Source organism: Dendropsophus ebraccatus, chromosome 11 (genome assembly GCF_027789765.1).
Source record: "Dendropsophus ebraccatus isolate aDenEbr1 chromosome 11, aDenEbr1.pat, whole genome shotgun sequence".
In the NCBI taxonomy this organism is placed as follows: Eukaryota; Metazoa; Chordata; class Amphibia; order Anura; family Hylidae; genus Dendropsophus; species Dendropsophus ebraccatus.
In genome coordinates this window covers 80334160-80478338 of record NC_091464.1, presented here as the reverse complement: position 1 = coordinate 80478338, position 144179 = coordinate 80334160, and the positions used below count along the sequence as shown (strand labels likewise).

At 44.6% G+C, this 144179-nt stretch overlaps 3 protein-coding genes across 8 annotated transcripts in view; 1 reads left to right on the top strand and 2 right to left on the bottom strand.

Annotated features, from left to right (window-relative positions):
* CLTRN (collectrin, amino acid transport regulator) overlaps nt 1-20302 on the bottom strand; it is a 46809-nt gene extending 26507 nt beyond the window's left edge. The window contains exons 1-2 of the mRNA XM_069944931.1: nt 20295-20302; nt 14379-14465 (exon numbers count right to left, since the gene is read on the bottom strand). Of these exons, the coding sequence (XP_069801032.1) occupies nt 14379-14465; nt 20295-20302 (95 nt within the window). The remainder of the gene's footprint in view (nt 1-14378; nt 14466-20294) is intronic.
* Nucleotides 20303-27922: 7620 nt separating this feature from the next.
* Nucleotides 27923-45451, top strand: ZRSR2 (zinc finger CCCH-type, RNA binding motif and serine/arginine rich 2). Its single transcript, XM_069945420.1, has 12 exons — nt 27923-28393; nt 29353-29432; nt 31282-31345; nt 32776-32881; nt 33150-33233; nt 34494-34532; nt 35956-36071; nt 36775-36988; nt 37840-37895; nt 39099-39208; nt 40544-41052; nt 45101-45451. The coding sequence occupies exons 1-11, from the start codon at nt 28332-28334 to the stop codon at nt 41038-41040; spliced, it is 1428 nt and encodes a 475-aa protein (XP_069801521.1). The 5' UTR covers nt 27923-28331; the 3' UTR covers nt 41041-41052; nt 45101-45451.
* A 9157-nt stretch (nt 45452-54608) lies between these two features.
* On the bottom strand, nt 54609-138180 carry AP1S2 (adaptor related protein complex 1 subunit sigma 2). 6 transcript variants are annotated; one of them, XM_069945001.1, is made up of 5 exons: nt 137893-138012; nt 123781-123959; nt 107687-107795; nt 106571-106708; nt 54609-55435 (listed from the first exon to the last, which is right to left on the bottom strand). In XM_069945001.1, exons 1-5 carry the CDS (start codon nt 137965-137967, stop codon nt 55388-55390), a joined length of 549 nt encoding a protein of 182 aa, XP_069801102.1. In that variant the 5' UTR covers nt 137968-138012; the 3' UTR covers nt 54609-55387. The 6 variants fall into 6 exon arrangements, with proteins under 6 accessions (XP_069801102.1, XP_069801104.1, XP_069801103.1 ...); XM_069945003.1 differs by lacking the exon at nt 54609-55435 and adding an exon at nt 89103-89670 and having other exon boundaries at nt 137893-138017; XM_069945002.1 differs by lacking the exon at nt 54609-55435 and adding an exon at nt 99461-99544 and having other exon boundaries at nt 137893-138022.
* Nucleotides 138181-144179: the final 5999 nt, after the last annotated feature.

Genomic DNA, 144179 nt, shown 5'->3' with positions numbered 1-144179 from the left:
TATTTTTATCGTTTGCAAATCATTCACATGTAATAAGAAGTCGTTCGGTTGCATGCAGAAGCAACGAACGCAGTAGCGATGACAGGTCGACCGCAAGAACAATCATAATTAACGATCATCGTTCCGTGTGACTGGGTGAGCGATTTCAGGTCGTTTGAGATCATTTATCGTTAATCGTTGAAAAATCGTCATTCAACTGTTATCCCTCCGTTAAGTCTCACTGGGCCCCGTGGTCTGAATATCTCCCTCTTTCTAATACCCAGTTCTCTTAGGTTGCTGTATGCAGGGTTATTCTCTATGAATCAGGCTTCAACTGTTTAACACAATAGTATAGGTAATACAGCTACTCTGCTTAGGCCGGGTTCACACAATGTTTTTTTTTTTTTTTTTTACAACTGTTTTTGCAAAAAACGGAGGGACAAATTAATGCATTTATGTGCATCCGTTTTTATCTGTTTTTTCAATTGACTTCCATTATCAGAAAAAAAAAACATCCAAACACATCGTTTTTTCCTTTTTTTTTTTTTATGTATAGAAAAACAAAGTTGACCCTATCTTTATGTACTTAAAAAAAAAACAACAACGTGTTTTGATCCATTCTGTTTATAATGGACGTCAATGGAAAAGAAGATCAAAAGGGATACACAAAAATGCATCCGCTTTTTCATCCTTTTTTTTGCATAAACAGATAAAAAAAACGTATTGCAAAAATGTAGAGTGAATGCAGTCTTACTTTTACATATGCTTAACATTTCCTCGAAGTGTGAATAAAATACTCTGACTGCTGCTGAATATATTATATGATGTTTGTGAGTATATTCCTCTACATACCAACCTGTTTTTTTAGATTTTGAAACTTAATAAAAAATGATATCACCTTTATATAAACCTTTATCACTGTGACATATACTGATCAGATCATTGCCAAAATCCAGTATACCAAGACTAGTAATACTGCAAGTATATAAAAAACACATATCGCCACACCGTGACCACCATTACAATTACATAGTGACTAATACCACCATCTATTACCTAATAACATGCACTATACAAGGACCAGTATCTTCCATACCTATATAGAGGTTGAGACCAGCAGTACACAGGCTCTGCACACCATGTAAGTTATTACAGTGCAGTTACCGGCATTGTCTTCTCTGATCAGAGTCACTCACTTTTCCTCTATCTTGCCCGGTCATTATGAAGATTACTCTTGGCCATACCGCATCTCTGCAGAATCTGTCAGACATAAAATTGAAGGCTCTTTGTTCCAGCACCATCCTCCCCGCTATACAAAGTCCTCACCTGTTTTGCTCAACCTTCCCCTGTGTAAATCAATTTAAAAAAAAAAACAACATACTCTCTCTACCCACTTCCACCGCTCCACCCCCAATTCCATAACTTAGCCCCAGCTCTCCATCCACTCTGTTTTCACCTTCTAGGCTGTAATTGCCCCCCCCCCAACCCCCGGTCCTGCCAACCTATTAGCCATCTTCTCCCCCAACATGGCTGCATCCTCCCCATTGAGATGCAGCCCTTCCCTACCGTAGAGCCTGTAACCAACAGAGAAGTCGGCCCAGTTCTCCATGAACCCAAACCCCTATACCCTACACCAGCTCTTGAGCCACTTATTTACCTCCCTAATTTCCCGCTGTCTCTCAGGTGTGGCTCGTGGTACAAGTAATATTTTGGTAAATATCTCCTTGGAGGTCCTCGTTTTAAACTTCCTACTTAAGTCCCTGAAACCATTTTGAAGGACCCACCACCTGCCCCTAACTTTACCATTGTTGTCAATATGCACCATGACCGCTGGGGCTTCGCCAGCCATCCCCCCCCTCAGTAATTTGTTAACCTGATCTGCACAGTGACAATCTTGAGCACTTGGTAGGCAACACATTGTTTGATATACTACCAGTACCTGCCTGGCCTGCCCTGTACTCCTATTTCCCACCTTACTGGAGCAGACATCCCCCTGGCTGTCAGAGGCAGTATCCTGGGGGTGGGGGGGGGGCTGTCAGAGGCAGTGTCCTGGAGGGAGGGGGGGCTGTCAGAGGCAGTATCCTGGGGGTGGGGGGCTGTCAGAGGCAGTATCCTGGGGGGGGGGGCTGTCAGAGGCAGTGTCCTGGAGGGAGGGGGGGCTGTCAGAGGCAGTATCCTGGGGGGGGGGGCTGTCAGAGGCAGTGTCCTGGAGGGAGGGGGGGCTGTCAGAGGCAGTGTCCTGGAGGGAGGGGGGGGGCTGTCAGAGGCAGTGTCCTGGAGGGAGGGGGGGCTGTCAGAGGCAGTGTCCTGGGGGGGGGGGCTGTCAGAGGCAGTGTCCTGGAGGGAGGGGGGGGCTGTCAGAGGCAGTGTCCTGGGGGTGGGGGAGGGGGCTGTCAGAGGCTTGTGGCAGCAATGCCCCTCCTGAACTAACATACGCTTCATCTGCTACATCAACTTGGCAAACTTGTTGGGGTGTGCCGGGTCAGGACTAGCCTCCCTGGCACTCTTCCCTTCTACCCCCTCTTCTAAGAGCCCTATTACATAGGAAGATTCTTGTGAAAAAATTTTTATTGTTTGAACTTAAAATATAACTGTTGCATGTGTATGCAGGCAAAGATCGAAAAATCGTTTGTGTGTCGTTGACCACATCTTTTAAGCTGACGATAAAATCATTGTTAACTGTTCACTAAAAAAAACAAAAAACTAAATCATTTATGTTGCTGAGATCAGAAGGAGTAAACGATCGTAACTAACGACTTTCGTTCTATGTGTTACGGTGTATGATTTCAGGTCGTTCCCTAAAGCTCTCATTTGCGATAACTTATCGGTAATAGTTAACGTGTCACCTCACTAGCTGCCTCGTCCTCCTGTACCTCTATGCTGTCACCCGCTCTGCCCCTGTGAGTGCTTGCTCAGTGAGCAGCAGACTCCTTTCCATTTTCTCAATGTTTCTTAATGTTGTCAGCTGCTCATTTTGCAGCGAGGTGAGATGGTGTGAGGAGTTCAGGTCGGTGGTCTCCCAGTCAGATCAGCTGGTACGGTGGGGTGGTAGCTGAGTGGGTCTAGGGTCACTTGAGTACTTGTCACTGTAGCCTGGAGTGGTATGAGACCCACCCCGGACAGTTGACACCTCAGCAACACCACAAAAGATTTAACCCAAGTGTACAGGTGTGCAGGGCCGGTTTTAGACTAAATGTGGCCCTGGGCAAAGTTTAAGGTGGGGCCCCAAATGCTGAAATATTTTAGCAACAATTTAAGGTCCCCATACATTTTACTCTTTTGTTGGTGGCACCTGCATACCTCCCAACCGTCCCGGATTTCGCGGGACAGTCCCGTTTTCGGGGTTCTGTCCCGCGGTCCCGGAACGGCCCCCCGTGTCCCGCATTATATGTGGCCCCAGCGAAAAAAACAATAAACCAGTAACTCACCTGTCCGCCGGTCCCAGCAGCTCCTCCCCCGGCAGAGCGTGCACTTCCGTCATCCTCCGGGGCGGGCAGCGGGGTACAGAGACACTGACTGTGCCGGAAGTGACCTGCAGCCTCTATCAGGAATTACTTCCGGTACAGTCAGTGTCTGTATACCCCGCTGCCCGCGCCGGAGGATGACGGGAGTGCGCGCTCTGCCAGGAGAGGAGCTGCTGGGACCGGCGGACAGGTGAGTTACTGGTTTATTGTTTTTTCCGCTGGGGCCACACATATGGGGGGTATTGGCTACTATGTGGGGCGCTATATGGGGGATTGGCTACTATATGGGGGGACTGGATAATATGTGGGGCACTATATGGTGGATTGGCTACTATGTGGGGCATATATGGGGGATTGGCTACTATGTGGGGCACTATATGGGGGATTGGCTACTATGTGGGGCATATATGGGGGGTTGGCTACTATGTGGGGCATATATGGGGGCATTGGCTGCTATGTGGGCACTCTATGGGGGTTTGGCTACTATGTGGGGCACTATATGGGGGATTGGCTACTATGTGGGGCACTATATGGAGGGATTGGCTACTATGTGGGGCACTATATGGGGATTGGCTACTATGTGGGGCACTATATGGGGATTGGCTACTATGTGGGGCACTATAATGGGGGATTGGATACTATGTGGGGCGCTATATGGGGGATTGGCTACTATATGGGGGGACTGGATAATATGTGGGGCACTATATGGTGGATTGGCTACTATGTGGGGCATATATGGGGGATTGGCTACTATGTGGGGCACTATATGGGGGATTGGCACTATGTGGGGCATATATGGGGGGTTGGCTACTATGTGGGGCATATATGGGGGCATTGGCTGCTATGTGGGCACTCTATGGGGGTTTGGCTACTATGTGGGGCACTCTATGGGGGATTGGCTACTATGTGGGGCACTATATGGAGGGATTGGCTACTATGTGGGGCACTATATGGGGATTGGCTACTATGTGGGGCACTATATGGGGATTGGCTACTATGTGGGGCACTATATGGGGGATTGGATACTATGTGGGGCACTATATGGGGATTGGCTACTATGTGGGGCACTATAATGGGGGATTGGATACTATGTGGGGCACTATATGGGGGGATTGGCTACTATGTGGGCATATATGGGGGATTGGCTACTATGTGGGCATATATGGGGGATTGGCTACTATGTGGGGCACTATATGGGGGCATTGGCTACTATGTGGGGCACTATATGGGGGATTGGATAATATGTGGGGCACTATATGAGGGGATTGGATACTATGTGGGGCACTATATGGGGGATTGGATACTATGTGGGGTACTATATGGGGACTGGCTACTTTGTGGGGCACTAAATGGGGGGATTGGCTACTATGTGGGGTACTATATGGGGATTGGCTACTTTGTGGGGCACTATATGGGGATTGGCTACTATGTGGGGCACTATGGGGGCATAGGCTACTATGTGGGGCTCTATATGGGGGCATTGGATACTATGTGGGGCACTATATGGGGGCATAGGCTACTATGTGGGGCTCTATATGGGGGATTAGACACTATGTGGGGGATTGGATTCTATGTTGGTCACTATATGGGGGCATTGGATACTATGTGGGGCACTATAATGGGGGATTGGATACTATATAGGGCATTTTTGGCAGGATTGGATACTGTATAGGGCACTATTCAGTCAGCAGCATGTGGTGACTGTAGAGGAGTGGCTATGGAAGGTTGCTATGGGGGCGTGGCTATGGAGGGTTGCTATGGGGGAGTGGCTATGGAGGGTCGCTATGGGGGCATGGCTATGGGGACCGCGGCGCACATGTCCCTCTTTGCAAAAGTTGGGAGGTATGGTACCTGTTGCTCGTGGTGGGTTTGGCCATCAGTATAAGGTGTATGGGGCTCTCTGGACAGTCCTCTGACAGATGATATCAGTGGACATAGAGGGTCAGACTTGATGGAAAATCAACGCCCAACCTCTTTGTTCTCAGAGAGATAAGCCGCCATTAGATCTGTATGGCTATGGCTTTCCCCTCTCATAGAGAACACAGGAACACTCAGATGTGCCAAATTTCTGTGTATGGGGAGGACAGGACCAGATGGGAGAGATAATTGTCAGCTGAAGGATTGTTCAGCCAGCAGTTATTGGAAGTGTACGGCCACTTTTAAGGCTGTATTACACGGCCTGATATTCCGCAGAAGTGAGCGCCAATCTGGTAGAATGGAGCTCGCTTAGAGAGCCTACTACATGGCTCTTATCATGCAGCAAAAGCTATGGAGGAGATTTATCAAACTGGTGTAAAGAAGAATTGGCTCAGTTGCCCCTAGCAACCAATCAGATTCCACCTACTTAGAATCTGAGTAATGAAAGGTGGAATCTGATTGGTTGCTAGGGGCACCTGAGCCAGTTTCACTTTACACCATGTTTGATAAATCTCCCCCTCTGTGTATATATACAGTTTATCATTCGTGATGTCTGTGCAATTCTTGCTGTATATAGTAAACAATAAAGATATATACTATCTGATCGCGTTCCCCGGTGTCCTCAGGCCTTGTCTGTGATATATACTACCTGATCATGTTCCCCAGTGTCCTCACAGAGCGATAGCGTCCTGATTCGGACAATTTTCGTTCCATGTATTAGGGCCCTTACTCAGTTCAGAAGGTTACATGCCGGGACTGCCGCTATATGCCAGGACGGACTGCCGCTATATGCCAGGACTGCCGCTACAGGACTGCCGCTACATGTCAGGACTGCCGCTACATTCTGGGACTGCCCCTACATTCTGGGACTGCCCCTACATTCTGGGAGTGCCCCTACATGTCAGAACTGCCGATACATTCTGGGACTGCCGCTACATGTCAGGACTGCCTCTACATTCTGGGACTACCGCTACAGGTCAGGACTGCCGCTACATTCTGGGACTGCCGCTACATTCTGGGACTGCCGCTACATTCTGGGACTGCCGCTACATTCTGGGACTGCCCCTACATGCCAGGACTGCCCCTACATGCCAGGACTGCCGCTACATTCTGGGACTGCCGCTACATTCTGGGACTGCCGCTACATTCTGGGACTGCCGCTAGTGGTGTAAACACAAGAACTATTTACAGTAAAACCTCGGTTTCCGAACACCTCGGAGTTCGAACAATTCGGTTTTCGAACTAAATTTCCCCCTGAAGTTTTGCTCGGTATCCGAACAAAACCAGGGGGATAACTGTCAGCTGAACTGATGTTCAGCTGACAGTTAGAGGTGTTCGGAACACTGAGAGGCGGGAGCGGGCGGCTATTTAAACTTGCTGCCGTGCTCCTGCTCCAATCAGCTGCGGGGGACACCCTGTAAAGAAGTGGAGAATCCCATCATAATGAGGGAATCCCCACTTCTTTACACGGTGTCCCCCGCAGCTGAAAGGAGCAGGAGCACGGCGGCAAGTCTAAATAGCCGCCCGCTCCTGCCTCTCACTGCGGGGACAGGCTGTAAAGAAGCTGTCTCCCAGCGCTGTCCTCCTGTCTCTCCCCACCAGCCCCTCCGCCCCCCCGGAGCGCTGTACACCCCTATAGACTGCGGCGCGCCCGCAGCCCCGCTCACCAGCTTCTTGCTCCCGCTGCTCCCCGCTGCCTCTGCAGACTCTCTCTTACCCTGCAGAGGCGGCGGGGAGCAGCGAAGCAAGAAGCTGGTGAGCGGGGCTGCGGGCGTGCCGCAGTCTATAGGGGTGTACAGCGCTCCGGGCCGGCGGGGGGGCGGAGGGGCTGGTGGGGAGAGACAGGAGGACAGCGCTGGGAGACAGCTTCTTTACAGCCTGTCCCCGCAGTGAGAGGCAGGAGCGGGCGGCTATTTAAACTTGCCACCGTGCTCCTGCTCCTCTCAGCTGCGGGGAACACCCTGTAAAGAAGTGGGGATTCCCTCATTATGATGGGATTCCCCACTTCTTTACAGGGTGTCCCCCGCAGCTGATTGGAGCAGGAGCACGGCGGCAAGTTTAAATAGCCGCCCGCTCCTGCCTCTCACTGTTGCCGGGGGTGTGGAGTGTTTTTGCACTCTGTGGGCCGGGTGCTCTGCACCTGACCCACGGAGTGTAAAAACCAATTAATCACATTTACATTGTTCCCTATGGGAACTTACAGCTCGGTTTTCGAACTGCTCGGTTATGGAACAGCCTTCCAGAACCAATTATGTTCGAAAACCGAGGTACCACTGTATATGAATTGCTTTAAAAAAATAAAATAAAAAAATCACTATAATCAGGACCATATACAACGAATAGTCCGCAGCACTCCAAGTTGTGAAACAAAAAGTGGTATTTATTCCAAATATATCATAATATCAAAAAATAGTGACATGCAGCAAATAGACGCGACGTTTCGGCAGCCTCTACGCTGCCATTCTCAAGCGTCGTTCGTTGTATATGGACATTCATACCCCTGGTTGGGGAATCTGCTGGCACCAAACTACGTTTTACAAGGTAGTGCTGCTTTTATATTCTTTTTCCTATAATCAGGACCAAATATTACCTCCATACCATTATTGAAGAAAACACACTATATATAGGCCAATATTACCGCCATAAAGTGACTGCCCCATAATGACTCTATATACACTATATACAGACCAATATTACCGCCATAAAGTGACCACCGCATAATGACTCTATATACACTATATACAGACCAATATTACCGCCATAGACTGACCACCACATAATAACTCTATATACAGACCAATATTACCGCCATAGACTGACCAAAGTATAATGACTCTATATACACTGTATGCAGACCAATTTTATGTGGCGATAACTCTATGGCTGTACTATTGGTCTGTATATAGTGTGTATATAGATTTATTATGTGGTGGTCAGTCTATGGCGGTAATATTGGTCTGTATATAGTGTCATTATGTGGTGGTCAGTCTATGGCGGTAATATTGGTCTGTATATAGTGTCATTATGTGGTAGTCAATCTATAGCAGTAATGACTCTATATATATACACACTATATACAGACCAATATTAATGCCAAAGAGTGACCACTGCATAATGACACTATATACAGACCAATATTACCGCCATAGATTGACCACTGCATAATGACTCTGTATCTAGACCAATATTATGTGGCGATCACTCTATGGCTGTACTATTGGTCTGTATATAGTGTGTATATATAGAGTCATTATGTGGTGGTCACTGTATGGCGGTAATATTGGTCTGTATATAGTGTCTTTATGTGGTAGTCAATCTATGGCAGTAATGACTATATATACACTATATACAGACCAATATTAATGCCAAAGAGTGACCACTGCATAATGACACTATATACAGACCAATATTACCGTGACCACCACCTAAGGACTGAATACCACCTTATTTTTTTTCTCAATAAAACACACCGTATTGCTTTATATACATAGGAGCTGCAGCCAATCAGCGGCCTCAGTGGTCACAGGCAGCAATTACATAGGACTGATGAGGCCAGAGAATGGCTGCAGCTCCGATACACAGTCTATTCACCTCAACACTTGAGTCAGCAGTGCTTCTTATACACACACACACACACACACAGACACACACTAATATATATATATATATATATATATATATATATATATATATATATACACACACACACCATCACACACATCCATGAAAACACATTATACAGATACAAACCATCCAGTCCACACACTACACACAGGACATGTAACACACACTGCATTCATGCATTATACACTTACATTCATACACATTACACACTACATATACAGTATACTTACCCCCTCTGGCATGCTGGGTGTAGTGGTGCATCCCCCTCATGTACCTTGCAGCAGCAGCAGGCTGCCATCCTCACCCGGCAGCCCTCTCCTCCATCGTCCCGACAGCTCCACACCAGAGCAGGAAGTCACGTGCAGTAAGAGGAGCTGGAGGGAGGCGAGGGGGAGCAGACACCGAGCTGACACCGAGCCCAGCGTTCTGCAGCCTCTGTGTGACCCCTGATAGCAGCAGCCAGGGATCACTCCCAGACACTGAAGGATGCTGTCTGTGCTCTCCTCTCCACTGGAACTGCGGTAGGGGGCCCCTGGGGGATGGGGGCCCTGGGCATTTGCCCTGCTTGCCCCCCCCCCTAACGCCGGCCCTGCATGTGTGTGTGGGTGCACAAGAAATAAGCCAGAGTCCAATGCGTTAGGAAAATAAAACAGTTTACTTACTAGAAGGTGCAATAAGAGAAAGGTGCCTTGGTAGTAATTAGAGATGAGAGAACCTGGAGCATGCTTGAGTCCATCCAAACCCGAACTTTCGGCATTTGATTAGCAGTGGCTGCTGAAGTTGGATAAAGCCCAGTGGTGTAGCTATCATAGAGGCAGGGTAGGCAGTTGCTATGGGGCCCGTGCAGGAGGGGGGCCTGGGAGAGAAGGTAAGAGCGTTTGTACTTCTGCTTAACCCTTTATGTACTGCAGTGTGTAAGTGATCCAGTGTTTACTTACATACTGCAACACAAAAAATGTGCAGTGTTTGTGTTGTGCATAGGGGAGGGGTGGGGCCCTTAAAATTATTTGCTTTGTGCCCCGTGAATCCTAGCTACTCCCCTGATAAAGCCCTAAGGCTATGTGGAAAACATGGATATAGTGATTGGCTGTATCCATGTTTTCCAGACAACCTTAGAGCTTTATCCAAGTTCAGCAGCCCCAGCTAATCAAATGCCAAACGTTCGGGTGGACTCGAACCCGAACCCGGTTCGCTCATCTCTAGTAGTAATACAATCCAGTGCAATACAGAAAAGTACAATCTTACAAGTTACTTAGGTGCTTGTCGTTAAGGTAGAGATAAGGTGCTTCGGAGAGAGTGCTTTGCAATAGAGAGAGTAGAGGAGAGTGGCTGCCAGCAGGGTCTTTTGTAGAAGTGTACTCTGCTGCAACGGTAGAGGTGTGTAGAAGAGAAGAGAATACCCATACTTACAGATGACCTATAGTCTGACCGCCTTCTGCCCCCTTTTTGCGGGCTACCCGTCCTAGGTGTGTAATACAAGCCCCAGGCCTTGTTATTTGGGCTAAGCAGACTCCAGAGACTTCTCATTTGTCCTGCGATGCGTAATGCAATACGTAGACCTTTCATACCTTTGTTCCACTGGGGTAAGTTTCTATGACCTCCGAGGTAACTGCCCTGCGCTTTTAGAGAGGTTACTGGCATGGACAAAGTCATCCCTATGTGGCTTCTCTCTCCCGTAGAGTTCTAACACTGCATAATGGTTCTGTTGCTCATAAGGAAGTCTGTGGCTTACTTAGCTGCGTCCCTCTCAGACTCGCTCCAGACGACAACCAGCTATGAGTGACTAACTTCTCCCACCAGAAACTAAGTCCTAACTACAGGGGTACGTCTAACCCTGTCTGTGATTGGTGGGCTGTGTGTGTGCAGCGAGAAAGGAGAAGATAGGCTGAGGAAAGGAGAGAAAGCACCTGCACCTGAGAGTGGACAAAAGGCAACATGTGACATACAACACTTAACCCTTGGAACACTTCAGCTGTGCATAGAAATAAGCTACATACAAACATAGTAGTGACACTTAGTGGGAAAAACAGTAACTGGAGTGGATACCTCATCCCACTTGTGTGAACCTGAGGGAGTTGCCTAACTCAGGTTCAATAAAGACTTAGGGGCCCGTACCAGTTCACTACAATTTAAATCCGGTATCTGGGCTTCCAAGCAACGTGCACGCATCTCACACAACAATATGCACCCTCAAGGATTGCATACATAACACAAGATGTACATTGGACTGCATTGTCAAAGCTGGAGCACATTGTACAATAGGGATATAAGATATAGTAATTAACAAAAGCAGACTGCCTAGTGTCAGTAATGTATGATGATATAGCTAGAACATATATATGAGCCATGTGTGCAGCAGCCTGGTGCTGTCCGGGTCTTTCACACATGGCAGCCGCAGGAGCGTCAGGCCCACCCAAGGGTTCTGTTCACACATCGGTTAATTAGCAGCCACACAATATGCTGAGGAGATTATCATTCATAGGTGATAAATTAACAGCAGCAAGAACCACGCTTACATAATACCTGCCGCGAATAAAGATTAACCACATGAGCGAATTGCATCAGAATAATAGAATGATTCTAAATACAGGATAAAGGCACCAAAGTGGTAATTACATAATACTGTGAGGGCTTTACAAGCTTCTTTATACTCTTTGTTGCTCAATTCACATTTTATTTTGTAAGAATTATTATGTATTTATAAATATATACCTAGAATATAGATAGAACATATACAGTAGTACCTTGGTTTAAGCGTAACTTGGATTGAGAGCGTTTTGCAAGACGAGCTCACAGTTTTGGTTTAAGAGCATTGCTTTGGTGTAAGAGCCCCCTGTACTGGGTGGGAGGGGGAGTGGAGGAGGGACATGGCCTGCATAGCGGGGTCTACAGCCCTGTACTCTGACCCAGGAAGTCTCCCTCACCTTCCAAATCATAGCAGGTCCACTTAAGGCTGGGGCTTACATCAGGGGACAGGACTGTGGAGGTAATCTCTCCATAGCTGTAACCTCTCTCTCCCCAGACAGAGAGTGCTGCATGTATGTGCCCACATATGTCCTGCTCATTCCTTCCTGCTCCCTGCAGTCTCTGTCCGCCCTTGTGTTTTCAATCCTCTCCATTACTGTACAGTAACTTATAATATCACATATTCTGCTGTTTCTGAATGTTTGTTTCATTTGTTTTACATGTTATTCAGAATAAAAAAAAAATTGTTATTTTTGGGGTGTGGAACCAATTGTCTATATATCAGTGATTTTTTTTTATGGGAAAATGTGCTTTGGTTTAAGAGTGGATTTGGATTACTAGCGCGGTCCTGGACGGATTATGCTCGTAATCCAAGGCACCACTAATATATATATATATATATACATATATATATATATATATACATATATATATATATATACCAGACTCTAAACACACACGTCTCCATCTCCTTCAGGTCTCCTCTCTCTTCATCCTGTCCTTCCGTCCTTCCTCTCCTCCTCTTCTTGTCCTCCTCTGCCCTTCCTGTCCTCCTCTTCCTGTGACCTCCTCTTCCTGTCCTCCTCTGCCCTTCCTCTCCTCCTCTTCCCATGACCTCCTCTTCCCTTCCTCTCCTCCTCTTCCTGTCCTCTCCTCCTCTTCCTGTCCTCCTCTTCCTGTGACCTCCTCTTCCTGTCCTCCTCTGCCCTTCCTCTCGTCCTCTTCCTGTGCTCCTCTGCCCTTCCTCTCCTCCTCTTCCTGTGGCCTCCTCTTCCTGTCCTCCTCTGCCCTTACTCTCCTCCTCTTCCTGTCCTCCTCTGCCCTTAATGTCCTCCTCTGCCCTTCCTGTCCTCCTCTGTCCTTCCTCTCCTCCGCCCTTCCTGTCCTCCTCTGCCCCTCTTCCTGTGACCTCCTCTTCCTGTCCTCCTCTGCCCTTCCTGTCCTACTCTTCCTGTGACCTACTCTTCCTGTCCTCCTCTGCCCTTCTTCTCCTCCTCTTCCTGTCCTCCTCTGCTCCTCTTCCTGTGACCTCCTCTTCCTGTCCTCCTCTGCCCTTTTCTCCTCCTCTTCCTGTGACCTCCTCTTCCTGTCCTCCTCTGCCCTTCCTCTGCTCCTCTTCCTGTGACCTCCTCTTCCTGTCCTCCTCTGCCCTTCTTCTCCTCCTCTTCCTGTCCTCCTCTGCCCTTCTTCTCCTCCTCTTCCTGTCTTCCTCTGCTCCTCTTCCTGTCCTCCTCTGCCCTTCCTCTCCTCCTCTTCTTGTCCTCCTCTGCCCTTCCTCTCCTCCTCTTCCTGTCCTCCTCTGCCCTTCCTCTCCTCCTCTGCTCTTCCTCTGCTCCTCTTCCTGTCCTCCTCTGCCCTTCCTCTCCTCCTCTTCCTGTCCTCCTCTGCTCTTCCTCTGCTCCTCTTCCTGTCCTCCTCTGCCCTTCCTCTCCTCCCCTTTCTGTCCTCCTCTGCCCTTCCTCTCCTCCTCTTCCTGTCCCCCCCCCCCCCCCAATAAGCCATACATGGTGTTTTGTTTTTTTACCATTGTTTCCCTCTATTCTCTCAGACGTCCCATTTCTACTTCATTGTCCCAGAACCCTTTGATCATTGCATGGACATTTTGCCAGCTGGTCTCACAGTGTTATCTTGTATCTGTAATCCCTCTACCTGTGACACCAAGTGACATCTGATGGGAGAATCTGGGCAAACACTGGGTATTTAGCCTGCATGGACTCACAACAATACAGACATACATCAATATACACATACATGTAGCCTGTATCAACTTGATCACAATGACGCGTTTAACTAAACTAATTGACTTTACATAACAATTTTTGTGTCAGGGATCATGTTCACCCCGGCTACATCTGTAGTCTGCCATCTTAATTCCAATAAATAGATACCTTATATTATATATCCAATATGGCCTGATATAAGATATATACTTTCTAAGGTCCATTTCTTACAGATCCCCCCCTGGAGAGGAATGACTCGTAGAGGTAATGAGCCCTCTAAACCAGTGCTTCTCAAACTTTTTCTATTGGAGCCTCACCCAACAGACCAAGGCAATGCCTAGGCCTCACCAGACTGATCAAGAGGGCACCTGGGCATCATTATCTGTGGTGAAAGTCCATTTGAAAGTTTAAAATAATGCTAGGGCTACCTTTCACCTTTCTCCCAAACTCTATATACTAATAAAGCAAGTATAAAATAAATTAATAATGTTACTAAAATGGAGATTTTTGCTAATGTAAAAGGACTGTGCAGATTGTAGTTACTTTTGTGAAAGCTGGCTCCCCAGCTGGGCCTCACCAACAACTAGGGGGCGCCTCACTGGTGAGACCCGCCTCACAGTTTGAGAAGCACTGCTCTAAACCAATAAAGAATTACAATACATGGTGCCTTTATACATCTGTGTAGTGTAGGAGGAGGATGGGCTGATACCTTTTCAGTTGGAGGTGATCACAGTTACCGAGATCGACGTGATTGGACGACCATCCATATTCATGTTCTGTGAAATTAAATTTCCCTCTATTATATTCACAGACATTTCTATAAATTCTATTTAATCTTTTAGCCACTTTATCCTTATAGACTTCACACCACCCAGAAAGAAAAACATAAAACCATTCCCCCCCCCCCCCCCCCAAAGAAAGTCCACACAATCTGCTCATCGATGCATTTGTGACCATCACCATGTTGCTGGTTCAGGCTGTCCTCCCTGGGCCCTCAGACGCCTGTGGCTGCTCTGCCGCCTCTGAGAATGACGGACTCTTTGGGTCATCTGCTTTGGTTTCTCTTGACTGTGCTCATTCCTTTGTTAGGTGCCACTTACACCCTTCCAGTTCAAACGGAGTAAAACTGGCAGAATCCCACGGTGGAACTCTTCGCATTGAATACCGCCAGCCGCTGTGTCAATATTGGCAGTCTATGGGAGGGCTCGCACGCCTCCTCTCTCCGCTTGGAAGAATTGACATGTCAATTCTTCCGGGCGGAGAAAGGAGGCACGAGCCCTCTTATAGACTGCCAATATTGACACGGAGGCTGGCAGGATATCAAATGGAGAGTTCTGCTGCGGGATTCCGACATTTTTACTCCGTGTGAACTAGACCTTAAGTCCATAACAGAAAGCACATATTGCAGGACACTTTCCTGCTTGCTGGTACTGGAGCAGTCACATATCCAGGTTGGGGCAGAAAGCAAAACATATTCACAAACAAGGAGATAATGGGTGTGAGCTTTACATAGTTACCGGTGGCTTCAGGTAATATTACTCTAACCCAATGGGGGAGATTTATGAAAGGGTGTAAATATACACCTGGTGTAAACTGTCCACAGCAACCAATCACAGCTCCTCTTATATTTTACCAGAGCTGAAAGCTGAGCTGTGATTGGTTGCTGTGGGCAGTTTACACCAGGTGTATATTTACACCCTTTCATAAATCTCCCCCAATATGTTACCTCAGGCCAATTGCTAAGGTTGACCATGGCACTTATGTCTCGGTACCTCTTTATTACCTCAAAGTTACTATAAAAAGACAAAACCAACAAATTTACAGGAAGACTTTTTGTTTGTAACCTCATGAAGCCACAATTTTAGAAACCAAAAATATATAGAAACCATGAATTTCATAGATTACACAAGTAAAGTGTGGATTTGTGCATAGTAATGGCTATATCCATAGATTTTGTTGGGACTAGACAGACAACGAGAAACTGTATGTGTTTGTTGTGACAGACATTAAATGGCACAAATAGACACTACATGTATACTGACATTACACAACACAAAACAAAAAATACAAGTCAAAATAAAAATACAGACTGCTGCTTGCTATACCATTATTTTACTATATTCGCTCTTTCCTGGCAGTAAAGGAGCATGCAATCTGTTAAAAAAAAAATCATTAAATTAGTTGCCATTGAGACGAATGCAAGAAAAAAAAGTTACAAAAATTATGCAACAGTCTGCACATCAGAATGAGTACAGGAGGCGGAGTGTTGTTTACTGTCTGCAACATTCACAGAGAGGTGCGACTGTCCACAACAACAATAACAAAGGATCCCCATTTACATTAGCCTCACAATGGTGACTACATTATCATTCATTCAGCTGGTGCTTTATCAGACACCAGCTACAGTACAGGGGTTATATCTCATACCAGCTACAGTTACAGTACAGGGGTTATATCTCACACCAGTTACAGTACAGGGGTTATATCTCACACCAGTTACAGCTACAGTACAGGGGTTATATCTCACACCAGTTACAGCTACAGTACAGGGGTTATATCTCATACCAGTTACAGTACAGGGGTTATATCTTACACCAGTTACAGTACAGGGGTTATATCTTACACCAGCTACAGTACAGGGGTTATATCTTACACCAGTTACAGTGCAGGGGTTATATCTCACACCAGTTACAGTACAGGGGTTATATCTCACACCAGTTACAGTACAGGGGTTATATCTTACACCAGTTACAGTACAGGGGTTATATCTCACACCAGCCACAGCTACAGTACAGGGGTTATATCTCATACCAGCTACAGCTACAGTACAGGGGTTATATCTTACACCAGTTACAGTACAGGGGTTATATCTTACACCAGTTACAGTACAGGGGTTATATCTCATACCAGCTACAGCTACAGTACAGGGGTTATATCTTACACCAGTTACAGTACAGGGGTTATATCTTACACCAGTTACAGTACAGAGGTTATATCTTACACCAGTTACAGTGCAGGGGTTATATCTCACACCAGTTACAGTACAGGGGTTATATCTTACACCAGTTACAGTACAGGGGTTATATCTCACACCAGCCACAGCTACAGTACAGGGGTTATATCTCATACCAGCTACAGCTACAGTACAGGGGTTATATCTTACACCAGTTACAGTACAGGGGTTATATCTTACACCAGTTACAGTACAGGGGTTATATCTCATACCAGCTACAGCTACAGTACAGGGGTTATATCTTACACCAGTTACAGTACAGGGGTTATATCTTACACCAGTTACAGTACAGGGGTTATATCTTACACCAGTTACAGTACAGGGGTTATATCTTACACCAGTTACAGTGCAGGGGTTATATCTTACACCAGTTACAGTGCAGGGGTTATATCTCACACCAGTTACAGTACAGGGGTTATATCTTACACCAGTTACAGTACAGGGGTTATATCTTACACCAGTTACAGTACAGGGGTTATATCTCACACCAGCCACAGCTACAGTACAGGGGTTATATCTCATACCAGCTACAGCTACAGTACAGGGGTTATATCTCATACCAGCTACAGCTACAGTACAGGGGTTATATCTCATACCAGGTACAGCTACAGTACAGAGGTTATATCTTACACCAGTTACAGTACAGGGGTTATATCTCATACCAGCTACAGCTACAGTACAGGGGTTATATCTCACACCAGTTACAGTACAGGGGTTATATCTTACACCAGTTACAGTACAGGGGTTATATCTCACACCAGCCACAGCTACAGTACAGGGGTTATATTTTACACCAGGTACAGTACAGGGGTTATATCTCATACCAGCTACAGTACAGTACAGGGGTTATATCTTACACCAGTTACAGTAGAGGGGTTATATCTCATACCAGCTACAGTACAGGGGTTATATCTCACACCAGTTACAGTACAGGGGTTATATCTTACACCAGTTACAGTACAGGGGTTATATCTTACACCAGGTACAGCTACAGTACAGGGGTTATATCTCACACCAGTTACAGTACAGGGGTTATATCTTACACCAGTTACAGTACAGGGGTTATATCTCACACCAGTTACAGTACAGGGGTTATATCTTACACCAATTACAGTACAGGGGTTATATCTTACACCAGCTACAGTACAGGGGTTATATCTTACACCAGTTACAGTACAGGGGTTATATCTTACACCAGGTACAGCTACAGTACAGGGGTTATATCTCACACCAGCCACAGCTACAGTACAGGGGTTATATCTTACACCAGTTACAGTACAGGGGTTATATCTTACACCAGGTACAGCTACAGTACAGGGGTTATATCTTACACCAGTTACAGTACAGGGGTTATATCTCACACCAGTTACAGTACAGGGGTTATATCTTACACCAGCTACAGTACAGGGGTTATATCTTACACCAGCCACAGCTACAGTACAGGGGTTATAGCTTACACCAGTTACAGTACAGGGGTTATATCTTACACCAGTTACAGTACAGGGGTTATATCTCACACCAGTTACAGTACAGGGGTTATATCTTACACCAGGTACAGCTACAGTACAGGGGTTATATCTCACACCAGCCACAGCTACAGTACAGGGGTTATATCTTACACCAGTTACAGTACAGGGGTTATATCTTACACCAGCTACAGTACAGGGGTTATATCTTACACCAGCCACAGCTGGGACCGCCGTGGCTTGTGATTGGCTGAGTGGCCTGTCAGCTGACAGGCCATTCTGAAGCTAGAGCGTGCGGGAGACGGGGAGGAAGACAGAGCGGAGGAGAAGCCCTGCAGGTAATGTATGTTGCAAGGGCTGCAAGGACATCATTAACGATGTCCCTACAGCCCTCGCTCAACGATCATCGGGCCGTGGAATAGGCCCAGTAAACGAGCGCTCGTTTACATCGTTGATCGGGCCCTGCTCGGCCCGTGGAATAGGGCCCTTAACCTCCTGATATGGAACCCAGCGGAGACGTCTAATATGGCCTCTCTGCCATCTCCCAGTCCCCACCATGAGGAAGACATTTCCCTTTGTCCTCCTTCCATTTTGGTTCCATTCTTCTGAGGTTTTACACCCTTTATTTTATTCCTTAAACTATATTAATGTCTAGAAATGTGACCTGCTTTACCACATTTAAGTTTTTACCAGATTCACACACTTTTCTCTGTGGCCGGGGCAATATCATGCAATGTGGCCCAAGAGACCACAGGCAAAACATTTTCTCCTATTGTCCCCTTTCTGTTTTCCCTTAAAAGAAATTTGACAAAATTTAGCAATATGCCCCACACATCCACATGAAAAGCACCTCACTGGTTTGTATTCTATTCTATTTCAACGTAACATTTTTAACATTTCAGAGGCTACACTAGTATCACCGTTTCCTACATCAGGCTCTTTGGATACACACAGGGCCGATTCTAGCTTTTCTGCTGCTTGAGGCGAAAATTAAAATGGCGCCCCCCCCCCCCCTCCCCCGATACTAGAATCAATTGTGTAGGAACTATTCTCACGTCGATACCTCAGCTATTAGTAAACTTATAATTTTCTCATTATGTATTATGATGTTCTGCAGAATCTCATCATATACCTCAGCTGCTGCAGAACCTCATCATACACCTCAGCTGCTGCAGAACATCACACTACACCTCAGCTGCTGCAGAACCTCATCATACACCTCAGCTGCTGCAGAACATCACACTACACCTCAGCTGCTGCAGAACCTCATCATACACCTCAGCTGCTGCAGAACATCACACTACACCTCAGCTGCTGCAGAACATCATCATACACCTCAGCTGCTGCAGAACATCATCATACACCTCAGCTGCTGCAGAACCTCATACTACACCTCAGCTGCTGCAGAACCTCATACTACACCTCCGCTGCTGCAGAACCTCATACTACACCTCCGCTGCTGCAGAACCTCAAACGCCTCTTAATTTATAAAGAACCAGTCATAATATTTCAGCTGTAATTGTTGTACTACAAGTTCCAGCATATAGAGGGGCTGAGGATCCAGACAAGCTGTGCACTCCATTACTAACGCGTGTGCACAGCATGGCAGCTCCACACTATTTAGCAGTATAGTGTGGTATATAGCAGCACATGTGTATATGTAGTATATTGGTGGAGGGGGTAGTATATAGCCCCTGGCAGTATAAAGACCCTGGCAGCGCTGGATCCTGGGAACTCACTGCTGCCCTGCTGGCCGCCCGACCTCTCCGTCCATCCCCCCGGAGCAGAGGCGCTGCTGAGGTCCTGGAGCGGAGTCCGGATCTAGCACTGCCCAGCCTCTGACCCCCTATCCCTCACCCCCTCAGCGGCGCTGCGCTGCAGGCCCCCGGCCCCACCATCACTCCCCTGGACCTGGATGCCAGCTATCTCCCCTCAGCGGCGCTGCCCGGCTCCCGAACCCCCATCCCCCCCCCCCCCCCCCCCACTCAGTGGCGCTGCCCGGCTCCCAATCCCCCATTCCCTCCCCCCCCCCCCACTCAGAGGCGCTGCCCGGTCTCAACCCCCCGTGACTTTAGCGGCGCTACTCGGCCCGGCCCCGACCCCCCAATCCCCTGCGCTGACCGGCCCGACACCTCCTTCATCTTACCTCGGCATCCTGCCACCTCGGGGACCTCAACAGAAATGAAGGAGAACAGCAGGATCCAGGACAGGTGAGACTACCCCTTAAACTACTACTCCCATCATGCCCTGATGGCAATCCATGATGGGAGTCGTAGATGTGCAACCTGCGGCCATTTAGGTTGTAAAACTACAACTACCATAAAGGATTGCCATCAGGGCATTATGGGAGTTGTAGTTGTGCAACCTGCGGCCATTTAGGTTGCAGAACTATAACTACCATCATGGATTGCCATCAGGGCATGATGGGAGTTGTAGTTTTGCAAACTGTGGCCATCCAGGTTGCAGAATTACAACTACCATCATAGTTTGCCATCAGGGCATGATGGGAGTTGTAGTTGTGCAACCTGTGGCCATCCAGGTTGCAGAACTACAGCTCCCATCATGGATTGCCATCAGGGCATGATTGGAGTTGTAATTTTGCAACCTGCGGCCATCCAGGTAGCAGAATTACAACTCCCATCATGTGCTATTGGCAGTTAAAATGGGAGTTGTAGTTCTGCAACAAATTAAAGGTTGACACGGTATAGGAGGGGGGAGGCAGTGGCACAGTAGAACTACATCTCCCATCATGGTGTGTAATAATATGCAGGACAACATCACATAATGGGAGTTGTAGTTCTGCAACAGATAAAAAGATGAAACATGGTATGAGGGGGAGATGGTGACACAGTACACAAGGGGTTAAGGGGACACAGGCACGGTACATGGGGGGGGAGGCGGTGGATTGGTACATGAGGGGGAGGCGGTGGATTGGTACATGAGGGGGAGGCGGTAGATTGGTACATGAGGGGGAGACGGTGGTATGGTACATGAGGGGAAGACGGTGATATGGTACATGAGGGGGAGGCGGTGGTATGGTACATGAGGAGGAGGCGGTGGTATGGTACATGAGGGGGAGGAGGTGGTGTGGTACATGAGGGGGAGGCGGTGGTATGGTACATGAGGGGGAGTAGGTGGTGTGGTACATGAGGGGGAGGCGGTGGTATGGTACATGAGGGGGAGGCGGTGATATGGTACATGAGAGGGAGGTGGTGGTATGGTACATGAGGGGGAGGTGGTGATATGGTACATGAGCGGGAGGCGGTGATATGGTACATGAGGGGGATGTGTGTGTTTTGCGGTTTTTCCGCAGCAAGTTTATCGCAACTGAAATGTCCGTTTAAAATGTCTCTCATTCTAAACGGACATTTCAGTTGCGATAAACTTGCTGCAGAAAAACCGCAAAACGCACACATACGCGGATTTCTCGCAGGTTGAAATCTGCACTACCAGACCTGCGGATTTCCGCAGAAAAATAAGCTGCGGATGCGGTAGGTGTGAACGCACCCTCAGAAAACATTTCACCTGTAACCATGCATCTTCAGATCCCTCCATTACATTGACTCTTACACAACAATCAACAAACTAACTAACAAATATAAATTCAAAACTCCACAACAGGCAATATTTACATTCACAAATGTCCCCACAACTGCGCCCCAACCCCCTGCCTGGCTCGCCAATTATTGTGTATATATAAATATATATCTAGAGTATATATATATATATTATATACACCACCCTCTTACTGGGTCTAGATTTGAGGTTGGGCCAGTAAATGAAACACAAGAGTGAGTGTAAAGTAAATCACATATTGTCAGAGTGGAACTTTGCTTTTATATTTGTTATGAGAGTTGCATAAAGATTTATAAAAGAGCAGAAAGCAATAATAATTACAAAAATACAAAACAATGTAAACAATCAACAATAAGCATTACACTAGACAAAACTAACATATTACATTTCCAACAATATGAAATACAACCATAGTTACCACAACCCTTCCGGTCTCCTCAGTCCTCTTCCTGTGACCCCCCTCTCCTTCTTTGCCCCCCCTCCCATGAGCCATGTTTGGTGCCTTTAAATACCCATCCTGCCCATTATTCTCTCAGACGTCTGGTCCCTACTTCATTGTCCCAGAACCCTTTGATCATTGCATGGACATATTGCCAGCTGGTCTCACAGTGTTATTTTGTATCTGTAATCCCTCTACCTGTGACACCAAGTGACGTCTGATGGGAGAATCTGGGCAAACACTGGGTATATAGCAGCATGGGCTCCAGACATACAGCAATATACATATAGATGTCGCCTGTGATAACTTGATCACAATGACGCGTTTAACTAAACTAAACTAAACTTTTTGCAGAAATCAATAGTCCAGGCAATTTCAAGAAACTTTGTAATTGGATTTATTAGGCAAATATGCCATTATCTGTATTCAAAAAGACTTTCCCCAGGTCCCCCCCTCCTCCTCTCTCTCATCCACTGCTCATTATCAGGAAATCTTAACTCTTTTACATCAGTTGGCCCTGTCTGTTCTATGGAGAAGGGAGGGGGAGATTAGCTGCCAGCAGAGAACAAAGGATTACACAGTGGGACTTGTGTGAAAGCCGGTATTCAGAGATCAGAGAGGTCAGTGCTGACTTCAGAGGAAATAGCCTGGTGATGAAGCTGTAAATTAACTCTTTGTTGTCCTGTTTTGGTGCCTCATCTCCCTCCACCTCTCCCCTCTCCATAGAGAACCATGAAGACGGGGGGAGAGCTTCAAACTGATTTTTAATTATAAAAATGCATTTTTTGGCTAATAAACCCAATTACAACGTTTCTTAATATCGCCTGTAATATTGATTTCTGCAAAAAAAAAAAAAGTAAACGACAGTGACACTTTATCATAGCTCCGTGATACAATTGTTGTTTCAGGGATCCCTCTAAACTTCTAGAAGTTGGTAGAGGATCAGGTAGCACATATATGAGTGCTCTCCAGTACGCTCCTCAGCTGTCTCCATAGACTTGTGAGTAGAGTAACTACACACATCTGGGTCTATTGGCAGGTAAAAAGCATCTAATCTGCCGATATGTCCCTGTAGCATACAGGGCGCTAAGGATGAAGGCAATTTTTTTTTACCTGTTTCCAGGTACTGTGTCGTTTATTTGATATATAAATGAGGCGGTTTTATGCACCTGGGGGCAGGACTACCACCATTAGTGCATTGATCTGACCCGTCCCTTCTAATGAATAGTCATCCGGAACCCTGCAGTGATGAACACCATTGTGATGTCACTGCAGAACGTCGCACCAATATTCATTAGAAAGGGCTGGCCGGATCGGTGCACTGTGGGCCGTAGTATTTAATAAACTGCAGAGTTCCCAAAAACAGCACAGAGAATCAAAGTAAGAACAAAACCTTTATTCTCAGTGCCCTGTGGGGACACAACAGCAGATTAGATGCTTGTCACCTGCTGATAGTATCCCTTTAAGAAGACTCTGTCAGTAGAATTGTGGTGTCCTATCTCAGGGTAGCATAAACTAGTGACAGAGAAGCTGAACAGAATGATGTATCACTTACATTGTACTGTGCAGCTGATCCAGAGATATCCTCCTGAATAACATGGACAATAAGTAGTCCTCTCCATTATGTGCATGAGCTCAGTAGTCCTGGATATTCATGGGCTGGTGGGCCAAAAACCCCGCCCACCAGCTCCTATTTGGCAGTTATCTATCTATGCTGTATATAGGCAGTCCACTGTCAATCAGCAGCTGGAGGGCGGAGGGAAGGGTGTGGCAAGAATCCGATTCTCCTGCATATTAGGAGAACGGCTGAACAGGATGATGTCAGTAATACACCGATCTGTTCAGCATTTCTGTTCTAGTTTATTCTGCCCTCATTTAAGGCAAAATAAACCTAGTGACAGATTGCCTTTAATGTTTTTAATAAACCACAAAGATAACAAAACAGGACAATTAGTTTTAGTTAAAATATATATTTTTTTTCTGTATACCAGGCACATCACAAACACAAAAATAAGGCATAATACAGGGGAGAGGTTGTAGAAGCAAAAACATTGTAAACTGCTACCAAAAATAGGCGTGTGTGTCCACACATAACATAGAAGCTTTTCAGCTAGCTGGTAATTTTTAACCTGTGCTTAGGCTGAAAGTAAGAAAAGAAACATACCCCTCTTCCCTGCTCCCCTGACTGCTTGCTCCCTGATTTACCGCACTGCTGGGTTCATGGTCAGTGCAAGCCATTGACTGCTCAGATAGGGAGGCGGAACACCACTCTGTAGGAGAACTGGAGGTAGCCAAGCACTGTACTCTTGTATACTACCACTCTGTAGGAGAACTGGAGGTAGCCAAGCACTGTACTCTTGTATACTACCACTCTGTAGGAGAACTGGAGGTAGCCAAGCACTGTACTGTTGTATACTACCACTCTGTAGGAGAACTGGAGGTAGCCAAGCACTGTACTGTTGTATACTACCACTCTGTAGGAGAACTGGAGGTAGCCAAGCACTGTACTGTTGTATACTACCACTCTGTAGGAGAACTAGAGGTAGCCAAGCACTGTACTCTTGTATACTACCACTCTGTAGAACAGTAGGTAGCCAAGCACCGTACTCTTGTATACTACCACTCTGTAGGAGAACTGGAGGAAGCAAAGCACTGTACTGTTGTATACTACCACTCTGTAGGAGAACTGGAGGTAGCCAAGCACTGTACTGTTGTATACTACCACTCTGTAGGAGAACTGGAGGTAGCCAAGCACTGTACTCTTGTATACTACCACTCTGTAGGAGAACTGGAGGTAGCCAAGCACTGTACTGTTGTATACTACCACTTTATATGAGAACTGGAGGTAGCCAAGCACTGTACTCTCGTATACTACCACTCTGTAGGAGAACTGGAGGTAGCCAAGCACTGTACTGTTGTATACTACCACTCTGTAGGAGAATTGGAGGTAGCTAAACACTGTACTCTTGTATACTACCACTCTGTAGGAGAACTGGAGGTAGCAAAGCACCATATTCTTGTATACTACCACTCTGTAGGAGAACTGGAGGTAGCCAAGCACTGTACTGTTGTATACTACCACTCTGTAGGAGAACTGGAGGTAGCCAAGCACTGTACTCTTGTATACTACCACTCTGTAGGAGAACTGGAGGTAGCCAAGCACTGTACTGTTGTATACTACCACTCTGTAGGAGAACTGGAGGTAGCCAAGCACTGTACTGTTGTATACTACCACTCTGTAGGAGAACTGGAGGTAGCCAAGCACTGTACTGTTGTATACTACCACTCTGTAGGAGAACTGGAGGTAGCCAAGCACTTACTGTCCATGTCAGGAACTGTCCAGAGCAGGAGATGTTTTCTATGGGGATTTGCTGCTGCTCTGGACAGTTCCCGACATGGATAGAGGTGGCGGCACCGAGCACTGTGTCTGACTGGAGAGAATACACCACTTCCTACAGGACATATAGTAGCTGATAAGTACTGGAAGACTGGAGATTTTTTAAATAGAAGTAAATTACAAATCTATATAACGTTCTGAAACCAGTTGATTTGAAAGACAAAGATTTTCGCTGGTGTACCCCTTTAAGTCATTACAAAGTACAATTGGGGAAAAAGTAAGGGCTCATGTGAGTCTGTCTGTATAAAATGCAAGCGCTATAGTCTTTTAAACTTGAGGAGGAAATAAAAGTGCAAAAACAAAAATTAGCCTGGTTCTTAAAGGGTTAAGGCCTCTCTTAAATTGATTATGAGCAGGCCTGGCCATAACCCACGTCTGTATATTGGTGCACATGTGTAGTACAGCGGCCTCCTATCCCTGCTGTGCATGAAAATATACAAAGGTTGGAGTCCAGCCAGAGGCCCTATGCCTGCAGAACATTGCATAACAGTACAGCCAGAGCCCCTATATCTGCAGAACATTGCATAACAGCACAGCCACAGCCCCTATAGCTGCAGAACATTGCATAACAGCACAGCCACAGCCCCTATAGCTGCAGAACATTGCATAACAGCACAGCCACAGCCCCTATAGCTGCAGAACATTGCATAACAGCACAGCCACAGCCCCTATAGCTGCAGAACATTGCATCACAGCACAGCCCCTATAGCTGCAGAACATTGCATAACAGCACAGCCACAGCCCCTATAGCTGCAGAACATTGCATCACAGCACAGCCCCTATAGCTGCAGAACATTGCATCACAACACAGCCCCTATAGCTGCAGAACATTGCATAACAGTAGAGCCAGAGCCCCTATAGCTGCAGAACATTGCATCACAGTACAACTGGAGCCCCTATAGCTGCAGAACATTGCATCACAGTACAGCCAGATCCCCTATAGCTGCAGAACATTGCATCACAGTACAGCCACAGCTTTTATAGCTGCAGAACATTGCATCACAGTAAAGCACAGCCCCTATGATTGCAAAACATTGCATCACAGTACAACCAGAGCCCCTATAGCTGCAGAACATTGCATCACAGTACAACCAGAGCCCCTATAGCTGCAGAACATTGCATCACAGCACAGACACAGCCCCTACAGCTGCAGAACATTGCATCACAGTACAGCCAGAGCCCCTATAGCTGCAGATCATTGCATCACAGTACAGCCAGAGCCCCTATAGCTGCAGAACATTGCAGAACAGCCACAGCCTCTATGGCTGCAGAACATTGCATAAGAGAACAGCCAGAGCCCCTATAGCTGCAGAACATTTCATAACAGCACAGTCAGGGCCCCTATAGCTGCAGAACATTGCATCACAGCACAGCACAGCCAGGACCCCTATAGCTGCAGAACATTGCATCACAGCACAGCCAGGGCCCCTATAGCTGCAGAATAGTGCATCACAGTACAGCCACAGCCCCTATAGCTGCAAAACATTGCATCACAGTACAGCCACAGCCCATATAGCTGCAGAACATTGCATCACAGTACAGCCACAGCCCATATAGCTGTAGAACATTGCATCACAGTACAGCCAGAGCCCCTATAGCTGCAGAACATTGCATCACGGCACAGCCCCTATAGCTGCAGAACATTGCATCACAGTACAGCACAGCCAGGACCCCTATAGCTGCAGAACATTGCATCACAGCACAGCACAGCCAGGACTCCTATAGCTGCAGAACATTGCATCACAGCACAGCCAGGGCCCCTATAGCTGCAGAATAGTGCATCACAGTACAGCCACAGCCCCTATAGCTGCAAAACATTGCATCACAGTACAGCCACAGCCCATATAGCTGCAGAACATTGCATCACAGTACAGCCACAGCCCATATAGCTGTAGAACATTGCATCACAGTACAGCCAGAGCCCCTATAGCTGCAGAACATTGCATCACGGCACAGCCCCTATAGCTGCAGAACATTGCATCACAGTACAGCCAGAGCCCCTATAGCTGCAAAACATTGCATCACAGTACAGCCAGAGCCCCTATAGCTGCAGAACATTGCATCACAGCACAGCCAGAGCCCCTATAGCTGCAGAACATTGCATCACAGTACAGCCAGAGCCCCTATAGCTGCAGAACATTGCATCACAGCACAGCCAGAGCCCCTATAGCTGCAGAACATTGCATCACAGTACAGCCAGAGCCTCTATAGCTGCAGAACATTGCATCACAGCACAGCCAGAGTCCCTATAGCTGCAGAACATTGCAGAACAGCCAGAGCCCCTATAGCTGCAGAACATTGCAGAACATTGCATCACAGCCAGAGCCCCTATAGCTGCAGAACATTTCATCTCAGTACAACACAGGACATCATCAGGGGTCCCTCCCTAGCATGGCATTTAGCCTTCACCCTTGGAGATAGGTGCAGTGTAGATAGTAAGTAACATGTAGCATCAGGGGCTGAAGCACTGGAGGCGGTTACACCCATCCCAGAGGAAGGATACCCCCGCCCCTCATTGATGCTAATGGGGCCGCGTTATGGAGGGGCGGGGAGGGGTCGTCCCGCCTCCAGTGCTTCCGCCCGGGCCATGAAGGTATACTCACTTTAACGTCGGGCAGATATAGACGCAAACAGAGCACTCCCCTCATCGATTCTATCGGCTGCCAGCCTTTCCGTTCGCGTCACGTGACTGTGGCTGCGCTCCGTCCGGCTTTTGGGCATGCGCCTGAGCGAGGAGCGTCCTACTTCGGCTTCCGTACCGAAGCTGTTGAATGGCGATAAAAACAGAAATGGCGGCCTCCGTGCAAGAGGGATCCGAAGCGGTGCGGTTATGGTAAGAACGCACATTGTTCGCAAAGGGCCGGCACATGGGGATAGGGACTGTGAGGGGTGTACGGCGGCCAGCAGCGATTACTCTGGATGTGAGAGTGCACGAACCGTGTACTGGGCTGAGTGCATGAGAGACTGGCGCTCATACAGGCAGGGGGTGGTGTCATACAGGCAGGGGGTGGTGTCATACAGGCAGGGGGTGGTGTCATACAGGCAGGGGGTGGTGTCATACAGGCAGGGGGTGGTGTCATACAGGCAGGGGGTGGTGTCATACAGGCAGGGGGTAGTGTCATACAGGCAGGGGGTGGTGTCATACAGGCAGGGGGTGGTGTCATACAGGCAGGGGGTGGTGTCATACAGGCAGGGGGTAGTGTCATACAGGCAGGGGGTAGTGTGGTGCAGGCAGGGGGTGGTGTGGTGCAGGCAGGGGGTGGTGTCATACAGGCAGGGGGTAGTGTGGTGCAGGCAGGGGGTAGTGTCATGCAGGCAGGGGGTAGTGTCGTACAGGCAGGGGGTGGCGTCGTACAGGCAGGGGGTGGCGTCGTACAGGCAGGGGGTGGCGTCGTACAGGCAGGGGGTGGCGTCGTACAGGCAGGGGGTGGCGTCGTACAGGCAGGGGGTGGCGTGGTGCAGGCAGGGGGTAGCGTGGTGCAGGCAGGGGGTAGCGTGGTGCAGGCAGGGGGTGGCGTGGTGCAGGCAGGGGGTGGCGTGGTGCAGGCAGGGGGTGGCGTGGTGCAGGCAGGGGGTAGCGTCGTACAGGCAGGGGGTAGCGTGGTGCAGGCAGGGGGTAGTGTCGTGCGGTGCAGGCAGGGGGTAGTGTGGTGCAGGGCTTACTGGGGAAGTTTATACACCTGTGTCAGTAACCTGGGCTCTACAGTTTCCCTCTCCTGGTAATATGTTACACAGTAGTAACCCAATTACCTCTGGTTACATGTTCTAATACCATCAATACTTTCATTACAGTCACAAGAAGGCCAGGTCTCTCCTAAAGAAAGAAAGACGGAAGAAGAAGAGACAAGAACTAGCAAGACTAAGGGAAGCAGGTAAAAGGATCATGTATAAGGGTTTGTTCACACTGAACAAAACAGGCGGAATTGAGTGGAGAGCGGCGGCTGCGGAGGAGTGCGCGCTCTCCCATAGACGGGCTATGGGACACTAAGACATCGCCCGTCTATGGGAGCACACAATCCTCCGCAGCCGCCGCTCTCCACTCAAAGAAGCGTCGCGGAATTCTGCCTGTTTTACTCAGTGTGAACATACTCTAAAGCATCAGAGAGGATCTGTGGTCTGTTCTTGAGTCTTGTAGCTTTGGTTGCACTGATTCCATACTTCTAGGTCTACCCCCCCCCCCCCCAGTTCCTGACATATAGGGGTACAACCATATGGTGGGCTAGCTGCACTCTTCACTGAATCACTAGATAGGCAGACAATGTCTCCAAACAAGATAGAGTCCTCCTTATTTGAACCGCATTAAACAGCGTCCTAAGGTCAGGTGCTCGGCCAGACTATAAGTATTCCAGGACCCATACACAGCTTAGAGCCCAACAAGGTCTTATAGTCTTTAAAAAATATGCATCAATTCCAATATCTCAAAGACAATAAGAGAAAGGCGATCACCCTCCAAACATCGCACCACGATGGAGAGTGACAGCTTCCAGGGATCACCTGATCTGAAGAGCGCTGTAGGGTGAAGACCTCATCTAGTCGTCCAGGCGCATGGATGAAATGTTCTTATTGTCTGGAATGGATACATATTTTCTAAAGAATACAAGAATTTGTTTGGCTATAAGATGTGTACTCGTCCTACTTCTGCATGACTTGTCATTAGATGGGCAGGAAAGTCATTGCAAATGCCAGGCAAAAGTAAAAACACTGTTGAAATCGCGGTATAGTGATATAAGTTACTATTTGAGGCCAGTTTCATATGGGCCCCATGCATGCACATCTGTATAGTAACCAAAGCACTTAGCACTCTCTCACTTCTACCAAACCTATAGTGATCTAACTTGGTTAAGTGTCACTGTCTGTAAAAACTTTTGCCATGTCATGAGTGCAGGTCTGAGTGTTCAAACCCATATTGATTGGGAGAACGAGCCAGGAGAAGATTGTGCAAAGTGCTGTCCTCTCCTGGTTCTGTGTCATGTGATCAGCCGGGTTCCAACTGATTGATTGTCTATGGAGCCCTGATATCACGTGACACAGATCCAGAAGAGGACAAAACTTGGCATGAACTTCTCCTTATTCGTTTTCCCAATCGGTATGGATCTGAATCCTCACACCTGGCCTGATAAAAACTTTTGACATGTCAAAAGTTTTTACAAATGACAGTGACACGCTAGGTAAAACTGAGTGTCACTGCGTGAATTTAGAAACTTAGATGTCGTCCAGGGAAAACTGACTTGTCTCCTATCCACAGGACTGGCTTGGCTCTTTCTGGCGGCTCCATAGGAATGAATAGAGCTGTGGGTCACGTGCCGTACCTGCAGTACTATTCAAAACAAAGAAGCCAGGGGCCCGTTGGCGGGGGGTACAGAGGTCAAACTCCCTCGCAATCTTATTTGTCCCCTATCCTGTGGATAGGTGACAAGTTAATTTTCCCTGGACAACCTCTTTAAGCTGTGTTTTATCTCCTTTCATGTCCTCTGTTTTTAAAATTTTCGGCAGTTTGTAATTGCTGATTGATGTAACCCTTTAAGTATTTAAACTTTTATATTTTAAGCCAATGATATTAGATTTGAACCTTTAAATATATCACAACCTATAAAATGCTGGAAAAAGGTAAAAAAAAAAATCTCATTCTGTTCAGGCTTGTTAATGAGCTAGTATAATGTACAACATGAAGCTTAAATTCTGTTAAAAATAAAATTAAAAAAAAATCTTTTGTTTTGGTAGAAGACAACAAGGAGCATGTCACCACTGAGGATGAAGATGATGGCTTACAGGAAGAAATTGAAAGGTATTAGTAAACAAAATGGTTTGAGTATACCATATGATATGTATGTGTGTGTGTTTGGACCTTAGTTAACTTGCCCAAGATGTCTCCAAATAAAACATATAAAATAAATACCTATATCCTCCAGAATTGTGTTAGGACCAATCGTGCGAAAAATCGTTTAATCGTTCTGTGTAATTACAGGCAACGATCGAAAAATCGTTTGTATGTCGTTGATTTAGATCTGAACCTAAAATTATCGTTAATCGTTCGCTGTAATTCCACGTCTGTTCGCTCAAGTTCTGCATTTTTTTTTCACTAATCGTTCAGTGTAATTGCACATTGTCCATAGTTGTTTTTCTGGGATCAGAAGGAATAATCAGTTACTATGATCGTTATTACGATCGTTACTAACGATTATCGTACTGTGTAATATGGTGAAAGATTTCAGGTTAACGATAAACAATCTCATTTGCTATCGTTTATCACTCGTTTAAAATCACTCAGTGTAATAGGACCCTTAGAGCTACATACTTCCCATAGGTTGTATGGAGTTGTAATATGACACTAAAGGCAATCCATGGGGCTAGACTGTAGGGCTTAAAAGAACAAACTGTGATGCATTTAGTCTGATGTATTGTATAGGGAAATGCGTCTCTGGCTCCAGACTTGTGGTGATCTTACAGACAGACGTGTGAGGAGGCCATGTCTCCTCCCAGCCCTGCAACTCCCTGTCTGCTGACCCATCAAGCGCGAAGGGGACAGGCTGGCGTATGCCATAAAAAAGGGCAGAGTCTGACCCTTTTCTGTGACATACGCCAGGGGCGCATTTTGATAAATATCCCCTATAGTGTTCATTACTGGGCTTTGAGATCGTAACCTTTAAAGGTGTACTCCAGCGAAAATTCTTTTTCTTTCAAATCAACTGGTTTCAAAAAGTTTTATATGGATTTATGATTTACTTCTATTAAAAAATCTCCAGTCTTCCAGTACTTATCAGCAGCTGTATGTCCTGCAGGAAGTGGTGTATTCTTTCCAGTCTGACACAGGGCTCTCTGCTGCCACCTCTGTCCAGAGCAGGAGAGGTTTTCTATGGGAATTTGCTGCTGCTCTGGACAGTTCCTGACATGGACAGAGGTGGCAGCAGAGAGCACTGTGTCAGACTGGAAAGAATACACCATTTCCTGCAGGACATAAAGCAGCTGATAAGTACTAGGCGACTGAAGATTTTTAAATATACGTAAATTCAAATCTATGTAACTTTCTGAAACCATTTGATTTAAAAGAAAAATAAAATCTGCTGGAGTACCCCTTTAAGTGATGAGATCTCTATATAGAAGTAAGATATTAAGAAAATATTTTTATCTAGGGACATGACATACAAATCTTACGATGGATCCCTTTGTAGAATAGAATATTTATTTGTGAGTAATGATTCGTCATTGTATATGCAGGCAGAGGCAACATGAAGAATGGCTGGCCCGAGAGCAGAAAGCTCAGGAGGAATTCAGGATTAAACTTGAAAAAGAGGAAGCAGCTCGGAAACGTGAAGAGGAGGAGGTATGCTATACCAATGAAATATAACTGTAGTAGACATGAACTGCAGGATAATTTATGCTTCTATGGAAATCTGTGATGTGCTGTGTCTTCCTGGATGATACTGTCTTGTATGTCTAGTTTGTTACTGGTATATGGCAGTACATGTATTCTAGTTTTATATTTTGTGCCAAATATTACCATGCCTGTTTTATAACTAGTAAAAAATAAAGATCTGGGCGTCAGCACCACGTAATAAATGTGTATCTTGTATTTCCTATGTTTCACACAGAGAAGAATGATAGAAGAATGGAGACAACAGGAAATGAAGGAGAAATCAGAAGAGCCAGAGCAACTGAAGAAGAGGGAAAGAGAGGTGATTCCTGCTCTAGGAGGATAGATCCGCTCATATCCTATTTCAGGCGTAGTCATTTGAATAAGACAACATACTACATTTAAAGTGGTTATTCAGGATTATATATATATAAAAAAAAAAAAAAAAAAAAAGCATTATTATGCTAAAAACAGCACCACTCCTGTCCTCAGGTTGTGTGTGGTATTGCATCTTGGCTCCATTCACTTCCATAGAACTGAGCTTTAAAACTACACCCAAACTGATAAAAAGTGCTGTTTTTGGAAGAAAACGCCATGCTTTTCTAAGCCAAGATAACTAAGGTCATACACCTTGTAAGAACTTACTGATCTCATCAACAGAGATTCCATGTTCGGGTGAATCTAACCTGCTGATATGTGCCTATTGTACAGGAGACGCTGAGGAGGGATGGTATGTGTCTTACCTTCATCCTCAGAGCCAGTTGTGTCCTCCACAATCTGGTAAGACTGTAAAGAACACTGCCCGCCCCCATAATGCCTATCAGGCCCACTCCATTCATTAGGCCAGCTGGGGTGGATTGGCGCTATGGGGGCGGGCAGTGCTCCTTACGGTCTTACTGGATTGTGGCGCAAACTACTAACTGCACCGGAATGGCTCAGAGGATGAAGGTAAAGAACATGGGAACTTGGGAAATGTTCAGCAGCATCATAGACATAGATGAAGCGGTGGCATTGTGATTCTCTTGGTTAAATAAATTTTCGGGGCTCGTTTCATAGTCCAGCGTGCCATCCCCTAACCTGAGGATGGGGCATAACTTATTGAAATGGGAAAACCCCTTTCCGTTAATAAATAACACACCATACCAGCCAGTTACGGTCATTAGGCTGTATTTTATTCTGAATGCTTATTTCCTTAACTTTTGTTTCCATGTTGAAAGCTGCCAGCTATGCCCTGCCAGACTGTCTGTCTACATCAAGATGTATCTTTTTTTTGTTATATCATGTAGTTTGTTCTTAAAGAGGTTGTTTGTTTTTTTCCCCCTTTCAAATCAACTGGTGCCAGAGATTTGTAATTTACTTCTATAAAAAAAAAGTCATGTCTTCCAGTACTTATCAGCTGCTGCAAAATCATGATGTGAACCTAGCCTTAGCCACAGCTACGGCTATTCACTGTTCATAGTTCTGTTTCCTCATTTTTAGTTGTAGAATAGTGTATCCCATTTTAACATTAGAGGTTCTTAACTCCGCAAACAGATGCTCTTCATGGAGGTTTTTACTAGTCCTGTGTTTACACCATTTCTAGGAAGCCGTGCAGAAGATGCTGGATGAAGCAGAAAGTCAGGTAAGACACTGGGGAAATAGCATTATAACAGTGACTGAACATTAAGTTATCTGCTCATTTCAAACAAGTTGTTACATATGAAACCTTCTTATTGGTATCAGGTCCACACCTTGTGACCCCATCGCTAGAATGAACGGCCTGTCCTATTGGCTATAGTCGGTTTCTGCTTCATTAAAGGGAATCTCGCTAGGTTTATGCTGCCTTAAATGAGGGCAGCATAAACTAGTGACAGATATGCTGAACAGATCGGTGTATTACTTACATCATTCTGTTCAGCTGTTCTCCTAATATGCAGGAGAATAGGATTCTTGCCACACCCCTCCCCCCCAGCTGCTGATTGACCATTGACTGCCTATATACAGCATGGATAGATAACTGCCAATCAGCAGCTGGTGGGCGGAGTTTTCTGCTTCTCATGAATATCCAAGACTACTGGGCTCATGCACATAATGGAGAGGACTACTTATTGTCCATGTTATTTAGAAGGATATCTCTGGATCAGCTGCTCAGAACAATGTAAGTGATACATCATTCTGCTCAGCTTCTCTGTCACTATTTTATACTACCCTGAGATAGGACACCATAAACCTGCTGACAGTCACTATATAGAGATATCTCAGACAGCCATTTTGACAATGACATGTTTGGTCTGTGAAGGTTGTCATCTTGGACAGCAGTGGTATATGTTTAATGAGCACTGTCACTTTTGACATTATGTGGTTATATATCCAAAGAAAAGTAACAGAATCCACAGTAGTAATTCTTCAAATGTTCATTGTGAAATCCAAGCACACAGCGATGCTTCAACACCTGGGGGTCTTTGTCAAGCATGCTTGTAATGCATGTAGCTGGTTGCCTAAGGTTACAACCTGTAGTATGACTTTTATCTTGCTGGTCACACATGCTCAGTTCCAGCATTCGGAATAAGCAGGGTATGGGAACTAGGAACCAATGTTAGAGGCTCAGCAGTGAGGGAGCACAATATGAAGCACACAGAAGGATAGAGACCTGCTCTGCAGCAGCCATGGAAATGCCAGGGTGGGGTTGAACCTGAAATAGGTGTCACAGTCAGTGCAGCTCACTTCTGTAATGTACAGGCTTTCATTATGGCCTGCTCCAACAACACAATCATCAAAGGGGTTATCCAGTGTTAGAAAAACATGGCCACTTTCTTCCAGAGACAGCACCACTCTTGTCTCCAGTTTGGGTGGGGTTTTGCTGCCTAGTTCCATTGAAGTGAATGGAGCTTAATTGCAAACCGCACCTGACCTGGAGACAAGAGTGGTGCTGTCTCTGGAAGAAAGTGGCCATGTTTTTCTAACACTGGATAACCCCTTTAAACATACATATATTGACAAAGATAATCTCTTGTATTATAAAGTGCTTGCTTACAACACAGTGGTGAATATATTCTTTATTACAGCTAGGAAATGGTGGCGTGTGGCACAATCCAGAGGCACCAGATGGATTTGGCACAGAAAAGGACCGTGCCAACTGCCCGTTCTACCTAAAAACTGGAGCGTGTAGGTTTGGTGACAGGTAAAAGCTAGTAAACAAATAAGTAAATCAGTGAATCGAGCTGGTTAAGTATGATTACTGCAATAACACATTTATTTATTTAAAGTGTGTTTTTTTTTTTTTTTTTAAATATTTTACTACATATGTTACGCTAAAAACACCTAAAGGGGCTTTCCAGGTAAAGTAGCTAATCAGTCACTGATCGTCAGGATGCACTCGACACGCATGCTGATCAGCTGTTCTGTGCCACTTACGTGTAACTGCAGATCACCTTCTGCTAAAGTAACTGGTGGCTAAGCTGCAGTTCCACATTACTACCACTACACACTGCTAAAGTAACTGGTGGCTAAGCTGCAGTTACATATTACTACCACTACACAGTGAATGCAGAAACTGTTCTGTGTGAATGCAGACTCTGTTCTCTGTGTTGTATGGCACCGGACAGCTGATGAGCGTGGGTGCCGGGATTATTCCTGCTAGCAGTATTTTAGGAGTTTGAGGAAGCCTCTCTGACACTTTGCACAGGAGAATAGAAGCATTTTTCTACATACTGGAATGACAACTTAATATGAAAGGCACCATGTGTTTTCTTGACCTTACACCTAACCGTGCAGTTTGAAACCTGGATTGCAGCTGATAGAATCCCTTTAAGTCTTGTATTCTGCAGAAAAAATAATAAATCTGTACTTTTTTTTTTTTTTTTTTTTTTTTTTTTTTAATAAAGGTGTTCCCGCAAGCATTGCTTCCCCTCTTCCAGCCAAACTCTGCTTGTTCGTGGAATGTTTGTTACGTTTGGGATGGAGCAGTGCAGAAGGGATGATTATGACACTGACGCCAGTCTGGAATACGGAGACGATGAAATCTATCAGCAGTTTCTGGAATTCTACACGGACGTGGTTCCTGAGTTTAAAAATGTGGGCAGGGTCATCCAGTTCAAGGTAAAGGAAATAAAAAAACAAAGGTTTACTCTAAACTGTTCTATTAATGAGAACAATGGAAGCTAAAACGGGATTGACCCAGATCCATCCCTATGACTATTTTAGCCGTGTACTGTATATTCTATAGGAAAGACAATATAACAGGGTTTCTTACATTTGAATTATTCAAGCATTTTGCCTCTAAAGTACAGTGCACTTCAAAGGGATTCTAAGATGGGTAGTGTGTGCATGTTGTGCCCACATACCTGCATCATACCTGGGGATAGATGGTTCAGCTCAGCTTGAACAGGATCTGAGATAGTTATACATTGCAACCGCACAGAAAACCGCATTAGAGGTAAATGCATACTTGACGGATTGCCTAGAGAAGGAAATCTGCAGGAAAGTCATTTGTGGTTGTGAATTTTACCTGGCCTTTGATTTCAATAGGGAAAATACACACAGTAAATGGACATCATACAGAAGTTAGAGGTTGTTCGGGAAAATTTTACTTTTCTTCTATCCACAGGATAGGGGAAAAGTAAGAGATTGCAGGGGGGTGGCCTCTGTACCCCCCACAATCTCCGTATTGGGGCACCCTGCTTCTTTGTTATGAGTAGAGCCATAGGTAGAGGCTGTGTTCATTCCTATTGAACGCTTACTTGGCTCTATAGGAATGAATAGAGCCTCTGGTCATGTGCTGTTCATAACAAAGAAGCAGCTGGGGGCCCAATATGGGGGTGGGGGGGTGGGGCGAGAGGTACTGAGGTCAGAACCTTTCCCCTACTGCTATGGCACCACTTTTGATCTTGAATGTTTGTCCGTCACCATGAATTTTTTTTTTTTTTTTCTCCTTTCTTTTTTTTTACTAGGTTAGCTGCAATTTTGAACCGCACCTAAGAGGAAATGTCTATGTCCAGTATCAAACGTAAGGATCTTATTTTATTTACACTTTTATTTCACTGTAGAGTTTAGTACATTGTAGCAGAGCACAGCGACTGCAGGGATGGCTTCAGGGTCCTTGTCTGATTTTCCAAAAAATGCCAGGGGGACATTTATCATGTGCGCCAGTCTTAAATAAAGCCCCGCCCCTTTTTCCCAGGTCAGGTTTACTAAGCGGTGCATGCCTGTAAGTACAATTGGCTGGCTCTGTTCCTGGTGCAGGCAGTGTGCAAAAATCTACTCGCCCGCCCGCCCCCCCCCCCCCCCCAGTCAGGTCAGTGGGGGTTACAGCTGGCACACAACAGGTAGAAGGGAAGAATCTGCTCCTTTTTCATGGCGTACGCCAGGGATGCATGTTAGTAAATGTCGCCCTTAAAGTAGAAGTCCGGTAAACTTTTTATTAAACTATTGCCCCCCAAAAGTTGTACAAATCACAAATGTACACTTATTACGGGAAATGCTTATAAAGTGTTTTTTTTTCCCTGCACTTACTACTGCATCAAGGCTTCACTTCCTGGATAACATGGTGATGTCACGACCCGACTCCCAGAGCTGTGTGGGCTGTGGCTCCTGGAGAGGATGATGGCGGGGGGACACTGAGGTACACAGGGCACAGGAGGGACACTGAGCATCCCTCTGCCATCATCCTCTCCAGCAGCCACAGCCCACACAGCTCTGGGAAGGGACATCACCATGTGATCCAGGAAGGGACATCACCATGTGATCCAGGAAGGGACATCACCATGTGATCCAGGAAGGGACATCACCATGTGATCCAGGAAGGGACATCACCATGTGATCCAGGAAGGGACATCACCATGTGATCCAGGAAGGGACATCACCATGTGATCCAGGAAGGGACATCACCATGTGATCCAGGAAGGGACATCACCATGTGATCCAGGAAGTGAAGCCTTGATGTATTAGTAAGTGCAGGGAAAAAAAATCACTTTATAAGTATTTCAAGGTCTGCCTTGGTACAAAGCAATTAAATGAACTTTACCTTGTTCTGTCATTTAAATACCTACATTTTTTTTATTTATTTATTTTTTTACTCCTTTCTCTTTCTCCCAGAAGGAAAACTAACCTGAGACTCTTGTATGTGACTGTGAGAAGGATTTATATATATGTAGAGTTTCTGAGTTCTTTATAAAGCTCTGTATGTGCTCTTATACTTTTTGTATTCTAGGGAAGAAGAGTGCTTGCAGGCCCTTTCTCTCTTCAATGGCCGCTGGTATGCGGGTCGCCAACTTCAGTGTGAATTTTCACCAGTCACTAAATGGAAATCTGCTATATGTGGTAATATATTTCAGCTCAATACTAGTCACCTACCACGGGAACCATTTGGTAACCTGTACTATGGTCCTTTTATTTCTTGTCACCTGTAAAACCGTTACACATTACATGCATGTATGCTAAGTGTGATTTATAAAATAATATCCTATAACAAATAGGGAAATGTCCCCTCCCCTCACCTTGGTTTATTAATACATTAATAACTTTATGTAGATAAAGAAGCATGTATTCATTATGCAGCTTGCCATCCAAAAAATATATAATTTAACTGGTATATAGTTGTTCCTTTCCATCTGAAAAATCCTGGAATCTTTCATCAGTTTGGTCATGTGATTGCATGATGGCCCCCTGGAAAATACAAGTGATTCTGTACTCTCAATAGGACACAAACTCCCACTAGAGCTACTGATAAAGATTTATACTGCTCTTGTCACACAGTTGTGATAGAGCTCATGACTGTTCAGCTTCCCTGACTGTATACTTACCGTATCTCAGCTTATCTAAAAATTATATAGAGATCAGGATTATTACACTGACCTCCCAGCAGGCAAGGATGTTAACGTTTCTAGCTGCCGATGTGATGCTCTGCTGATGCATCCTGGGGTTGAGAGAACTTTGAAACTGCATTCTCTTCCCTTTAAATCTTAAGAGGGTGGCTGATCAGGGGTCACATGTTCCAAATGCAGTAATAAAATATATGTATACAGCAGAGCTGGGATAAAACCCTTTAAAGTCTCTTTCAGATTAACTGGTTTCTGAAAATGTTATATAGACTTGTAATTTACTTCTATTTAAAAATCTCCAATCTTCCAGAACATATCAGCTGCTGTATGTCCTACAGGAAGTAGTGTGTGTTCTCTCTAGTCTGACAGTGCTCTCTGCTGCCACCTCTGTCCATGTCAGGAACTGTCCAGAGCAGGAGCAAATCCCCATGGGAAACCTCTCCTGCTCTGGACAGTTCCTGACATGGACAGAGGTGGCAGCAGAGAGCACTGTGTCAAACTGGAAAGAATACACCACTTCCTGAAGGACATACAGCAGCTGATAAGTACTGGAAGACTGGAGATTTTTTAAATAGGAGTAAATTACAAATCTGTGTAACTTTTTAAAAACCAGTTGACTTAAAGATTTTTCCTGGAGTACCCCTTTTTAATGACCCCAACATGGTCAACACAAGTAACTATGTTTGGGTCATTTGCCTCATGTATACCATTATTTTGGGACTCGGGTGTGCTCGGCTCAGTAGTCAGTATGGCCCCTGTGTCACTGGATAGGGTGTTAGTAACTTTGTATTTATATATTATAGACAAATATGTTATACTTTTTTTTTCTTCTTAGGGTTATTTGAAAGGCAAAAATGTCCTCGTGGCAAACACTGCAACTTCTTGCACGTCTTCAGGAATCCAAACAATGAATTTTGGGAGGCCAATAGAGACTTAAACATGTCACCAGACAGGAGTAACCAAAGTGAGCGGAGGGATCGGTCAAGCCGATATGATGATCACAGCGTGTCCAGGAGATACCACAGCCCCAGCCCAGACTCCAAAAGGAACGGAGATTCTAGCAGGAGAAAAAGAAGTCGCCACAAGCGCAAGAAGAAACATCATCGCTCACGCAGGTCAAGGAGCCGGAGAAGGTCGCGCAGCAGGAGCAGAAAAAGACACAAGCACAAAAGTCGCAGCCGTAGCTCCTCCAGAAGCAGAAGGAGCAAGAGTTCATCCAGGTCAAAAAGTCGGAGTAGAAAGAGCAGAAGTCGTTGTAGTTCCAGAAGTCGCGGCAGAAGACGGTCAAAGAGTGGAGAGCGGAGCCCACAAAGCCCCAGTGGGCAGGAGTAGCCGTATACTCAGGTAAATGTCTCCTGAAAGCTAATACATTTGTTCAGTCCTCTAAGGGCACATGGCTGTAGTGGGCCCATACGAGCTGCTATAGAAACAAACCATGTGACACCCATAGAAATCTCTGCTATTCATAGTTTTTCATGCAGAAACGGAGCAGAATAATCATGATTTGTTCCATTGCCATAATCTAGAGGTATATCCTCAAAAGTACTAGTACTATCTATCAGAGAAGGAGGCCCCATGCAGTGACTACTCACTGAGTCCGTCAGGGTGAAATCACAAGTGGCAGAATTGCTGTGGATTTTGCTCAGTATTGGCAGATTACACTTCCAGGTATGTGGATGAGATGTTACACATTCTATCCACATGTTGGGGAAGATTGCCCTTTGATGATGAGCAGAATGTTAATATCAATGAGGCTTTCACCCCTTCAATGTCTGGTGAAATAGTAGGAAACCCACATGGAAGGTTTTTTGTTTTTCTTCCGCTGACTGTCCGTGCACACGGCCACGTGCCTTTCCACCGGCTCCATAGACTCCATTCTATGGGCCGGCGTATTCCGCTATCCGCCGAAAGAAGTGACATGTCAGTTTTTTCGGCGGATAGCTGAGTACGCCAGCCCATAGAATGGTGTCTATGGAGCCGGTGGAAAGGCGCGCGGACAGACAGCGGAATTCCGCAGACATTATCCGCAAGAATTCCTCAGTATGAACCCACCCTTAGGGTATGTGCATAATCCACACTGAATTTTCGCTAATAGATTTTGTGTGGAATTCCGCACATTTTTTAGTGCTTGTGGAATTCCTGTGGGGGAAAATGATTTCTCACAGAGTTCTATGGTATTCAGTCAGCGTAATCCACCCAAAGAATTGAAATGTCAATATTTTGAGCGGAGCGCGGATTCCGGACGGAAATTTCCACCGTGTGCATTACTGAGCGGAAATACAATAGAAAACAATAGCAGCCAAGACTGCTCATTTTTTTTTTTTTTTTTTATGGGCAGAATTTCCTCAGTGTGCACATACCGAAGGACTCCCTCTAAAATCAAGGCGGGGTGAAAAATAATAAACTGGTAAACTTGCACCTCCTTGAGCCTCGTAGTGCTGCCACGGGGTCACATTTACCGCAGCTCTGCTAGCTGCAATGTTACAACCCCGGCTAAATGATTGCCTGCTTAGCCAATCATTGACTGGGGCGGGACACCAGGCGATCACTCTGTGAGGCTGTGACATTGGTGCTGGAAAAGCCTGGTACATGACGTACCCGGTTTCCAGCAGCCAACATTGGGACCCTGGAGCGGTGCAATGGAGACAGGTGAATCTACATGTGTATTTTCACCCCCGCCTGCCTGCTGATTTTAGTCTTCATGGCCGTGGCATTTCTCCTTTAATTTTCTTAATTCAGGCTTTACAAAAAAAGTACATAATTTCCCATGTTTTCAAAGTATCTAGCACTTTCCAGTCTTGTCTGTTCACTCATCCAATGAATAGTAGAAACTGCTGTGGCTGGGATCTATGTACAGTACTATGGATAGGACTATGTGGCTGGGATCTGTGTACTGTGGATAGGACTATATGTGGCTGGGATCTATGTACTATGGATAGGACTATATGTGGCGGGGATCTGTGTACTATGGATAGGACTATGTGGCTAGGATCTATGTACTGTGGATAGGACTATATGTGGCTGGGATCTGTGTACTGTGGACAGGACTATATGTGGCTGGGATCTATGTACTGTGGATAGGACTATATGTGGCTGGGATCTATGTACTGTGGTTAGGACTATATGTGGCGGGGATCTATGTACTATGGATAGGACTATATGTGGCGGGGATCTGTGTACTGTGGATAGGACTATATGTGGCGGGGATCTGTGTACTGTGGATAGGACTATATGTGGCTGGCATCTGTGTACTGTGGATAGGACTATATGTGTCTGGCATCTGTGTACTGTGGATAGGACTATATGTGGCTGGCATCTGTGTACTGTGGATAGGACTATATGTGGCTGGGATCTATGTACTGTGGTTAGGACTATATGTGGCGGGGATCTATGTACTATGGATAGGACTATATGTGGCGGGGATCTGTGTTATGTGGATAGGACTATATGTAGCGGGGATCTGTGTACTGTGGATAGGACTATGAGTCTTTCACTGATTAGATTCTAGGAAACCATTCTCTTCAGCTTTATGGTGACTGGTTCTTTGAAGCCCTGCCATAGCTCCTTATGCAGAATGGGAGACGGCCATTACAGAGGTCACAATCTGCTAACTATAGATAAGGAAACGAAATGTTCTATGTAAGTGGTCACAGGCTTTATACTATCATTCCCCAAGGACAGAAATCCGGAAAACAGGCACAAACATTCTTTGGTTGTCTTCTAAGAAAGTAGTAATGAAGGATTCCACAGAATCGCGGTTACACATCAAACACATCCCGGCCACTTACAGATACAGTATAAGAAGTGGCTCATTACGGCGGCCGCCTTATTGTTTGCTCAGTATAATCCTCATCCCGGCTTTGTTTACAGGAAAATAATAGATACTATATAATACAATATGATGGCTTCAAAGCTATAATGGCCGAAATTTCACAGCATATGGACGTCCTTTGAACTACAAGATACAAGTATGAATTTCATTATTAGAGAGCCCTTTGGCCATTTGGCTATAGAAGCTGTAAAGGAACGTGTTTCTCTCGCTCCTGGGGTTTGTATTTTGTGGAGTGAGGTTGTCTCGGAGACATGAATTTCACTTTCGCCCTTAACCTGTTCCATTCTGCTAAATTTAGAAAAAAAATTTTTTATTGAAAAACGTACATCAAAAAGAACAGTAACATACATTTGTATAAGGCAGATTGTGCTGCATAATACTCACCAATGTGGCAAAGTGGTATCGTATAGTATACCGTTACACTGCACAATATGGTGTAGATAAATCTAACCTGCTGATATGTTCCTATTGCACAGGAGACGCTGAGGAGGAAGGAATGTCTTCATTTAGGCTGGGTTCACACTACTTTTTTGCAATCCGTTTTTTTGCAAGAAACAATGGGAACAATGGATACATGTGTGTGTGTGTGTGTGCATCCGTTTTTCCATTGGATTACATTATAAAAAAAAATGAAAAACCTAGTCTACCTGATTTTTATGTCCGTTTAAAAAAAATAAATAAATAAATAAAGATCCGGGGCTGCCTGGATTATCGGCCATTATTCGGCCGATCACTTTGTGCATGTCAACTGATCTTTGTCTTTCAACAGGCTGAAACACAAGCGATGAGCCTGGCAACGATCTGCTGCCGTAGCTCCGTGTACACGGAGCTCCGGTATCTTCTATGGACTGCCCAGATGTTTTAATGATCGCCCGGGGCTGCCCGGGCGATCATTAAATCATCTGGGCAGTCCATAAATACCGGAGCTACGGCAGCAGATCGTTGCCAGGCTCATCGCTTGTGTTTCAGCCTGTTGAAAGACAACGATCAGTTGACAGTGATTATCTGCCGAATAATGGCCGATAATTGATTTGTGTAATAGGGCCTTTAGCCTTTTGCTTCACAGTCCGCTAAGACTTTTTTTTTTGTGTGTGTTCATAAAATGTATATATTAAACAGACTGTGGGCAGTTATATCTGTGTGAACATACCCCAAGGCTGGGTTCACACTGTTTTTACAAAGTCTCAGGGTCAGATCAGAAGGCTGAATGATTCCCTTATACTATACATTTGTTTGTGTTCCTCATAGTCCTGTGTTGCTACATTTGGTTATGCTTTGCAGAGTAGTGGCATTCAAGGACCGGCCTTGCTAGATCAGCTATAGTGTGAGGTAGGGGCTTCATGTGGCCAGACTGGGGTATAGATATCTGTTCCTCCTGTGATGACACCACCTTCTTCGAGGTTGTTAGACCTTTGTAGAGAAGGAAAGTAACAATTCCTTTGAGTTTTAGTTGTCACAATCTGAAATTCTGGCAGTACTATATTGTTTCTTACTAATTATTGTGACTTTCAGACAATTTGACAACTATGCTAATACAAACATCCAATATGTATTTTACAGGTTCAGTGTGGTCACGTGGAGAGCTGGTGGATTCTCTGTCTGGTATCTGTCTATGGATACAGTGTATCTTTATTTCAGCAGAATGGCTGTCACCTCCCCTCAGTTACGTGATGATGTAAAGCACCCGACATGCAATAGGGTTTAATAAGACATGAACGTTTTCATCCAGAAACAGTATGCCTCTCGTCCTGTGTTTGGGTGTGGTTTAGTAACTTGGTGCTATTGAAGTCCATGGAGCTGAATCTGAGCACAGGGGTGGCGCTGTTTTTGCAAAAAAGTAGCCGTTTTTTTTTCTAATTCTGGATAATCCCTTTAATGCACTGTATGTTTGAGACGTGCATGGAAAAGCCACTATTCCCCCCCCCCCCCTTCAATTGTGTAAATATTTTAAATAAAAATGTAAAATTGATACAGATGCGTTTTTTATTTTTTGAATTTTTTTTGCATGTGAAAAAAGAAACTGCCACCGATCACAGAAGCCAGGTGACGTTTTGAAAAATGTCTGTGCTGTAAAAAAAAAAAAAAATGGAGTCACTGGGCATCAATTTTCTTGTATCACACAAGCTTAATTGTCACATGATTAGTCCCATTAGTACAGTCCTGTGGCACTGTTCAAATCCTGCTTACTTTCACGTCACAGCTCTTCCTACCACTCTTCTGTCTCGATTGAAGGCTGGAAGTCAGTCTCCAATGCATTCTCTATTGGACAGCATAACTTCTGGCCTTCAATTGACATGGAGACAGAAGAGGGGTCAGAAGAGCAGTGATGTGAAAGAATACACCACTTCCTGCAGGACATATGGCAGCTGATAAGTACTGGAAGACTTGAGATTTTTAACTAGAAGTAAATTACAAATCTATATATTTTTGACACCAGTTGATGTGAAAGAAGTAACATTTCAGTACCCCTTTGATGTGCCTTGATTGCATAGGGTCCATTTACACAGAGATTATCTGCCAAAGATTTGAAGCCAAAGCCAGGAATGGATTTAAAAAGAGGAAAAATCTCAGGCTTTCCTTTATGACCTGATCCCTGTTAATAGTCTGTTATTGGCTTTGGCTTCAAATCTTTGGCAGATAATCTCTCTGTGTAAAAGGACCCTTAGAAGTCAGGAAGGTGCTTAGATCATTTGGAGCACATTAAGGCTATGTTCACACACCATACTTCTTATGAAAAGGCCGTTGTTTCAAACAATGTATTAAACAACAACAAGCAATTATTTGACAACGGCCATCCAAATAGTGTTCATGTCATTGATTTCCAGCCAATGTCCATAGACTTTAGCGCAACTTTTCATTTAAAACAACGGCCATTGTTTATACGTAGTGGGAACATAGCCTAAAAGTGGAACAACCTATTTCTCAGACCTAACAAATCAATGGCTGTGCTGTCAGATTTTGTTCCTAGCCTCTGACCAAGAACAAAGGGGCTTCCAGAAGTATCAATACAAAGACACACTTATTCTGCGGCAAACTTGTCCTTTGTTGCCCATAGCCGCCAATCACAGCTAGCTCAGGTTTCAAATATTCATTCATTCCTAGTAAAATGAAAGCTGAGCTGTGAGTGGTGGCTATGGGCCACAAAGGATAATTTCACTATAAGGGCCCTATACCAAGGAGCAATAAGCTGTCAAATCAGACCAATTCACCAGACCATCGCTCTGTGTAATAAAGACAACAAGCATCGGCTGACCGTGCCTTTTGGCCCTGACCTAAAATCATCGGCCGTTGACCGCCCATCATTACATGTAAGAGTGATGTGTGGCTGGCGGCTGATGCACCTGTAAAGAACATAATACAGCACATTACCTCTCCATGCTCCCCAGTGTTCTCTTTGCTTCTTCCTGCAGCCACTGGTACAACTGCACAGCCAGTCTCTGAAGTGACAGGCTGGCCAACCAATCAGTGCCGGGGAAGGGACTGCCGCGCCAGTGATTGGCTGAATGGCCTGCCGCCTCAGAGTTGTGTAGAAGCTTTAGCTGCGGCAAGCATCGAGAAGTGAAAACATCGGGGAGCATGGTCAGGTATGTATGAACTTTATATATATATACACACACACATACATATCCCTTGCTGCATGATGGTTGAGCCATGTAATAGGCAGTAAACAAGCATCAATTTAGCAGACTGGCGTTCATTTACTATAGTTATCGGACTGTGTAATATGACCCTAAGATTGCTCGGTAAGTTTCAGTTTGATGCAATCCCTCTTATGTTACTGTACCTTTGGTATTTTGGGCCAAACAAAAAAAAAATTATTTGGTGCAGTTTGTTTAGTCATTACTGTTTAATGTATCCTTGCTACAAACTCACTGTATGTCACACACAAAAGAAAAAGACTCGTTACTTGCTGTACACTGCTTTTCTGTGACTGCCGCTCCATACATTCTCTATGGGAGCCAAAGCACTCTGCAATCTCCAGGGACTCTCACAGAAAATAAATGGAGCAGCCTGCCCATTGCCCCTCCATTCACCCAGAAGAATGGGGCCCCTTGTGATCAGTTATTAATTAACCTGAGGACAGGGGAGAACTTCTATTCATGGGACAACCCCTTCAATAAAGACAAGAAGAAGAAATGTTTTCACAAATTTTTTTTTGTTTAAGATACACTTCTGCTTTTGGTCTAGATGCAATACTGAAATGTTAAAGGGATACCCAGCGCAAATTTTTCTTTTAAATCAACTGGTTTCAGAGAGTTATATAGATTTTTTATTTACTTCTATTTGAAAATCTCTCTGCAGGAAGTGGTGTATTCTTTTCAGTCTGACACAGTGCTCTCTGCTGCCACCTCTGTCCATGTCAGGAACTGTCCAGGGGCGCGGACACTACAGGGGCGCTGCAAACGCACCTGGCGCTCAGAAACTTCTTCAGCAAAATCTGCATTAAAAAAGCTAATTGGCGCTCCTTTTCTTCTGAGCCCTCCTGGGTGCCCATACAGTGGTTTATGCCCACATATGGGGTACCATTGTATTCAGGAGAACCTGCGTTACAAATTTTGGGGTACTTTTTTTCTCTTGTTCCTCGTGAAATTGAGAAATTTCAAACTAAACGAACATATTATTAGAAAAATTCGTGTCTTTCATTTTTACTGTCTAATTTTGAATACTTACTCTAATACCTGTGGGGTCAAAATGCTCATCCTACCCAAAGATGAATTCTTTGAGGGGTGTACTTTTGAAAATGGGGTGACTTTTGGGGGGATTCTGTTCTGCGGACACTACAGGGGCACTGCAGACGCACCTGGCGTTCAGAAATTTCTTCAGCAAAATCTGCATTAAAAAGCTAATTGGCGCTCCTTCTCTTCTAAGTCCGGCTCTGTGCCCATACAGTGGTTTACGCCCACATATGGAGTACCATTGTATTCAGGAGAACCTGTGTTACAGATTTTGGCATGCTTTTTTTCTCATGTTCCTTTTGAAAATGAGAAACTTTAATCTAAACGTTTATATTATTTGAAAATTTTCATTTTCGATTTTTTTTACGGCCTAATTGTGAATAATTTCCTCCAGCCCCTGTAGGGTTAAAATGCTCATTATAACCCTAGATTAATTCTTTAAGGTGTCTATTTTCCTAAATGGGGTCACTTATGGGGGTTTTCAGGAAACCAGACTTCTAAATCCATTTAAAAAAAGAACTGGTCCCTAAAAAAAATCAGTTCTGGAAACTTTCACAAAATGTGATAATTTGCTAATAAATTTCTAAGCCCCATAACACCCTAAAAAAGTAAAATATGTTTCCCAAATTATGCCAGAATAAAGAGGACATATTGGTAATGTGATTTAGTAACTCATTTATGTGCTATGACTTCCTTTTTTAGAAGCAGAGAATTTCAGAAGTTCATAAAATGCTAAATTTCCTAATTTTTCAGGATATTTTGATGTTTTTCACAAAAAACACACAAAGTAGTGACCAAATTTTGCCACTAATATAAAGTGTCATATGTGACGAAAAAACAATTTCAGAATCGCTAGCATACGTTAAAGCATCACTGAGCTATAAGCGCATAAAGTGAGACAGGTCAGATTTTGAAAAATGAGCCTGGTCATTAAAGGGAACCTGTCACCCCCCGTACCGGGGTGACAGGCTCCCGACCCCCCGTTAGAGACCCCTATACTTACCTCATCCCGCCGGGTCCCGCTTCTGGATTCGGTCGGGTCCCGGAGATCTCAGCCGCTGCAGCCCGGCGCGCGCGCTGAGAGATGAGTCCAACACCCATAGAGAATGACAGGAGAGTCCAGCGCTCCGTCATTCTCTATGAGCGTTGGACTCATCTGTCAGCGCGCGCGCCGGGCTGCAGCGGCTGAGATCTCCGGGACCCGACCGAATCCAGAAGCGGGACCCGGCGGGATGAGGTAAGTATAGGGGGTTCTAACGGGGGGTCGGGAGCCTGTCACCCCGGCACGGGGGGTGACAGGTTCCCTTTAAGGACAAAACAGGCTGCGGAGGCAAGGGGTTAAGGCAGTGTGATATGGGTTGGAAATCTACCAAAAAAAAAATCATCCACATGTTAACCTGTGATTTTTCTCAGTACGGCCAATATGTAGAATTTTCCCTTTAATTTTCTGTGTTAGAGAAATAAAGACTCCACCTGGCATAAAAATTGTATAGTTTATTATTACTAATGAAATGACACGTAACACAAAGACAATGGTGACACAGGTTATTCATCACAATTACAACAAAGCTTAGTCCAGCAAAGCACACACAGATGATGAAAATAAAAATAAAACAAAAAGAACTTAAAGGGGTTATCCAGTGCTACAAAAACATGGCCACTTTCTTTCAGAAACAACACAATTCTTGTCTCCAGGTCAGGTGCGGTTTGCAGTTAAAGGGGTTATCCAGCGCTACAAAAACATGGCCACTTTCCCCCTACTGTTGTCTCCTGTTTGGGTGGGGTTTTGAAACTCAGTTCCATTGAAGTAAATGGAGCTTAATTGCAAACCACACCTGAACTGGAGACAACAGTAGGGGGAAAAGTGACCATGTTTTTGTAGCGCTGGATAACCCCTTTAAGCTCCATTCACGTCAATGGAACTGAGCAGCAAAACCTGCACCCAACCAGAGTGGTGCTGTCTCTGGAAGAAAGTGGCCATGTTTTTGTAGCGCTGGATAACCCCTTTAAAAGGCATATTTGATGGGCATCTCAAGCACCGGGTGCACCTTTCCCTCCTAGGGGGAAACCAGTGTGAAACTCCCATCTAATATGGCCCTGAAGACTGTAACATAAACCAAATGCTACACTACATTTTTAGGAGCCCTTTCTAAGAAAGTCATCAAGAACTTTGATTAGATCATTGTGCCTTTCATTACCATCAAAGTATATATCTATACTATACTGGGGATATAGCTATACTAGTATTAACAATGATATACTGATCAGCCCTGACCCTGTGCTATAAATATTGCACAACATAAATCCCTTTAATAGAGAGTAAACAGTATAGTAGTTATATTAGATACTGTCTGGCACAGGGGTAGGGAACCTTGGCTCTCCAGCTGTTGCAAAACTACAACTCCCATCATGCCTGGACAGCCAAAGGCTGTCCAGGCATGATGGGGGTTGTAGTTTTGCAACAGCTGGAGAGCCAAGGTTCCCTGCCCCTGGTATAGTGAGGTAATGATGAATGATAAAAGCCGAATTGGTTGGAAACCAACAGCAGGGACCCTAATTGACTCTGCATTGAAATGAATGGAAGTAACACTAACTTTCAATTACGTAAGCTATGCCATGCGAAGAATAAAAAAAATAAAAATGACCGTTATCACGTCTGTGTTTTTCTGGTTCAGATTGGATTTTTTATTTATTTTTATATAGCAATAAAATTATATCTACTGCCACCTCCCCCTACTATACATGTACATGTATGAAGACCGCTGTCTGCTGCGTGCCGACAGCTTATGGCTTTTCGAGATGCCACAACTGTTCCTTGGCTTTACTTTGTAGCATCATTTACAGAGTATCAAGCACCAAACACAAAGAAAAAACACTTTTTACCATACAAAATAATATATAGGAGTCATGAATGTACAGAAAACGCAGGCTACACGAGTCACTAACAGATGATGTTCTTAAAGGGATTATGTCACATCCTACATGCAATCTCATCTACTAGCTTTAAAGTGTTACTGTTGTTTACTTATTTTTTTTTTGCAGCAATCAATAGTCCAGGCGATTTTAAGAAACTTTGTAATTGGGTTTATTAGCCAAAAAATGCATTTTTATCATGAAAAAGCAGTTTGAAGCTCTTCCTCTGTCTTCATTGTTCTCTATGGAGAGGGGTGGAGGTAGATGAGGCACCAAAACAGGACAACAAAGAGTTAATTTACAGCTATATCACCGGGCTATCTCATCTGAAGTCAGCCCTGACCTCTGAACACCGGCTTTCACATAGCTCCCACTGTGTAATCCTCTGTTCTCTGCTGCCGACTAATCTCCCTCCTCCCCTCTCCATAGAACAGACAGGGCCTGACTGATGTAAAAGAGTCGAGATTTCCTGATAATGAGCAGTGAATGAGAGAGAGGAGGGAGGGGGGGGACAGACCTGGGGAAAGGCTTTGTGAATGCAGATAATGGCATATTTGCCTAATAAACCCAAATGCAAAGTTTCTTAAAATCGCCTGGACTATTGATTTCTGCAAAAAAAACAGTGACACTAAGTTATAGATCAGGATTTGTTGAGTGGATTAATACATAGTTTTGTGGGAAAATATTCCGTAGAACATGTAGTTTCATCAAGCCAAATGTTTCTTCACTGTCAGTTTAGGAGTCCAGTGGGTGGTGACTTATCAGGACCTCCCAGAATGAGGAGTCCTGCTGAATCTTTCTCTATAAAATATATATATCAATCTGCTCAGAAGATTCTGCTCTGTAGCACAGTGCATGTAGCTCAGATGGCATGCTCTATGTGACAAGTCCCCTTTAAGCTTGCCATACACTTCAGATCACCCAATGCTTATTTGGCCAAGAGCCATTTCTTCCAAACCCTTCTGATGCATGCTGGGCGACCAGTTATGCATGTATTCTCAATAGGGAGAGGGGAATAAGCGGCAGCCAGATATCGCTGGTGGTGGCTTATCTCTTTTTAGAAGGATCGGGCATATAGAAATCCAACAAGCCTGACCATTTGTTTCCCCCACCATCTGCTATCAGGGAACAATCAGGACAGCCCCATACACATTAGTTTATTTGTCTAGTTACGCCCCAAATGGCAGAATAGGCCAACGTGTACTTAAAGTGGAAAGTTATATAGATTTGTAAATTACTTCTATTTAGAAATGTCAAGTCTTCCAGTACTCATCAGCTGCTGAATGTCCTGCAGGAAGTGGTGTATTCTTTCCAGTCTGACACAGTGCTCTCTGCTGCCACCTCTGTCCATGTCAGGAACCGTGCAAAGCAGGAGAGGTTTTCTTTGGGGATTTGCTGCTGCTGCTGCTCTGGACAGTTCCTGACATGGACAGAGGTGGCAGCAGAGAGCACTGTCTCAGACTGAAAAGAACACACCACTTCCTGCAGAACATACAGCAGATAAATGGAAATAATTTACAAATCTATATCATTTTCTTTTACTAGCTGATTTGAAAAAGTTGGAGTTTCCTTTTAATGTGTTTGCACACTTTTACATGACATGGAAGAAAAAGCAATATGAATTGTTGTGCCTCTACAGACTAAACGTTAATACATAAAAGGTAATTCAGTAGTATAAAAACAAGTTTGAGGTAAATTGTAGTCCACTCAAATTTTTTTTACTCGTTATATAAAGAATCCTTTCTATCTTGCAATTTTTACACTGCCGAAACGTGTGCCCAACTGCGATGCTGAGAACTGGTGCGTTACATTCTACTACCAGTCTGGATGGGATGACTGTTACCTCCCAGAATCACTGAACGAATGATACATCACCCCATGAAGTAGTAATTCTTGAGCAATTCTGTTTTATGTTGTATCTGTTACAAATGTAAGAATATATTGACAATTGTGTGCTACTACTGCCACTGTCCATGGGGATGTCCCCATACTGTCCAATCACAGTGCACAGGACACACCCTACTGACAACAGGACGCCCAGCTGTCAATTTATTCATACATTCAGAGGAAAAGCCCAAATGGCCAAACCAACACAGTTCTACAGGTTTAGATGCTAAGGAAATCATCAGATGCTAGTGCTGTACAAGGTCGAAAATCTAATGGGGTCAATTTTATTTGAAAGACTGTCACTCACACACTCAAGAACATAATACAGAAATCATCACAAATATTCTATAAAATACAGCTTACACAATGGTACTTTTTTTTTTTTTTAATACCAGTAAAACAGTCGTTTTATGGCTTAAAAAACTGCCATAACGTAGCCTATATTAGGGACGGGGGAACCCCGCAAAACTACAATTCCCATCATGCCTGGACAGCCAAAGCTAAAGCTTTGGATGCCCAGGCACGATGGGAATTGTAGTTTTGTAACAGTCGAAGGGCCGAAGGTTCCCCGACCCTGGCCTAAATCTTTAAAGGGTCTCTCTGAAGAAAACTGAGTCTGTTAATATCCCAGACACAATGGCATCCCTGTCCATAGGAAGTAAATAGTATTGCAGCTAATCCCCGTTCCTGTGAATGCTGCAGTACCAGACACGGCCCATGTACACAAGTGGCGCTGTTTCTAGAGAAGAAAACACAACTCTTTTTTTATCTAATCCCAGACAAACCTATTTAAAGGTTTAGTCTGATCTGGACCAACTAATTTTAGATTCAGATCTTCATTGACATCTATGGAAGCCAGCAGTGTACTGAGTGGAGAATGTTTCTGTTCTATGGTGCATCCACAACTATGAGTTTTCTAGTGTTTTTACTTAATGCAACTTTATGCAATTATTAAAAAAAACACTTGATAAAACCGGCCCGTGTGAACAGAGCCTTATGTGTTAGCAATTTCCCTTTATTAGTCATTATAACAGGCCAAGCCTATGGCAGCATTGTCTCCGTGGTGTTTCTGTGCTTTCATCATACCCAAAGTAGGAAAGAAAAAAAAAACATTCTGATCAATTTTAATGCAAAAATGAAAGGGGACTTGGGGAAAATGGTGCACAACCTGGTAATGGCGACAAAACTGGACAATTCTGTATTCACCCTAGAATAAAATGGTTCCAATTCTAGTATCCAAAGTGATTTAAATCAAGTACTCGACTCACTATTAGGCTGGTTTCACACATTGCAGTTTTTTGAGCCAAAACCTAAGAGGATTCAAAGTAATGGTTGAAAAAAGGAGGGATTTATATGTCCCCTACCTGGCAGATCCATCCGGGCTTTGGCTCAAAAACTTTCCAAAAAACTGCCAGCATTAGGGCTCATGCATACTGTATGTCATGGCTGCATGGACGGACACTGTCCAATGCACATAAAATTTCCATATACATATGTTCCATTTCATATGTTGCAGTATTTTTATATACATGTAAATCAGTGTACCTTTTTTTTTTTTTTTTTTATGCAAATGTTTGCTTAGTTTTTGAAAAAAAAAAAAAAAAAGGACAGTACAGGAGTACAGTATATACGCCTATATGTGAGCCATAACATGCAGCCATTACAATAATGTCTGAAGATTTCAAGGATGGCTGCTGCCTACCCAATGAGATGGAAGCCAGTGTGTGGGATGAACAAGGGTTTCATCAGCTCTATGTCCTCGAGGACGAGAAACAACGTGCACAGAAATACGGTGAGAGGGTCCCATCTCGTCTGGAGCTTTAACGTTCACGCACCATGAGAACCGGCCGCTCCTCTTTGGAGGTTTCCGGTATAGTGGATGCATCCTAATCAGAACTCAGGGATGGGTCTCATCTAGGGGCACAGAAATTCTTTGGTTTATAAAAAAAAAAAAAAAAAAATTGTGGTTGTAAACAATTTCCTTAATCCCTTTATGTATTACAAATGGCCTGTCATGAGTAAGGGCACAGTCTTTGGTTGTCAAAAACAGGGAGCGGGCTCCTCCATTGTGCCAATTGGGTTCACACACACAGGTCTGGGGTAAAGGCAGTGTCAGAGCCAGATATGTGATGTGTGTACTCCCTAGAATCAGCACGGAAGCCTAAAAATAAAAGGTTTTCTGATGATGGGTTAGGTATGTCCCTTTATGTTGATACATTTTGTGTAGATTTTCATTGAAGACTCAACTAAAGCAGCTTAGCAGTACAGTAATACTGACAGACAGCATCTTACACTATTGGTATAACACTGAGGTGAAGGCAGTGAACATTGATATGACAACAAAGAGACGCAGGGGGACAGCGGCCGGGGTTTATGTCAGTCCGATCTCTTCCAGGACGCTCCGTGGTGTCTCTGCCTCCTGTTGAGGAAAAACAAGATATGGAGTGATCAGTTCCAGACTGTGGCATACTGCAATGTGCATGCAACAAAGAAAATGACGTGTCTACATTCTGTACAGAACATTCACATCCTGTCCCAAAGAAAGCAAACACAAGGCTTGGGCTGACACCACACTGATCGGCTCCTGGCAACTACATGTTGGGGAGTCGATCCGACACCCTGAACCGCCAATGACGTGGCCTACAACTGTTTCAATACCGCTGTCGGCTATGACCGTGGCATCTAAACAGTCAGTATTGGAGATGGCTTTGTGGCAGCTAATGATGGCAGCTGACAGCCACCAGGTATAGAATGGGCTCAGCGCCCAAACCAGCTCCACTGACCCTAATGTGAAAATATATGTCAGGTCATTACCAGACCCGTCAGCTGAATAAGAACTTTAATATGTTTGATGGACCAGTCAGTATCCGGCTGGCATACACTAAGGGTACTATTACACAAAGCAACTTTTCGACGATCAACGATAAACGAACGCTATGGCCAATGACCTGAAATCGTTCACCCAATTACACGGATATTATAGTTATTGCAGTCATCTTGTCATCGCTATTGTGTTCGTTGCTACTGCGAACGATTTGCACACGATCAACGATAAAAATAGGTCAAAATTCTATTAAACGACCAATGATTTCTCGTTGGTCATTTAATCCTTGTCTGCTATTACACTAAACGATTTAACGATTTTTAGACCGATAATACCACCCTAATACAACCTTTATATTTTTTCCAAATCTGTTCTTATATTTTATAATCTAACAATATACTGATGTGGACATGAAGTTATGAGCCACATTATGTTACATCTTACCAGTGAGGTCAGTCCAAAAGAAATGGACTCGGGTACCTTGATAATTTGTTCCCAAGATATTGGGATTTTACTATCTGTCTGTCTGTCTGTACTTTTCAATGAATTGTTAGATGGCTGGGAACTTGAACAAAATAGGGTGCAAATGTGAGGGGGTGTTTTTATATTATTCACTGTATAGTAATGTTATCTTATATATAGTTTTTGTGGCATTTTGCTATGTATTTTTGGTGACCTCAGTTCTATATAGAAGAACGATGTGAGATGCATATTCAGCCACCACTAGAGGGAGCTGACTGCATACTGTGTTACTAATGGGTTCAATATATAACCAGTATGCAGTAAGCTCCCTCTATAACACTATAATGCAAATGATGTGCCGCTCTGAAAATTTTGGCAAAAACAAACACTGGTCCGGAGTGGTGATTCATATTATTGTTTTATTTTTTTAAACAAAAGTCAAAATTGCATCTGACAGGACGAAGATGTGTAATAGCAAGGCGCGGCCGGGGGCTGACACAGTGCAGTTTCAGAGCGTCCTGCTGTGGCGATCCCAGCCAGTGATTGGCTGAGCGGCCTGTCAGCTCTGATGGGCAGCTCTGAAGCTGCAGCATGCAGGGGTGGGGAGGAAGCAGAGTGCAGGAGAAGATAGGTGATGTAAAAACTGTCTAGGCAAAGACTGCATGGACATCGCTAACTATGTCTGTGCAGTCCTTGCTAAACGATTATTGGGCCGTGTAATAGGCCCAGTAAACGAGCGCCGATTTAGTAGATTGGCGCTTGTTTACAGTTATGATCGGACTGCCATCGGCCTGTGTAATAGCACACTAAGTCCTTCCAATATGTTTCCCATTCATTTTGCCTTTGGTAAAAAAAAAAAACCTGTAGTGGTATTCCTCCCTGAAAGAAGGAACCATCAGCGGGTTAGAAGAATCTAACCTGCTGATATGTCCCTATTGCACAGGAGACGCAGAGGAGGAGGGTTTGTCTCTTACCTTCCTTGTCGGCACTGTTCCGATGCAGTTAGTAGTTTGCTCGGCGGACCAGTAAGACTGTTAGGAGCACTTTCCACCCGCATAGAGCCAATCCATCTCTGGCCAGCCGCCCCTCTCTAAGTATAATCAATGGAGCTGGCTTGGCGGTGAATCGGTGCTATGGGGGCGGGCAGTGCTCCTAACAGGTGCCCCATTGCTCCTTACGGTCTTACCTGACCATAGAGGAAACTACTAACTGTCACCGAGGAGGAAGGTAAGACACATACCTTCCTCCTCTGTGTCTCCTGTGCAGTAGGGACATATCAGAAGGTTAGATTAACCCTTTTCACGACCTGGGGTCATTGATGCATCAATGCCCAGGTCGTTTTTGGACATCAGCTTATGGGATCATAATGATCCCATAAGCTGATATCCCTGTGTCTGCCCCCTCTCCTCTGTCCCCTGCCGCGGTCACAAACTTGGCAGGGGAGAGAGGGGAGGGGGCAGAGCTCACGGCCGCACGCCCTGCCTTCACTCCCTCCTCCCACCGGCCTCCGTAGCCAGGAAATCGGAAGCCTTACCATCGGGACTCTGCGATTAATTTGCAGAGCCCCGATGGACACCGGACAGAGACTTCTCCCTCTGTAGAGAGAGAATTCTCTGTCAGAAGCCCTATAGATGCTCTCAGCATCGGAGTGCAGCTCGGGTGCTGAGAGTTGCGGCGGGACCCGCCGCAACTGTCAGCACCGGAGCCGCAATGACACAGGCGCAGCTTCTGCGCCTGTTATCCTCGATAGTAAATTAATGTTGCTGCAGCCTCTGGCGTAAATTTACTGTGCAGCAACGGGAGGAGGTTAATCTAACCTGCTGATAGTTCCCCTTCAAAAATGCTGTGTGTAAACTCCCTGAAGTATAATTTTTTGTCAGACAATAAAATTGATCATGTGTACAATGTTGTGATCACGACTGGTATTTCAGTTCATTATCTGTTCTGAAAAAATACATATACGCCGCTCAGCCGATGTTCTAGAAATAATCCCTCATGGCATTTACTGCTCTGTTATTATGCGGTGGAGCCACCTTTGCTTTCTCCCAGCAGGTCGGCAGTAATAGCAGAATGCTGAGAATAGAAAGGGGGGTGATTCCAGCCAGTGACATGGTCAGTATTGTGTGGGGTCTATGCGTCATGGGACACAGCGTACTGAGCATCACCGGCACCTTCTCGCAGAGCTGACACATTGTACACAATGGCGGTTTAGCTGAAATCAAAGTGTTAACATGACAAATTCCCTCAATCCAGCTTGTCTGAGGGGAATGAGTTTAGGGTGAGACGGGCTTTTATCTCCCTAATCCTAACAGAGGAATGAAAGCGTCTGTGAACTTCTTTAGTGGATTATAGAGACTCTATTAACCCAGCCACCATGTCATGTGATTTGTAACAAAGAGGCTTTTATTTCACACAAGGTTTGTTTGTAACAACTGAATTATGATATTTTGGAAAAAGGGGCAAGAGGATATTTCTCATCTCCAAGAAGCATACGCATACATAGTCTAAGTTGAATATCACATCTTATAGCTACTCAATATGATGCTAAAACTTCCCCTCTAGAGTCCTCCTGCCCTGCTGTGTAGCCATTCAGCCAATCTGACCTCTAGCTATGAGCTGCAGATAGTCAACCAGGCCATATTAGAAATAGGAAAATGCCTATTTTTGCACATATTACCCTCCCCACTATGGGAGAAGGAGACAGAGAGTGCTGGAGAGATGGTCAACAGTGGCCTTTAAAGTGATACTGTCACCCCCTTTACTCTCGCTCCATTTCATCGGTTAAAGGAGAAGTCCGGTGAAAAATTTTATTAAAGTATTGTATTGGCCCCCAAAAGTTATACAAATCACCAATATACACTTATTATAGGAAATGCTTATAAAGGGCTTTTTTCTCGGCACTTACTACTGCATCAAGTCTTCACTTCCTGGATAACATGGTGATGTCACTTCCTGGATAACATGGTGATGTCACTTCCTGGATAACATGGTGATGTCACTTCCTGGATAGCATGGTGATGTCACTTCCTGGATAGCATGGTGATGTCACGCCCCGACTCCCAGAGCTGTGCGGGCTGTGGCTGCTAGAGAGGATGATGGCAGGGGGACACAGGACACTGGAGGGACACTGAGCATCCCCTGCCATCATCCTCTCCAGCAGCCACAGCCGCACAGTTCTGGAAGTCGGGTTGTGACATCACCATGTTATCCAGGAAGTGACATCACCATGTTATCCAGGAAGTGACATCACCATGTTATCCAGGAAGTGGCATCACCATGTTATCCAGGAAGTGACATCACCATGTTATCCAAGAAGTGAAGCCTTGATGCAGTAGTAAATATTTATAAGCACTTTATAAGCATTTCCCGTAATAAGCGTATATTGGTGATTTGTACAACTTTTGGAGGGCAATACAATATTTTCATAAAAATTTTCGCCAGACTTCTTTAACAGTGTCAACTGGGCGGGCTTCACAGCAGTTGAGCCCTATCTACTGGCTGGGGAGAGGGTGCAATTGCCATGAAGCCCCACCTAGTTGACACTGTCCACTGAAGAAGTGATTTTAGAGCAGAAAGTATATACAGGTATATATATGAAATGTGCAGCATCTAAGCTTCTGGATGGTGCAGAGAATCGCACATAGAGTAAGGGGTGGTGGGGTGGTAATATCACTTTATTTCTACCTCTCCTATTGCTTACAAACACATAGGACACGAGGACAAGCATACAGCCATGAGTCCTCCACAGCATATGGACATGGACATCCACTAGCAGTAGAATAAAGAGCTAAGTGACTCTTAACATTGCAGCGGCATGAAATGCCCTTCTAATACCATAAGCCTGAGGTCTTTGTGAGCAATCTCATGAGTATATTGGAATTCTCTAAAGCAAACTGTGGATCAAAAATAAGAAAAAAGAACCGCAGCTAAAGAGGATTTTCACCCAAAACTTGCATCATATGTTTGTCTATGAGAAAAGCTCATTCAAAAACTAGCTAACTGCTCAGTACTGATCTGTGCTGTGGTCAAATTCTGTGAACATCCCCCCATAATACACCCGTTTTATGGACGCCCCATTATAAAAGCATGGTCTTTAAAGGGCTATTCCAGCGAATAATAAATATAGATTACATTTCTTTAATAAAGTTATATAACTTAATTACAAAAAAGAAAATTTCTTTTTTTTCAACATTTTTACATAGAGTGGCAGCAAAAAGAGCTGACTAGTGCCGCAGTTGTGGCACAGTGTAGCAGATCAAATGGGAATAACTATATTATAATGCGGCTGCAGAGCTGGTGACCCAAGCTGCTTACCCTAGTATAATATGTATTAGAATAGATGTTAGAGGAGGCTGCAATGCTAATGATATGCAACTGTGCTGCAACCAGGGCTTGTTCAGCCCTGCAGTTCTTGACACAGCCACTGGTGGCAGCAGAGAGGGGCCACATCCTTCCTTACTGTTGACACTTGATGTTAAACATATATATATATATCCCATGAATACAAAGTCTAACTAGATTTTGTAGCTATAACAGCTTCCACTAGATACTGGAGAATATCTCTGGGAATTTTCGCCCATTCATCTAGAAGAGAATTTGTAAGGTCAGACATTAAAGCTGGATGAGAGGGCCTGGTTCCTTCCTCGCCATTCTAACTAATCCCAATAGAAGTTTGATGGTGTTAACCCCTTAGGGACAGAGCCTGAAATGGCCTTAATGACAGAGACAAATTTTATGAATATGACCAGTTGTTTTTTTACTCATTAATAACTTCGGGATGCTTTTACCTATCCGGCTGATTCTGAGAATGTTTTCTCATTACATATTGTACTTCACATTTCTAGTAAATTGGAGTCGATACTTATAACAAATCTTTATGAAAAAAAACCAAATAACGTGAAAAATTGTGAAAAAATGCATTTTTCCAACTTTGAAACTTTTTTGCTTATACAGAAAATGGTTATGCCACATAAATTATATACTAAATAGCATTAGCAACATGTCGACTTTATGTTGGCGGCATTTATTAAACTATATTTCATTTTTTTTTAGACAATAGAAAGCTTAAAACATTAGCAGCAAATTTCCAAATTTTCAGTAAAATTTCTAAATCAGATATTTTTAGGGACCTGTTCAGGTTTAAAGTGTTTTGAGGTGCCTGTATGTTAGAAAGCCCCACAAAGCACCCCATTTCAGAAACTGCACCCCCCACACTCTGCAAAAGCACATCCAGAAAGTTTTTTAACCCTTTAGGAGAGTCAAAGAAATAAAACTTAAGTGTGCAAGAAATTTGAAAATTTTAATTTTCTGTGCAGAGATTCTATTGTAATCCAATATTTTTCATAATTATAAGCTTATTACCAGAGAAATGCACCCCAATATTGATTGCCCCGTTTCTGCAGTTTATAGAAATACCCCATATGTGGCCCTATTGCATTGTTTGACGCAACCACAAGCCTCAGATACAAAGGAGCACCTAGTGAATTTCAACGCCTCCGTTATATTTGGTCATTTTTGACTGTACCACTTCAGGTTGGCAGAGGCTCTGGGGTGCCAAAACCTAAAAAACACCCCTAAAGGGACACCATTTAGAAAACTACACCCCTCAAGGAATGTAACAAGGGGTGCAGTGAGCATCTGGACCCCACAGGTACTTCACAGATTTTACTAACAATATGGCGTGAAAAAAGAAATTTTTTTTTTTTTTTTACACTAAAACATTGTTCTAGCCTTCAATTTTTCATTTTCACAAAGGGATGAAAGGAAAAAAAAACAAAAAAAACCATGTAGCGCAGTTTCTCCGATTACGGAAATACCCCACAGGTGGACATAAAGCGCAATTTGGGTGCAGGGCAAGCCTCCAAAGGGAAGGAGCGCCAATTGGCTTTTGGAAGCTGGATTTCACTGGAATGGATTTCAAGGGCCATGTCGCATTTACAGAGCCCTCGTGCTGCCAAGACACTGGAAACCCCCCACAAGTGACCCCATTCTGGAAACTACACCCCTCAAGGAATCTAACAAGGGGTGCAGTGAGGATATGGACCCCACTGGTGACGGGCACAAATGTAGAAAAATGTGACGTGAAAGTGAAAATTTTCATTTTTTCACTTTCACTGCACATATGTGCCCGTCATCCAGGGGTCCATATCCTCATTGCACCCCTTGTTAGATTCCTTGAGGGGTGTAGTTTTCAGAATGGGGTCACTTGTGGGGGGTTTCCACTGTCCTGGCAGCACGGGGGCTCTGTAAATGCGACATGGCGGTCATCATCCATTCTGGCCAAATCCAACCTCCAAAATCCAAATGGCGCTCCTTCCCTTCGGAGGCTTGCCCTGCTCCCACATGGCGCTTTATGTCCACATGTGGGGTATTTACGGACTCAGGGGGAATTGCTCTACACATTTTGTGGCTTTTTTTTCTCTTTTAACCCCTTGTGAAAATGAAAAATTCAAGGCTAGACCAACATTATAGTGTAAAAAATTTAATATTTCATTTTCACGCCACATTGTTCCACATTTGTGCCCGTCACCAGTGGGGTCCATATGCTTACTACACCCCTTGTTACATTCCCTGAGGGGTGTAGTTTCCATAATGGGGTCACTTGTGAGGGGTTTCAACTGTCTTGGCAACACAGGGGCCTTTTAAATGCAACAAGGCCCTCGAAATCCATTCCAGCCAAATCCAGCCTCAAAAAACCAAATGGCGCTCCTTCCCTTTGGAGGCTTACCCTGCACCCGCCTGGCGCTTTATGTCCACATGTGGGGTATTTTCGTACTCAGCGGAAATCGCTCTACACATTGTGGTTTTTTTTTGTGTAAAAATTAAACATTTTTTACACTAAATGTTGGTCTAGCCTTGATTATTTCCATTTCCACAAGGGGTTAAAAAAAGAAAATGAACGCAAAACGTGTAGGGTAATTTCCCCTGAGTACGAAAATACCCCACATGTGGACATAATGTGCCATATGGGCACAGGGCAAGCCACCAAAGGGACAGAGCGCCATTTAGAGGCTGGAATGGAGGATAGAGGCCATGTCGCAATTACAAAGCTCCTGTGCTGCCAGGACAGTAGAAACCCCCCACAAGTGACCCCATTCTGGAAACTACACCCCATAAGGAATCTAACAATGCACAAAGGGTTATCCTTCACCATTCCGCAGTGTGCACGTACCCTAAATCTGTAAGTGTACCCTTGGGTACTCTCACAGAGTTTGGAGAATTTCACGCCATACTGTGATCTCTTATTGGGACGGTACTGGCGGGAAAGTACGCTACGCTACCCCCAGACACGTCACTGGATGATGAGGATGAATTGAGGAAAGAAGGATCCCCCCCATTCATCCTCACTGGCTGTTTTGGTGTCGGAGGAAATAATAACGTATGCGTCCAACGCCGAAAACACCCTGGGGGCCATCTTTATATGGGGACTAGTATATGGGGTATGTAAATGTGTACTGGTGTAGTGTAAAACTTTATTTCATGTAGTGTGGTGTGGTGTAGTGTAGTGGTTTTTACGTGTTTTTGACAGTAAGAAAACAATATCCCTACGCCAAGAAAGTAGTTGCTTATCAGCAGACAGTGGCGGTAGGATATAGGGGGGAAAAATGCCCCTATGCCAAAAAGGAGGAGTTGCTGATCAGCGGCGCACATACGTGCGATGCTGATCAGCACTCAGCGGCGTTAGGGCGCATAAAAAGTAAAAAAAAAAATTGGGGGAAAAAAACCTAAAGCAACTGATCAGTGAATGATATTCACTGATCAGCCGCTAGGGGGCAGTACAGAGAAGCTGACAAAGACTGCCGAAGAAAGGGGCCACGGAAAAGCCCGAAGAGCCGGAAATTGCCGACGGGACCCGACCGAACCTGGAAGTGAAGAGAAGAGGATGCGCGGGACCCGATCGCCGCTCCGGACGCCCAGATCTGGTGAGTATAGTGCACATACACTATACACACCTGTTCTGCACCACTCAGCTACCTAGCTGAGGGGTGCAGAACCCGGGGACATTGTTTTTTTAACACTTTGATCGCCGTGATGGGCCGGCCAATACTGGCCGGCCTATCACGGCGGTCGTGGGGGTGGCATCGGCGCCATCTTTTCCCCGGACACTAATGGTGATTGGTGCTGTCTCGGACAGCACCAATCGCCAGTGCTGTTTTCAGCTGCTAATCGGCTGATCTGTATTGATCAGCCTATAGCAGCGATCGTCGGCACGGGAGGGGTTAATCACCCCCCCGTGCCGACGAGCAGAGATGGCCTGCTATACATTATAGCAGGCCATCTTCCCTGATCGCTGTGTGTGAACAAACAGCGATCGGGGAAACATCGGGCGTAAATTTACGTCCATTTGCGCTGAGTACCAGGGTGCGGGGGCGTAAATTTACGCCCGATGTCGTTAAGGGGTTAAAGGGGTTATCCAGCGCTAAAAAAAACATGGCCACTTTTCCCCCTACTGTTGTCTCAAGTTCAGGTGCAGTTTGCATTTAAAGGAGTAAAATTAAAGAGGTGAGTGGACGTCTTTTCCCTCGGCCACCTTGTCCCTGGTCCCAGCGCAAAAGTGCCCCCACGCTGGAGTACCCCTTCAAGCTCCATTTACTTCAATGGAACAGAGTTTCAAAACCCCACCCAAACTGGAGACAACAGTAGGGGGAAAGTGGTCATGCTTTTGTAGCGCTGGATAACCCCTTTAAGGTCAGGGCTCTTTTCAGGTCACACCAAGTTCAGTATTTGGTTGCGCATCCACGATAATGCTGATACATTTTTTTTTAGCTGCATACAGAAACAATCTGATAAGCAGTGAATGGGCAGTTTTGCATTAATCACCTATCAATGGACAATTGTCAGTTGTTCTTTTTTTTACAATAATCTGCTTATGTGAGATGGTTTTCCGCACAGCTATTTGTGGCAGTGTTTCTTCCGGTCAAAGACAAAAGTGGATCCAACAGGAGGAACGGTATCAGTCCTTCCTTTATATTTCCTTTTTAAATCACTTCTGGCTTTGTCTTAAAAGACTTAAAGTGTTTCTGTCATTTTCTTTTTTTTTGCAGAAATCAATAGTACAGGCCATTTTAAGAAACTTTGTAATTGGGATTACTAGCTGAAAAATGCATTTTTATCATGAAAAAGCAGTTTGAAGCTGTCTTTATTGTTTTCTATGGAGAGGGGAGGGGTGGAGGGAGATGAGGCACCAAAACAGGACAACAAAGAGTTAATTTACAGTTACATCACCGGGCTATCTCCTCTGAAGTCAGCACTGACCTCTCTGACCTCAGAATATCGGCTTTCATACAGCTCCCACTGTGTAATCCTTTGTTCTCTGCTGGCGACTAATCTCCCTTCCCCCCCCCTCCATACTCATGTAAAAGAGTCGAGATTTCCTGATAATGAGCAGTGAATGAGAGAGAGAAGGGGGGGGGGGGACCTGGGGAAAGTCTTTTTGAATGCAGATAATGGCATATTTGCCTAATAAACCCAATTACAAAGTTTCTTAAAATTGCCTTTACTATTGATTTCTGCAAAAAGAAAAAAAAAACGACAGTGACAGCAGAAGCATATAGTCCGCCCCCCCCCCACTGGTCTGAGGGACAGTGAACTGGCCCAATCTAGGCCAAGCCAGATTGACTCCCTGCCTCGCCACAGGAATAAAACTACTTTTTTTTCGAAATACGGACGCTAGGAGAAAGGCCGACTCCCGAACTGGACAGAATGTGAGGACCTGTACAACATGGTACAGGGATAAATTACTGAGAATATTATGAGAATCTTACTATTACCCCTCTAATTTTCTTTTTTTCTACATTATTATGGGGGCCTGAAATTCTGCAGCCAGCATTTACAGCAATACTTTACAGCAGCCAAATGAGCCATGTTAAAGCGACTCTGTACCCACAATCTGACCCCCCCCCCCCCCAAACCGCTTGTACCGTCAGATAGCTGCTTTTAATGCAAGATCTGTCCTGTGGTCCGTTCGGCAGGTGATGCAGTTAATGTAATAAACAACAACTTTTAAACTGGCAGCCCCATGCCCTTTGGCTGTGGCTTACATTGTGTATGCATTAGGCTGGCACAACCTCTCAGTCCCTCCTCCCCACCCTCCTTATCATTAGGAATGCTCCAGGCAGATTGTCTCCTATTCATCAGCTGTGAGAGGACAGCACATGGGCTGGATAGTTAAGGACCTGTGTAGTTTTAACTGCAGAAAAATAGGAAAAATGGTGAAGAGGGTGGGGAGGAGAGACAGAGAGGTTGTGCCAGCCTAATGCATACACAAACTAAGCCACAGCCAAAGGGCACAGGACTGCCAGTTTAAAAGTTGTTTTTTTATGACAATAACTGCATCACCTGCCGAACGGACCACAGGACAGATCTTGGATTAAAAGCAGCTATCCGAAGGTACAAGTGGTTTGGGGGGGTCAGATTGTGGGTACAGAGTCGCTTTAAACAGTAGTTTGGAGCTGTCTCATTGGGAGAGTTTTGTAGGCATGCTTTGTGGCCTGTGCAGAGGTCAATTTGCAGGGAGGAGGAGGTGAACTGTGACCATCACTGTGAATGGTTGATCTTCTGTTATCTATATACTGGTATCACCTGGTATTGCAATCCAGTAATGATGAAGAAAAGACTGCTGAAATGTTTTATCTATGGAACAGGGCCTGTCATCTTATTATTACTAAACTTACTGGACAAACTGAAACCTGCAGTATTTCAGGACTACTTTAAAATACAAACAGTAAAAATAGAAAAAAAACATGACCAAAAATTCATAAAATACATTTAAAAAAAAAAATTTGAGTCAAAGGAAACCAATCAGTACGATTGTGCCGATATAGCTCCATAATGCACCAAACACAGCTCGTACACAGCTTCCCTTCTTGATCGGTATGTAGAATTCGCAGAAAAACATTATTTTATTTCAGAGTGGAGAGAGGCAGGAAATAGCCATCTGGTTCGGTGTCCAGCCCCTACCTAGTCACGGTTCTCTGCCTGTGAGCACGCTCTGCAGGAGTGATTGACAGGCAAAGAGGCCCAATAGTGCCCTCTTTAACTGTCAATCACCCATGCACAGTGCGCAGACAGCACGTACGGTTGGGAAGCCGACAGCGCGTACGGCGGGGAAGCTGACAGCGCGTACGGCGGGGAAGCTGACAGCGCGTACAGCGGGGAAGCTGACAGCGCGTACGGCGGGGAAGCTGACAGCGCGTACGGCGGGGAAGCTGACAGCGCGTACGGCGGGGAAGCTGACAGCGCGTACGGCGGGGAAGCTGACAGCGCGTACGGCGGGGAAGCTGACAGCGCGTACGGCGGGGAAGCTGACAGTGCGTACGGCGGGGAAGCGGACAGCGCGTACGGCGGGGAAGCTGACAGCAAATGCAGCGGGGAAGCTGATAGCACAACGCACAGTAGGGAAGCTGTGTATGAGCAGTATTTGGTGCAGCTGGGAGCTATATCAACACGATCATGTTAATTGTTTCCCGTTACACGGATCACTTTCTGACAATACAATCTCCCCCATTGCTACACGTTGTTTTCTTGACATTTAGGCCAATTTTATTTTTTTATTTCTTTTGGCACAAGCAAACCACATGTAGGCACATGTTGCCTTAATAATGCAGAAAATAATTATATATTTAAATTTCTGAATTGAAATTTAGAAGACTTACTTTAGCATCCTAAAACAGGGCAGGGCATACAGCAATGAAAGGGAAAAAAAGATTATATTAAAACAGCAAATCATTTTAAGCAGAAATTTTCAAATTGTTCTGTCATAACATTTTTTTTAAAAAATGAATCATACAATACAAAAAAATAATAATTATAAAAAAACAAAACAACAAATTTTATATTTTTAATCAGCCTCCTAGTACCAAGAGGAGGATAGGTGTGCTTGTTAGATTATTTAGCACACATATGATACATGCATGTTACCCCTCGTGGGATAAAGTTGGTGAGACGAGAAGCAGAAAACCAACCAGCCTTTTTACTTGTCACATCTGGCCCACTTCCATTGCTATATTTACAGTGTTACCAGGAAGTTGACTGGATAATAACACGTTTATTAGCAGAATTCTAGCACAGACCCATAATGGCGCTTTTTTGGTCAATAAGACCATTATTGGTGGCAAAGAAAAATGAGTAAATTCACCAAAAGTTTAAATTGTTCCTAGACTTACGGAACGGCAATTGATTAGTTTCACTGGAAAAAGGTAGCACAGCATTTAAAGGGTTCTGAATACTTTGATCAGTCCGCTATGACGCACACTTGGAACACTTTAAGGGTATGTTCACACTGAGGAATACATGTGGAATTTCAAGTGCATTCCGTGTCAAAATGCAGATGGAATCCACCTAAAATTCCGCTCGGTAAAAAAACAACATTGTGAATGTACATTGGCTTTAAAGCGACTCTGTACCCACAATCTGTCCCCCCCCCCAAACCGCTTGTACCTTCGGATAGCTGCTTTTAATCCAAGATCTGTCCTGGGATCCGTTCGGCAGGTGATGTAGTTATTGTCCTAAAAACAACTTTTAAACTTGCAGCCCCGTGCCCAACGGCCGTGGCCTAGAGTATCTGTGCCCTAGGCTTGCACCACCTCTCTGTCCCTCCTCCCCACCCTCTTCATCATTAGGAATGCCACTGGCAGGATTTTTCTTATTCCTCTGCAGTAATAACTGCACAGGTGCCTTAACAATCCAGCCCATGTGCAGTATTCTCACAGCTGATGAATAAGAAAATACCTGCCATGACATGTCAATTCTCTGGGCGGATTCCACATGAGGAATCCTATAGAAGTCAATAGAACTTGAATTCCGCTCCTATTTTGACAGGTAGGAATAGTTAACGAATTTCAAGCAGAAGAATTTCCTCTTGAATTCCTTGCTGAATACTCACGTATTCCTCAGTGTGAACATACCCTTACTGTGGCACTACTTCTTTCAGACTAAACTTATCAAGTGCGGCTCAGTAAAGTTCCTACAAAACAGAACGTACTGTAAATACTAACATATCTAGTGGTGAATGTGCTTATGTGTGTCCATTTTCCCCATAAACTGAACAAGCCATTGTCTGAAATATAATAGAGCTAGAAAGACTTAAAGTGACTGTACCACCATGCCCAGGCTAAAGCACTGGAGGCGGGACGACCCACACTTAGTGGGAAGAAACCCCAGCCCCTCCATGACGTGACTCCATTAAAATCAATGGAACCCTATCATAGAGGGGCTAGGGTTTCCTCCCACTAAGGATGGGTCGGCCCGCCTCCAGTGCTTCAGCCTGGGCCTCGTGGTACAGTCACTTTAAAGGAGAAGTTCGGCCAAAAGTATTTTTTAATATGTTATTACTTATGGAAAGTTAGACAAATTTCTAATGTAGATTAATTATGGGAAATGCACATATAGGGCTATTTCCCTTAATTTAGTAGATTATCGAATCTTCAACTTCTCTGAAATATGGTGACGTCACGAACCAGGGTGTAATTCAAATGGAGTGTCCAGCAGGGGGCGCACTATATATATAGAAGTCAATGAGTACCATTGACTTCTATATATAGTGCGCCCTCTGCTGGACACTATGGATTCAATTGCTGTGTATGTAAATGTAATATACAGTATGTTTTTGATTGAATACATTTATGGAACACTTTGGGGAGCAAGTGTCCTTGCTCCCCAAACTATTCCATAAATGTATTCAATCCGTACATTTGGAGGGCACCAGGCAGGGAGAGAGAGAGGTTCCTTTGCATCTACCTCCCCCTCCCTCCCTGCTCGGTGCTGGACATATATACACAGTACTACTACTCCCATCATCTGCTCATAGTACCAGGGCCATCACTAAACAGACCAACCACCCCCCTCCCCGCCACAACCACCACATATGCACTATACTACTACTCCCATCATCTGATCATAGTATGAGCAGATGATGGGGGAGTAGTACCTGTGCTATCCACTTTACATCTCTGCCGCCGCCACCCCACAGCTGCTTCAGCATGCCCCCTCCTCCTCCTTCCAGCTTCCAATTTCTAACTATCCCGTTGCTCACTCACCGCCGCTCTCTGCTCCCACATACCGCCTCCCGGTCTGCACTGCATGCCGGCCGGGGACATTAAGCACTGGGAGCCCCGTGCTCCCTGCGGGGTGGGGGAGGGCGGACGCGGGCGGCAGTGTGGACTGGGAGACGGTATGTGGGAGCAGAGAGCAGCGGCCGGCAGCGGTGAGTGAGCGGCGGGATAGTTAGAAATTGGGAGCTGGGAGGAGGAGGAGGGGGAGCGGAGGAGAGGGCATGCTGAAGCCCTTGTGATGAGCAGCTATGTGGCGGTGGCAGAGATGTAAAGGGGATAGCACAGGTACTACTCCCCCATCATCTGCTCATACTATGAGCAGATGATGGGAGTAGCAGTACTGTGTATTTATGTTCAGCACCGAGCAGGGAGGGAAAGAGGGGGGAGTAGATGCATAGGAACCTCTCTCCCTCCCTGCTCGGTGCCCTCCAAATGTACTGATTGAATACATTTATGGAATACTTTGGGGAGCAAGGACACTTGCTCCCCAAAGTGTTCCATAAATGTATTCAATCAAAAACATACTGTATATTACATTTACATACACATCAATTAAATCCATAGAGTATCCAGCAGGGGGCGCACTATATATAGAAGTCAATGGTACTTATTGACTGCTATATATATAGTGCGCCCCCTGCTGGACACTCTATTGGAATTATACCCTGGTTCGTGACGTCACCATATTTTAGAGAATTTGAAGATTCGATGATCTACTAAATTAAGGGAAATAGCCCTATATGTGCACTAAATGTCCACTAACACAAGGACACAAGGGCGCAAGTAAGAGATCGCAGGGGGGAAAGACCTCCTATCCTGAATAGAGCCGTAGGTACGGCACGTACGGCAATTACAGGTACGACAATTTCCCATTGTGTTGTATGGAGCAAACTTTTTACCATGGTGGTGTTGCTGAGAAGACACAGGGGATTCAGAATACTTAGGGCCAATCTCATCACAATGTACAAATATATAAATGGACAGGACAGAGATCTTTGTAGTGATCTATTTACTCCTAGGTCTGTAACCATGACAAGGGGGCATCCTCTACATCTAGAGGAAAGAAGGTTTCACAATCAGCACAGATGCAGATTCTTTACTGTAAGAGCAGTGAGACTATGGAACTCTCTGCCACATGGCTGATTCATTATATACAAGGGAGGCCTGGATGCTTTTCTCTATAAATATCATATTACGTTATGGACGCTAGATTTCTGGTGATACATTGATCCAGGGATTATTCCAATTGCCATTGGAGTCGGGGAAGAATTTTCTCCCTGTGATGGTTGAATTGTCATCTGCCTCATAAGGGGTTTTGCCGTCCCCTGGATCAACACAGTAGGGTTTCTGTATGTTGATCTTGATGGACTCGTCTTATTTGAACCTTATTAAAGTGTCACTTATTTTGAAGAGATCAATCGTACAGGCGATATTAAGAAACTTTGTAATGGGGTTTATTAGGCAAATATGCCATTATCTGCATTCACAAAGACTTTCCCCAGGTCTCCCTTCTCCCTCCTCTCTCTCATTCACTTCTTATTATCAGGAAATCTCGACTCTTTTACATCAGTCGTGCCCTGTGTAACCTATAGAGAGGGGAGGGGGGAAAAGGGAGATTAGTCACCAGCAGAGAACAAAGGATTACACAGCGGGAGTTGTGTGAAAGCCGCTATTCAGAGGTCTGAGAGGTCAGTGCTGACTTCAGAGGAGATAGCCCAGTGATGTAGCTCTAAATTAACTCGTTGTTGTCCTGTTTTGGTGCCTCATCTCCCTCCACCCCTCCCCTCTCCATAAGAGAACCATGAAGACACAGGGGAGAGCTTCAAATTGTTTTTTCATGATAAAAAAGCATTTTCTGGGTAATAAACCCAAAGTTTCTTAAAATCGCCTCTACTAAAAAAAAAAAAAAAAAAAAATTTAAACGACTGGTAAACTTTAACTATGTACTAACAAAATTGTGGGTCCTAGCAATGGATCATGTATCACCTGAGCAAATCTAGGTCGTATACAGTACAACTGCTGCAGTTGGTCATACAGTATTAAGTATGGCTATATGGGCATCAGTATTGCTTTATGTTTGTAGGCATATATTTTTTAATTGTAGCACATTATGTACTGTAATCCCCCATCACTACTTGTGTATAATCCGCAATGGCCAAGGATTCTTGGCAAACATTCAAAGTCACCAGAGAAATCTAATGCACAATGATCTCTGACTGATAACTTTATGCTCTTAATCCACACAGTCCCTTTAAGCAGAAGTAATGTCTTTTTTCCTATATGCATTTTCTAGCTAACTCTGCATGCTCTTTGTGTAACTATGTTTCAGGTGTCACACGCCAGGCATTCGCATTAGTAAACTAAATATAGCACAATGCATTAGTACACAAAAGGCTTAGCGGAGCCTCATACAGGGGAAAATCTCTGATCCCACGAAAAATGTTTATCCGGCCAACTACACAAACAAAAAGCCTTTTATTACACTATGCCTGGGCTACTATGTATGTGAAATTGGTGGCAAGGTGGCGTTTCGGAGGCTTTTAGAAGCAGTTTAGCATTAACTTGTATTTTATTTCTCTAGCAAACCTGTGCGGATCCAGATATGGTAGCAATGAGGTCACGGTTTTCTCTTCATAGAAACAGCTTGAGGCAGTACTGTTATTAAAGATGACGTAGTTGTTTTTATGATCTATTCGATTTTTCCAAAACAATGCATCTTACGGTTTCCTATACATAGTCCATAGTGAGTTACAAATGTTAAAGGAGAAGTCCGGTCAGGGGCAACATTTTTATAACAGCAGGGGCAGGGGGGAACATAAAGAACAACACCAACTCACCCTCCCCGTGCCTCTCCAGCACCGGATCGCCACTCCGGGACCCCCGCCAGGCTCCAGGATCTTCACCAGAACCGACGTCAAGACCCGGCTGATGGACTGAGTGACTGGGGTGGGACGCAGGGCCGTATGAACAGCTGCTGCTGCCCTAGGCACTAAACCTGAAGACGCCCCATCTTGGGAAGCGTGGGGGAGAGTGGTTTCGGCCACACACATTTCTCTACATGGAGAAACATTGTCTGAATCCCATTTTTAACAAATTTCCACATTGAATCAATGATTAGAGGCGTCTGCATATTGTCTGAGGGAATTCTCACCACAAGAATGGTGGATTGGTAGGTAATAGCTCCAGGTGTTACATTTACCACTGCCACACCAGACCTGATCAATACTGCCATAGTGTGACTGGATAACACCGCCATACCAGACCTGACCAATACCGCCATACTGTGACTGGATAACACCGCCAGACCTGACCAATACCGCCATACTGTGACTGGATAACACCACCATACCAGACCTGACCAATACCAACATACTGTGACTGGGTAACACCGCCCATACCAGACCTGACCAATACCGCCATACTGTGACTGGGTAACACCCCCCATACCAGACCTGACCAATACTGCCATACTGTGACTGGATAACATCGCCACACCAGACCTGACCAATACCAACATACTGTGACTAGATAACACCACCATACCAGACCTGACCAATACCACCATAATGCGACTGGATAACACCGCCATACCAGTCCTGACCAATACCACTATACTGTGATTGTATAAACCCCCCCCCCCCCATACCAGACCTGACCAATACCACCATACTGTGAATGGATAAGACCTCCATACCAGACCTGACCAATACTGCCATACTGTGACTGGATAACACCGCCATACCACCCTCCTCTTGAAAAGACACCAGATTTACTGGCAAGCCTTAACTGGAGGTGGGAGACTAAAAAAATTAAAAAATTTGTTCAAAAAGTTGTTTTCTTCCCTCTGCTGCCTGGTGCTGCCCTAGGCACCGAACCACAGGTGCCTAGTGGTAAATACGGCCCTGGTGGGACGCCACTGCAGTCACTGATTGGTCGAGTGGCCAGTCCATTAGCCATGTGATGTCATCACAACTCGTGGGAAAACGACTTCCAGCGGGGGTCCCATTTGCCTTGTTTGTGACTCTAAATCTGTGCTGCTGGACTCTCTTTTCTATCACCAGGAAATCAACACGGAAATGACGGATAGCTGGCGATCACTAGAATAAAGTGGTGCTAGGAAGATGTCAATAGATACAGAGAGAGCTCCAGTTGTTAGGTAATGAACCTTGTTGATAAAGCTGGGACAACAATCGTGCAATTCCTTCAGCTGTGACATAAATGGGACCTGCTGGTATCTTTTTCAGCACTTGCCATTATTGCTATGCTTAACAACTGCTGAGGAATTTCCCATGTAGTGTAAAGCGCTGAATGACTCCTTTGCAAGGAAAATAAAAAATACTTATAATACAAGGCCAAATAACTGTGTCTATGACCAACTGGACTATTTATATGTGTACCCCCGCATAGCCAGATGTTGCTAAAAGGGAGTAAGAAGCGTGACATGTATTTTCCTCCGCTATAGGAAACCAACAAAAAATAACTGCAGAACATGTGTTGGTTTTAGCAGGATATATTGTTATACACTGAATAATATTTTATAGTCCCACTGAACTGCCTAATAATGAAGCTAAATATTATGTACTCTACATTCCCAATGATAAATACCATACACTTACCAACATGCAATTTAAGTGAATGTACCAGTTCGGGTAGTGAAATGTTTGTCAGGACCGGCGCGGAGATCCCAGTGGTGCGCTCCATTTTTCAAAACGCCAGCTGGTTCCCATTATCAGTGCTGGTTTCTTCATGTTCACCGGCCTGCTCTATGCACTGGACAGGGGCCCGGCGCCCCCAATGTAATGATATCCCTTCCCATTGGTGATGTGCTTCCACTAGAATCCTATCTGGTCATCGAGAGGTGGGGGAAAATTTCACTATCTGAACTGGTACATTCACTTTAAGCCCCACGACAGGAACACACCACATTTTGCCTTAAGCTTTATAACCCTCACCCATTTTGTACTTGTACTGATGGCAATAGTCCGTCAAAATCAGTTCTGCATAGAATATATAAAGGGGTTATCCAGCGATACAAAAACATGGCCACTTTTCCCCTCTCTTGTCTCCAGATTGGCTGGGGTTCTAAACTGAGCTTAACTGCAAACCACACCTGACCTGGAGACAAGAGAGGGGTCATGTTTTTGTAGCACTTGGTAACCCCTTTAAAGCGAATGTTCCACTTTACAGGCGATATCAAGTGTTACACACCATTAGATGCGTGCCGCTGTGCTGAATCATTTTCTAAGCATTCTGATGATGAGTCAAGATGTGGCAGCGCTAACAGGCCGGGTGGGGAAGAGACTGGATGCGGGATTGAGGAGGAGAAGAAGAGGCACACATCATTGGGGCTAGGGGAGGAGATAGCTTTGAACTGCTCATCCTGGGCTCACCTCCTGTGCACACAACTGATCAGACTGGCATATAGCTATTCAGGTGAAAATAGCACAAACAGGACACCCATTGAGAAAACGGACCACGACAACCGATTCAGCGCGGCGGCTGGTTTCAAAAAGTTATATTGATTTTTAAATTACTTCTATTTAAAAATCTCCAGTCTTCCAGTACTTATCAGCTGCTGTATGTCCTGCAGGAGGTGGTGTATTCTTTCCAGTCTGACACAGTGCTCTCTGCTGCCACCTCTGTCCATGTCAGGAACTGTCCAGAGCAGGAGAGGTTTTCTATGAGGATTTTCTGCTGCTCTGGACAGTTCCTGACACGGGTGGCAGCAGAGAGCACTGTGTCAGACTACCGATGCTCCTGTGGTCCCTGCTGGGCTTTGTTTATTACTGCTGTAGCGATGATGTGTCGTACATCTATGTGACTGCTGCAACTCATCACAATGACTTTACTATATACAGCAGCTGAATGCTAAGATCAGTGACCCTGCTACAGGAAGAGTAAACAAAGTGAGGACCAGCTCGGCATTGGTGCCGGAGGATTGTATATGTATGTGTGTGTATATATATATATATATATATATATATATTTTAATTTAATTTTTGGTGCAGCTAGTTTCGTTTTTGAATCTGTCAGTCGCTCCCATTTAACCACCATTCTCATTAAAGATTCAGGAGTAAACAATGTTAAATTTTTCACATCATAATACATTTTACCCACGTTGTTATATTCTTTTCTCCTCGCGCATCTGTGAGCACCTAGACAAACATGCTAATGTTGTCTGAAGGTGGAGGATTCATTTACATGACTCAGTGGCCCAAAAGAAAAAAAAACATTTAAATGAGATGACTGGAGGAAAAGGAAGAGACGGCTAATTATTTTCTATTAATCATCACACAAGTATTAGGATGACTTTGACAAAGATGTCTCGACGGCTGTGTCCGCCAGTGACAATTGGCCTCTACTGTTATCCGCTAGCTGAAAGCTAATCTCTAGAGCTGCTTTAATAATGGTGTGAACAAGTTTCTTGATGGAAATGTGTACTTTAGAGGGGAACTATCAGCAGGTTACACAAATCTAACACACCTGGCTAAAAATCGCCCCACTGCAACTCTATCCTCTATTGGCAAAGGTGTGTCTGAACAGGAGCCTGTTTTCCCATATGCAGTCCAATGAAGTAAGACAACACTAAATTCACTTAAGCATTTCTATTTATGTAATTTTTCTCATTTTGCACAATCCATCGTATAACAATAAATCACCACAGTGTAAAATACCGCTTGCCTTGAGGAGTACACACGAGTCTTTAAACCACGTCCTATTGCCCTGACTGGGCTATGCAAAGTCCATGCTCATGATGAGCCACCAGCTGCATTCACGGGTAAGCGTTGGCTGAAGATACAGTACATGTCTACGATGTTTTGAAGCCTGATAGCTTCTTTCTCAAGCATAGTCTATCAGGCTTTGAAACGTTGCAGATGTGTATCTTCAGCCAACGCTTACCCGTGAATGCAGCTGGTGGCTAATCATGAGCATGGACTTTGCATTGCCCAGTCAGGGCAATAGGACGTGGTTTAAAGACTCGTGTGTACTCCTCAAGGCAAGCGGTATTTTACACTGTGGTGATTATTGTTATAAGATGGATTGTGCAAAATGAGAAAAATTACATAAAAAGAAATGCTTAAGTGAATTTGGTGTTGTTTTACTTCATTGGACTACACAAATCTAACTGCTCATATGTCCCTATTGCACAGGAGATGCCGAGGTTGAAGGTATGTCTCTTACCTTCATCATCTGCACCGTTCCTGTGCTGTTAAGGGGTACTCCGGCGGGGGGGCTAATTTGGGATCTGGCCAGGGAGGAGGTGGCTGAGGGAAACGACGTCCACTCACCTCCCCGGTTCCAGCGGCGGGTCCCGTATCGCAGTGCTCCGGTCCTCGGCCACTTCTTGGTTTCAAGTCCGCTCAAATCCCGCCTCTGTGACTGACTGGCTGAGCGGACTTGAGATGTCAGGTCTCGAGCCCGCGTCAAGACACCAGGAAGCGGCCGGGCACCGGGGACAGGAGCGCCGTGATAAGGGACCCGCCGCTGGAAACGGGGAGGTGAGTGGACGTCGTTTCCCTCAGCCACCTCCTCCCCGGCCAGATCCCAAAATAGCCCCCCCGCCGGAGTACCCCTTTAGTAGCGTTAGGAAAACTGCCTGTCCCCAGTTGGTCCACTCCACTCATTCTCATTAAGAAGGGGCAGACGGGCCAGGGGCGGATTGGCGCTATCGGGTGGGGCAGTGCTCCTAACGGTCTCACCGGATCATGGAACACACAAAAGGCACAGAGGAGGAAGGTAACAGACATACCTTCCTCCTTAGCATCTCCTGTGCAGTAGGAACATATCAGCAGGTTAGATAAGTTCTCCTTTAAATAAAAGAGTAATTTAGATAAAAGAGTAATATCAGAGAGTAATTTAAATAAAAGAGTAATATCAGATGTAACAAAGTGAAACCATATGACTGTAATAGCCTTATTACACAAAGCGATTATCACCCCTATTCGGCTGATACCGGCCGTTATGGCCAATAATCACTCAGTGTAATATAAGACAACAATCAGCTAACATGCACAATGTGAGCTGATCAATGTCTTTCAACATGTTGAAACAACAACGATGAGAATAGGAGAAACGAGTAACACACAGCAGAAGAAAAGCAAATACACAAGGGCATATGAACACAGGTTCACTTTGACACGCCAACAAAAACTACATGTGGCATTTGTGAGAAAGAAAGGTTCAAATGAAATGATTTGGATACAAGTTTACTGCCCAGCTCTCAGCATTAGGGAGAGCAGCCAAGCACAATGAAATCTCCGCAGTCTATTGCCTTTGGCTGGATTTCCCGGACAAGCAGTTCACCTGGTTTATATTACACCCCTGGTCTTTGTTCTGGTTTGTTACCTTTGAATGTTAGATTTTCTATCTTTTTCCACTATTATTTGTGCAACATAAAACAATGGGGGGAATATCAATGTTTTTAGTGTATAATTCGGTGTAAAATTGTTGAAAAGTTTTGAGCAATTGCTTATATTCTCAAAAGTTTGTGGCTTTTCCCCTGTTTTGCACAAAACTTTGAAGACCTTCACCCAAAAATTGACAACTTTTTACACAGTTTTTTTGTAGAAGCACTGATAAATTCCCACAATGCATTTCTTTTTTTTTTATCAAGAGCATGTTAGAGATCTGCAAATGATAAAGTAATGACACACTTGAGAAATCTAAGGGTATATGCAAGAGGAGCCAAAATGCTGCAGAAATTCATGGCATTCCCACAGTTACACGCTGTATGACACCGGCTGTTCCGTGAGCCGGCCGGGTCACGGAACGGCCAGTGTCAGAAAAGATGATTCCAGCCGGTACTGCAGTATCTTTACCGCCGCTGAATTCTGATGCGAGCACATCCGTGCGCACCCGCATCAGAATTCCCCACTGCGCACAATTGAGTGTGCGGCCAGAGTCGCATGCTGCATTGTGTGAACTGACATGTCAGTTTCTTGCAGCACCGCTAAGGATACCAGCCGGAGTGTTTACTATGTATATACATTCTGTCCAGGATTCCATAGAGGGCAGCACAATGAAAGGTTTGTATAAATCACGGCAGTTGTTTCAAATCTGCAACAACGGCTGTGATTAATATGAACCTTACGTTGTGTGAACATAGCCTTCTTTGTTATGAATCAGGTGTGGCAGGTGACCCGTGGCTCTATAGATTGCTATGGAGCTGTTGGACAGAGCTGAGTAAGCCAGAACAGTGCTGTACTCGGCTCTTTCTGGTGACTCCATAGCAATGAATAGAGCCATGGGCATTGTGCTTGGGGGGGGGGGGGGTACAGAGATCGGTGGGGGGTATGGAGCTTGGACCCCCGCTTGGACTACTACTGCACTGCCAGCCAATTTCTCATTAATTATTTCCATACTTTGCTTTTATTTTGCAGTGTGCGAACACAATCAAACAGGAAACGTCAGGAAACACTGCACTACTCTGACATAGTCATCACGTCTTTCATAGTAGATGTCCTCATAGAGGCAAAATAAGCCATCATCTAGAGCTTTAGTTTTTAATTTGAGGTACATATACCCTAGGGGGTACTCTCATTGTTCTCATGCTATGCCTTTAATATGCAGCACAGTGTATGATCATAGCTCCAGGGATACTTTGACTTAATTGAAAGGGTCATGTGATTACACCGTCCTGGTGTAGAGGTATATGAGCACAAAGCAGCAGTAGATGATATTTGCAGTTTTGTTTTAATAGTTTTTTGTCTCTTCCAAGGTCAAAACCCCCCAAAATGGGTTACTGAACTATTGGCAGATTTTATGGCATTGGGCACATTCTGCAGAAAGCTGGACCGATTTGTACGGAATGTTTCTAGTATATATGATGAAGTAGAGCTAAAAGGCTATGAAACACAATTGCAAAGGCTGATTCAGGACAATCACTATTCAAATGTCTTCCAAGAGCATTTATATGTAACATGGCCCCTAAGGTAAAGTTGTCTACAGGTCTTGGAATAAGTATTGCTAAGCCAGTTTGTGTATCGATCCATAAGTGCATTTTTATGACCAAGCGTATCAGCCCGGGAACTGTAATGTCTAAAAACTATCGAGGCATCGTAACTATCACGGCATCGTACTGTAACTATCACGGCATCGTAACTATCACGGCATCGTACTGTAACTATCACGGCATCGTAACTATCACGGCATCGTAACTAACACGGCTTCGTAACTAACACGGCTTCGTAACTAACACGGCTTCATAACTATCCCGGCATCGTAACAATCGTAGCATTGTAACTATCCCGGTATCGTAACTATCCCGGCATCGTAACTATCCCGGCATCGTAACTATCCCGGCATCGTAACTATCCCGGCATCGTAACTATCACGGCATCGTAACTATCACGGCATCGTAACTATCCCGGCATCGTAACTATCACGGCATCGTAACTATCAAGGCATCGTAACTATCACGGCATCCTAACAATTGTAGCATTGTAACTAACACGACTTCGTAACAATCATGGCATCGTAACTATCGCAGCATCGTAACAATCACAGCATCGTAACACTCGCGGCATCGTAATCACAGTATCATAACAATCACGGCATAGTAACATTCACAGCATCGTAACAATCACAGTATCGTAACAATCACGGCACAACAACAATGACGGCATCCTAACAATCTAAGGATGCATTCACATTATAAATTTCAAAGCACTGATTTGTCAGCATTCAGTCAACACACAATACCGATATATCCAATATAGCCCTATTTACTATATTCAGGTCATTTTCTTATGTATTTGTGTTTTTACTTGAACTCTTAAGCAGCAAACCATGTTTTAGGGGGCAAATAACCCCCTAATAATATGTTCAGCAAATAACCTGAATGTAGTCACTATAAGACTATGTTCAGACCATAAGCGTGTGGTTTTTCATGCACAGATACAGGATTCTTACACATTGTGATAGGATATCTGTGCCATGTGGTTGGCTCTAGTTCTAATTTGAAACTGGCTTAAAGTGAATCCATCTCCCTAAATGTGCACACCGAACCGGCAGCCCCTAACAATGGACGGTAATAAAACTTTCCATGTCATCATGTCATACCTGACGAAGCTGTGTGCGTCTTTATTCCTTTAAAAAAACAAAAAAAACAACCCACAGTATTCTTCACACAAATGAAGACACGCGCACAGCTTCAGCAAATATGACAGGGAAAGTTGTATTACCATCCATCATCTATGGCTCCGTCGGTTCAGTGTGCACTTCTGGGGGTGATGGATTCCTTCAAAGGAAGAAGGTGTTCTGAGAGGGAACCCTTTAAAGATCCACCGTTCTATAATATGCCTCTCTCTCTCTGCTCAGTAACATGAAGCGTTTCCTACATGTTAACGTCACATAGCCGTTCTCCCTTTTCACTTAAATAAATGACTCCTGGGTGTGTAAAATTACAAGTACACAAGCAAAACAGTGTAGAGGGAAAAAGCAATAACATGGTCTGTTTCACAAAAATCAGAGGCTCCTGTGCTTCATTTACAGTTCTTCCACGGGCCCACGCCTGCAGGGAGAGACTGCAATTTAATTTAGAGATTTATACAGGGAGCAGCAACACGGTGGCTTATTAATGACAATTCAGAAGGAGAAATCGCCTGTAATTAATCCCAACCATTAATCACTGTTACCTATCACAACTAACACCACCACTGCTCCATTGATGATAAAAGAGGATTAGTTTCAACTTTCAAAACGGGAGCGGTCAGCTCTCCTGACAAGCCGCGATCCGGATCGCTACGCTAATGAAGTGGGAATGTAGTGCTCCGTGAAGCACAGAGCACTACAGATGCACATTTGTATATAGGCTGCACTACAGATGTGTGAATCCAGCCTAACTTGTTCACCTATTGAAGGTAGCCTCCCAGCAAGTTGGTGCTCAATCCCTTTAAGAGCCTTAAAGGGAATGTGTCATCAGAAAATGACTTACTGTATAATGTTTTTATATTAAACAGATTTTTAAAGAATTTTTGGTGACTTTTTTCTAATTTTGTAAGTTTCTATCTAGATTATAAAATAATCCTGATAATTTGCAGTTTTCATTCTCACCATTGGGGCTTAAACTAAGCTGAGACTTCCTGTTGTGTCTGTGGTGATAAGAGGAGGCTGCTGTAAAGTGATCTGTACAGCATTGCAGCGTCATGTGACACCAGTAGATGGAGGAGACAATAGCAGCTCCCTGTGGAATGATCTCCTCAGAGGTCACAGAGCGCGCTCAGTAATGTTTCACATTCATCTCAAGGGGACAGAGTCTGTCTATTGTCATCTATGTCCATGAGTCTCGCTGTAAATCATATCACTAAATGCTGTTAAGAACGGCCCAGGCCACCACAATAATGTACAAAAAGTGAAATTAAAAAATTACAGACAATAGAAACAGATTAGAATAAAAGAAAACATTTCAGTATCTGACTCTAATCAGCAAAAAAAAAAAAAAATGAAGGTGACACATTCCCTTTAAAACATACCCAGGGATTATTAATCAAGCTAATATGACCTCCAAAAGGAGTTACCACTTTTTAAACAGCTGCTTTATGGCTTTTGTCTTTCATTAGAACAGATTAGGTTGCTGGTCCTGTAGTAGGAAGGGTCACGGTCATTGGACTGGTAGGTAGCGATGTAGGAATGCAAGGTTGGAACGAGGAGATTGAAAACATGTTCAGTCCTATAATGCTGATTTCTATGCACAATTTTCATTTAAGTGCACTTCTGCATGAAACTCCAACTCTTACTGACTAACTGCATTAAGTGGCATGCTTTATGGCAACCAGCATGAATTCCCCTTTAAACCGCAGATGTGGATGTTCTAAGTCTCTTGCTCAATTTTACACCTGGGACTTATATTCAGATCTAGTCCATACAATGTAGGGAAGGGAGAGAGAGATAGTCACAGCCACAGACTGTTTCATACCGTGTGGCACTTCCTCTGCAGCACACAGCCAGAGAAAGGGCCGCATATAGATACAAATAAACGTTACTTCACACAACAGTTCGTGGTGAGTGCCGTATATCCTTTCACCCTATTGGATTGATTGTGGGACTTCTCTTCTTTGCATTATAGCGAGCACCACATTTGCTGCATCTAGTGTCTGAGAAAGCAGTATCTGTCTAACAAGGAGCTGTATATGTGGTGGTACTGCCAGACCAGGTTTTTCTGTTGGTTTCCTGTTACTTCTGCTTTCCTACACACATTCCCCTCTCGGCAAGCTGACTTCAACTACGATAGATGTCTTGTGAGAGATCTAATTTGGTAATTTATGACCCCTCAATAGAAATGTCAGTGCACAGATTACCCTGAAACCCAGGGGGGAAACTATTTACTGGTTTTAATAAATGGAATGACAGGATTCATCTCACAAGCTTATAGCATGGAGGAGATAGGAGAGGCTGCCATTTGTAGTAATGGCTCCTGAAACTGAAGCTTTGCAGTCGTATAAGAAAATTATTGAATCAGAGAAGCAGTAATAGCCACTTCAAGGATTAGTAATGTGTTAAATGTATGGCTAAATCAATTATAGATTATAAAAATAAAGATTCTTCACGAACAAATATATCTTAGTAATTCTATACCTGTGTTTGCTATAAAGACGAACAAATATTATATTCAATAGCAACCAAGCTGTTTGCCTTAGGCTGTGTTCACCTCATGTTTTTCATCTATGTTTAGTGTATATGCCGGAAGAGCTCCAAACTACATCTCTAGCGTGTCTATAGGGTTACAATAGCCTGCCAGGAACCAAAAAGAAGTGTTCTTTAAAGCGTAAATGTCACTTTTCAGAAATCAATAAGTATGAATAGTACAAGTGGTTTTAGGAAACTCTGTAATAGGTTTATTAAGCAATAGAGTTTCCTTCTGTACTCAAAAAGCTATTTTCTTACCCCCCACCGCTCTTCAGAAGAAGCATGATTTCTGTATCCATTATGCTCTATGGAGGGGGGAAGGGCCGAGGGGGAGTAGTAAGCACAGAGAGGAGAAAAGGCAGCCCCACAAAACACTACATCCTGCAATTTTACCTCACCACGTTCCCAGACCAACACTGAGCAGTCTGACCTGTGAATCCAGCATTTTATCTGCCCAGTCTCCAAACTGCAGGGCTGTTTATCTTCTCTCCCCGCTCACTCATCCCCCTTGGCCCCTCCCCCTCCATAGGTTATAATGGACTCAGTAAACCTGTCTTCACTTTGCTTCTCTGTAATGAAGACGGTAGGGATGGTCCGAACCTGCCGAACGCTCGGCATCAGATTCCCGCTGTCTGCCCGCTTCGTGTAGCGGGCGGATACAGCGGGAGGAACGCCTGGAAAACTGGGATACAGCCTATGGCTATATCCCAGTTTTCCAGGCGGTCCTCCCGCTGGATCCGCCCGCTGCACGGAGCGGGCAGACAGCGGGAATCTGATGCCGAGGGTTCGTACAACTCGGTTTGGACCATCCCTAGAAGACGGCTTTGCCTGATAATGAGCAGATAAGAAGTGTGGGGGGGGGGGAGGTTTAGGAAAACAGCTTCTTGAGTATAGAAAGAGGCCTTTTTACCTAATAAAACCTATGACAGAGTTTCTCAAAATGGCTTGTACTATTGATTTCTTAAAAAAAAAAAAGTAAAAGACAGCAATATTTGAAGCTTTATTAGGATGGTAAATTTGGTGAATGGCGCAGTGCAGTAGGCTACATTTATACAATACATGTAACCCTGTTAATATGTATGCTTTAAATGGATTCCCAATAATCTGTGACTGAAAAATGGCATTGTATGGCATCTCTTTAATGTATGTCATGAGCTTTTTATATAGACGTGTTTAACTGATGATCACACAGGCTTTTTACTGCATACAGAGGTAGCTATTCCTGGCATATAAACTAAACTGGGACAACAAAGACTTACTTGTATTGTGCTGATCACATATATTCGATACAAAAGTGCTTCTTTTATAATGCAGATCAGCAGAAAACATTCAGTACAGGCAATGAACCCACTGTAGGATGCTGGGAAATATGATGTCAGATCTTACAGAAGGTGACGGAAATCAGAATGTGGTTCTGGATGAGAACAACTGGAAGGGTTTACATGATGTAAAATGTAGACAATATTACATGTTAAGCGAGACAGATGTTTGAAGCTATTGTCTCTTTTGCAATTTCATTAGGAAATATCAGTGATGCCTAGGAGCTTAAAGGGGTTATCCAGTGCTACAAAAACATGGCCACCTTCTTTCAGAGACAACACGACTCTTGTCTCCAGTTCAGGTGCGGTTTGCAATTAAGCTCCATTCACTTCAATGGAACTGAGCGGCAAAACCCCGCCCAAGCTGGAGACAAGAGTGCGGCTGTCTCTGGAAGAAAATGGCCATGTTTTTGTAGCGCTGGATAACCCCTTTAAATGGAACCAATCAGCCCAATTGGGCGGGATAATTGACAGGCAGAGAGGCCAGTAACCGAGCTCTCTGCCTGTCAATCATCCCCTTCCAGCGCGCAGACAGGCAGAGAGGGGTGATTAGTGGCGGACGGGGAGCCGTCCAGATGACTACCTCACTGCCTCTGCCTATCACGCGTCCGGATTAATAAATTAGTTTTTCTCCAGTATAAAGCTTCTGTAGTAGCCGCGGCTGGTACATGGCGCGGCTGCTGCAGGAGATTTATACAGCTCTCCAGAGAACCATATCAGCCCAATTGGGCTGATTGGTTCCCTTTAAAGCAGAAGTCCGAGGTCGGCCTTTTTTTTTCAAAGAGCTGGGGAGGAGGTGGTTGAACATAACAACAAGCACCAACCTCCACGGCTCCAGCACTAGGGTCCCCTGTCCTCCGCTCTGGTTCCCCGGCCGCTTTTTAGTCTGAGCGGGCCTGAACGTCACGACCCAGTCTCTGCTCAGACCAGGAAGCGGCCGGGAGACCAGAGTGGAGGAAAAAGGACCCAACCCCTGCAGCCGGGGAGGTAGGTGCATGTTGTTATGTTTACTCACCTTGTCCCGGCGCTTTGGGGAAAGACATTGGACTTCTCCTTTAATCCATAGCTAGTGCAGCACATTCACTTATTCCTTCATGGTGTTGATAAGCAATGGTGACAAAGACAGAATGTCATGTAAACTTACAGTGCTATCAAATCCAATCCCAACCTATAGAAAAAGGACACTTCCTGCATTCTGCATCACATGTGGACAGAGCTAAAAATGTTCCCTTCTGGACTGCAGTCATAAAACAATGCTCAGCAGCAAAGTTCACTACTGTAAGGCCAAATTCAGATGTTCGTGATGTATGGTCTATAAGCTAGCTGTAAATCACTCACTGAACTCTATGGGACTCCCTGTATAATAATTATTAAGATACAGTTAGCTCCAGATCAGTGTTAGTACTGCGTTCATTGAATTATAATGAATTATGATGGCGGGAGTCCTGTTAGAGACAGAGTTCAGTCTGTTTTTTACAATGAGCTTGTGGACCGTATATTACGGATTTGTGAATATGGTCTAAGGGTGGGCTTACTTGCAAGAGATTTTGTTGAAGAAAGTTCAGTGATTGAAAATCAGTTCTATTCTAACACTGAACACCCCCACTGATCAGCTGTTTGCCTAGTCTGTGGCACCTGCATATACAGAGGAAGACAGCTCTGTGAGTAGTGGCCACTTTGTGCTACTGCAGCTTGACTCTTGTAAATGGAAGCTTAGCTGCAATAACCAAGCATGGCCACTACACAATGTACTGTATAGATCGATTCCAGCTCTGTTCACTATGTTAGGGTCCTTTTACACACCCAGATTTATCTGAAAGATTTTTGCAGCCAAAGCCAGGAACAGACTATAAAAAGAGAACAGGTCATTAGGGAAAGACTGAGATTTCTCCTCTTTTCACATCCATTCTTGGCTTCAAAAATCTGTCAGATATCTGTGTGTGTAAAAAGATTGGTTGATGTTAGGTGTCAGACCCCACTGATCCAATATTGATGGCCTATTGTTTTTAGGGGAATTGTTTCTATGAATAACCTGATGTTAGTGGTCGGTATTGAAGACAACTCTGTGGGATTTGGGAAGGCAGGTAAAGTCCCTAAGACTATAACCCTGAGCTAAATCTTATAGTGACACAGTAAACCCATGCACCTATCCTCAGTCCTGACAGTGTGGTTGGATTAGATGTATGTGCCAATACGTTTATCTATAGGGATTATTCAAGACACTAAAACAAGACTAAAATTTCTAGTGGCCTGATGTGTATTGTATAGTATATATCTGATTCATACATTATAGACAAGCAATGCACATTTACTGTTTATTAGGAGAGATTGAACAATACTGGCTTTAAAATATATTCACATTATTGGAGTTTTATTCCTTGTGTTATAAGTAGGACAGCACATAACTATTAACGTACAATACTACTGGAAATTTCCATATAGCCTACTATACATTAGGGAGCGAAAAGTAAATGAATGAGTGAGAGTGAAAAAACCTTTATAGGCGGAGCTCAAGGTGTAGGCAGCCGCCATTGGCTGAGCGGGCACTTCATGTATTGGGATGAAAAACAGGAAGCATCAAGTGACAGGGATGGGAATCTTCAGAAAGGTGTGGGGTCAGAGGCGGGATTTTTTTTTCTTTTATGTTTAAACCTCAAGCATTAGATATTGAAGTAACCATAAATCCATTTAAATGACATTTAGTGGGAGTGTATTGGTATGGCGGCTTTCGGCCACCAGGGGGAGCTCAACACAGCATACTCGTACAGCACAGCAGAGACAGCATATGGTATGGCAGCTTCCTGCCACCGGGGGTAGCTCATCACAGCACAGAGGGGAGTGTATGGTATGGCAGCAGGCGACAGGATAATGTATTGGCACTTCATGTATTGGGATGAAAAACAGGAAGCATCAAGTGACAGGGATGGGAATCTTCAGAAAGGTGTGGGGTCAGAGGCGGGATTTTTTTTTCTTTTATGTTTAAACCTCAAGCATTAGATATTGAAGTAACCATAAATCCATTTAAATGACATTTAGGTCTTGTGCACATATATGTATTATAATTTTGCACAAGTTCTAATGTATCAACCGCCATTATATGACAAACACATCTACAGTGTTTCCCCAAAAATAAGACAAATGTCCTATATTAATTTTTGCTCTCAAAGATGCGATAGGTCTTATTTTCACGGGATGTCTTAATTTTCGATGAAGAAGGATTCACATGTGACATGTACAGCAGGGAGTGTATTGGTATGGCGGCTTTCGGCCACCAGGGGGAGCTCAACACAGCATACTCGTACAGCACAGCAGGGACAGCATATGGTATGGCAGCTTCCTGCCACCGGGGGTAGCTCAGCACAGAGGGGAGTGTATGGTATGGCAGCAGGCGACAGGATAATGGCAGACTGTGTGCAGCTCTACATCCGGAGATAGGGGTCAACGGGGATGGCGGCAGGTAATGGGCCTCTTGATGTCTTGCCTGCACATTTACAAGTGATAGCCAAGGAAGGGAACATCAGGGTTGGTGGCAGGTGATAGTCTTAATGTCCTGCATGCAGCTGCTTTGTAATGGACGGTGAAGGTAGGGGACAGAGGCACCAGGCTAAAAACAATCCCAACTGCACGCCCTGGTGTTCTGTTCGGCGGGCATGCTTCCAAACAAAAACTTTGCTAGGTCGTACTTTCGGGGGAGGCCTTATATTAAGGAATTCAGCAAAACCTCTACCAAGGCTTATTTTCAGAGGATGTCTTATTTTCGGGGGGGGGGGGGGGGGGGGAAGGGTATGATGTTGTGCAATAATCTTCTATGCTTTCCATTTAAAAAATAGATGATATTATTTCTTTGTTTCATTAAATGCTGTGCTATGGAGAGAGATTTCCCCTGTGGTGAACACACAGTAAGTGATATATGTAGTCACGATCATGGCTTTTCTTTTATATGGAGTCCACAGCATGGTTCAGAATTTATATACTGAGCCACATACATCATCAGAAGTAAAGTTCTAACCGTAATAAAATGTGCAAAAGAAAAGTGAAGTAAAGAAAAGTGAAGCATGAGCCCTAATTACACAGCTAAATTAACTAACTGCTTTAATGTATAAATTAACATAAGTAAACAAGAGGCATATAAGAAAATAAGCAACTGGTAAGACAAGGTTACAATAACTGGCAATGCAATACATGAAGTCAATTCAATTACACATGAAATGAATGAGCAAAAAACATATAAAAATGAGAAATACTGCTCTCAGCAAGATGGATGTTTTCACCTTTTCAAGGGCGAGATGAATCCGAATGAAAGTCGTCAGATACTCTGCATGAAGAGCGCAGCCATTTAATACACTGGTACATTAAAGTACTCGTGTCGGGGCTACAAAAGAAATGCGGGTTCAAATGTAACATCAGCCAGAGGGTGAATGATACACAGCTACAGACTGTGCGGGGAAGGAATCATCGGGTGCCGTGAATCATTGACGGCTGCTGAACCAGCCAGAGAGGGTTAAGTTCATTCTACTGATTGATGTTAACAGGGGTGATTATCAAAGGTTATTAGAATAAACGCTCCCTTTCCAAAGCAGGTTTGACGGAATGAATGGTATATACATAGGCTAAAAGCACAGTGCCCATGCTACGATAGTCCAGTAGCTGTATACCTTATACCAGAGTTGTGACACTAAAGAAAGACATGATCTACATTGCAACACATCTGTATCCAATCTAGGGATGGTCCGAACTTGCCGAGGTTTGGGTTCGTAAGAACCCGGACTCTCGGCAATGATTTCCGCTGTCTTAAACCTCCGTGCAGAGGGTGGATACAGCGGAAAGACCGCCTGGAAAACTGGTATACAGCCTATGGCTGTGGCTGTATCCCGGTTTTCCAGGCGGTACTCCCGCTGTATCCACCCTCTGCATGGAGGTTTAAGACAGCGGGAATCATTGCCGAGAGTCCGGGTTCGTACGAACCTGAACCTCGGCAGGTTCGGACCATCCCTAATCCAATCTATTACCAGTAATGGACCCCGGAGATGCCAGCATCATAACTAATTATGATTACTGTTTGAAAGTTGGCGCTAGTGTACTGACACAGCCACACGGCCATCGTTAGCGATGTCCATGCAGCCCTTGCCCAAACACCTGACACCTTATCTATCCCCGCTCCCGGTCGTCTCTCCTGTGCTTCGCAGCTTCCCGTCCTGGCCTGTGATTGGCGGAGCGGCCTGTCAGCTCAGACACTGCTGCCGCCGAGACCAGGAGGCTGCGGAGCACAGGAGAGAAGACTGGGAAAGGGGAGAGATAAGGTGTCAGGTGTTGGCCGCACATCGTTATTACATGTAGCAATGCGTGGTCTGCGCCTAACTATTTTAGGTCCAAACCCAGAACAACAATCAGCCAATGATCGCTATCATCGGCTGATCGCTGTCTATTACACGGAGCAAATAGGGCCCTTAGACTAGACAGTCTCAAATCGTGCCAGATTTATCACACTGACTAAGACTGTTTAACCCCCTCCAATGTATGAGAATTTTGGCACATTTGTAACTCACAGTCAAAGAGGCATAGAGATGAGCGAACCTCCAGCATGCTCGAGTCCATCCGAACCCGAACTTTCGGCATTTGATTAGCTGGGGCTGCTGAACTTGGATAAAACCCTAAGGCTATGTGGAAATCATGGATATAGTCATTGGCTGTATCCATGTTTTACAAGCAAACCTTAGGGCTTTATCCAAGTTCAGCAGCCCCCGCTAATCAAATACCGAACGTTCGGGTTCGGATTGACTCGAACCCGAACCCGGTTCGCTCATCTCTAGTCATAACTACTATACTTTTTGCAGGACCAATAGATCTTTTTTTTTTTTAAAAAGTTATAGGGGTACAAATACATTTAGGCTACATTTACACAAAGTTAATTGAAAGCAAAATACTGCCATAATTTAGAGGTAAAAACTTTCAATATAATAAAGCACTCCATTAAAGTCAATGGGAAATTGTCGAGCAGTGCACACACCATATAGATTAACGGCCATAATTGATTACAACGCTGCAAATAATGAAAATGCTCATTATTTATGAGCTGCTTTTGCAAAAAGAAATTACCATTTTTTTTCACCTGTTCACACATTGTTTTAGATCAGTAAAGTGTGGAGAAATATGGCAATAAGTGCCCAATTTCCCTACAGTGCCACACCAGGTAACAATAAAGTGTACCTGTCGATTGTAAAAACTTTGGACATGTCATAGAGACATGTCAAAATTTTGATCGGTCCGGTTCTGAGTGTTCAGACCTGTACCGATTGGGAGAATGAGCCGGGAGAAGACGTGCTGCAGCGTGAATGCTCCCTTCTCAGTGTTAAAAAAAAGAGCCTGACTTTTTTTCTCTTTTATAGAGAGAGGGGTGTGGACATGCTGCAGCGAGGTCCTCTCCCGGCTCGTTTTCCAATCAGTATGGGACTGAACACTTAAGGCCTTTACACGTACCGTATCGCTGCGTTTTTAACGCTGCGTTTTTTACATGCGCGTTTTGATTTTCACATGATTTTCATGTGAAAATCAAAACTCGCATGTAATATCGCGTTAAATACGCACCGTTAAAAACACAGCAATACGGTATGTGTGAAGCTACCCTAAGGCCGTATTCTACGGCCCGACTCATTCCCCGCTCACTGCTATCGATACTCCACGTGGAAGCAGCGAGCGGGTGAATCCAGGGAGGGCCGGGGAGGCTGCCCGGGTGATCGCTGATCGTCCGGGAAGCCCATAGGATATAGCGGCGGTCTGCTGTCGCTGCTCCTATTCCGCGGAGTGGCAGCAGCAGATCGCTGCTATATAAGTTGTTTGTTTTTCAACATGTTGAAAGACAAATAACTTCAATGATCGTCGCCTCCTAGTACACGGGACGATTATCGGCCGAATACGGCCGAAATCGTTCCGTGGAATAGGGCTTTTAGACTCAAACTTAGACTCAGATTTAAACTGCATAATGTGAACTGAGGTGGTGGAGTGTCTCTATGACATGTCAAAGATTTCTGCAAATGAAAAGGTACAGAGGGGGAGGCGGCAAAACAGGGAGTATCTGTGCCCTAACTTTGCACAACCTCTCTGTCCTTCCCCCCCCCCCACCTGTGGCAGCCCGGCACATGGGCTGGATCGTTAAGGACCTGTGCAATGTTCAGCATGGAGAAAATGTTCCAGTGGCATTCCTAATAATGAAGAGGGTGTGGAGGAGGGACGGAGGGGTGGTGCAAAGTTAGAGCACAGATACTCCCGTTTGGCACGGGGCTTCAAATTTAATTTTAGGACAATAACTGCATCACCTGCCGAACAGACCCCAGGACAGATCTTGGATTAAAAGCAGCTATCCGAAGGTACAAGTGGTTTGGGGGGGGTCAGATTGTGGGTACAGAGTCGCTTTAATCGTTAAAAATCTTAAAGGATCCTAAGTATTGAAAGAAGACTTTGAAATGAGTTGGTTCTATTTCCTACAACACATCATAGTCTGTAATACCATATAAAAGCACAAACATGACCTTTCCTAAAGGTCAGTGTAATGGAGGAAATAGCACAAATCAATAGGTCCTGCCATTGGGCTTGGAAGCACAAATTCTTTGATATATGATATTTATTCCGATTTCCCACTATAGGCCATTTATACTGTAAAGTAACTAAAGTAACTGTCAACATATGGCGATGAAAAATACGGCACAGATCCCATCACTTATGCCTAAGTGATACTGTGTACATCTGCACTCCTCGGATCCACGATGACAGGATAGCGCTGCTCATTCCATTACCATAATAATGATAGTTTTTCCAAAGCTCCTGCTTCTGGAAAATGATGCGAGGCCATGATAATGGGCAGTTTACCCGCTGCATAATGTAACACAGGAGGCATCATTAATTTAGGTAGAAAGGAGCCGGGCTCACAGACAAGGCTCTCGCTAAGGAACATCACCCATCCATCTTCATGGAGGTTTCTCCAAGGTTACCTTCTAATAGGCTTGGGTTTGCCACACAATTCTCTGCTTCATAAGAAGCTATTTTACTGCTGTTCTATGTGAAAATAATTGCATCAATTTAGGGAAATGTATAATAAAAAGTATTAAAAGACGCAAAGGAAATAATGTTTATGCGAAATCCATCACAGACGCAAGCCAATACCTAGCTGGTGTGTCACTACAGCTGCATTGGCTTTTACAAAAGCTTTTTATATTGGGCAATCCCTTTTTATTAGAAAGTTCCCTTAACAATATGCTAATCCCAATACGCCTCCAATCTGTGACTGTAATCTGTGCCGAAACCTGACAATAAGTGTAATTTCCTGCAGGAGACATTAAAGGGAATCTGTCACTAGGTATATGGTGCCTTAAATGAGGGCAGCATAAACTAGTGACAGAAATGCTGAACAGATCGGTGTATTACTTACATCAACTTGTTCAGCCGTTCTCCTAATATGTAGGAGAATGAGATTTGTGCCACACCCCTCTCCTATAGCCACTGATTGACAGTTGGCTGCCTATACACAGCATGGATAGATAACTGCCAATCAGCAGCTGGTGGGCGGAGTTTTCTGCTTCTCATGAATATCCAGGACTACTGGGCTCATGCACATACTGGAGAGGACTACTTATTATCCATGTTATTCAGGAGGATATCTCTGGATCAGCTGCACAAAACAATGTAAGTGATACATCATTCTGTTCAGCTTCTCTATCACTAATTTATGTTACCCTGAGATAGGACAGCCTAATCCTACTGACAGAGTCTCTTTAAGCAATACACAGTGCCCATTCTAACCAGCTGGGTAACTGCCTTACATAAAGGCTCTATGATGTACAGATATGAAATGATAATAGAACAGTAATAAGGGCTGAGCCAATGCGATCCTCAGCAGGAGCCAAGTGACGACCAAAGGCCTGGATCTAAGAAAACTTGTGGCTGTTAAACTCCTTTGATGCTGCAGTCAGTAATGACCATGGTATCTAGGTAGTAAGACAGCGGGAAGGAGCTTTTTCCTTCACAAATTAGCAACCCATAAAGGCAAATAAGAGCAAAAAAAACAAAACAAAAACAAACAATGATGGAATGGCTCCCTCCTTTCAAAAAGTTTAGAGAACATTAATTAAAATATCCCACTGGGCTACAGGGGAGTGGGGGAGGGGCATGCTCTTCGTAGTGTGGTCTACAGCTCTGTACTCTGACACATGAAGTCTCCCTCACCTTCCAAATCATAGCTGATCCACTTCAGGCTGGGGTTTCAGCAGGGGACAAGACGTGGAGATAATCTCTTTATAGCTGTAACCCCTTTCTCCCTGGACAGAGAGTGCTGCATGTATGTGCCCACATCTGCCCTGCTCATTCCTTCATGGTCCCTACAGTCTCTGTCATTTCTTGTGTTTCCCATCCTCTATAATGTGCCTGCATTTACACTCAGCTATACACACTGCTGCTATAATGTGCCTGCACTTACACTCAGCTATACACACTGCTGCTATAATGTGCCTGCATTTACACTCAGCTATACACACTGCTGCTATAATGTGCCTGCACTTACACTCAGCTATACACACTGCTGCTATAATGTGCCTCCATTTACACTCAGCTATACACACTGCTGCAATAATGTGCCTGCACTTACACTCAGCCATTCAAACTGCTGCATATAAAGTTGTCACTGTCCTCCTTCACAGCTCTGTGATTTTCACTTCCTGATTGGTCCATGCTGAACACCCCCCCCCCCCTTCCCCATTGCTGTCATGTGACCACACAGACCTCTGACAGCAGCCCTGTTTCTCTATTCTAGCCTGTTGTACTACGCTACTGCATTGTGGGTATCTGCATCTCCATTCTGTATCTACAAACTGCTGCTGTTTTTTAAGGTTTGTGCAGTTGCTATACATTATACTCCACATGCTGATTGCTATACTGTACAGTAATTTATAATATCACATATTCTGCTGTTTCTCATAGTTTGTTTCATTTCTTCTACATGTTATTCAGAATAAAAAAAAATCATTTTTGGATTTGTGGATTTGGATTACAAGCACGGTCCTGGAACAAATTATGCTCGTAATCTAAGGCACCACTGTATACTTTATTTAGCATCACCTTAATTGTACCAACCCATAGAATAAAAGTAACACATAATTTACAACATGGTGCCCACTATTAAACTGCATAAAAAAATCCTCTCTACAAAAAGCTAATAAATAATCAATAAATCCTATGTAGCCCAAAATGGTTCCAGTGAAAATGAAAAGTACAACTACCATCAGAAACATCCCTAGTATAGCTACATCCCTAGTATAGCTAGATGAACTGCGAGATAAAAAGTTATCAAAGTGACAATGGGTGAAAAAGGCTACCAACACTTTTGGAAGCATTTTTTTATTCTTACTTTGTACTTATTACACAAAAAGTACAAAAAACACTTTGCCTATAGGCCTTTGATGGAAAACATTGTTCTTTCTGTTCTACAGCTTTTGAAGAGTCCCCTTGTCAATGAAGCAACTGAATACCCGTTTATGTTATTTACTCCCCATTCCTATACCATCATGTACGCTGGTGTGTGACCAGATCAAAAAGGTCAACTTTAAAGTAGTCATAAATCGGCTTAAAAGTCCTTCAGGAGAGAAAAGAGGGGTCCATGGCCAAAGTGCTGTATCATATTAAATACAAAGAAAGATTTATAAAAGATCCTTCTAAAAAGGTATGCATTACTCTCATTGAAAATAACCTTTGACCTATGACCAAACATGTATTGATCCTGAGATACAGCCGAGAGGCGAGAGTGGCAGTGCACTCTACTTCCCGGAAAACTAAGGATCCGACTGTTGCTTCATAGACTGTGAATGTAAAAGAGTCAGCAGATTTGATTCACAGTCAGGGAAAGATGACAAAATTGATGTGGTCCTTAAAGGGGTCCTCCGGTTCGACAAAACTATATTTAGATTGTTGTAAGTATACAGAAAATAACAGAAGAAAAGAAGTGATGCTTACCTCTCCCCACTCCCCGCTGTATGATTCCTCCTCCACTTTTGTGACAGACTCATCTCAGCAGTGACAGCTCGCTCAGCCAACCACTGACTAAGACGGGACAGCAAGACAGCCAGTGATTGGCTGAGCTGACTGTCACTGCCGAAACAAGTCCATCTTTGAGGTGGGATCATTCAGTAGGGGATCCTGGGAGCGTAGGAAAATACCTGTCTATCACCTCCCTCCCCCCCCCCCCTCCAGTGTGGTAGGAAAGGAAACTTTATTAAAATATCCATCGTGCGCTGTAATTGGTTTTATACTGTCCATCCTGGAGCCTGGTTTCCTTTAAGGGGTTAAAGGACGATGCTATGCATATAGTAATAAGACAAGTACTATTTAATTTACCGTCCAATCAACTTAAGAGCCTTATGTGCCTTTTCTATCCTCAATGTAATAAAGCAGGCGAAGAGAGACGAATCCCGGGAGCCAAGCAGTAGCCATTATGAATACTACTAGCTGCTTTGCGGAAAAGGAAACTTCCAGGATCAAAGCAGATGAAGCAAAGTTCGTCCTTTAGTCGTCCTTTGTTTAATCAGCATCAAAGCCTGGTGCAGAATAACGGGTAGCAACTAGAATGGATATATAAAGGAAAAACTCATGCTGGAAGTTTCCTTTTTCTCAGAGGTGACAGCTGCTGAGTCAGGATGGTTCAGGAACATCAGGGGTTAATGTGAGCAGGGCGGTGAGCTGGCCTACCCATTTCTTTTTCAGCTTGGTATTACTAAATCTTTGGGGTGTTGCAATCAATATCGATGTCCCTATATACCCAAAATTTATGTGGTTTCCATATTCTGCGCTGATGAAGACTAACAAGCTCGAAACAGCCTGGAATAAATGTGGCTGTATCTGTGATGTATGTCAGCCTAATACAAACGAGGTAACGGCCTGGGCTCCAGATAGACTATAACTCAGCAGACTGTAAATGTGACAACTCCGCTACAGAGGAGTCTCTTGAATCTCAATTAAAATCCCAACCAACATATTGCTGGCTTATGGCCTAAATTACTTATCCTAAGACTCAAGCGAAGAACTTGCTGGAGATAAAGAGTTAGAAGAAACCTATACTTCATGTTTTTAAGCCCAAAAGTGTTTGTGGTAATCAGTTTCATAATATACGATACCTTTATAGTCCAGCTAACCTGTCAAAATGTTCAGGTTCAACAAAGCTATACAAACCCAAGAGCTCTGTGTTTGATTCTAAAGACGAGCGAATTTACAGCATTAGGCTATGTTCACACTGCGTATGATTCCGACCGTAGTGTGAACCGCGAATATACGCACGTAGTTTTGAGGTTGATGTGTTCGCTTGAGAGTATACGATATACGCCCGCACAATACACACTACGTATGAGCTTACGGCCGGATCGTACATGGCGCCGTGAAAAATGAACAAGACCATTGTTTGAGGACGGAAATGTTGAAACTCACGGCCGTGGATTTCCATGCGGTCCCGTACGAAGTACTTATTTCAGCCAAATTGAACTTGATTTTTCGATCCAAAAGGTTCTGTGTGGTTTACGGGGCTGGGCAAAGATTTCCGAGTAAATGACCTGCCTCAGATTGCTTCGAAACAAGCTAGGAGAGCATAACTGTACTACGGGCGTATGTTCGCGGTTCGTATGCATCCGGCCACATGTCTTTTTTCCCACGCCCGTAGTTTCAGCCGCACATGTACGGCGGCGTACGAAATGCGTCCGCAATCATACGCAGTGTGAACATAGCCTTAACATGGCAAATCTCTTTGTTACGCTCAGCAGTCGGCTTTCTTTGAAGGAACAACCAAGCCAAGGAATGTCTCCAATCAAGGAAACCACCCAAGCAATGTATCCATCCACAGACAGCTGTTTCAGGGTATTTGCCCCTCATCAGTGTTCAGTAGGATTCTGGCTAGTGGGAGCAATGCCTAGTGGTGTCTCTGCAGTGTTCTTTTGCCCATTTGATTTCCCAGGGGGCAATGTTCTGGAATACACTGACGTCGAGACACTTGATGGTGTCTCTGCGGTGTTTTGGTTGATCTCCCTGAGCGGTGTTTTGGTTGATCTCCCTGAGCGGTGTTTTGGTTGATCTCCCTGAGGTCACCCAGCGTCCTTTTGTGTGCACTTACTAGACATTGCTCCCACTAGCCAGAATAATACTCAACACTAATGGGGGGCAAATACCCCGAAACAGGGTGGTTTCCTTGATTGGAGACATTCCTTGTCTTGGTTGTTCCTTCCCGGAGGAATGTCTGGCTAGTTCACTGACGTCAAGACACGTGATGGTGTCTCTGCAGTGTTTTGGTTGATCTCCCTGAGGTCAACCAGCATCCTTTTGGATTCCTTTTAACTCTGTGCTGCTCTGGAAAAGCGGGAGAACTTTTATCAGGACTGGATCCAGCTTTTCCAGGCACCCGGAGAGGAGCTGCAAAAAATGGAGCCTGTGGGACGGGCGGAATCTCAATCGGGAGCACGCACAGAGGCATATCTCGGATTTCTGCCATGTATATTTCCTATAGATAAATCTGCTCTGGAGACATAAACTTACAAGGGATCCTCCATATACAAGGTTACATGGTTTTGTGTTAGACCACATCTGCACAACTACAGCACACACATTAAAAGGAGAATAAAAAAAATAACCCTGATGACCTTGTCCACACATTGATCATAAAAGCAATGGTAGGATTGAACGTGAAACATTGCTGCAAAAGCAAAAACCCCAAGAGTTTAATTTCAGAACAAGTGCAACAGGTTCTCCTCACCTGTATGACAGATTCAACCAAGCCTTGGTGCAAAGCTCTATGATCCAAGCTCCAGACCATGCGAAGTGCATTGAGAGCAGCTTTATTTATAGCTACCCAGAAAGCTTATCCATGGATGACAGCATTTGAGTATACTGACTTTCAGGTGGAACAGAGGATGAATAATGTGCATATCCCACCAGTATGAATCAATGTGTGGACAGGAATCAATTGATGTTAAGAACCCACTCATCAAACACAGCCATGCTAACAAGTACCGGCCCTGAGCACAATACCCATTGCCTCTTTACACATGAATAGGGTAAGTATCTCATGCATCAGTCCCTTCACAGCACCCAGTGTTACACGTGCATCAGAACACATATGTGCGTAGTTACCAGACATACAGGGAGTTTCTGGAAGGCAAAGCCTTCAATGATGATGGTCACTATCACAACATATCGTCTGAGTAACCTCCCCAGTCTTCATTTTGGCTCTACAAATATAAAACCGTAGGGTGAACAAAAAGGTGTGAAAGCAAGAAATTAAAACAATTTAAACATTCTATATAAGACATACCAAGTATTTCCAGGTCTGTGGCATTTACCAACAACTAGCTAATGTGCAAGTCTTAAAGGGCGTATCTGTATTCGAAAGTGAATCGATCTGCGCTCTTATCCTTCAGGCTGGCCGCTCTGTGCAAAGGGAGGATACTGCCCGGGGGCTGCCTGGAAAATATGGATACAGCCATGGTTGCTGGCTCTTTTCAGAGGGAGGATACCGCCTGGGAAATATGGATACAGCCATGGTTGCTGGCTCTGTGCAGAGGGAGGATACCGCCCCGGGGGCAGCCTGGAAAATATGGATACAGCCATAGCTGCCGGGTCCATGCAGAGGAAGCATACTGCCTGGAAAATATGGATACATAGCTGTATCCATGTTTTTCAGGTGGTCCCCAGACAGTATCCTCCCTGATAAGTTCAGGTATAAACACCTGACATAGGAATACTTGGAAGTTTAGGGCAGCTGCAGTCTGCCGAAGATCAGAAAGGACACACGAGACAACTCTGTGTTCAAGTTGAAAAGGTTCAGTTTAATTAAGTGTAAGCACATTGTTATAAGAATAGATAAGGAAAAAGAAACAATTTTAAAACACAGGCCTTCTCTAGCAGCAGTTACATAGCCTTTCTCTAGTACTTCACCTTTTGTCACATATACTGGATAAGAAACTGATGTTCTTGGCGTTACGTCTAGACTTAGGGTAGCCTTAAGAAAGTTATGAGAAAGCAGCAACTCAGAGGGAGACAGAATGGGCTCTGCTGCTGCAGACTATCATCCCTACAGAGCATTGCATCTACTTGCTGAACATATGTTTTTACCACATCCCTCTGCACGGAGCTGACAGCCATGGCTGTATCCATTTTTTCCAGGCAGTCCCTGAGCAGTATCCTCCCTCTGCACGGAGCCGGAAGCCTGAAGGATAAGAGGGATACAAAGCAAAACGAATCTGCTTCGCTCATCTCTAATCATGTGCATGGGGCCTTACAGTATGCCTGGAACTGCAGCTAATTCCCTTCACTTCAATAGAGCTTAGCTAATTCTAGTTTTATGACTTCTTCACCATTCTTCTTAAGCTAAGGCTCTTAATTACAATGAACTTTGCAAAAGCAAAAATATAACTTATGCTGGAGGTGAAACCACAAAGCGTAGGTAATCCTGGCAACCAATTTAAGTTATACACATTGCAGACCTGCTGATGCATACAGAATAGCCTGCTCAACACTTGTTGGATCTAAAAAGATCAGTGTGCGTGGACGTTACTGAACAAACATTGAGAAGTGAGGTGATGATGAATACCGGGGAATGTTTCCCATGGAAGCTGGGAAACTTACCATCATTCAGAAAGACAAGTATAGGCATTGACTTCAATAGAGAGATGATTACCTATTCACATAAACCTCCCAACTGAGATCAATAGGAATTATAGAAGCTTACAAGAGCAATCCGAATGTCATTAGATACTATCAGAATACTCCTTTAAGTACAATGTACAACAAATATATGATGACAAGCGTAACATTGGAAGCACTACCAAAAAGGTGTATTCTGAACTACAAAGAAGATGCCTGTGTACGGAGATGCTGTAGACATGTTTGTATGGAGGGGGCACTGATGCTGCAATGTAGTGGAGCTTCACACTATTTGGTGGACATCCATAGGGGAACATGTAAACATATGTGCCAAGCTTTACACCTAAATATTAAAGCAGTCACAAAATACTTACAAAACTAATCAGTAAAGAGATTATCATTACTAAGTTTCTCTCCTCTACTTTTACACAGACCCACTTACAAGCCCTAGGGCTGCAACTGGGCAGCTGAACTTCAGGATGTGCCCCTCGAAACTTGCTATAAACATAACGTTTGGGCCAGGAAGTGGGGAGGGATTATGCAGGAGACTACTGAAAAAAGTTAAAGGGGTACTCTCAACTGACATACATACTTGTAGGATTCATTAAATTAGTGTCACTGTCATCATAGAAAACTTTTGACATGCTAATAGTTGTGTTCAGACCCATACCAATCAGGAGAACTAACTGGGAGAGGGCCACACTGCAGTGCATCTGCTCCCCATTCTGTGTCAGTGATATCAGTCAGACTCCATAGACTTACATTGACTATGAGTCAGAGCCAAGAGAAGATCTCACTCAGGCCCGGACCGATCGAAACTTTTGACATGTGTCTATGACATGTCAAAAGTTTTTTATGGTGACAGTGACACTTTAAATATTTTTTGCTAACACAAATTTTGCACACTTGCCTCCCTCTTCTGCTCCTTCCACTCTTTTCCACCCATGGTTTAGAGCACATTCTCTAGGTTATCAAACACCACTCTGCTCTAAAAGCAGTGGTCTGGCCACAGTGATCTCTTTACATCTAATATATATATATATATATATATATATATATATATATATATATATATATATATATATATACATATATACACACAAATATATATACACACACACACACCAAGCAGACCACTACTTTTAGAGAAGAGTTGTGGTTGGCATCACTGACAATAAGTAGTCAACAATGAAAGGTAAAGAGCGGCATATCAGGAGAAGGAGGCAAGATTGCTAAATGACTGTATTTACAAAAATATTTAACTTAACTTGAAAGGTAGCTAATCACCATCCTTAGAGCCAGGAACATGTCTCTCAGGATCTCAGTTCAGTTTACACCCCATTCCCCATCCTACAATCCTTACACCATGTAACTGTAATTATGTAAATAAAAATGTAACAGAAACACATAAAAACAAAAAACAGCCAAATACTTAGCAAAGGATAAACAGATAGATTACTGCTAGTAGATCCCATTACATTAAAGACGAGATGAATGAAGGACTGTACACAGCGACAAGCATAATGCATTAGAGATGGTTACACAATGCTATTGCTTCTCTCTCTATACATTTTTTTAGTTATCAATGTTTATTTAAATTGGATCGATCTACTGACTATGATGTCTTATGTAAGGACAGCATAGCAAGGGCCCAAGTCTGCTGTTCCATTAACCAAACTAGCAAAAAAAGATGATCAGAGAATAAAGTGGACACATAGGGGCAGATTAACTACTAAAGCAGGTTATAGACTAACCTAAGCTGCTATGTCCCTATTGCACAGGAGACGCCAAGGAGGAGGGTATGTGTCTTACCGTCATCCTCGGCGCAGTTAGTTGTGTTCCCCACAGTTCGGTAAGACCGGTAAGAGCATTGAACCCGTACCCCCACCCCACCTCACTCTGGTAGAAAGATGCCGGAGCTGCGCTATGGGGGAGAAGAAGTGCTCCAAACAGGTGCCCCAGTGCTCCTAGAGGTCTTACCGGACATGGAGCACACAACTAACAGCACTGAGGATGAAGGTGAGAGACAAACCTCCCTCCTCTGCTTCTCCTGTGCATTAGGGACATATTAGCAGCTTAGTGTCATCTAACCTGCTTATAGTTCCCCTTTAAATATACACCAGAAGGCATCTGCATACACAGGTTGGAGAGGCGGAAGAGTGCTCCTTTAATACACCTGACTCATACTTTATGGAGGGAATTTAGAAAAGTCGCACACATGGTATCTGTTTTTGACGTTTGCATTTCTGCACCACCTACACCACTTATAGAAAGTGAGCGAAGCTTACCAGGAGGGGTGTAGCTTTAGTGACCCGACAGATTTATTATAACTTGGTCAGTCCAAGAATTTAAAGGGGTTATCCAGCGCTACAAAAACATGGCCTCTTGCTTCCAGAGACAACACGACTCTTGTCTCCTGGTCAGGTGCGGTTTGCAATTAAGCTCCGTTCACTTCAGTGGAACTAAGAGGAAAATAACACCCAAACTGGAGACAAGAGCGGTGCACCGCTCTTGTCTCCAGATCAGGTATGGTTTGCAATTAAGCTCCATTCACTTGGAACCTGTCATGTTGTTTCTGGAAGAAAGTGGCCATGTTTTTTCTAAAGCTGGATAACCCCCTTTAATGTCTAGCAAATAAATAGAAACTAATGAAGGTCCACTACAAACAGCAGACCACACACAGGTTAGCTGTGGTCCTCCTCCACATTTGCCATCATGAAGCACCAAGGTCTTTTTGGATACCCTATTATTGGCCAGAATGGACACTGCAGTTTTTAGTGTTTCTTCTCAATGTTAACTTCAGAATTTCCTCCATATGGCGGTTTGTTATATTATTTAGTGCTAGTTATAGTAGAACACCATCTGCTTTTCTAAACCAGGTATACTATTTCAGACCAGATGTCAGTTCACTTTCCCAAGTTCTCTTGGCTGGTGGAAACATGCAAATATTCACGAGGGAGCAACAGTGAGAACTGGAGAAAGCTGCTCTGCTGGTAAACAAGCATATGAGATAAGCGGTATAGCGGGATATAAGATGTAACCATAGCCAACATTAAAAGGGCTTGTCTGGTGCAGAAATCACATTTTTGATTACCGTATGAGGACCGGGGGCAGTACTTTATAAGGGACTCCATCACAAAACGATTAGTGGCCATCAACAACTTCTCTCTGGAGGACCCTGAGATCAGTTTATTTCCTTGGTTAGGCCCCATTTACATCACAGGTCTTTGCTGCCAGTATATAGTAGATGCTGTCAGGTATTCCAAAACTTACCATGGCATATTTGGTCTGCTGTAGACTGATATAACTTTTTGGGGGGGTTACACAAAAGCATGGTCTGCTATGGAAATTGAAAACACAGTATATGGTTGTGAAACAGACCACACACAAGTTACAAGTAGACTACATCTGGACTATAAAAGTCTATGACCTTGCTGCAGGTACACTGCCGCATACATAGGAATAACTTTTTGACAGTATCCCAAAATACATTGGCAGCAAAGACCTGAAGCATGAGCGTGAGTAGACCCTTGAAGTGTACAATGACAGAAACAATTTCAAATTGGCAAATACCTTTTATTTATAGGGGTTTTATGGGATTATCGTAGTCTAGTCTTCCTACTAAGTTACAGTACCAGACTGAAAAGCAGGAACTAAAATATTGCTGTGTGAGCACTGCAGAGGCGGGGCTGAGTGAGTACTGCAGAGGCGAGGCTTAGTGAGTACTGCAGAGGCGGGGCTTAGTGATAGCTGCAGAGGCGGGGCTTAGTGATAGCTGCAGAGGCGGGGCTGAATGAGTACTACAGAGGCTGGGCTGAATGACTACTGCAGAGGCGGGACTGCGGACCACGCCAATCACACACACATATGTGAATAATGAATCTAAAATCCCGGAAAAACACCTTTAAAATGAGTCGTGATTAGTTCATTCACTGCCTACTGGTGGATAAAACTGAAGTATCTACTCTTTATGGCTCTACTGCAAAGTCAGCTTAGTATAAGTCTGACGTTCCTGCTCAGTAGAAAAGAGAGGGTTTCTTTCTCAATATCGATCCGGAATCAAAGTGGTTATATGTTAGTAAGGTTTAGTAGGTAGTTTTATACAAAAAAGAACCATATTGAGGCTAGTTTACATATTAAAAACAGATACTTTATTGTAAAATAGCAACATACAAAAATACTTGCAATAATAGAATCGACCAGCAGATGGCAGTATATAAACAAACGAGTAAATTGGTAAACACTCTTATTATTATAACATCTGGGGTGGTGTTAACTATATTCAAAACTCTTTATGTAAAGGATAGTATGTATAATATCGCCGTCGTCCACATTGGGACTAGTAATACCGGCTTACTAACCCCAAAATACATTAACATCAAGTAGTCCTAAACACTCACCCATCTCTTGTTTGTTGTGTATCTGCCACCAAACACCCGAGGGGTGTTTGGTGGCAGATACACAACAAACAAGAGATGGGTGAGTGTTTAGGACTACTTGATGTTAATGTATTTTGGGGTTAGTAAGCCGGTATTACTAGTCCCAATGTGGACGACGGCGATATTATACATACTATCCTTTACATAAAGAGTTTTGAATATAGTTAACACCACCCCAGATGTTATAATAATAAGAGTGTTTACCAATTTACTCGTTTGTTTATATACTGCCATCTGCTGGTCGATTCTATTATTGCAAGTATTTTTGTATGTTGCTATTTTACAATAAAGTATCTGTTTTTAATATGTAAACTAGCCTCAATATGGTTCTTTTTTGTATAAAATATGTTTGAGAGGTGTTGATGTTAAAAAGGTGTACTGGATTCAACCTGTGTTTAAGACAGGAATAATTTGGTATTTTCCTTGCTATCCAGGTGGAATTAGTAGTATAATTAGTAGGTAGGTAGCATATGTAGTTTTAGAAGAGGTTAGGGTGGATTAACTATACCTGAAAAAGTGTCAAAGAAGAGAGTCTAGCTTCTGGAGTTCAGCAATGAGAGAGTAGAGAAGCACACATGTATATCAGATGTAGACACCAGACACAACAAGTTATTAACAAACTAAAAGACAAAGTGGAAACAAAAGAAACCTGCGAAGTCTCCAAAATAAAAGGGAAACAAGTTTCCTTTAGTCTGATTTTATAACACACAGTATGATACAATAAAGAAGATTAGAAATAACATTGTAGAAACATAACATGGGAGCACAACACTGATGGAGTAGCATGCAGCGCATGCACGATACTAATGTGGAGATCCAAACTAAGGTCTGCTACACATGGAAGTACCAGCAACAGTACAGATGCCTAACAAAGGACTGATAGAGGGCATGCCTCATGAAGAGCCCGACAACCCCCCAGGACTTGGGAAGCATGCACCTACTGCACATACTGGCCCAAGTCCGAAGCTACAGACCTTACTGCCTGTGAAATGTAAAGTAGCTGGGCTTTATAACCAATATATATTCTTAATGAGTTACTGACGGATGTTTGATGTGTAGGGGTTGGCTGGAAGCAGGCCGGTGATTTGGATGCCCCATCATCAGTGGTTAGTAAGCAGACGCATACAACGAGGCGATAGACATGCGCTCGGAGGAGAGCTCCATTTTCCTTACCTCCTGTAGCAGGTCAGCCTGCTCGATGGCTTTTAGAACATTTTTCTTTGACGTCTCCTGGACTTCTCCTCCCAAGAGAAATTCGTCCAAAATAAAATACGCTTTCTCAAAATTAAAGATGATATCAAGTTCACACACCTGAAACAAAACCGGGGTGAAAAAGTAACATGTTAAGAAGCAGAAGGAGAAATGGGAACCACAAATGAGATGGTGCGAGACTACAGCATGACACTGCCAGCTGGCATGGTATATGATACATTCTTATAGCATGTCTGAACTATATGAGCTTTCACCATATACTGTAGAGCTTTACCGTTCTTAATGGGAATGTGTCATCAGAAAACATTTTTAAAGAATTTTTGGTGCCTTTTTTAATAATTTTCAATTTTTCTATCTATATAATAAAATAATCCTGACATCTTGAAGTTCTCATTCTCACCACTGGGGCTCAAACTAATCTGAGACTTCCTGTTGTGTCTGTGGTGATAACAGAAGGCTGCTGTAAAGTGATCTGTGCAGCATTGCAGCGTCATGTGACACCAGTAAATAGAGGAGACAATAGCAGCTCCCTGTGGAATGAGCTTTTCAAAGGTTACAGAGCGCACTCAGTATTGTTTTTACATTCATCAAGGGGACAGTCTCTATCTATTGTCGTCTATGTTCATGAGTCTTGCTGTAAAGCGTGTCACTAAATGCTGTTACGAACAGACCAGGCAATATAGCAGCCCCCATAACAATGTACAAAAAGTGAAATAAAAAAAAAAGCCAAAGGCTGTCCAGGCATGATGGAAAATGTAGTTTTGCAACAGCTGGAGGGCTGAAGGCTCCTCATCCCTGATATAAAATAAGATTTCTTACAGGGAATAAAAGGGTTTTATTTCTCTAAGATAGTGATGCATGCCTTGGTTACTCTGAAGACACGCAGTAAGGATATACGAAGGTGAAAGTGACTGTATTCAGCTCATGCACAACGGCTACAGGAAATAATAACCTATATGTAAGAAGCAACAGGAAGGAGCCGGCTCTAAATTACATGATTCACCTTCTCTTGAAGTTTTAATAAGAAGCCGTTCTCCATACGCAGTAGTTAATCTAAAATGCTGCAATTACACTCACACTGCCAAAATACTTGTCCAAAAGCTCCACGTAACGGTGAATTATTTCCAGGGTGATAAGTTCATTGTCTTGGTCCTCAATGGCGCAGCAGAAGTAAAGGCTGGCGTACCTGAAAGGAGAAAGAGTTTAGAGTTTTATAAAGAGTCTCACCGAGAGGCGGGCAGAGAACCAGATGGATAGGGCTGCCATACACAACCACCGGGCCATGTCTAATAACCTGGGGGGGCTCAATAACTGTAACATGATTTTATATTACCCAGACATTATATCATTACAAGAATTCCTGTAGGAGTCTTTCAACCACTTTCTCTACGTCACTAGAGTCTAACATTTTAAAGAGGTGTTCCAAGAAAAATGAACTCTGAACCCCCACTGATCTCTGTATACGGCCCCGGCTTCTGTCTAATGAATAGAGTTGCGGGTAGGGCACGTGACCTGTGGAGAGGCGGAAAGAGCCGAGTACATTGCTCTTCTTACTTGGCCTTTTCTGTCACTGTATAGGAATGAATAGAGGTACAGTACAGGTCATATATCGCACCACCAGCTCTATTCATAATAAAGAAGCCGGGGGCCAGATACAGAGATCAGTTGTGTAATCCTTTGTTCTCTGATGCCAACTAATCTCCCTCCTCCCTCTCCATAGGTTACACAGGGCCCGACTGATGGAAAAGAGTCGAGATTTCCTAATAATGAGCAGTGAATGAGAGAGGGGGGGCTAGGGAAAGTCTTTTTGAATGCAGATAATGGCATATTTGCCTAATAAGCCCAATTACAAAGTTTCTTAAAAATCGCCTGTTAAAAAAAAACAAACAAACAGTGACACTTTAATTTCTCCCGAAATACTTTTTTAAGGCACTATTCACATTAACACTTTTTGCCTTCAGTTAGGGGTGGCTGAAGGTCTTTGAGAGGCAAGAAAAGTGAGGCTTCCCATCCTTATTTTGCTAGGCAAAAATGCTTGTAGAAATCAGGCAAACCCAGTACATTGATTCAGCATCTGTTATGGTTTTGATATGCTTAAAGGGGCTATCCAGCTCTATAAAAACATGGCCATTTACTTTCAGAGACAGCAGAACTCTTGTCTCCACTTCAGGTGCGGTTTGCAATTAAGCTCCATTCACTTCAATGGAACTGAGTTACACAACCTGCATCCAAACTAGAGAAAAGAGTGGGGCTGTCTCTGGAAGAAAGTGGCCATGCTTTTGTAGCACTGGATAACCCCTTTAAATGGCTCCTGAATGATAGGCCAAATATGAGCTCTGGCCAGGCTTAAAATGTCACTGTCGTGTATATATATATATATATATATATATATATATATATATATATATATATATTTATTTATTTATTTTTTTGCAGAAATCAATAGTACAGGTGATTTTAAGAAATTTTGTAGTTGGGTTTATTAGGCAAATATGCCATTATCTGCATGTAAAAAGCCTTTTCCCAGGTCCCCCTCTCCTCCGTCATCTCTTTTATTCACTGCTCATTATCAGTAAATCTCGACTCTTTTACATCAGTCAAGCCCTGTGTAACCTATGGAGGCGGCAGGGAGGAGGAGGGAGATTAGTCGCCAGCAGAGAACAAAGGATTACACAGCGGGAACTGTGTGAAAGCTGGTATTAAGAGGTCTGAAGCTGCAATTGTAGACCCCCCATCTCCTACCAAACTGCATGAGAATCGTCACAAATGCCAAAGGGGTTGTCAAGTGGACGCTGGAATAACAATGAGCCCAACAAGGGCTGATCCGACCATGGATGTGCAGATAACCCAGACAGAGGGCTGTCAGTGCTGGTCATAGGACATGAGGTTAGGCTAGGACTTGTGACTGTAATATGGATGCAAAAATGTATTTGTAGTACACACATAAAAGACCAGCCTACATGAGACACTATATGGGGACAACAAACATATCTTATACAAACATATATAAGAATTCTTGAGTATTGTTGAATGAACTTTAGAAAAGCGTCCGGGTTCTGCCATGAGGCCGAACCTACATGCTCAGCATTCAACTCCCGGCATCTGGAGAAGTTAGATGCCGGCCTACGGGGTCCTGGAAAACATGGATCCTAGGGCGGCATCCAGTTTCTCCAGACACTGGAAGTTGAATGATGAGCGTTTGCGTTCATCCACCTGGAGACTTTTCTAAAGTTCACTCAACACTGACCCACTGACCGAACGCTAGGCCATGAACTTTAAAAACCTATTTAGCCCCTTTAAGAAAACAATGCATTTAGGGGGAAATCCGGTGCCGGGCCAAAAAAATTATGCTGGGCTGGGGTGACATAAAAAGGAACTTATTTTTAAAGTGTCACTGTCGTTTACTTTTTTTTTTTTGCAGAAATCAATAGTACAAGGGATTTTAAGAAACTTTGTAATTGGGATAATTGGCTGAAAAATGCATTTTTATCATGAAAAAGCAGTGTGAAACTCTCCCCCCCCCCTGTCTTCATTGTTCTCTTATGGAGAGGGGAGGGGTGGAGGGAGATGAGGCACCAAAACAGGACAAAGAGTTATTTTACAGCTACATGACCGGGCTATCTCCTCTGAAGTCAGCACTGACCTCTCTGACCTCTGAATACCAGCTTTCACAGGTCCCGCTGTGTAATTCTTTGTTCTCTGCTGGCGACTAATCTCCCTCCTTCCTCTCCATAGGTTACACAGGGCTCGACTAATGTAAAAGAGTCGAGATTTCCTAATAATGAGCAGTGAATGAGAAAGAGGAGGGGGGGACCTGGGGAAAGTCTTTTTGAATGCAGATAATGGCATATTTGCCTAATAAACCCAATTACAAAGTGTCTTAAATGGAACCTGTCATACCCCGTTCCGTAGTGAAGGCCGCCCGGCCCCCCGCTAGAGCCACGGATACTTACCCCATCTCGCCAAGTCCCGCTCCTGGACCTGGTCCCGGGACGGAGTTGTCCTTGTCAGAAGCCCTGCAGAGATGAGTCCTACACCCATAGAGAATGACGGCTCCATTCATTCTCTATGAGCATCGAACTCATCTGTGCAGCGCAGGCGCCGGGCTTCAGACAAGGATAACTTCGTCCCGGGACCGGCTACAGGAGCGGGACTTGGTGAGATGGGGTAAGTATCCGGGGCTCTAGCGGGGGGCCGGACGGCCTTCACCCCGGCACGGGGGGTGACAGGTACCCTTTAAAATTGCCTGGACTATTGATTTCTGCAAAAACTCCGGGACCCCAGCCGGGTGTCTTCTTAGCTCTCCTCCTGCTACATCACAACCAGGTTGATGGAGGCCCCGCTCAGCCACTCAGCGAATGGAGCGGGACTGAGGGGGCTAAATACCACCCGCTTGTGACGTTTAACTTGGGTCGTGACGTACCCGGAAACCAAGAAAAGAAGACTCCCAGCAGAGTATAGGAGCACAGTGATGTGACACAGCATGGGGACAGGTCAGCTTTTTTTTTTTTTCCGCCACCCCTTGCCCATAATGATTTTTAACTCCACCCCCCGGCCAGACTCCTCCTTTAATATTTACTTATAGCTGAAATAACATTGTGCCCATACAAGCACGTGGCTGCTACAATCATCCTCTTTTTTCTCAAGAGCCCGTAAAACCCCTTTTAAATGACATCTATAATGTGCTCTGTGCGTCGCTAATCTCCCTAATTCCAAGTGCACTGATGAACCGAGAATGCCCGAAGCCCCACGAAACCACCTGTCTGCTAGTTTTAGGAAGCAAGTTTAAGATGAAGGAGCTCTAGACGGCAGGCTAAAAGAAGCCGTCATCCAGCCATTACACTGCAACCTTTCCAGATCTGTCAGCTTCTGCATTGCTATATAATTACTGACACTTAAGAAGAAAAATCTGCTAAAAGCGTGTCCCTGATTGAATGCTCTTGGAGCGGATCCATCCGGCGATGCCGCAGCATCTGAGCAGCCTCTCCCCGCCTGCTAACCATTGTACTATTAAACTCACCCGCCAGTACATTAATTCCTGAGCCGCTGTCACCGAGCAGTCAGACACGTAGCGGCGGCGAGGCCCGTGGGGAAACAGCTCAGGTCTGAGGAGATGATAATTAGGAACATTTGCTGAGTGCTCCTACATGAATCCAATAAGCCATCTATCTGCTCCTTTACAAAGGGAAGATCTCGTCTCATTCAGCACAAGTGTTATTATGTCACATTAACGCAATTAACACTTACTTATATACAGGGAATGGCACAAATGTCCAACCACTCGGTGAGATGAGACGGTGATGAGCAATATTAAGAGACAGCGTGGGGCAAACAATCCCGAGGAACATAACTTATCCAGACAACCTGCTATGTTACATGTGACCGGAACAGTAGCTGCACCGCCCAGCAAGACTTCTATATGTTGCAGTGAAATGATAGAATCCAGGGATTTGATCAAATCAAGGAGTCACCCGGCTCTATGTTTGGCGACGGAGGCGGACGGGGGAGCAGAGCGGCACACCTCCCGACATGCATATGGCGGTGGGGGTGGACGGGAACTCCCGGCAGGCATGGTGATGGAGCCGGACGGGGGAGCTTAGAGGCACGCCTCCCGGCAGGCATGTCCCGGGGGACGGGGGAGCAGAGAGGCACAACACCCAGGCAGGCATACGGCGGACGGGAAGTGGAGTGCACAGGCTGGGGGAGCAGGAGGCGTGTAGCAGGGGAAATGAGCGGAACAGGGAGAAGAGAGGCGGCGGACGGAGAAGCAGAGCAGCACATCTCCCAGCAGGCATATAGCGTTTGGGCGGACAGGGAGCGAAGCAGACAGGTTGGGGTAGCAGGAGGTGCGTAGCAGGGGAAACGTGCGAAATGTGGAGCAGAGAGGCGGCAGAGGCGGACGGGGAGCAGAGCGGACAGGCTGGGGGGAGCAGAGAGGCAATACGGTAAGCAAATTCTATGTCGCAGGGGAAAATTATGGCATTCATTCCATCATTTCCCTGATTTGATCAATTCCCTAGGGAAGTGATGGAGCAGCGTGCTCATTTTATCATTTCCCGGGATTTGATCAAATCCCTGGATTCTATCATTTCACTGTAACATCTACATTTGCAGTCCAGATATTCGACCCTATACAATAAAATACTAAAAAGACCAAACACAGAGAAGGCAATATATTCCCCAAGATCCATCTGGGCCTGCTTTAGGCTGGAGGAGTACTTCTTACTGATGCCCCCTTATGGTTTAATTAATGGTGCTCCCCAATACTACCATCATATAATGCATGTGTGTGCATCTGTTTTAATCGTTTTTTTCATTGACTTAAATTATAAAAAAATGGATCAAAACGGATTTATGGACACAAAGGTAAGGCCAGCTACGTTTCTGTGTACGTTAAAAAAAAAACAGATGTGTTTTGATACACTTTTTTTGTAATCGAAGTCAATGGAAAAATGGATTTTTTTTTTTTTTTAAATGGATTGCAAAAACATAGTGTGAACCCAGCCTATCCCAGTTGATTTGGGATTAAGGTTACAGTGGTATATTCATAAAACGGTCAAAAAGGGAATCGGTTATTATTTTCATGCTGCCACAACCAGAAGTCATTACGTTGTCTACAGCATAGCTTTAGATGCCACATCCAGAATATGGGCTTAAAGGGGGAATCAGTTATGATTTTCGTGCTGCCTGAAGCAGGTGTCATTGGGGCAGCCCCGGCAGCTTCTCCCTGCCCATAGAGCCTTGACTGATTTCTCCCCTGGTCCCAAGGATCCCTGGTTTGGGCAGCATAGCAGAGATGCCCTATCCATCCCAATCTGGCTCTGTGGCTACTTACCCACTAGGAGCAGGAAGAAATCCCACTGACGGCATGAAAAGTAGGATTTCCTAGGGGCCTATTCCACAGAGCGATAATCGGCTGAATCGGCTCCGTGGAATAGAGAGAGCGATCAGCTGATAATTGTGTCATCGGCTGATCGTTCATTTAGGTTCAGACCTAAAATCATCGTTCGCCACCAGCGCATCGCTACGGTGGAATAGCAGTGCGCGGCGGGAGACCGACGATTTTAGCAGAACCATACATTACCTGTCCGTGCTGCAGGTCTTCTCCTTGTCCCGGGGTCCCGCGCACAGCTGCTTCGGAGCGGGGTTGTCTGAACTGACAGACGACTCGGCAGTCCCAGCCAGTGATTGGCTGAGCGGTCTGTCAGTTCAGACAGCCCCGCTCCGAAGCTGCTGCACGCGAGACCGGGAGAAGGAGAAGACCTGCAGCCTGGACAGGTAATGTATGGTGCAAGGGCTTCAAGGACATCGTTAACGATGTCCCTGCAGCCCTCGCTTAACGATCATGGGGGGCGTGGAATAGGCCCAGTGAACATTTACATCGTTGATCAGCCCCCATCGGCCCGTGGAATAGGACCCTTAGGGTCCTATTACACAAAGTGATTTTTAACGATTAACGACTAACGATAAACGATCGCAAACTAGATTGTTTATCATTAACCTGAAATCGTTCATCATATTACACAGAACAATGGTCGTTAGTTACGATCGTTATTGTTACTGTGATCGTTTATTCCTTCTGATCCCAGCAAAACAATGAACAATGCGCAATTATACTGAACGATTAATGAACAAATGCGGAACAGAGCGACCGAATGAGGAATTACAGCGAATGATTAACGATAATATTAGGTTCAGATCTAAATCAACAACAAACAGATATTGTTTAACCCCTTAGTGACCGCCGATACGGCTTTCTACGGCGGTCACTAATGGGCCTTATTCTGCTGCCATCAGCTTTTTACGGCGATGGCAGAGAATAAGGCTGCGGGGCCGGGACGGCCCCCACCCCATCCCCCCGGCTACCGGAGGTAGCTGAGGGGTTGGGGCAGTGTGTGAGGTCCGTCCCGGCCCCCCCCCTGACCGACGATCGCCGCTATTAACGTTATAGCGGCGACCGTCGGTAATGGAGATTACCGGTGCTGCCGCCACCTCTCATCTCCCCCCGCCGTGAATCTACGGCGGGGGGAGATGAAATAAGTATCCCCCAGACCTCAGATCAGCCCCCCCTAGTGCCCCGATAACTAACCCCCCTCCCCCGGCGGCCATCATTTCCAAGATGGCCGCCGCTATCGCTGTGAACCGACTAACGTCGGTTCACAGCGATTAAAAGGTTAAAATGAATGAAAGCCCCATGCTCTCCGCCACCGGAGGTAGCGGAGAGCATGGGGCAGTCATCGGGGACCCCCCTGTGGGGTCCCGGTACAAGCGATCAGCGGTATATACTATATACCGCTGATCGCTTGTGCCATGTGCTCCCGGCACTTTTTATCCCCTGTCACCATGAATGATTGGTGACAGGGGATAAAAAGTGATGTCCCCCCACCCCCCCAAGTCGCCCCCCACCCCCCCCTGTCACCCCCGTCCCCCAGTCACCCCCCCCTTCCCCATATACTCACCGGATCGACGGAGCTCCTTCCTCCTCGACGTCCTGGCTGGTTATGAAGTGCGCATGCGCTTCACAACCAGCCAACTCTGAAAATTTAAAGTGACAGAGACCAATTTGGTCTCTGTCACTAAACTATGATTACTGTGATAGAAAATATCACAGTAATCATAGTAATACAGTGAAAAAGAATATGTAAAGTACAAAAAGTGACAAACATACAAAAAAATAAAAACACACTTTTTATTATAGTAATAATTGCAGTTTACTCCCAAATTACCCCTAACCCCTCCCCAGATTACCCGTAACCACCGCACGTTGCCCGTAACCACCGCACGTTGCCCGTAACCACCGCACGTTGCCCGTAACCACCGCACGTTGACCGTAACCACCGCACGTTGCCCGTAACCACCGCACGTTGCCCGTAACCACCGCACGTTGCCCGTAACCACCGCACGTTGCCCGTAACCACCGCACGTTGCCCGTAACCACCGCACGTTGCCCGTAACCACCGCACGTTGCCCGTAACCACCGCACGTTGCCCGTAACCACCGCAAATTGCCAGTGACCCCCTCCAGATTGCCCGTAACCACCCCAAATTACATGTACCCACCCCAGATTACCTATAAGCACTTCAGTTTATCAGTAACAATCCCAGATTGTCTGTAACCCTTCCAGGTTGCACATAACCCCCCCAGGTTCCCCGTAATCATGCCAGATTACATGTAACCCCCCCAGAATGCACGTAACCACTGCGCGTTGCCTCTGACCACGCCACGATGCCTCTGACCACGCCACGTCGCCTCTGACCACCGCACGTCGCCTCTGACCACCGCACGTCGCCTCTGACCACCGCACGTCGCCTCTGACCACCGCACCTTGCCTCTGACCACCGCACCTTGCCTCTGACCACCCCAAATTGCCAATGACCCCCTCCAGATTGCGGTGCCCATGTCAGATTACAGGTACCCACCCCAGATTGCCTATAAGAACTTCAGTTTATCCGTAACCACCCCACATTGCCCGTAACCACCCCACGTTGCCCGTAACCACCCCAGATTGTCAGTAAGCACTGCAGGTTGCGCGTAACCACCCCACGTTGCCCGTATCCACCTCAGATTGTCTGTAAGCACTGCAGGTTGCCCGTAACCAGCCAACGTTGCCTGTAACCACCCCAGATTGTCTGTAAGCATTGCAGGTTGCCCGTAACCACCCCACGTTGCCCGTATCCACCCCAGATTGTCTGTAAGCACTGCAGGTTGCCCGTAACCACCCCACGTTTCCCGTAACCATCCCAGATTGTCTGTAAGCACAGCAGGTTGCCCGTAACCAGCCCACGTTGCCCGTTACCAGCCCACGTTGCCTGTAACCAGCCCACGTTGCCTGTAACCAGCCCACGTTGCCTGTAACCACCCCACGTTGCCGTAACCACAGCAGGTTGCCCGTGACCACCACACGTTGCCCATAACCACCACACATTGCCCGTAACCACCCCGCGTTGCCTGTAACCACAGCAGGTTGCCCGTGACCACCCCATGTTGTCCGTAACCACCCCAGATTACCTGTAACCACCTCAGGTTGCCCATAACCACCCCTGGTTGCCCGTAACCACCCCACATTACCTGTAATCTAATTTTTTTTATCTTATTTTAGTAACTGCGCTATTCTAATAACCATTACTAGCTGCGGTTTTGCTCCTGTAAATCGGCGCTCCTTCCCTTCTGAGCCCTGCTGTGTGCCCATACAGTGGTTTATGCCCACATATGGGGTACCGTTGTACTCAGGAGAACCTGCGTTACAGATTTTGGGGTACATTTTCTCTCCTGTTCCTCGTCAAATTGAGAAATTTCAAACTAAACCAACATATTATTGGAAAAATTCGAGTTTTTCATTTTTACTGGCCAATTTTGAATACTTTCCTCTAATACCTGTGGGGTAAAAATGCTCACCACACCCCAAGATGAATTCTTTGAGGGGTGCATTTTCCAAAATGGGGTGACTTTTGGGGGGAATCTATTCTGCTGACACTACAGGGGCTCAGCAAACGCACCTGGCGCTCAGAAACTTCTTCAGAAAAATCTGCACTGAAAATGCTAATTGGCGCTCCTTCCCTTCTGAGCCCGGCTGTGTGCCCATGCAGTGGTTTATGCCCACATATGGGGTACCGTTCTACTCAGGAGAACCTGCTTTACATATATTGGGGTGACATTTCTCTCCTGTTCCTCGTGAAATTGAGAAATTTCAAACTAAAGGAACATATTATTGGAAAAATTCGAGTTTTTCATTTTTACTGTCTACTTTTGAATACTTTCCTCAAATACCTGTCGGGTCAAAATGCTCACCACACCCCAAAATAAATTCTATGAGGGGTGCACTTTCCAAAATGGAGTGACTTATGGCGAGATTTTACTCCGCTAGCACTACAGGGGCGCTGCAAACGCACCTGGCGCTCAGAAACTTCTTCAGCAAAATCTGCATTGAAAAAGCTAATTGGCGCTCCTTCCCTTTTGAGCCCTCCTGTGTGCCCATGCAGTGGTTTACGCCCACATATGGGGTACCATTGTACTCAGGAGAACCTGCGTTACAAATTTTGTGGTACTTTTTTCCTCTTGTTCCTCGTGAAATTGAGAAATTTCAAACTAAAAGAACATAATATTGGAAAAATTTGAGTTTTTCATTTTTACTGTCTACTTTTGAATACTTTCCTCTAATACCTGTGGGGTCAAAATGGTCACCACACACCAAGATGAATACTTTGAGGGGTGCACTTTCCAAAATGGAGTGACTTTTGGGGGGGTTCTCTTCTACGGACACTACAGGGGCTCTGCAAACGCACCTGGCGCTCGGAAACTTCTGCAGCAAAATCTGCATTGAAAAAGCTAATTGGCGCTCCTTCCCTTCTGAGCCCTCCTGTGTGCCCATGCAGTGGTTTATGCCCACATATGGGGTACCATTGTACTCAGGAGAACCTGCGTTACAAATTTTGGGGTATTTTTTTCCTCTTGTTCCTCGTGAAATTGAGAAATTTCAAACTAAACGAACATATTATTGGAAGAATTCAAGTTTTTCATTTTTACTGTCTTCTTTTGAATACTTTCCTGTAATACCTGTGGGGTCAAAATGGTCACCACACACCAAGATGAATTCTTTGAGGGGTGTACTTTCCAAAATGGGGTGACTTATGGGGGGTTTTCTCTCTGCTGACACTACAGGGGCACTACAAACGCACCTGGTGCTCAGAAACTTCTTCAGCAAAATCTGCATTGGAAAAGCTAATTGGCGCTCCCTTCCTTCTGAGCCCTGCTGTGTGCCCATACAGTGGTTTACGCCCACATATGGGGTACTGTTGTACTCAAGAGAACCTGCATTACAAATTTTGGGGTGCTTTTTGTCTCATATTCCTTTTGAAAATGAGAAACTTTAATCTAAACGTATATATTATTGGAAAATTTAAATTTTCAATTTTTTTACTGCCTAATTGTGAATACTTTCCTCCAGCCCCTGTAGGGTTAAAATGCTCATTATACCCCTAGATTAATTCTTTAAGGTGTGTAGTTTCCAAAATGGGGTCACTTATGGGGGTTTTCAGGATACCAGACTTCTAAATCCATTTAAAAAAAGAACTGGTCCCTAAAAAAATCAGTTTCACGAAAATGTGATAATTTGCTGATAAATTTCTAAGCCCCATAACACCCTAAAAAAGTAAAATATGTTTACCAAATTATGCCAGAATAAAGAAGACATATTGGTAATGTGACTCTTTTTTTAGAAGCAGAGAATTTCAAAGTTCATAAAATGCAAATTTTTTAAATTTTTCATGATATTTTGATGTTTTTCACAAAAAACACACAAAGTAGTGACCAAATTTTGCCACTAACATAAAGTGCCATATGTCACGAAAAAACAGTCTCAGAATCGCTAGCATACGTTAAAGCATCACTGAGCTATGAGAGCATAAAGTGAGACAGGTCAGATTTTGAAAAATTAGCCTGGTCATTAAGGCCCAAACTAGCTGCAGCACAAAGGGGTTAAATTAGAACGATATAACAATTTTTCGCACGATAAACGTCCCGTGTAATAGGGCCCTTAGGACGGCATATATAACCAATATGGCGAGAACCTCCTTTACATTTACATTTAATGATAGACATGAACATCTCTCAATTATATTTTCACAGATATCTTAGCAGGAAATGGTGACAAGGGCGCGCCAGAAAGCGCTTGAGCTGTGAAGCATATGCTCCAGCTAAAAAATGCAAGTCAAATAACGTGACCTCTTCCTTCTAACAACATGTGCCAATCTGTCAGGATCCATCTCCTATTGCAGCAACATAAATACAGTATATTCATAGTTTCTGACAGCAGAAGCCGTGGGTATGTCACAGCCCATCTGCCACAGAGACAGAAATGACTGTGTAACTAGATTAGCATTAAAAACTTAGAATATGGACGAGACAAATTATGAAGGAAAAAAAAAAAAAAGCTAAAACAAGAAAACAATCCCAGATGGTTGTAATGTTTTACATATAAAATGAGAGGGATTAAAGAAAAGTAAAGCTGCTCGAAACACTGGAGGCGCAGTGACTATAATGTATGGAAGTGCTATAAAACTAGCGCGGGTGCTGCTGTCTCCAAATGTAAAGCATATTGCTTACACTGCACCTGTCCGCACTATAAAAAGAAGCAAGAAAATGTATCCGCACACTATGCCCAAACAGCATGGTATACTAGATACTGGGCACCATTATAACTTTGTATTCTTTATATACTGTGTAATAGCTGCACCTGCCTGCACAGGTAACCTAGCTGTTGTCTATGGTCAGTAACTAGGATCGGCATTATTCCCCCAGGCTTTGTCTGGAATTGCAGCATTACCTTTTACCTATCACTGCATTAGAAACTGTCAGGGTCCTATTACACAGAGTGATTTTTAACGACTAACGATAAACGATCGCAAACAAGATTGTTTATCATTAACCTGAAATCGTTTACCATATTACACAGAACGATAGTCGTTAGTTATGATCGTATTGCGATCGTTACTAACTCCTTCTGATCCCAGCAAAACAATGTACAATGTGCAATTAGGGTCCATTTACACAGAAAGATTATCTAACAGATTATCTGTCAAAGATTTGAAGCCAAAGCCAGGAATGGATTTGAAAAGAGGAGAAATCTCAGGCTTTACTTTTATGACCTGATCTCTGTTTATAGTCTCTTCCTGGTTTTGGCTTCAAATCTTTGTCAGATAATCTGTCAGATAATCTTTCTGTGTGAATGGACCCTTACACTTAACGATTAGTGAACAAATGCGGAACTTGAGCGAACAAATGTGGAATTACAGCAAACAATTATTTTAGGTTCATATCTAAATCAAGGATCCACGACAAACGAACAATTTTTCGATCGTTGCCTGCAATTACACAGAACGATTATTGTTTAAATTCGAACGATACAACGATTTTTCACACGATATTCGTCCCGTGTAATAGGGCCCTCAGTATCCCTGGGTCATGGCGACGCAAGCTGTGCAGTATAGTTTGCAGTATTGGAGGGTGGGGAATAAGTCTAAGTATATATACTCACCCATGGTAGAAATAAGAGAGATTTTAACTGTGGATGGGTGCAGTGGATGACAGCAAGTATGTGTAATACACAGGACTATGAAGCAGGCTGGTGAGGCCACTCACAATTGGATATCTGCCCACTTTACTTTGATGCTCAGAGCCAGAAGAGGAGCCCCAGGGGATGGGAGAGAAGTGAGTACTTATACTTTAGTCCTCAGCAGCCCTTAGTGAACCAACAGGGGGCTTATATTTATGGGGGTGGGAGTAATCTTTTGTTTTAATCTAAAAACAACCCTCTTAAAAAGATTAAAGGAGAAGTCTTGCAGTTCCTCAAATCCGGCAGCCGGCAGGGGGGAAATTGATTACAAGTAACTACTGTGGTGAGCGATGGGAGCGACCATGGGACCTCGGGATCCGGGATCTCCGCCACATGACCTCGCTGATGGACTGGCCACTCAGCCAGTGACTGGGGTGGGATGTCGCTCCAGTCTCTGATTTGTTGAATGGCCAGCCCATCAGCCAGGACAGGCATTTCCCTGTCATCACAACTCGGGGGGGGGGGGGGGGCATCTTGCCACTCACCAGGGGCACAGGAAGAGGTAAGTTCATACTTATGATCACTTTCCCCCCCTGCCGGCTTTTAGAAATTGCCAGACTTCCCCTTTAACATTTATTTTTGAAGATCCGTTCTCCTCTAACTATACCTCTGACCTATACGTAACCCCAAAGCGTAACCCCATCAGCTCATGCAGGTTACACCTCCAAATGAGAGATTTAGAACAGCAGGATCCTCCTATGTGTGTCTGCAGTGTGTGGGGGGCCATCACATTTGTTACCTCCATCCACTGCCTCAGGGACAACTGAAAATTTAAAAATGTATCAATGGATCCAGTGTAAAAAAAATAGAAAAATGCCACATACAAGAGATATAATGGACATAAATAGTGCTGCTCCTCATGCACACACACAAGAGAGCTTATACCTAAAAGTTACCGGAAATAACAGGTAAGCTTTTAGGTATCCTACATACGTAGGGCTTATATCAGGAACGCATGCACAAGAAATAATGGGCCTTACACCTGCTAAAGGAGTGCCCTTCTGCCATATGTTTGGATGGTATATACGGTAATATTTTTCACTACAACTTTACTATTGTAAAGTGTAATTGACAATATGATGCACTACAAAACAATATGGAAACATACCATGACTACAGGTCCTATCTCTGGACACATGACCTCTCACACATCCTTGTAAAACACCGTGAAAAAAAAAGACACCTGGTAAATCAAAAAAGTAAAGCCTCTTTGCAATAGATCTTAATTAAAAACTTCTTATCGTTTTGTTTCTACAGCTACAATGCAGTCTATGCATCACCATAGTAACAGAAAGCAAACATATTCTGTGTGGTTGTATCCTGCAGCGTCCTACTTTCTTCCATTTGTTGCCTAATTTGTGCTCAGATACATTTGGTTAGTTAACCACAACTAGAGGGCAAATAGACAGAATTATGACCGCACATCAGACTACATAGGGTTTGTTTGTTGTCTGTTACCATGGAGACACATTGGCCTGCATAGGAGCTGTGGAAGCAAAACAACATTTTTAATACATCAAATGAAAAGTTGATTCAATATTTTTTTATGTTTGCAAATGTGGACAGAGCCCTTACATCTGAGTTCATATCAGCTTCAATCAATCATTAGATTGTTATAAGCTCTATACAGTGTTGTAACTACCATGGAGGCAGACAACGCAACCGCTACAGGACCCCTTCTGCAAAACACGTGGTCTGTCTCCATGGTAATAGCTGCAGGCAGCCCCTCTAGGACTGACAGCTCGCCCCCCGGACCAAGACAGTGTCTCAGTTGGGCCCACAGTCGCTGGCTTGATCCTTCGCCCACAATCCCCGCCTCCGCCCTGCTCGATGCACATACTCATATGACCCAGCGCAGTCCTGCAGCGTTCTGTTCTCCCAGCTCCACGGCACACAAATCATGTCACTGGCGCAGCAGAGATCTGGGAGAACGGAACATTTTGGGACTGTGCCGGATCCTGTGAGTATAGGGGGGGGGGATTCATGGGCCCCAGTTTCTTGCTATGGGGCCCCATGGAGTCTAGCCACACCCCTGGCTCTATATAAAAGATCCCAATAACATTAAAAAAAGGAAAAACAATCTGCGGAAGCTAACGGTAAAGCTAGAACAAGGACTACTGTGTGAGCATGCATCATGTTCAGAGATTCAGGGACAGATGCTATGAAGTTCACTGACCTGGAAAGGCCACCAAATGTATTTTTAGACTGCCAGCTTTCACAGCAAAAAAAAGAAACAGCCTCTTAAAATTACTATCAGTGTGAAAAGGTCTGGGACTTCACCTCTAAGCGTATTTTTCAGCTATTTACAGTGCTAAATCTACAGTGCTATACTGCTACAGAGGCTCTAAGGGATCGACGGCAGAGATTTTGTCACTATGCATTACACAGCGTGAGCTCTGCTGGTACTTCAGTAGTTAGGAATAAGCGTTTCTTTGCTTTGCTATGATAATAAATGGGATTATATTAGCTGTTGCTGACTGATGGGAGCCCTATTAACCTCAAGATCAAGAGGTCTCAGGTCCTCATTCTGACCGAACATATGAGGTCGCTCTCATGATGAGATACTGCTAAATCCTACACATCCCAGCCTCTCTCGGTCACATCTGAACACTTTCCTATTACAGATGCTTCCACTATAGGTCGGCTGGCTTATTACTATATCTGTGTACTTCTTTACAAGCAAACAGACTAAGTCGATAATAAAAGTAAAAAGGCAAACAAGGTGTGAATGTCAAAAGTCTGTCAATCAATATGTCGGATTCTTGTAAGCCTCACATGAGAAGCCTTAGGGGGTTCCAGCTCCTGCTGATTGAGATTCCCAGCAAGCTATACCCAAGCCTGCTATATATTATACACAGGCACTGAACACGTACATGGATGAATATGTGTAAAGGCATTTGCATTATATCCCACAGATAGTAAGACACAATGGCCTGTAATAGGCTGCAGGTTATTAACACGTCTGCCAGGCCTAGTGCACATAGTACTGCTCCGCATGTCAGGACCCAAGGGGTTAATGTCAGGGATAAGAAGGGAGGAGATGGGGGGGAGTGGGATCCACCTTTTGTAGACAATCTTCAGGTCTCTCCATTCCAGGAAGCTGCACATTTTCGGTTTTCTGGCTAATACAGTCTGGACCAACTCCCTGGTAATCTTCTTCTTCTCCTTGTCAGACAGCGGTACATACCACTTCTGGAGCCGCAGCTTTCCCTGACGGCTGAAGAGTAACATAAACTGCATCTGTGGAGAAAACAGAGGAAAGGAAACATTAAAAGGCGGCAAGAAGGGATCTCCATGACAGCCCCCCCTCTCTGTACATTCCCCCATTAGGTACAGTATCAAGCAAATCAATAGAAATCAATAAAATATGCATGACTTGTCTTCCGAGAGGCATGGCTCCTCCAGTACCAGGACCGGATGAAGGACTGGATGTGAATGAAATCTGGGACGTGCACCGCTTTTATTCCTCCATCACAATAGAGAGGTTGTTCTGTAGCAGACGCTTATCTGCATGCATAGCTTTGGCAAAATCCCAGATACAGCCCTGTGACACACGTGAGGAGGGGAATGATGATGGTGGGAGTTACTATGCAGAAAGAGAGAAGGCATGGAGGCAGAGGGGGGTCACCAGACAGGGAAACTAGTGAGGAGACACTGGCACGACACCGAGATGATGTGTCACTGCCATGCTCTGCTCCAAGGGTTCCTCCTCGCTGCTGGGTGTTTTCTATTATCTCTGCATTGTAAGTAGGATGTGTATCCAAACAGCAGGCAGCGCATATACTGCGGGGGAATCTCAGCAGCTCAGGAATAACACAGCGTGCTCGGCATAGGCAATCACAGCTATACGGCTGCATGGAAGAGCCAGCCCCGAGCGGCAGCTATATATCTTAAGAAGGAGAAAAGTTTGTCGATTTACCAAGGGAGATGTGGGCAGGGGATGGGACTGGGGCTGGCCACAGGCTGCATTGCAGAAGAGGCTGCATGAGTTTGCTGCGGGCGCTTTATTGCCTTGTCTAGGCTTCTAGGCTGAGTTACAGAAATAGACGCGGCATTCCTCAATGTAATCTATATATGTAATATATATATATATATATATATATAGGCTGATGTACAGCTTTATAGTAACTACAGACAGGTTTTAGATTTTTGATGAATAGGTACTGGGGTAAATAAACAGTATACAGTGGTGCCTTGGATTACGAGCATTATACGTTCCGGGACCGTGCTTGTAATCCAAATCCACTCTTAAACCAAAGCAAATTTTTCCATAAGAAATCATTGATATAGACAATTGGTTACACACCCCAAAAATAGTGATTTTATATTCTCAATAACATGTAAAACAAATGAAATAAACATTTATAAGCAGCTGAATATGTGATATACAAGTTACTGTACAGTATAGCAATCAGCATGTGGAGTATAATGTATAGTAACTGTATAACCCTAATAACACAGCAGCTGGATATGTGATATATAAGTTACTGTACAGTATAGCAATCAGCATGTGGTGTATAATGTATAGTAACTGCATAACCCTGATAACACAGCAGCTGGATATGTGATATATAAGTTACTGTACAGTATAGCAATCAGCATGTGGCGTATAATGTATAGTAACTGTATAACCCTGATAACACAGCAGCAGTTTGTAGATACAGGATGGAACTGCAGATCCCCATAATGCAGTAGTGTAGTACAACAGGCTAGAATAGAGAAGCAGGGCTGCTGTCAGAGGTCTGTGTGGTCACATGACAGCAATGGGGAAGGGGTGTGTTCAGCCTGGACCAATCAGGACTGACAGAGACTGCAGGGAGTATGAAGGAATGAGCAGGGCAGATGTGGGCACAGTATAGCAGCACTCTCTGTCCGGGGAGAGAGGGGTTACAGATATGGAGTGATTACCTCCACAGTCCTGTCCCCTGATGTAAGCCCCAGCCTGAAGTGGATCTGCTATTATTTGGAAGGTGAGGGAGACCTCCTGGGTCAGAGTACAGGGCTGTAGACCCCACTATTAAGACAATGCCCCTCCCCAACTTGTCCTCCCACCCAGTACAGGAAGCTCTTAAACCAAAGCAATGCTCTTAAACCAAATCACAATTTTGAAAAACTGTGAGCTCTTAAACCAAAACGCTCTTAAACCAAGGTACCATTGTATATATTTTTTATTTTTATTATTTTTGCAGAAATTAATAGTCCAGGTGATTTTAAGAAACTATGTAATTGGGTTTATTAGGCTATTATGCCTTTATCTGCATTCAAAAAGACTTTCCCCAGGTCCCCCCCCCCCCCTCTCTTCCATTCACTGCTCATTATCAGGAAATCATGTCTTGTTGCATCAGACGTGCCCCTGTCTGTTCTATAGAGAGGGGAAAGCCTCGATTCAGAGGTCAGAGAGGTCAGTGCTGACTGTCAGAGGAGATAGCCCAGTGATGTAGCTGTAAATTAACTCTTTGTTGTCCTGTTTTGGTGCCTCATCTCCCTCCACCCCTAACCTCTCCATAGAGAACCATGAAGACAGGGGGGGAGCTTCAAACTGCTTTCTCATGATAAAAATGCATTTTGGCTAATAAACCCAATTACAAAGTTTCTTAAAATCGCCTGTACTATTGATTTCTGAAAAAAAAAAACAACTTAAACGACAGGTACACTTTAAGCATAGTCTCGCCCTCTCTGATACACAAGCCTATGCCTTACAACTATTTCTTAGTGGTGTCAGTTTAATTGGGAAAGTTGAGATATTAGCAATATGTTCAGATTAATTAAACATTCAAGTGTGTCCAGTTCTGCAGCTCATGACATTTAGGACTCTGGGAAAGTTGTGTGACGCCCCCTATGTGAGTAAATATACCGTCCATACTGGTGGGCTCTCAGAATCACCAAATGTCCTTTGTTACTGATGTACGGGCCACTCCCATCTCTCCGCATCGCTCCTAGCTATTAGGGTCCATTCAAACGTTCAGTTTTCAGCTGCATGCTTTGTCTTTTGTTATGGGTTTAAAGCCCAAACACAAGCAGCTGCATATTATAGGTGTGAATTGACTCCTGGACTAGAACAGGTTGACAGGATGCCAATTTTTATGTTGATGTGTCTCATTTACTGAGACAATATGCCTCTGAGAGTCTATCCCGATGCATCTTTTCTGTATACTGTATATACCCAAACTATCAGACAGCGAGAGTCCATCCTATTAGCTCATCACTATTTTCATCCTAGCGGGAACCCTTTTACAAGGGCAGGGACTCTTATTTGTCTCATAAATTGTTGGTTTGGCCCTGATTCTATGGTTCTGCAGAATATGATGCCACTATGTAGGTTTGAAGGGAACCTGTCCCACTGACAATGTAGTCCAATCCATTGGTATTGTGTTATGAAAACATTACATAAAAGTATGACTGCTAGAGACCACAGTACTAGGACCCCACTGACTGACAAAGGGAGTCCTGAGTTCCCTGCCTTGTACGATGGTCACACATGTTAGGCTAGGTTCACACTATGTTTTTGCAATCCGTTTTTTTTTTTTTCCATGTTTTTGGAAAAAAAAACAGATGCAATTGTGTGGATCAATTGTGTTTTCCATTAAAAAAAAAAAAAAAAGGATCTGTTTTTTTAACGGACACAAAAATGAGGTTGACTACGTTTTTGTGTACGTTAAAAAAAAAAAATTATAATGAAAGTCAATGAAAAAACGGATTACAACAGATGCACACAATTGCATCCGTTTTTATGATCCATTCTTCAAAAAACGGACTGCAAAAACTTAGTGTGAACCCAGTCTAACTAAGCAGCATAGTCAAGTGACCTATTTGGCTATCCTCCTCAGTCCCAAAGACCATTAACGGGGCGGCAGTGCACATGTCAGACCACTTCTTCATGCTACCTCTTTTGAAACAGGCTCAGGGCCCCCAGTTCTATAGATATGTGGAGGTCCCGGTTTTGAGGACTGTAATCAATATACCACTTTCCTGTGCACATGTGATTAGGATGGTTACAACTAGAGATGAGCGAACCGGGCCGAGGTTAGAGTTCGTATGAACCTGAACCATCAGCGTTTGACTCCCGCTGCTTTCCCATTCTGTGGGGAAGGTGGAGAGAGTCCGAGTACTGCTTGGAAAACAGGGATACAGCCTAGGTCATCCCTGTATCCCTGTTTTCCAGGCGGGACTCGGGCTGTCAGCAGGTTCATAAGAACCTGAACCTTGGCCCGGTTTGTTCATCTGTAGTGCTAACCTTCGCAGCAGATCTAATACTGGCTATTACACTGGATTATTACAGGCCGGTATCACCCTGATAACTGACGAACAAGCAAATGCTGCTTCAACGATGCATCAGGTCAAATATTCATTACCCGCAGCCTGCATATCTTCATGTGTAAAGGGGATGTTGGGCCCGACCACCGATTGCAGGAAAGGGTCATCCAACGACTGGGCCGTGTGAGGGTATGTCTGCACACGTTGGGAGTTTCACTGTGTTAATGCAATGAAGGACGGCTGGATAACAATGAAAGGGGAACTATCAGCAGGTAAGACAAACCTAACCTGCTGATATCTCCCTATTGCACACAGGGTGCCGAGGAGGAAGGTATGTCTCTTACTTTCATCCTCTGCGCCATTCCTGTGCAGTTTTAATGTAAAGCCCCTATTATATGGAACGATGGTGAGGAGCACGCGAGCGCTGATCTCTCAGATCAGCACTTGCTTGCTCTTTGTTCCTCGCTCGCGGCCAGCGCTATTACATGCAGAGACAACGAGCAGATAGGGGCATGGGTAGTAAAGAGCTGTGGATGGGGTTCTCTGCATGATCTTTGGATTGTCCGGGGAGATAGCGGCGGTCTGCTGTCGCCGCTCCCGTCATGGTCAGCAAACCATCGTTATGGTTCAAAAAGCTTTCAACAAGTTGAAAGACAAGAATCAGCCGCCATCGTGCATTTCGGCTCATTATTGCCTTTTAACACGAGCTATTATGGTGAATTTACACGGAACAATTATTGTTCGAATTTTTGCAATAACGATCGCATTTGAGCAATAATCGGCTTGTGTAAACACAGCGAACGATCAAGCGATGAGCGAGAAATCATTCATTGTGATCTTTCCACATGTTTTCAAATTGTCGTTGGTTGTTTGCTAAAAATTCACAGATCTCTTCATGTAAACAGTCTTTCAAAGATCCACCCTATGTGTGAGATGGGATTAAGCGATCTTAAAAACGCAATCGCAATAACGATTTTTCTAACGATTATTCTAACGATTTGTCTAAACGATGATCGTTATAAAAACCAAATATTTGCTTTAAAATCGTTAATCAATTGGGCGAATTACTGCTCCAAGTAAAACGTAGCATTACACCAAGCGATTATCGACCAAATAATCCCTCTGTCCACCAAGGCTGTTGGGAGCACTGCCCCGCCCCCAGAGTGCCGATATAGCATTAGATCATGAGGGGCTGGGCGTCCGGGGGTGGATCAGTGCTCTGGGGGCGCAGCAGTGCTCCTAAGCGTCTCAGCAGACAGGGGACTACATTAAAACTGCACAGGTAAGAGACATACCTTCATCCTCAGCGCCCCTTGCACAATAGGGAGATATCAGCAGGTTAGATTTGCCTAACCTGCTGATAGTTCCCACTTACTTAAAGGGGTAGTGCGGCGCTAAGAAATTATTCACAAAATAACACACATTACAAAGTTATACAACTTTGTAATGTATGTTATGTATGTGAATGGCCCCCTTCCCTGTGTTCCCCGACCGTGGACCCGGAAGCGTAGTGCATTATACATACCTGATTCGTGTCGACCCCTGTCCGCCATCTTCTGCCAATGATGTAATCTTCGGGAGGCCAGCCGACCCGCTCCCCCTCTGCCGAGTCAAAACTGTGCTCAGCCGTGATTGGCTGAGCATAACTGTGCTCAGCCAATCGCGGCTGAGCACAGTTATAACGTGGCAGAGGGGGGCCAGCATGAGGGACGGCAGGAGCAGGTTGGCTGGCCTCCCGAAGATTACATCATTGTCAGAAGAAATGCAGACGAGGGTCGACACGAATCAGGTATGTATAATGCACTACACTTCCGGGTACACGGGTGGGGAACACGGAGAAGGGGGGCATTCACATACATAACATACATTACAAAGTTGTATAACTCTGTAATGTGTGTTATTTTGTGAATAATTTCTTAGTGCCGCACTACCCCTTTAAATTAATAATAAATAATAACAAACGATCGCAAAACGATTTTTCCGTACGATATGTTGATCCATCTAAACGCTAAACACATTGTTTATTCGGAATCGTTAAAGGGGCTATCCAGCGCTACAAAAACATGGCCACTTTCCCCCTACTGTTGTCTCCAGTTTGGGTGAAGGTTTTGAAACTCAGTTCCATTGAAGTAAATGGAGCTTAATTGCAAACCACACCTGACCTGGAGACAACAGTAGGGGGGAAAGTGGCCATATTTTTGTAGCGCTGCATAATCCCTTTAATCGGGCGACTTATCGCTCCATGTAAAAGTACCATAACCTTTACAGACACATGTGTCATATGAGCTGAGCATGTATTTAGGCAATTGTCCCAAGCAAAACAACTCATTCATTCCAATGAGACAGTGAGACTTCTGATGTCGGTGTCACAAGGGGAAGCAGATTCTAAAGAGAAGTAGTAAAACAGTAGCCTTATGAGAGTGGTCTCCAGTGGTCACATGACCTAGTATCAGAGCTTTATAATACATTTCATGCAAAGGTAAATAGCAAAGTGGGTGTTGCTAGTTGAATTTATTTCAAATACACTGGTGGCAGAAAGTGACAGAGATTTGTAATTTACTTCTATTAAAAAAATCTCCAGTCCAGTACTTATCAGCTGCAGTATGTCCTGCAGGAACTGGTGTATTCTTTCCAGTCTGACACGGTGCTCTCTGCTGCCACCTCTGTCCATGTCAGGAACTGTCCAGAGCAGCAGCAAATCCCCATAGAAAACCTCTCCTGCTCTGGACAATTCCTGACATGGACAGAGGTGGCAGCAGAGAGCACTTTGTCCTTCCTGCACTTCATGCAGGACATACAGTAGCTGATAAGTACTGGAAGACTTGAGATTTATAAATAGTAGTAAATTACAAATCTATGGCACCAGTTGATTTAAAAGAAAACTTTTTTTTTGCTGAAGTACCCCTTTAAGGCATATCTAAATTTCACATCATTTTAGCATGGAATCTATATGTATTCACATAAAATGAGGTCCAAAACTGCATCTTTACACCCACAATTCAGAGAAAATCTTTGCAACAGAAAGCTGAGGGTATGCCCTTACATTACTGACGCAGATGAGCAATGGATTTTTTGTTTATACAGAAAACAGTAAGGCTTTAATCCCATATACGACCACATACATAAAGCAAAGATTTATAGATAACAATAAAAATCCTTATTGATCTCCTGCGGCTCATACAACACATCAGAACTAGAAGTCATACAGGACCATTGATTTTTTTTTCTTGCCAAATATAATAACAGGCTGAGTTATGTTCTCTGCTTTACGGTTATGCCTATCCCATTGCCTAGTAAGAGTAGGGGGAATCACAGCTGCCAGGTCACAACTTGTGGAATTGATGTGTTTTTTTCATCAGTTCCAAAACTCGACTCCTGTGTCTCTATTGCCTCATTTGGGGTTGTATCACAATGACAACACAATGGGGCTATTGTAGTAGTGTGTCCCTTCCCCATCAGCAGACTTGTAAAAGCTAGTCCCTCTCTGTTGGACCCAACATGTCATAGATGAGAGAAGATGAACCCAGGTCCATCAGTCAATCCCCAACCTCTATGTATCCGGACACTGTCCATAGAGCTGATGGGGCCTGACACACCAAAAAGACCAGGAGTGGGGAACCTCCTGCCCTCAGCTGTTGCAAAACTACAATCCCCATCATGCCTGGACAGCCTTCGGCTGTCCAGGCATGATGGGAATTGTAGTTTTGCAACAGCTGGAGGGCAGAAGGTTCCCCATCCCTGAAATAGACAAAGGGAATGACAACTCCCAGTCATCATTCATACATTTCCAGTAGGAATAACACAGGATTGGTTTAAAGGGGTACTCTGGTGAAAATCTTTTTCTTTCAAATCAACTGGTTTCAGAAAGTTATATAGATTTGTAATTTACTTCTATTTAAAAATCTCAAGTCTTCCAGTACTTATCAGCTGCTACAGGAAGTGGTGTATTCTTTCCAGTCTGACACAGTGCTCTCTGCTGCCACCTTTGTCCATTTCAGGAACTGTCCAGAGCAGCAGCAAATCCCCATAGAAAACCTCTCCGGCTCTGGACAGTTCCTCACATGGACAGAGGTGGCAGCAGAGAGCACTGTGTCAGACTGGAAAGAATACACCACTTCATAAGTATTGGAAGACTGAAGATTTTTAAAAAGTAGTAAATGACAAATCTGTATAACTTTCTGAAAGCAGTTGATTTGAAAGAAAAAGATTTTGACCAGAGTACCCCTTTAATGCATAAACTACAAAATAAACGACAGATCCTCTGTAAGAGTATGTTCACACACTGCAGATCTGATGCAGGCAATGTGCAAAACCAGTCAATGTATATAGGATGAGTTACAGATCTGCTGTAGATGATCTGCAGTGTGTGTACATACCCTGAGTAATACCATAAAATAAATCCCATTCTATTGCTTCACATAGACCGGAGATTTCACAAGTCTTGGGCAGTGTGTGTAAGAATAGTGAAGTATATGATGATTGCCTAATAACAGTTCAGTTACAGAAGAACTGAGACATAAGCAATGCACTCTGATAGAATAGATGAATCCCGGCATTCACCAAGTAGAATAATGCTTATTTATTTAGCGCAATTCAAGCAGGTACATGGGGGACGTGTTTCGGCTGGTTTAGCCTTCATCAGCTGAACTACAGTATATCAGCCCGAAATGCGTCCTCCATGTACCTGCTTCAAATGCACTAAATAAAGAAGCGTTATTCTACTTGGTGAGTGCCGGGATTCATCTATTCTACTGCCTTGGGAGAGTGCAGTCTTCGACTATACCATATTTGATAGAATAGAGACGTCGCCATGACTGGTTATGAAATTTGTTGTCCAATTGATTTGGAGGTCTGTTAGGTGCTGACTCCTCACTATCTTAGTGTATTATATTGATGGGCCTATGAACTATATAAGCAGAAACCTATCAGCAGAGAGGTACCTAGACTATCATCAGCTCCTATTCCGGTCCCCACGTTATCGTCCCTCCAAATTCCGGCTGTTCAGGCATGATGGGCATTGTAGTTTTGCTGGAGAGCTGAAGGTTCCCCATCCCTGTTTTATAGCATACCTATTCTTTAAAGATAAAAGTCACATACTCCTCTCTGCTATGCCAGGACATAGTGTCGGTGAATATCCACTGAACAGGCTGAGCTGTGCTGACTGGTGACTAGAAAGGCAAGAAACAACAGTAGTATTTTCACAGCAAGCACTGAACCCTAAGCAATGAACAGGCTGCGGCGGGGGATGATTGATACAGTACACCACTATACATGGCGTGTGGAGGGGACGGGGTTAATGATGGACTGGGATTGCATGTGTTATATGAACAGAAAGAAAAGAAACAGCAGCAGCAAAACACTACAGTAAACAGTGCTGTTGATGCTGAGATGAGGGGAAAGCATTTAAAGGGAATATGTGACTAGGTTTATTCCGCCTTAAATGAGGGCAGCATAAACTAGGGACAGAAATGCTGAAAAGGACCGATGTATTACTTACAGCATTCTGTTCAGCCGTTCTCCTAATATGCAGGAGAATGGGATTTGTGCCACAGCACCCCCCCCCCTCCAACTGCTGATTGACAGCTGACTGCCTACATGGATAGATAACTGCCAATCAGCAGCTGGAAGGCGGAGTTTTCCGTTGCTTATAAATATCCAGGATTACTGAGCTCACACACTTGCAGGTACACAGCCCAGGATTTCTCTCTGTTGCCCCCCCCCCATCTCTTTCCAGCACAGAGTGCATGCTATGCCCCGCACTACCTGTAATATGTCTTGTCTGCTGTTACTAGAGGCAGATTTACCCTGACAACAGTCATTTGAGAGCAGATTGCAGGGAAAGGGGACACCTAGTGGCCAAGACTTTAGAGGGTTTTTTTTTCTGGAGTAAGGGCCCATTCATACTACCGAATCGGCACAGACGTTCTGCTTGGAATCCCCACTGCCAAATCCTGCCTATCTTTTTCAATGGGAGGCCTCGCGTGCCTCCGCTCAAATAACTGATATGTCAATTCTTTGAGCAGAGGTGTATAAGGGCTCCCATTGAAAGAGATAGAAGGCGGAATTTGGCATGGAGTCCATGGATGGGGGTTCTGAGCGGAATCTCCGTGCCGATTCTGTAGTGTGAATGGGCCCTTAGGGTGCGTTTATACGTACAGGATCCGCAGCAGACTTGATGCTGAAAATATCAATGCAACTAAATAACTGAACACAGCATCAAATCTGCTGCTAACCCTGTATGTGTGAACGCACCCTAAGGGCCAGTTCATTCACACGGAGTAAAACTGGTGCCACTCATGCAGGCAGTCTACGTGTTACGTATTACATGTGCATTCTGAGTTAAAAAATTTCACAGAGGAAAATCAAAGCCCTGTTGATTTCTATAGGATTACACAAGCAGAAGAATGAGCATATCAATTCTTTGGGCGGAAAGCGCGGAAATTCCACCGGGTGAACTGCAGAGCAGAATTTCCATTGAACTGAATGGAAAATGGCTCTGCAGCAATTTTATGGGCGGAATTTTCAGCGCATATTCAGTGCTGAAATTCCGCCAATTTTGCTCCGTGTGAACTGACCCTAAGGGAGAAATTATCAGGAGCAACCCGAGACAGTTTAAAAAAAAAAAAAATAAGTAGTAGATGCTGGGAATAGGCTTTCAGTACATGTGGTTGGTGGAATACCATATGGTGAGGTGTGGATAAACATATAGCTATCCTAAGATAACAATAAAAAATATAAATCATATAAGAGCAGACTAGGTGGTGGTCTGCTGACAATCCTCCACACAATAACCTCTGAACTGGATATGTATTGTCTTGAAGTCTCTTCTACAATGATGAGAGTAGAAGCATAAAGGCAGCAGACGCGGTCCTCACCATCATTGGGCATATACTTTAAGTACAGGAAAAATAAAGCTTATTATTCAGAAGACTAATAGAGCAATGCCCAGGACTAGTGCAGGGAACAGCGGGACCTGGCAGGAGATACGTAAGACTATCCCACCAGATGGCAGCTGGACACAGCCGATAACAGAATACAATGACAGCAGCCAGCTAACAAAGAGCCTCCTGTTTCATTGTTGGCCCTCATATGCACTAACAATGTCTAGTATATTTTTGTAAGTAAAAAAAAAATTAACAGGACCCAGTGATTTTAATAGAATTGTAGTGGTTTGGGCATTATCTGCATTTCCCTAAGGCTTTCAATGGTATACAGAACACTGAGGTTTGCTAGCAGACACAGGACTCATTTTGTCTTCATTCTCCAGTCTATCAGTATCTGGTTTTTCCCTCTAAACATTGTTAATAATTCAGGACGTTCTGCTTTTCCTTCAGATAAAAACATAAATTTACCTACAAGCAATGCTAGTGTACGGCAAGTGCTGTATAGCCTCCACTTTCTCAGATGCGGAAAGTCTACCATATGTATGGCCCATACAGAAGACATCTTCTCTCCACCCACACACACATACACACTGGGGCTGTGAGGCTATACGGCAGGGGTAGGGAACCTTGGCTCTCCGGCTGTTGCAAAACCCAAAACTCCTATCATGCCTGGACAGCCAAAGCACAACTCCTATCATGCCTGGACAGCCTGGACAGCCAAAGCACAACTACCATCATGCCTGGACAGCCAAAGCACAACTCCTATCATGCCTGGACAGCCAAAGCACAACTCCTATCATGCCTGGACAGCCTGGACAGCCATAGCACAACTCCTATCATGCCTGGACAGCCTGGACAGCCATAGCACAACTCCTATCATGCCTGGACAGCCTGGACAGCCAAAGCACAACTCCTATCATGCCTGGACAGCCTGGACAGCCAAAGCACAACTCCTATCATGCCTGGACAGCCTGGACAGCCATAGCACAACTCCTATCATGCCTGGACAGCCTGGACAGCCATAGCACAACTCCTATCATGCCTGGACAGCCAAAGCACAACTCCTATCATGCCTGGACAGCCAAAGCACAACTCCTATCATGCCTGGACAGCCTGGACAGCCAAAGCACAACTCCTATCATGCCTGGACAGCCAAAGCACAACTCCTATCATGCCTGGACAGCCTGGACAGCCAAAGCACAACTCCTATCATGCCTGGACAGCCAAAGCACAACTCCTATCATGCCTGGACAGCCAAAGCACAACTCCTATCATGCCTGGACAGCCTGGACAGCCAAAGCACAACTCCTATCATGCCTGGACAGACAAAGCTTTTTCCAACTAGTGTACAGTAGATCTGGCTCAGCAGCTTCTCCCTAATGTCCTAGGGGTGTCAAACTCAAGTACAGAGTGGGCCAAAATTAAAAAAACTGGACAAAGTCGCATTTAGCTGCTGCTCAGGAAAAGACATGTCTGCCACAGTCTTACCGACTTTCTGCTCTCTAGGTGTAAGGGCCCTATTACACGGGACGATTATTGTGCGAAAAATCATTAAATTGTTCGAATTTAAACGCTAATCGTTCTGTGTAATTGCAGGCAACGATCAAAAATCGTTCGCATGTCCTTGATCTTTTATTTAGATCTGAACCTAAAATTATCGTTAATCGTTCGCTGTAATTCCACATTTGTTCAAGTTCCGCGTTTTTTTCACTAATTGGTCAGTGTAATAGCTCATTGTTCATTGTTTTGCCGGGATCAGAAGGAATAACGATCATAGTAACGATCGTAACTAACGACCATCGTTCTGTGTAATATGGTGAACGACTTCAGGTTAATGATAAACAATCTCGTTTGCGATCGTTTATCGTTAAAAATCGCTCAGTGTAATAGGACCCTTAGAGATAGCAGCAGAGAGGGGGTAGACAGTGGGGAGAGAAACCCTGGAGGACAACTCACACAGGCTGGAAAAAGAGTGGGAAGCAGATACAAGTCAGCCTCCAGGGGATAATCATATAGGCTGTGTACAAGTATACAGAGAAACCACAGCTCACCCAGCAAACTACAGAGGAGGTCGCTCATACCGGCACATGGTGGTGCACATCTACGCCCGTACCGTAGACACTATTCTATGCACGAGTGGATTCCGCCAAAAGAACTGACATGTCAATTCTTTTGGCGGAATGCGGAATCCGCTTGTTCATACAATAGTGTCTATGGCACGGACGGAGATGCGCACCACTGCGTGCCGGTACAAGCAACGGAATCCACCATGGGTCATACGCGCGGATTCCGTAGTGTGCATGCACCCTTACGTTCAAATGTTCCAGGTGTGATGCAGACTTGCGGTGTCAGCTTTCTTTTTTCCAAAAATGTCAGGGAAATGGCTGAACATAACAACGTTTACAGCGCAGAGGTCCGCTGTCCTGTTCACGGACTCTTCCTGGTCTGAGCGGGGACCAGCTTTGTGACGTGTCAGACCTGCTCAGCCAGGCAGCGGCCAGGACGGGACCCCACTACGGCTGCTGAGTGGGCCTGACACGTCACGACCCGGCGACCAGGAAGCAACCGGCAGAGAGGACAGCGGAGCCCAGCACTGGAGCCAGGGAGGTAGGTACGTGTTATGTTTAGCCTGGAATAGTGTAAAGTGGACCAACCCTTTAAAAAGGTGAGCTGGATGACACTACAGTATATCAGCTATCATAGAGGTTGTCACCCAACTTTCCAATACTCCAGTATAGCTGCCTGTGAGCTGTAGGAGCAGCCATAGGGTGGTCACCCTGCTCTCTTACCATCACATATAGAGGTGAACCCCAACCTGTGACTCCCCAGCTCTTATCGAACTACAACTCCCACCAGGCCCGGGCAGCTCAGGCTGATGGGAGTTGTAGTTTCCACAGCAGCGGGATATAGCGGAGGAGAAGATGCTGAGGAGAGCGGGGAGGAAGCACATGGAGAGCCGCACATCAGCACACACAGCGGGGCCGCGCCCCCCGCACCTGCCGCCGCCACACACCACCACACAGCCGGTCACATACCCTGAGCTGCACCGCGGCCCCGACTCTTCTGACACTGGAGCCGCACGTCACGCCGCCCCCGAGCCCCCGCGTCATGACGTCACCGCGTGCATCCGGGAGAAGGGGGGGGGGGCGGACAGTGAGGTCCGGGTGAGGGCGCCCCGTCACCTGCCGGTACACAGCCACAGCCGCCCATACTACCACTAACCTTACAGCTGCTTTGTCATACAACTTCCATCATAGCAGAAGAAAAACTTGTTGCTCATAGCAACCAATTAATGCGCAGTTTTCTCTTGGATAATGAAAGCTAAGCTCTGATTGGTTTCTGTGGTAATGACGTCATTGATCTCCCCCCTACTATCTCCAATACAATGTTAAACCTCACATTTGTAATCACTATTTGCCAAAACCACGCCCCCATTTTGTAACCAATAGCGACTACTGATAACTTCATGTGGAAGCAGCTTGTCTTGCCCATAGCAACCAACGAGAGCTCAGCTTTCATATGGTAAACAGTTCTCGTAAAATGAAAGCAGGTTTCTGATTGGTTGCTACGGGCAACGTGGTTTCACTATTAGGGCATGTTCATATAGTTCAAAAACGCCTCTCGAATCCACCTCAAAAACAGCTCTGACTGCTTCGACTTTAGTTTCTTCGCTTTTTCTTTTTTTCCTGAACCCTCTGAAATATGGGACAGGCTTTTGGAGCTCTGCCATTGATTTCCATAAGGGAACATGGCGCTGCCCCTGGGCGGGAAGCTCCGCAAATATAAAGTGATACTTCTAATCATTTTCAGGTGGAAAAAATGTACAAAAACACAAGTGGTTTTAGAGCGAGGGGAGGAGAGGTTTTCTATGGGGATTTGCTGCTGCTCTGGACAGTTCCTGACATGGACTGAGGTGGCAGCAGAGAGCACTGTGTCTGAATGTAAATAAAACAATGCTTCCTGCAGGACATACAGCGGCTACTAAGTATTGGAAGACTTGAGATTTTTAAAAAATAGAAGTAAATTACAAATCTATATACAGTTAGGTTCACTGGACAACCCCTTTAATTTACATTTTGTGTGATAATCCCTATCCCCCCCCAACAAACACACACACACACTACACACACAATTTTTTGTGGCTAAATACATCCACAAATATGTCTACAGTGAATACATAAGTGCTTCTTCTTCACTCCTCATCTTCTTACCGCCCTTCCTTTGCTGTCTTAATCTTTTTCCCGAAAAATAGAATTCAAAAATAGACTGGGGTTCACGTCACCAGCGCTTTGTCTGAGAACACAAGGGATGTGTTTTTCTGGTACTGTAGTATAATACCGGTGCCTGGAAGTAACCCCCTGCGGCACCATGTATTGTTACTCATAGGTATACAGACTGATCACAGAGCATCTCCCGCAGTGACAGGAACTATATACACTATACCTTATTCATGAAGAGATACCTTTGTGTAAAGAAGCGCTCACACTTCAATGTACACTACATAAAGAGTTTCAAGTCATTCACGTACAATGTGACATCTGTAACATATTCCTTTAATAGTCGGAGTCTTTTCTTTTTTTCCTTGCATGTGTAATCAGATGTATTATAATAATTCAATGAGCGCTGATATTACCGCTGCAGACTTGATATCTATAAAGCAAACCTCAGGCGATGTGTTAATAGCCAGCGGCGCACAGTTTCCAATAGTTAAGAACAGCACTTTCCTGATACACTCGAAATTCTGTTATATACCGGGGAATCTTACTCCTTTATCCACAGGATGTGCCATAAATATCTGATAGGTGAGAGAACCAAAGTGTAGTGTCCCACCAGGGGTGTTACTAGTATGTTACACCCCTCGCAAAAGCCTGTACTTCAAGTAACTGTGTTAATGAAGTAGTACCTAAGTTTGGCCACAAGATGCCACAAGATGCCGCTATTGTATGTAACTGTATTTTGCACAGCTGCAAGTAACTAAAGGGTCATTGTTTATTGTGATCTGTACACCAATGAGGACGTTCTCTTCTTCTCTACCAACCCCTGAGCTCTTTTCTTTCTATGCTAACTTCTCCACCACTCACAGGGGATATTACACCTCCTGTAGGAAGTTGTCACAGAAGGAGAGGAAGCACACACTTAGTCAGTCTTAGTCAGGTTCCTGTGCAGAACAGACGCACATGGGAGACACAGACACCAATTTCTTGAAGGCAGCACTTCTACACACTATGCAGTGTTAAGCTACTCCAAGGAGAGGACAAGTCAGAGAAACCCCAACCCACGCCGAGAACAAGTCTTAAAGTGCAGGACAGTATCTTGATAACAAGAGGAACTGATCCGGATAGAGCAAAATTGCTAGACGCCTATGAACTCAATCTCGCAGCGCAGGTGTAACCAGAAAATCTTGCCTCTGCTCAACCCAGGTAACGAGGTCTGGGGCTTGTGTGACCCTCATAGGACGGGTCTCCCGACACTGGTGGGCAAAAGGTGGTATAGCGACAAGGGTTGAAACACGGGCACAAGTAAACTATTTTCAAGTCTTTAGTATTCTTCTACTTCTTCTTCTACTTCTAAAGTTCCGACAGAGCACATTACTACTTGGGTTGGGACTCTCACGACCTCCTCCTCTCTGTTACTCTGAACCTGCAGTACAAACTCCTCTTAAATATTCTGAACTTGAAGCACAAACTCCTCTCAACTACTCCCAGCTCTACTACTCTAAAGGTCCTCAGTACAGCTTTTGTCTTGTCAAGTCTACAGTCCTCTATCAGCTATTGTACAAAGTATTCTCTCAGTTATGCTGCGTTTACACGGAACAATTATTGTTCGAACTTTCGCAATAACGATCGCATTTGAGCAATAACAACGACTGTACTTTTACGTAGTGTGAACATAGCCTAAAGAAGATTTATTTATGCTAACTGGACTCAGTGATTATTGTTCCGGCACCTACACAGTAGAAACTACATCCTTGGGTCATCTCCCCTTTCTTTGGGTGGCAGTACCGATAGTCCGGGTGGGTCAATACTCCACTCCGGACCACCGTGATAAATATCCAAGGGACCCCCCACAGCCCAGCAGGTCACCGACCACAGGGGAAAGGGTATAGCTTTAAAATAAAAGCAGGTGTGGCTGCATACCTGTGTGCCCAACTGGCACTGGCATCACAACAGTACACCATCTGGCTGAGCTATATCTCGACCAACCACCACAGTAGTGGCGTCACACCGTACCACACCGGCACACCGTCGAGCCTCACAGCAGTGCACCACAAAGGCAGATCAGAGGTAGTAAGGTGTAAATCACACCGCAGATCATTTGTCAGGCCTTTTTGTGTCTGCCATGGTCAGGTTAATGTAGCTGAGGGAACCTCGGCTCTCCAGCTGTTGCAAAACTCAGACTTCCATTATGCCTGGACAGGCATGCCAGGCACGATGGGAGTTGTAGTTTTGCAACATCTTGAGAGCCGATGTTCTCCCCACTGCCTTAAAGGGATATTCTAGTCCTCCTCAGCGTCACCTGTGCAATAGGGACATATCAGCAGGTTAGATTTGTCTAACTCAGAGGTAGGGAAGCTTGCCTCTCCAGCTGTAGCAAAACTACAACTCCCATCATGCCTGGACAGCCAAAGCCAAAGCCTTAGAGGGATATTCTAGTTTCAGATATTTTATGTTTAGTCATCCATAATACTACTACTTCACTTACTGTATTATAATTGCCTCCGTTCTGCATGCTTCCCAGTGGTGACGTGATCCCCCCAGCACTGTTTGGATCCAGCCGTGCTGCTGTCGTGTCCACAGAACGTGTGCTCTGCAGCCTCCTCAGCGCTGCTCTGTCCATGTAGATCATCAGCAATGATGTATGGCTTCAGGGCTCAGCTGGGTGGAAGCAGCATACATTACTTGCACCATACATGCATGCAGTAAAGAAGAAAGCTAGTAATAGCATGGCCGGGGGTTTGGAACTTGGATTTGATGGACGATGTGCAGTGTCCTAGAACATATGTAGTATGTGGTAGGAGTGTATGTCTTATTGCTTATGTTAAAGGTGTAGCAAAAATACAATTATTTTAAATTAACTGGTGCCAGGAAGTGCCAGAGATTTGTAATTTACTTGTATTAAAAAAATCTGAAGTATTCCGGTACTTATCAGCTGCTGTATGTCCTGCATGAAGTGGTGTACTGTATTCTCTCCAGTCTGACACAGTGCTCTCTGCTGCCACCTCTGTCCATGTCAGGAACTGTCCAGAGCAGTAGCAAATCCCCATAGAAAACCTCTCCTGCTCTCCAGACTGGAAAGAATACACCACTTTCTTTAGGACTTACAGCAGCTGATAAGTACTGGAAGACTTGATACTTTTTAATAGAAGTAAATTAAAAATCTTATTTATTTATTTTTTTTTTGCTGAACTATCCCTTTAAAGGAGTTGTGCGGATAACAGACGACAGCTCAACCCTTATTTTCCCTGGCGCTCAGTTCCTACATTTCCACATTTTGGAGGTATACCTTCTGAGATGACAGGGGGCGGATCTAAATTTCAGGTCATCTGATGCAACACTGGCGACAACACCTGGAAATTCTGAAAAAGGTGAGCTCCCCATGAATGTGCCCTCCTCCATCTAGTTAGGGAAGCCAGTGACAGCCAAAGCCAGTCAGAGCTATGAGTTCCAGAGGAGTCTGCCTGCCACCAACCCAAACCTGATCCTCCAGGGAGTGTGACCTAGCCCTAAAAGAGAAGTCCATGCCAGCTTAGCCGCTCCAGAGGAAAATGCTTCTGCTGGTTCACACTAATCCTGAGTGGCACCTTCAGGCCTAAACAATGTGTGAGGGGCACATCTACCAGGGGCACCATCTAAGAGCGTTTTGGTTTAAGAGCTCACAGTTTTTCAAAATTGTGACTTGGTTTCTTTGGTTTGAGAGCTCCCTGTACTGGGTGGGAGGGGGAGTGGAGAAGGGGCTTGGTCTGCATAGCGGGGTCTACAGCCCTGTACTCTGACCCAGGAAGTCTCCCTCACCTTCCAAATAATAGCAGATCGACTTCAGGCTGGGGCTTACATCAGGGGACAGGACCGTGGAGGTAATCTCTCCATAGCTGTAACCTCTCTCTCCCCGGACAGAGAGTGCTGCATGTATGTGCCCACATCTGTCCTGCTCATTCCTTCATGCTCCCTGCAGTCTCTGTCAACCCTTGTGTTTCCCATCCTCTCCATTCTGCTGTTTCTGAATGTTTGTTTCATCTGTTCTACACGTTATTCAGAATAATAAATCATTATTTTTGGGGTGTGGAACCAATTGTCTGCATTTCAGTGATTTCTTATGGGAAAATTTGCTTTGCTTTAAGAGTGGATTTGGATTACAAGCGCGGTCCCAGAACGAATTATGCTCCTAATCCAAGGCACCACTTTCCCTTAAAGTTGGGTCCCCCTTTGGGGTGATCAATAGTGAAGAAATTAAAGAGGTTAATGCAGCTTGATGATAATCATCTGGGTAAACCCTTACTTGTCTTCAGGATAAAGACTCTGGATATAGAGACTGTTTACCTCCATGTTGTGTTGAAGAAAAGTTTGTTAATGGGGTACTCTGGCTAAAATCTTTTTGTTTCAAATGAACTGGTTTCAGAAAGTTATATAGATTTGTAAAAATCTCTTCATCCAGTACTTATCAGCTGCTGTATGTCCTTCAGGATGTGGTGCTCACTGCTGCCGCCTCTATCCATGTCAGGAACTGTCCAGAGCAGCAGCAAATCCCCATAGAGAACCTCTCCTGCTCTGGACAGTTCCTGACTTGGACAGAGGTGGCAGCAGAGAGCACTGTGTCACACTGAAAAGAATACACCACTTCTTACAGGACATACAGCAGCTGATAAGTACTGGGAAACTTGAGATTTATAAATATAAGTAAATTAAAAATCTAAATAACTTTCTGAAACCAGTTGTTTGAAAGAAAAAGGTTTTCGCTGGCGTACCCCATTAAGTAAGCCGTTAATCATTGTGCCAGCTCCCTGCACCCACACACCATCATGGGTGACCCAAGCTCCACCAAGCAAATACCGTAGTAAAATGCACCCCGTAAGGCTATAATAACATTTCGTGCAGCCCCTCTGATTACTTTCATGACCTACAGGGAAGTTCCCCAGGCCAATAACTCCACTATAGTCGCTGCAACATAGTACTGTGCTGCTCATGGCACCACTCCTACCAGGTCACAGGAGATGGACTTCAATGGATCGGGAGAAGGGAGGGAAAATAACACTTTTTTTTTTTACCATTTTAAGTGTCTGTGGCTCACTCTCCTGGTCTGGGTGATGGGCAGGATTGGTGATGGA

Bases quoted from the DNA above. Each gene is read 5' to 3' on its own strand.
- AP1S2 (XM_069944998.1), bottom strand. From the start codon at position 137,967: ATGACGCGGGGGCTCGGGGGCGGCGTGACGTGCGGCTCCAGTGTCAGA. The intron at 107,796-123,780 runs GTGGATCCCACT...TTCTCCTTTCAG, and splicing joins CTGAAGATTGTCTACAAAAG to GTACGCCAGCCTTTACTTCT. The intron at 100,522-106,570 runs GTAAGGAAAATG...CTTATCCTTCAG, and splicing joins AGGCTGACCTGCTACAGGAG to GCTTCCGGCTCCGTGCAGAG.
- ZRSR2 (XM_069945420.1), top strand. From the start codon at position 28,332: ATGGCGATAAAAACAGAAATGGCGGCCTCCGTGCAAGAGGGATCCGAA. The intron at 32,882-33,149 runs GTATGCTATACC...TGTTTCACACAG, and splicing joins GGAAACGTGAAGAGGAGGAG to AGAAGAATGATAGAAGAATG. The intron at 36,989-37,839 runs GTAAAGGAAATA...TTTTTTTACTAG, and splicing joins GCAGGGTCATCCAGTTCAAG to GTTAGCTGCAATTTTGAACC.